Raw genomic sequence first — 144179 nt, 5'->3', positions numbered from 1 at the left:
GGCAGCATATGGTGTGCTGCCTGTGACACAAACGGTTAATTTCCACCAGCTTTTCTGTGGTTTCAGCAACTCTCTGCATTAGAAGGCACAGGTTCTTTACAATTCCTTCCAATGTCTCTTCAAGTTACTTTCAAAAGTCTCTGCTTTTGTTCTGCTGATTCTCTTTCAGTGGCTTTGTTTTGCTGGGGAGGTAAACACTTGGCTTGGGATTGAGGGGGGATTTAGCTGCTGTGGGTTCCTTGCTGTCTTTATCCAGGGTCTCTGGAACAATTTTTCAAATCTTAGGATAATCTTAAATGTTGCATACTCTGTATGTATATGCAAACAGTGCACCGTGTGTGTGTGTGCACACGCATGCACACTCACCCCCTTCCAAGTAATGTTCAGCAATGATTGTAGAACTATATTGGCCCATATGGAAAAAAGATCAGCTGGAGCAAGGACAAAATACTTGGTGATGGTGGTGGTGGTGCATGTGTGCGTGTGTGTGTGTGTGTGTGTGTGTGTGTTTGTGTATGTGAGAGAGAGAGAGAGACAGAGAGACTAATAGCTGTCATTTCTTGAGAAATGTGTACACATTGGATGCACTGCTAAGTACTTTACCTGAGTTCTTTCATTTGCTTCCAAACCTTGCTATCCTCATTTTACAGATGAGCAAATTGAGGCCTAACTTACTCTAGATGTGAACCCAGATCCAAGCCAGATTTTTCTGACACAAAAATTATGCCTGGTCATAGTGTTCTAATGCTGATCAATAGCATACACTCTCTTCTCATTTTCTCAGAATTCTGCTTTGTTAGTTTTTTTTTTTTTAGTTTTCTTAGAGAAAGAAAGGGTGCAGGTGTATGTGAGTGGGGAGGAGGTGTTGAGAGGGAGGGGCAGAGGGAGATGGAGAGAGAATTTCAAGCAGACTCCCCACTGAGCATAGAGCCCAACATGGGGCTCAATCTCATGACCCTGAGATCATCATCTGAATGAAACCAAGTATTGGATGCTCAACCAATGGAGCCACCCAAACGCCCCAGAATGCTGTTTTTTAAGAAGATAACTGTCATTGCTTTTGCATGGTAATAACTCCTGAGAACAATGGTAATGATAATAGCTATGCTGATTGGTACCTTGATGCATCAAACACAACACTTGGAGCTTTATACTCAGTATCTCACTTAATGCTCATAGAAACTTGCATGTATGTAAAAAATAATACACATTATTCCTACTTTACTGATGAATGAACAGAGGTAAGATATTATGAGTAAGGAACTTACCCTAGGTAACACAACCAGTAAGTGGCAAATTGGAATGCAAACCCAAATCAGCTGATTCTGAAGTCCTACGACTTCCCAGAGCCTGTTCCATGCTTTCTTGTTTTCTTAGGGTAAGAGACCAAGAGGAGCATAGTTGCTTGATGATTTTCCAACTTATCACTGTGCGTGCCAGTACCTCATTTCTAATATATATACAGATTCATGCATCTGACACACAGCATCAGGAAATTTGGAAAGATAAATGCTTCAGAAAATGAGAAACAAGCGTTTACTGAACTTGTGCTGTAGGCCAGGCAAAATGCTGGGTTCTAGGAATATGAACATTCAAAGGAACCCAGAGTATCATGGAGAGACTGACTCCAGGACAGACACTTCCAACAGAATTAGTAGTGAGTTTAGTGTGGGGCTACAGAGCACTTTCCCAGACACGGGGCATGTAATGCAATTGAGGATTCGGGATGCCCTGGTACCACATTCTCATTGATTTCAAATGCTCAAGTTTTGCAAAGTTAACACAATTTCAGAGGGTAACAATGTTGTTGGCACCTCATGAAACTGAGAAACAGAACAACTATAGAAATAAATGAATGAATGAGTGAATGAACTGGACCTTCCTACTCAGAAAGTTTCCCAGGCCCCTCTGTTCCTGCAGAATGGAGCTAGCTACTCAGCCAGGCCATCTGTGTCACAAGACCCCACTCTGCCGGCCCCTGGATTCCCTTTCAAGGACACCTGCACAGTTTGCTGAGTAAGGCGATAATGTTGTAATGCCTCCCTTCCAGCCCCAGGTGATTTGACTATGGTGGATAAGGAGACTAAAGACAGCCATTGAGAGCCTCTCCCTCAAGACTTCATCCTCTGAGACCCAGGGATGCGCATCTTTGCTCATCATCAGATTTGAGAGACAAGTGGCTACACTGGACTGGGCCCTGAGAACAATAAACAAATAGAGGAAACCAGTCAGGGAAAAAGAAGGTAAAGCAGACAATAGAAGTAGAGCTGGTATCTCACTGCCCCTGGAAGATGAAGTAGGAACCCCCAAAATATCCTGATTTCCTACAACAAGGTTCAGTGGGACCCAGTGACACAACAAGTTTCAGTGAGACCCAGTGAAACTTCTGGAATTCTCTGTAGTTCCCCTCTTTTAGGTTAACCAATCCTTCCATGTGTTTTAGCTGGAGTGGGTTTCCTTTTCTTCCTACCACAAAATCCTTGACAAGAATACCTTCAAGTTCCTCTTTAATTCCCTATTTTGCCTGAGAAACCAGACCCAACCAGAGTTATTCGTTACCCCCACAAACGCATTTAGCCTTTTGCTGCCTCTTCATCTTGGTTGATAGATTATCTCCACTCAGAACTCTCAACAGCTGCATGTCCAGGTGTCCACATCCCAGCCAGCTTTCAGCCCCAGCTAGAAATTTCCTCTATATGGCTCCTTAGAACCCTCCTGGCTCACAAGTGATCTCTCACTTCTTCAGTGGGCCTTGTATGCATGTTTCCTGGACCCTTCTTCAGTGGGCCTTGTATGCATGCTTTCTTCCCTGGCATAGAGGTATTAGTGAACCCAGTTTATCTTTCCTAGTAGATTGTAAGCTTCTAGGGGTGGAGACTATCATCTTAATCTTTCCCACACTTCATCAAGATTTAGCACACAGTAGATGCTCAAATGCTGGAGTGTGTTGAATAGTGAATTAGTGAATAATACAATAGAATTAGTAAATAAAGGAACAAACTCAATTTACCAGATATGAACCCAAAAGCATAGTCAACTAAAAAGTGTCAATGTTCCAATTCTGCAGGGAAAAAAAAAGACAAAGATTACATCAATCATATAATCAAAATACAGTTACAGTATGTCAGAGATCAGTACAAATTCAATCAAATCTTGAACATAATCTCTAAAGTCTCTTCCACCACCACAAAAAAAAAAAAATCTGTACCTAGATTATTTTATATTATATAACCTACAGTAGTCCACAGAAAGACCTGCGGCAAGGTATCAAGCCCTGAGATGCCATATATTTTTTTTTTTAATTTTCATTTATTTATGATAGGCACACAGTGTGAGAGAGAGAGAGGCAGAGACACAGGCAGAGGGAGAAGCAGGCTCCATGCACCGGGAGCCCGACGTGGGACTCGACCCCGGGTCTCCAGGATCGCGCCCTGGGCCAAAGGCAGGCGCCAAACCGCTGCGCCACCCAGGGATCCCGAGATGCCATATATTTTAAGTGACTAAAAGACAATCCAGTTAAGAAATACTGGAATCAAAGAATTAAATTTTGCTTGACCAAGAAAAAAAAATAAGACAATCTTCTTATCCATTCAGCAGAGTACTTATCACCAAATGACTTGGTATATCATTATTTCTTATGTCTATTTGCTTATTATCTCTCTCCCACTCAATCAGGGATCCACCAGGGAATAATCTTTCTTTCAATCACTAGTGTATCCCATGTACCTACGTTTGACATAGAGGTGACATACAATAAATAATTCTTGAATGGATGATTGAATGATGAATGAGTAAGATATATAAAAACAGAGAAGATGTAGCCTCTGCCCTCAATAAGCATCCAGCTGTCTTTGGTGCAGAAGACTCTTTCATGCCCTGCCCAGATCTCCTTTACCAATGGTACAGCTGGCAGCTGCCTTCTTCTTCTGAGAATTGCCCTTAGTGGATGGGAATACCTCTCCAGAAAGCCCTAGGAGGATGCACACTAACTCCAGAGGTGGCCTGTAGTCAATGACTGACTGATAAAGGAAACCAAAAAAAAGTATCTCCCCTTGCCTCAGCATGGGGAAAGTTCTGTGGTGTCATTTACCATCTAGACTTTCTCATGGGATCAAGTGAAAATTAGCCTTCAGCTGAATACATATCTTATCTGTTCTTCTTCATCCTGCCTCTCTTACTCACTCCTCACAGCCATTACCTGAGAGCATTCCCTCAATGAATGCCCACCACAAAAATTCCTATCTTGGGCTCTGCATCTCAAGAACTAATGCAGAGCCTGAGGTAGGGATTATCTTCTATCTACTATGTATCATGTACCGTTTTTTGAGATGTTATATCCATATTGAAATTTAAATTGATTTAATCTTACTTCACAACCAATTTTTATGACAGTTACTATCATCTGTAAATTGCTCAAGCTGATAGAGGCTAAATAATTTGCTTACATACATTCTATGTGGTTAAGGTGGATTTGAATCCTAATCTACCTAACTCCAGAATTTCTGTGCCTCATATTATACTCCATGAGTTCAGGAGTTCATTCCCATGTTTCAAAAATATTTTCAATGACAAAAAGAGAAATAAGTGAGATTTTGTGGCTGACTCTCTGTTGGCCAAGATAGGCAAATAATCACAACTGCCCAATCTTTAGAATTCAAGATAACCAGGTCATCTCTCTTTTCCCAAACTGGCTCCACCTTCACATTCTATTGAATCAGACTTAGGAGTTGACACATTAAGAAGTTCTTCAGTATTTTATTGCATCAGACTTTTAAGTAAATTCCCAACACCTTGGGAAAGCAGTTATCCGTTGATTAAGGCCACATAATACATCTTCACCAGAAGGAAGCATTTCAAATTCTTTACCTATGCCTCAGACTTTCAAACTGTTATCTTGCATGGATCCACAGCTTTTGTCCTTACTGGGAGAGATGAATCTCTGATAGAAACCTTGTTTTGACTCCTGTCTGATTCTACTGACCCAGAATGAGGCAAAAATATGTGTATGTGAAGAGTGAGCATCTTTGTTTGCAGCCTCATAGACCATGTTAAAAATGGAATTTGGAGTTGGGGTGCCTGGGTGGCTCAGTTGGTTGAATGTTAGACTCTTGGTTTGGGCTCAGGTCATGATCCCATGGGTCATGATCTCATGAGTGGTGAGATTGAGCCCTGTGTGGGGCTCCACACTCAACACAGCCTGCTCAAAGATTCTCTTTTTCTGTTCCTCCCCCCACTCATTCTTTCTCTCAAATAAGTAAATAAATCTTTTTTAAAAAATGGAATTTGGGGTAGATAATATGTAGAATTAAAATCACTAAAGTATTTAAAATTGGGAGAAGTGGGCCATTTGGACATCTATTTTCTACCTGAGATACTTGGACTGCTTTATTTATGGAGCCCATTTCTTTTGGAGGTGTACTTTATTTTTATAAAGGATATTTTGAACTTCTAAGCACTTTTAAAATTTTTTGCTAGTTAAGAAATAAGGAATAAATAGTAGGTAGATATATTACAGTCCAAATGTGGGGTAGAATGATAAAATATAAACATAATACCCATAGAATGGGAAATTATATTAATATTATGGCTCAAAGATATTTCTGATCCTTTCCATGGAAATAATAAAAAGGAATGTAAGTTCAATTATGGATTTCTGTACACTTTCTATCAGTGGTATTCTTTGTTTCTACCAAAACAATACTCTAGATTTTCAGACCCTATTGAGACTTGATTTGCACTTGGCAACAGTAGACTTCATATCAAAGAAGAGAATACAAAAAGAAGATTTCAAATATGTCTCTAGTATAAAAAAGGAAAATTGCAATGTGATCCTGGTATATAAAAAACAAAATTCGTAACTATGTCCTATTAATAGATATGGGTGTTTTTCCTTGTTTTGAACAATTCCATTCTCTAAACCTGAATCTCCCAAAACAAAGATTCTCAAGCACATATTTTTTGTTTTAATGAAGGACATTTGGCTAGTAATACCTCAAATAATGATTGTAATGTGAAACTCAAAAGACAGTGTTATAGAGTGAAGGGCTCAGTGCCCCTGACCTGGGGGATGTGGCTTCCAGCTCAAGACAAACTAATTTTGTGATACTTGGCATTTTACTTATTCTTTCTTGGTTTCAGTTTCTACAATTGCATTTTGAGAGGACTGAGCCAGACAATCCCTAGGGTCTCTTCCAACTCTATCTTTATTTGAACTCACATGTATAACATTAGTTTAAGTACATTGGAGAAACATATCATAACCTCTGTAATAATTTTTCCAAATAAAGTGGTTTGTATTTCTCAGAGCATTTCTTTTTAGGCTGTGGCAATATGATAAAGCATAACTTTTCCCCCCAGAAACATATGTCATGCTAAGGTCTGCTCATAGGAAATATATTGGTATTGTTATTGAAAGTATGTTGAGGCCAGATACGTGAACGATAAAAATATTATGGACAGAGTGAAAGGAAATTATACAAGAGCAAAGATCTGGGTAGCGACTCTGGAGAATTACTTGAGACTAAAAAGATGCACAGATGACATAAATCTGGAGAAGTCAGAAGTCAGGTCCAAACCAATCAGCCAATGCAGGAAGGGTAGATCAAGAGCTCGTGGTCAGAGTAGACAGAGTCCAGAGTCTGAGATCAGAGAATGGATATTAATAGCACTGAAAAACAGAAAACATGAAGGAGAAGTCAGATTTTAGGGCTTTTTAATTTATAGTTTATTTCCTCTCTAGGCTGTTTATATTTATAGGTAGCTATGTCCCTATGGTACTCATTGTAGTCAGAATAATGTGAAAAGTACACTGATGAAGTAAGACACTCCCTCAAGTAAAATACTGACAAAGATTTTGAAGGATTGATTTCCATCAAAGAGCATCAGAAGAGTAAGCTGATTTAGAGATACTGGAGGTAGGAGAATAGATGAGATAAGAAAGGAAAAAGCAATATGTCTTTCTTAGACACTTATTTTGTCCTAGTCCTGTATGGAAAACAAGCCACTCCCTACTTCCCTTTCACTCTCAAACAAAGTGAACCAGTTGAGCTAGCACCAGGGAACATGATCTGGGTAATGAAGGCTAGGCCACAATCCCTGTGCTTATTGAGGACTCCACAGAGTAGCTGGCACCTTCTTCACCTCTTTCACAGACCCTCTTAGACTGTCCACCAGAGTAGCATAGAAGGCCATCCAGATAAGAATTCTCTCTTACCATCTCCATCTGGCTCTGTGTGCAAATGCTCTGGCCCATCCCTAATTCAAAAAGAAAGGCTTAAGAGAATAGTTGTTATAAGAAGTACTTGGCAACATAGAAGGCACAGAGGATGCAACTGAAGTTCCTTTTTCTGAAAGAGAATTCTGCTGCATCAATTGGCTATTTGGAGAGGGATATTCTCATTTATATTTTAAATAAATCTTCTAATTGCCCTGTGGAGAGTCTACTTCAGGAGGTAAGAATGGAAGCAGAGAAACTAGTTAGGGTGCTTTTTCAGGAATTTAAGTGAGGGAAAGTAATGACTTAGAATTCTAATGTTCACCTATATCTGTTTTCCTTACCATCCACACACGAAAGAATGATACTTCCTTATCCTCTTTGCACTTGGATGGTACCACCTGACTAGTTCTGGTCAATGGATTTGTGGCAGAAATGGTGTGCATCACTTCAAGATCAGAGCAGTTGATTGCTGGGTGAGACCTTCCTGTGACTCTTATCCTCTGTAACTGTGGCATGTAACATTCTAGATTGTGCATCCTTTTCAGTGAGGAGCCTGCAGTGAGGAAGAAGCGGAGCAGATCTCTCTGCTGAAATGCAATGGACATGCACCCAAGTGAGAAGTAGACATTGGTTTTTCAAACCACGGAGATCTGGGGGTTGTCACCCCCGTAGCATAATGTAACATATCCTTATCACTACAGATACTAACAGTAGAAATCGTGGAAATGGAATCAGATTTGGGATAGCATCCAGAGGTTTGACAGATGGGACTTTCTGGCAGATTAGAGATAAGGGGCCAAAGGAAAAAAAATTAAGGATGAGCACAGCACACTCATGAGCCCATAGCTGGCATCGTGAATCAATTATAGCTCCATTCCCACTCAACTCAGCACAGTCTCACAATCCCTGTGAACATAATGCCATAGAAATGTACTAGAGTAAGAAGAGATGGATGACATAGCTTGCTATAGCTGGAATTTCATGGTCTCTTGCACCTTCTAGCTCTAACGGTTTTCTACTCTATGAGGGACTTAGAGACAGATGATTAGAAATGTTTTATCATTGGGTTGGGACAAAGCAAACACAACCAAGGTTACTTCAACCTCTCCAAAGGGTAAAACTGAGGACATTTCTATACTATCACTAAGAAAGTCAGGAAATAACCAAAGCATTAAAAGAAAACTACCTCAATAAATATTTAATGATAACCAGAAATCAGAAAGAAAGATCTAACTCTTCTTGCATAATAGCTGTTGGTAGATTTAGGTGCTCAAAATACTTTACCCCCAAACCAGTGTTTGATTGGACTAGATTTAAAAGGGAATTTCCAAAGTCCTTTGCTGAAAACTCTTGTTTTCAAACAGGACTATGGCTCTGATACAAATTGTGTGACTTTGGACAAGTCACTCTAACCTCTCTGAGTTTTAATTTAGTCATTTATAAACCGAGAGTAATACTGAGGGTTGTTTTGAGATTTAAATTAAATAATGTGTATAAAACTCTTTGGAAACTCTATATTGTGAATCTAATATGCAAAATTATTAATATTTTTAAAGAGTAGACTGCAGAGGGGTTTTCCTTCTCTTATTTCTGAGCCCTCATATAATCATGATGAAACTACAGAGGAAACACCATCAATTCTCAAATCATGACACAAAGGCATTTCCAATATATCACAAGCCCTCTGATCCCACATAGCAACTCATGTGGGAGAAATTAAATCACTATTCACTCTGCACATTATCAGAACTAACGAAATCAGTAGAGCATGCTCTCATTAATTCAAGTATTTGTTAAGCAGTTTGTAGTAATAATCACATAGACTAATCTTAGCTGCATTCACCCCACCCCCAAAAAGCCCTACTTCCAAGAGGCTGAGAGAAGAAATATATCTGAACTTGGTTCCCAAACTCACTCCAACACCAATTTCTCAATTTTCTAGATTTTAACAATGAATGACAGCTGAACACCTAAGATACAAAGGTGTTAAACGAAGAAGAGAAACTCACCATAAAGAATCTCTGAGTGACTTTTCAGATTAACCCAAGTACACAACAGCAACTGAGTCACAAAGTTATATAAGACGTGCTACAGCTCTGTCACAAGGCTGCCATGAAAAATAGTATAAACTGGTGAGGGTAACCATTTAGGAACATGTTTAAATCCAATAATGGGTGTGATACAATTTGGAAGAGTTTCTCTAATTAGGTTCTGAACAAATATGACCACATCTTGACTTCCTTCTCTTTAGGATATTCAATAACTTAGAGAAGATGTGTAATGTCTAATTATTGAAGTCATTTGTTTTAATTAACAGCTAATTGAGTCCTGTTTTTTTTTTTTTAATATCACATTTCCTCTTTACATCTATCTCCAGGTCTACACAGCATAAAGCAATTTAAAAAGCAGAACAATTATATAGCTGATATGGGAAAGTTAACAGATAGGGCACATCAAACTCAGATCTACTTCACTGAAAATTATCTGAGGGCCTGTTGTAGTACGAATTCACGTGACAGTTTCTGGTTCTCCATTATGACAATGGTTTCAAGAAATACTTATTGGGCACTTATAATGTACGAAACTCTTGTGTTAGATACTAGGAATGCAAAAATGATTTAAATTTCCCTTCTTTGGGATGCTCAGGTGGCTCAGTGGTTGAGCATCTGCCTGTGGCTCAGGGCGTGATCCTGGAGTCCTGGGATCAGGTCCCGCATTGGGCTCCCCTCAGGAGCCTGCTTCTCCCTCTGCCTGTGTCTCTGCCTCTCTCTGTGTCTCTCATGAATAAATAAATAAAATCCTTTAAAAAATAAAATAAAATAAACTTCACTGCCGTTAAAGTACTTAGAGTCTAATGAGAAAGACAGACACAAACACCATATTGACACAATGTAGCAAGTGTTTAGAGATCTACAGGTGACACACAACTTTCAACACATCTTGGCTTCCTCAAAGAGATGCCACCTGAGCTGATTTTCCAAGACATGAGAATTAGCCAGGTGAATAAAGAGGGGAAGAACATTTCAGACACGGGGAACAGCCTGATGAGAAAAGTAAGAGCCACAAACTTGAAGGCAATGAAGAGCTCAACTTTGGATGAGTTGTGGGAGAATGAAGTGAACCTAGCAGACATATTGATGTAAAAAACAAAAACAAATTTCAGGGGAGAGTTATGGGCCAGGCATATAGATTTGGGGATCATGAACTGCTGAGGAGGAAAGGAAGCCAGAAAGACACGTGAAAGGAAAAGATTAGCAACCTGAGGAATACCCAAGCTTCAGGGGCAGGAAAAGGAGGAAGAATTCTCAAATGAGCAGCAGAGAAATGATCCGAATGACAGAAGAATGGCAGGAAAGAAATCTACCCCGTTGAAAGTATCAACTAGTTTCAGCCTAAAATAATGCTCATTCTGTTAGCAATATAAAGATCATTTACAATCTCTTAGAAAGGAATTTCAGTGGTGTGGGGTTTGGAAGAAAAAGAAGAGGAGTGAATTTGGATTGTGTTTCTCAACTAAGGAGAGAAACGAGATAAAGGAACACTAGGTCAAAGCAGGATATGATTTTAGGCTGGAGAACTTAGAGGATATTACAAGATAAAGCTTAAGAATCACTAGAAAGTAAGAGGTTGAGTATGTAGAGAAGACAGCAGATGGTGGAAGGAGTGGGAACACTTCTAGAAATGTGAAAGGGTGAGAGCATGGCCTCAAATATGATGATTCTCTGAATAAGAATGATGCACTGTAAGAAATGCATCTCACCCAAGACCCAGTACACACACACAATCATAGATGTAAAAGTTTAGGAGGCAATATTTGTCCTTACTACATGCTACATACCCTGAAATTTTCTTTTCTGCTTTAGTTTACTTCATTAACAGTTGCTGGTCACAACCCACCAAGTTGAGTCATGCCCTACTAACTGATCAGGGCCTAACATTTGAAAGGACACCAGAATGAGAGAAATAGCTTTCCATCTCTAACACATCAATCTCTAAATCTCTAAATCTCTAAATCTCCCCCAAATTAGAAGAAGATAACCTTGGAAAGAAATGAGGATAAACCTATAGTCACACAGAGGTCGGTGAGGCCTTTCAGGTCTTAAGGCTTCATATTTCTTCAAGTAGGAGCTGAGGTGGTCTGTTGAAAATGGGGAGAATGAAGTCAGGGAGTGGAGGGTTATACCAGGGGTGCTAGGAGGTTTAAGGAGAAGAAAGAAGATTTAGAGAAGTCACCAAGGAGAATAAAGGGGGATGCTCTGCCAACAGAAGGGAAAGGCAGCCCAGCAGCACTGGGGGATCATTGAAGCCAGAAACCGAGCATTTTCTGCGTCAATGAGCTTTGGTGGTTCTACTGATCGGACTCTCAATTCCACCGACTTGTCTCACTTACTACTCTTTCACAAGAGAATCTAGCAAATTCTCAACAAATTGTTACTGATTGAATGTTGGCTCAAAAATACTCTATTTAGACGAGCTGGTTCACTGCCTGAGTTAAAAATGTCACATTGGCCATTTCAATTCCTGTCTCGTGTGCAGAAAAGATACAGGGCACTTTCTTCAGCTTCTCCTCCCTACCAGCACCCCCATTAAGGCTGTTCTCAGAAGCTTTTGCACTCAGAGAATTGTTCAACTGTCAAGTTGACAGCACTAAACATGGCACTTGGCACCCTGTAGGTGCAAATTGTTTATTGATTGGCATCTAGTTTGCAATATATTGTGGAAGTATGCTATATAACCAGCCTCTGTGTTTATACTGTTTGTCCAACAGAACAATACTTTGCGATGAAACTGTGACTGTTTGAAACAATCTGGCTCCATTCATTCATTCAAATATTTATTGAGCACTGACTACGTGCCAGGCACTATTCTAGGCATGGGGATGGTGTGTGGAAAAAGAACGACATGGTCCCTGCACTCAAAGAGCTAACATTTTCTTCCAGAGAGGAGAGATGTGTTCTATTTTGCTTTGCTTCGCGTTGTTTTGTTTTTTGGTGGGGTGGGGTCAGGGTGGGGTGGACAATAAAGGTACAGGAGGAGAGAACAGCCTGTGCAATCTTAAAACTGGGTACAACACGGAGCTTGGTGCTGGCATGTTCCCGGAACTGAGACAAAGCCAATGTGGCTACAGCCCAGTGACGGAGAGGACAGGCCCAGATTGCGGGCCTTATAGACACATCAAAGATATTCATCTCTCTCCTAAGAGCAAAGGGAAGCCATTTTAGACAGGAGAATGATGAACAGATTGCCATTCCTGGATGCACCTCAGAGTCTGAGTGCTTATCCAATTGTTTATCCTAGTGAGGCATCTCAGCTGGCAGATTAGTCCGAGATCTGGTTTCCGCTTTGCTTTGTTTTGCTTTTGCCCCAAATGCAAGTGTTGCTGAGCAGGGTGGCATTTTGAGCCACTTCCCTTCCACCCTCACATTTCACTTTAGCTGCCTGGGGCCCTTTCTGCTTCTACCCACTCCAACTTTCAGAGTCTCTGGGGGGGAATTTACATCACTTAGAGCCTGGAGTTTACAGAGCAGATACCACTGAGCACTCCAGAAGAGTTTTTAGAGGCCAGCTTAAATTTCAGCAGCACAACATAAAATGGTATGGATACATTTCCCTTTGTCAGAGTGGAGGGGTTTTGCCTCCACGCCACTCCACAATGCTGACTGAATTCCAGAGGCGAAATCTTGGAACTAACTGCATGTTGCCTTTTCAGTTTCCTTCTGATTTCCTGTTGCCTGGGAGCCTCAGAATCCACAGGAGGGGCTCGCTTCCCTTCCCTCAGCTCCAGAGGTGCCTGCAGCTCTAGGCTGGTATGCAGAAGGGCCCTGAGAAGCGTACTAGGCTGCGTGTGGCAAGAGAAATGCAAGCCCCTGCATCCTGCACAGGGCTTGTGTCTGGTAACTGCAAATCCCCAGGCTTAATGATTAATTAGAATGAGAACAGAGTCCTGCTCAAGGTGGTTGTCAGTATTCTAGCACTGCTTGAACTCGGGGGAGCCCACCTGCCTGTGGAGGAAGGAAGCTATTGTCACCTTAGGAGAAAAAGCAGGGCTGTTACTTTTGTAATTAACTCCACTCCACTTGCTAACTTTTCTTTTTTTTTTAAGATTTATTTATTTATTTTAGAGAAACAACAGAAGCAAAACGGGCAGAGGGAGAGGGAGAGAGAGAATCCCAAGCAGACTCCACTGAGCACAGAGCCCAGCACAGGGCTTGACTTGGGACCCGATCCCATGACCCTGAGATCATGACCTGAGCTGAAACCAAGAGCCAGACACTTAACCAACTGTGCCATGCAGGTGCCCCCGCACTTGCTAACTTTTGATCTCTGCCTCTTATACATTCTGAGACTATCACTAAATTCTAGGAAGTTTTGCATTTTCCCTCAATCCTTTGTACCTATCAAACCAAATGTTCTTTAATCTTTAAAAAAAAAAATTTCTGTGATTGTATCAAAATGCAATTAAACCTAGCAAATGGACCTGGCTCTGAGTCCAAGCTCTGTGTTTTATGGCTTTGGAAATCTAAACCTCATAGAACTTTATTTTCTCAATTGTATAATGGTGGCAATAATAGAAGTCACCTCACTGGGATGTTCTGAGGATTCAATTAAGTGAGATAATGCAGGGTGCCTGGCTGGCTTAGGCGGTAGAGCATGTGACTCTTGAGCTTTGGGTGGTAAGTTCGAGCCCCATGTCGGTTGTAGAGATTACTTAAAAAAAATAAAATCTTAACCAAAATAAAAGGAAAAATGAGATAATGCAATGTCTGGCACATCATGTGTACTCATTAAAGATTAACTGTTATTATTGCCCTCCACTAATCTATGCAGGAGGGAATTATCTGGAGGTCAATCTTCTATAGAAATCTCAGACACTTGGGGCACCTGGGTGGCTCAGTCAGTTGAGACTCTTGATTTTGTCTCAGGTCATGATCTCAGGATCCAGGAATCAAGCCCCGCATCAGTTCTGCTCTCCGCAGATCTTCTGCTGGAGGATTCTCTCTCTCTCTCTCTCTCTCTCTCTCTCTCTCCTTCTGGCCCTCCCCCTACTCGCTCTCTCACCCTCTCTCCCAAATAAATAAATACATATATTAAAAAAGGGACAAACACTTGAAAAAGATCCAAAGTTTGTACACTGCAGCTCAGTTCTGTATATTTGTTGGTAGTGCAGAACTGAGACAGGGTTTTTATCAGTTCTAAAAGGCAAAATTAGGAGGTATGGATAGGGCTGAATGCCACCTGCTAGATCCTACTCTGTGTTATGCAGATGTTTATCAGGACTGTGCACTCTTCCAAATAAATGGATTCATGTAATGGAAACACCAATATCCTTTATTTAGAGTCAAAATGCAGGGTAAGGCTAGTCACAAGCCAGTAAACCCAGGGTTCCAAATTTCTAATTTCCTAGAATCTGGTGAAATCCTCCCAGACACTGCTGGTGGGTAGGTTTGGAAACAACACTCTAATCAATCCCATGCTCCATCCTTGTCTGTAGCTAATTCCACAGCCGAGTCCTCTCCTTCCTGTGGCTAAAAATCTTCTCACTGGGCCTTCTGGATGCTCATTTCTCACCCTCCATTGCAGTGACTCACAGCTTGTTTACTGAACATTGGATGGGCTTCTGGGCTCTGTGGAAAGTGTTCCAGAAACACAATGCCTGTCCTTAAGTTCCCTTCAAATCTTTTTGTTAGTAAAATTTTACTTCCCCCTGTCCCCAAACATACCTGGTTCTTCCCTGCCTCCAGACCTTTGCTTGTGATGTTTCCCTCCCAGCTCCCAGGAATACCATTCCCATCTCCTACTCTCTCTCCCACTGCCCATTATTTCTCCTTGTCAAGATTCCCCATATGGATTTAAGCTCAATTCAAATGCCATTCCTCCTAGTAGCATTTCCCTTATCCTCCCATATCCCTCTTCCTCCTCTGAATTCTCAGCTTAGAGTCCTTACCTCCTTCAGAGAAATACTTGCAGTACCATTTTCTGTGTATACACTTCTCTGCTCTAATTCAGTACAATGCACTAGGAAGAGTATCCATCGATCCATCCTTGTGTCTCTCACAATGCCTACACAACTTAACAATAGACACTGAAGGGTGAGTGACTGAGTAAATTCATTCATTCAACAAATATTTATTCACTGCCCACTGTGGACCAGATACTGCTCTAGGTACAGGGGATATAGAGGTGATTAGACAAAGTCCTTGTCCTTGTGTTCACATTCTACATGAATGATTTCCAAAATTGTTTAAAAGGAAAGACATAGGATATATACATCTATTTTAATCTATAATAAAATAGATTAATCTATTTTAATCCATTGTTAGCACAAGACAATAAAGTATTGCACCTTTTCATTATTCCTATACCAACTTTTCCATTAACTAATACTTAGCTTAGACGACTTACCATTTACTATTTACTATTTGTTGGAAACTCTGCTAAGTGTTTAACAGAAAACATTTCAGTTTAGCCTCACAACAATGATAGGAAGTAGGAACTATCATTACATTAGAAGAAACCATGACTCACGAAGATGAAGTAACCTACATAGGCACAACAAGAGCATAAGTTACTGAGGAAGCTGTAATTTGAACTGCACTCTACCTGTCTCCAAGGTGTGCTACCTACCAACCACTGTGTTATACCACTATAAACTTTGGCACAAGAATTTCAATGCCAGCAGAGTAAACCATGTAACCCACAGTTTGCATTTGCTGGTCTTCTACCAGGTACAGGCTCCCTGAAACCAGGCTTCATTGCCAAAACTTTGCACACTTCTTTTGATATACGTTGTCAACATTTCCTCCATGAAGGTCAACAAGTTCCATTGCTACTTGAAATCATATTTAGAAAAACATGATTCCAGCAGTTCCCTTCTCCAAAGGTCATGTAATTAGGGGAGTGGCAATCGTTAACTTGGGGTTCACTATGTCACACGGAGGGACTGCTTAACCTCTTGGCGAGATTGCCACACCCCACATACCAAACAGTGCAAACTACTTAAAGTGTTTCCATTCTCCACACACTGAGTCAATGATTAACTTGTAAATTACATTCTAAAAACTCTCACTATTTCAACATAGATGTCACGACTGATTTATTCTGCATCATCCCTTTGCCAACCAGACCAGGGAGAATCAGTTGATCTTAGAGACAGATTCAAACAGTCCTTAAAACAAGGTACTGGACAGTGAACCTCCTGAGTAAAAAGACTCTTTCAAATGTGTATCTTTACTGACTACTCTATGTCTAGAACATGTCTAGAACACACTCCTTGGTCAACAAATGTCTATTAAATAAACTGGATAAATAAATTATTTACCTTTTTAAGTAGCTCTGAAAATAATTGAATATGAGATATATACAGTGTGCCCAAAAGAACATTTACCCTGCAGGTTTAAAAAAAAAAAGTTTTATTCCTTCCTACTTAAGACCTGTGTTGCATGGGGCATCTTGCCCATGAATAAACCCTTTACAGTTACTGAATAAGAGGAATGATGCTATTTGGTTTGACTCTGTGAAGAAAAAAATAGGGTAACCTGGTGGAGCACCCAACACAGTGTTGTACATAGTAGGTCCCCATTATGTTTCTTTCCTCCAAAAAGGAAAATCCACTTGTTGGGTTGCATTTTTTTTTTTTTTTATAAAACATAGATCAAAAGAGTTAGATTACATCGGAGATGCATTGTTATTATTCTTGCTTGAAAATTTTTGCCTTTTGGAGGCAAAGGGTTATCTGTAATTTTTTTAAGTCTTTGATGGACCAGTGATAAGTGCTTGCCAGGTAGTTGGCCATGGTACATTATCTAGCAGTATAGGTTCTTATGCTGCTTGAAACATCTGCAGGACTCACAGTAGGACTGGGTGTAAGTCAGTTTGGCCCTTTAGCTCTGAAAATTTCATAATGGAGGGAGTTTCAAGTAACCAGAAGTTCCAATCATCCCACAGAGGTGAGTGTTATTCTCACTTCCCATAGCTTTTCATCCAGTGATCTGATCTGTTATTTCCAGATATCTTGGGGTCTGAATAAAGGGGAATAAAGAAGCAAGATACCAAGAAAACACTCTGGAGTGCCTGAAACATAAGAATACAAAGTCAGTTCATTTGGCTTTTCCACCCATTTCCGTGGGCTTTGCCATCAAGAGTACCTTGAAAGGCTGTAGGTAAAGCTCTGGGTGGAGTTGTCCGGTACATAGCTGGCTTTCACTAAATCTTACTTCCTCTCCTCACTCTCCTCCTATAAGAGATCCTCATACACACCAACAGTATTTGGGCAAACCTAAAAGTTGATCAAAGAAAGAGAAACAAGAAAGTACAGTGCAGTGGCTTTAGCAGCTGTCAAGCTATGTGGCTTTGGATGTTTTTCACTTGAGTTATTGAGTGACAACCACTTGCAAGTTAATTATCTCTCTATATCCGTTTATCAGTTCTGTGAGATGGGGCTTGTTATCCTCACAGTTACAAATAAGGACAATGATTATCAGGAAAGTTAGAAAGTTCCCGAGATCTACAGTTTATGAGTGCAAAAGCTTGATTAAAATCCAAGGTCTCTTTAACTACAGGTTATGGTTCTTCTCTCTATACCTCCTGATCTTGGCTCTGAAAGTGACATCTTTAAGATCTTGTCCCAGCTCTAAATATCTACATGGTTTATTACTTAATTCATTTAAAAAATAGATGCTCTACTATGCCAGCTGTAGCTGAAGAATCAACATGAAATTTAAGATCTATGTTGACACATACACACACACAATAATCATAATGCAGGACGGAAGCAGGAACAGTCACTAACTTCTGTACAGAGAAATTGGTCTTGCTGAGCAGACCAAGAGAGACTTCCTGGTGGCGGAACAACAGGATCTAGACCTCAAATGTCTGCTGAGTGTTCAAAGCAAGAGATTCTTCTATTTCCCAGGGGCCGAAGCTCCCAAGCTTTTTCCATTTCTCCATTAAGGTTAAGAAAATTCCTCTGTGAATGGAGAGCTTAATATTATTTTGGACAATTCAAAGGCAAGAGAACTCCAAGTACCCATAATAAAGTGATTTCCAAGTCTTGATTTTAAAGGCCACAACATTTAAGGTTCAATTCATCTCAATTCTTTCAATTCATCATTTTTCTCATTTCTTCTATAAATTACACATACATCAATAGTCAAGTAATACTGAGCTTACTGTCAAGACGTTCCTCTCAGTTTGTGAAGAGAAGGGAGAGAGTTTAGATTTCAAACCTTTGTCAATTAACAGAACTCTGCTTGGTTAGAAAGCATACAAAATTAGCAAACAAGAGTACCACTCACCGTGTGCCGGGTGTGGTTCTAAGTGCTTTACATATATTATTCTCATTTAATACATACTATCATCCTATGAGATAGATACTATTAATATTTACATTTTACAGATGAAGAAACTGAGACTCCATGAGTTAAATAATTTACCAAAGATCACTCAGCTATCAAGTGTCAGAGCCCAGGTGTAAACTAGCAAAGGCTGGTTCTAGAGAATGTGCTCCTCACCATTATTCCACATGGTAGGCTTACCCAAATGGATTTACCTGGTTTATTGCTTTTAAGCAATAAAAGGAGAAAAATTAGCATGATTCTAAATATTTGGGGAAAACCAAAAGTGTTGTTAGTTTGCTTGTTTTACTATAAACTTTTGGCTTCCCAAATAGTCAGTTTAGTGGTCTAAATTTTGTAGGCTGACATTTGAAAATTATTGTTAAAGTATTTATATTGTTCTTTTCCTAACTGTAAATGTAAATGAAGGTCATTATAGAAAAAAAAATTTTAAATATAGACTAGATAAAGAGGGAAACAAGTCACTTATGAGATAACCATATTTACATTTTGGAGAATTTACATTCTTGTCAATTATTTTTTCCTGTGTATATCTAGGTCTTTGCCTTCTGAATACACAGATTGAAGATCATGGTATCTTCAGCTCAGCACCTCAAGTTTTGTCCATGTTGTGTTTTGTTACTAAAATTTTTTTCTAAAGACTCATCTCTTTTTCTTTTTAAGATTTTATTTGTTTATCAGAAAGAGAATGAGAAGAGAATGAGAGACCACAAGAAGGGGCGAGCTGCAGAGGCAGAGAGGAGAAGCCGACTCCCCACTGAGCAGGAAGCCATATGCAGGGCTCAATCTCATGGTCCTGGGATCATGATCTGAGATGAAGGCAGCCATTTAACTGACTGACCCTAAGGTCTCATCTTAATAGTAGAAAAAATATTCCACCAAGCGGATATTCTAATTTATTTAATCAAACTTCTGTGTTAGGCACTCAGGCTATCTCTATTTCCCTTGTTAAAATAAATGCTTCCATAAACATCTTTGTACATTTTGTTAACAGCATGACTTTTTTTAGGCTCTATTAGGATTGTATCCTATTTACCTACTTACTTAAGTAATTAATTCTGCAAATACTAAATACCCATGATAAGCCAACCTGCAGTCAAGGGGCTACTGTACTATGGTGTTACTGGCTCAAAAGAGTGGAATATGGTTACAAATCTTATACGTGTGGGCAACTGCTTCACTTGAAAATTGTTCTGGTAATTTATCCTACATAAACTGCTGGAGACTGCATTTTACTGAATCCTATATGGATTAAGGATCATATTTTCCAATTTGAAAGGTGAAAAATTATATTTCATCATCGCCTTTGTACTTTTTTATTTCTAGTAAGGTTATACCTCTTTTGTATATGTATTATTCATAGATGTTTAATTTTTAAACTCTTTTTCAGACTTGGTCTAATTGAAGAAATTTCTCATCTCATATTTCTTTATAGCTGGAGAAAATGCAAAAATACTCCCTGAAAGCCTTAATGTTGCCTTTTAGTACCCATAAAAGTCAAGGTCAGGCTTTTAATACATCTAGCTCTCAGGAGTCTGGGCTATTGGAAAACATTGAAACAGACCCACTCTAGAGTTGAGGGGCTCAGAATGACATGGACAGGGACATTAAACAAAATTGGGCCAAAGGTATAAAATCTGTTGGTCTCTGGGAAGTTAAACACATGCTGTATCAACAGTTGGAGTTCTTCTTTTTACAAAATATTTTTAAAATCCCAGGTTTGTCTCTAGGGCTAACTGCAAGTTGACATAACTTAATTAATGTAGTAATGTTACTTAAGTAATACGTGTGTCTTACTGAATCCCATATGCATAAAGTACTTCAAGGTACTTTAAAAAGCATTTTTGTAACCTATTCTCAGAAATGACATCCCTTCACCTCCACCATATTCTATTAGTTAGAAGTGAGTGGCTGGGTCCTGTGATCCCAGGAGGACATGAATGCCAGGAGGTAGAGGTCGTTAGAAACTGTCTCAAAGGCTGCAAATTACACTTTAGCCTTCATGGTCTTATAAGAAACTTTGTCTGTCTTGTTTGCGACATCACCCCTAGCACCTCAACTTGAACTGGCATACAGTAGGCATTAAATAAATATTGTTTAGCTAATTAACATATTAATCTGATAGATTACAATAGACTGGAAAAAAGCAAAGTCTGTGAAGTCAAACAGACCTGACTTAAATTCTCATTTTTGCCACTCAGTAGCCATGTAATCTGAACATATCCCCTCAATGTCCGTAACTAGAAAGTGAGGGTAATAACTCCCTTGCAGAGTCTTTTACAATTCACTTTGATCATATATACACAGAGGTATACATATCATACAGATTCACTTCATATCATCTCTATCTATCTATCTGTCTATCACCACAATTCAAAAAATAATTCTTGGGACACCTGGGTTGCTCAGTGGTTGAGCATCTGCCTTCGGTTCAGGTTGTGATCCCGGGGTCCTGGGATTGATTCCCATATCGGGCTCCCCACAGGGAGCCTGCTTCTCCCTCTGCCTGTGTCTCTGCCTCTTTCTCTCTGTGTCTCTCATGGATAAATAAAATCTTTTAAAAAATTAATAATAAAATAGGACACCTATAACAATATACTGTAATAAATGTTATGTGAATGTGCCCTCCCAAAATATCCTACCATGCTGTACTCCACCTTCTTCTTGAGATACTGTGAGATGCAAAGATGCCTGCATGAGGAGTGGAGGTGAGTGACACAGGCACTGAGGCAGAGCATTAGGCTACCATTGGCGAAAGGTCAGAAAGATCATCTGCTTCTGGGGGGCTGTGTGATCCCTGGTAACTTAAGCTGTGGGAGAAACTGCAGATAAGAGGGGACAACTATAACAAACCTGTGGCAACACAATGGGGACTCTGAGGAAGCTCCTTAATTCAGGCACTCTGCTTAGGTAAAAAACTCTTTGAAATGGGTCACAAAGAATAAAAGATTCCTTCCTATAGTTCACACTCATCAAGCTCTTACTCCATGCTAAGGAAAGTGCTAGGCAAGGGGTGGAGAAAAAAACTGAAAAGCCAGGTGGTCTCATGGGAAATAACAGGGTAGGGCGAATAGATGGGTGTGGATTTCAGAAGAGGGAAGTTCAAGGCTTGGTTAGGAGCTAGTAGCGTGGCTAGAATATATAAAGTGCAGGGATGAGGGGACATTGGCAGGGGTGAGGGGAAGTAGGCCAGAGGGAACAGGCTGGGTCCTGATGTGAAGAGCCCCACGTGCCAAGCTGAAATGTTTCCTCAGGATTCTGTGGGCAGCATCAAGCTGTCGAGGTGGTATGTAGAGGGTTGATGTTATCAGATCTGTGTCTACAAAGATCCCTCGGGCACTTGGGTTGTACATATAGGTTGAAGAAGAGCACCGTGTGGCAATTCTTTAGGCAAGAAATAACAGAGTCCTGAATCTCAAGGGCAAGAACAGTGAGAAGATGGGGCAGGATTTAAGAACTAGATGGGAGGAAGAAGCACTATAAAATAACAGGGATGCCTGCATAGTCCCAAAGCATTTGTAGACTCTTCTGAGTCACCTGCTCTACCCCTATTTCACAGGTAAGAAAACTTTCTACTAGAGAGGTCAAGTAACTAGTCCAAGATCACACAACTGCCAGCTTTACCTGCTCTGAAGTGACACCAGTAATTTGGATAATTGCCATATGGGTTAATTTCTCGGGGCCACTAAAACAAAATACCACAAATTAGGTGGCTGCTGAAAACAAGAGGCTAACGTCCAGGATCAGGGCGTCAGTAGGACCACACTTCCTCTAAAACCTCATGGGGCACCCTTCCTTGCCTCCTCCTAGTTTCTGGTGCTTTGCCGTCAATCTTTGGCATTTCTTGGCTTATGGATCCTCTTCACATTATATTCTCCCAATCTGCCTCTGTCTTTGCACTGTCCTCTTCTTATAAGGCTACCACTTCTATTTGGTGGAGGACCCACACTTTTCTGGTGGGATCTCATGTCATCTAATTACACCTACCACAAATCTGTCCTCAAAGAGGTTCACATTCGGAGAGGCTTGGGGGTCCTGGGGTACCTAGGGTTCCATTCAATCTCCCCACTCCTCCCTTAGTGGGTAGGGTGGGGAGAACACAATTCAATTCAACCTGTAACACCGTATCAGGTTGTCTGCTGCAAAAGGGCATTCTCTTAGAATAAATTGGCTCTCCTTGCCTCAATACAGGTAAAGATCTCTTAGGACCTATACACCTATACATGGAGGTCTAGTGCTTCAAAAATAGGCAGGTCTTGACTCTAGTAAAGGTAAATCCACTTGGATTCAAAGAGATTGGAATAACAGAGGAAGACTGAGGTAATCTCAGACTCTGCTTCAGGGTTTCCCCCTCAGCATTCGCACCCTGCTGTCCTAGCACCGAGGGATCTCTCACAGGTCCCCGCGCCTGGTCACAAGCTATCAGTTTATCTGTCTGTAAAGTGGGGAGAAGGTAGCTTCTCAATTCTTTCTCCATGGTGCAACAAGCCTTGGGTGAACAGAGAATCCGTGACATTTTATCTTCCATGGCAAAAGCATTTTTCAGGAGTAAGGCCCAGTGAAAAGAATCAAATCTTACCCTTCTGTAGTCTTCTTGACTGCTGACTACTGAGGAACAAGAGTCTAAAATAGCTGATTTGGCCGTGAGCAGGAAATGCACTCCCCCACTTCCTCCCGCCTCCCTCCTCCTCTGGGCACCACAGCTGCTCTGACCTCTAACCTGCCCTGGGGCTTTCACATCCCCACCCAATCCCAGCCTGCCCAGTCTGCAGAAGACCTTTCTCAACTCCTCTGGGCACCAGGAGCGTGTCCCCTTGAAGGGTGTTCAGATGCTGAAGGGGAAGAATGAAAACAGGATGAGTTCAGATACTTCTCAGTTACATCTTTCTTGTAAAGAGTGCCAGGGCATTTATAGAAGTATTTGGAGGCCCACTGTGTTCCTCTCAAGGCTCCCAGAAAAGTGGAACTTAGATCACACCAAAGCACCTTCATCTGAGCTTGGGGTCATTCAAACAGAGCCTGAACAAAATTTAATTTTGCTCTGGCGGTAAGGATTTGCGGAGCAAATTAATGCTGGAGTGTAAACAAGGCGTCTTGAGTCAGCCTAAGAGACTGTAAAGGACAACCTGCTTTCAAAGCTTGGAAGCAATCCTTTTACATGCTAATTACAAACCCTTCGGTGTTTGTGAAAGCCAGTTCCTCTGGGATTTCTATTTGCCAACAAGTTGTTTATTTCCAGTTTAAAGGAAGGGAAGGGTCTATGAATTATTGAGCAGCGACCCTGTGTTTTGCCTGTACTGGATGAGAGATTGCTTCTCTTGGTCTTAGAGGCCATCCTTGGACCTAGCATTGCCCTGGTCCGCACCTGGGGAATGGAGATGGATTTCAAACCCGGGCAAGCCTGGACGCCAGAACCTGTGGGCCCATCTCCTGCATGTTATCAACCTTCAAACATAAGTCTGCTTCTTCGGAGAAGGACAATCATCATATGGTTTCACTCATACATGGAATATAAGAAATGGTGAAAGAGATTATAGGGAAAGGAGGGGAATTGAGTGGGAAAAATTAGAGAGGGAGACAAACCATAAGAGACTCTTAACTCTGGGAAACAAACAAAGGGTTGTGGAAGGGGAGGTGGCTGGGGGGGATGTTGACTGGGTGATGGGCACTGAGGAGGACACTTGATGGGATGAGCACTGGGTGTTATACTACTATATGTTGGCAAATTGAATTTAAATTAAAAAATGCAAAAAAAAAAGTCTGCTTCTTTCTAAAGTATATTCCCAAATTCAGTGTTCTTAGTATTTCAGAATGGTCTGCCTCTAGCCCAAATTAGCTAGCTCTTGTAAACTCAGCTTTCATTTCAGTAACAAGGAGAAGGAGGCATTCAGCCAAGAAGCAAGCTGTCAGAGGAGAGGGAGATTGCAGGTCTGGGCTAACACATCCTAGCCTGTGGTGCTTCCTGAGCTCTACCAACCACTCTGCAAGAAGATGCAATGGAAAATCACTCCCTCTTTGTTATATCTTTTTTTTTCTTTGGGGAAGATGTGTTTTCAGCACTCACAGGAAAGACAGACTGCCTGTGGCTTCATGGTGCAGGCCAGGCAGGCGAGGATCCTGCCTGGGAACATAATAAAGTGCGATGCCAATGCCAATGCCAATGCCAGGTAGGGAGGTTTAACCCTTTGTGACCTTTCCAGTACTGCTGGCACTGTCTATGAGGTCAGAAAACCCGACAACAGTCAGAAGATTACAGCATGGTTTTAAAACTGCTACGGAGGTCTACCCTCCCCCACCATGAGGCAATATCTACAAGTCATATCCTTAAACTTCCCACTTAGACTTATTTTTAAACCATACACCAAACACATTTTAGTGAAATTGGAGAACTGGAGCCTTTGACCCAGAAATGAAACAGCCCTTGGCTTCCAGACTGCTCGTCATGAGACAGAAGACTTGAAACACCAGAAGCAAGTTCAAACCCTATAATGTGCAGTATCACTCTTTAGATGTGCCAGGAGCTGCCCAGCAGCACATAGTGCATGAGACAAAACAAGTTTCAAACAATTATAAGGCGCAACATATAAATCAAGCATTTAAAATATTTATTGATCCAGAAATGTTTGAGGCAAAAAAAAACAAAAACAAAAAAACTTGCATCCCTAGGGCTCTTATTAACCCCATAGGACTGTTTGGATGCAAATAATCTTAACTGCTTGCACACCCATTGGTACCCTTCACCTAAGGAGCCTTTCAGCCTCAGCTTCAAGTGCAGGGGAAGTGCAAATAGCCTCTGCACTTCAGAGTGGAGTTTGCTTTGCTAGGAAACCGTTGAGCAAAATCCCAGCACGCTCTGATTCACTCCGGCTGCTGATTGGCCGCTCTCCTGGCCGCTGACATCATCCTGTTGCTGGGTGGAAACTGCTGCACCGCCGTCCATCCTGCCTGCAGATTCTCGAGAAGGCGACCTTGTACTCAACAGCGAAATCACATTGTAGCTCAAATGGAACGCTCTCCTTCTGCGATCCTTTCCATCACCTTAGGCCTCTTAAATGAGAGCACGCCTGCAACCCCCCACCCCCACCCCATAACGGTGCAAAAGCTTTTGCATTGCACTCTCTCCTCCAAGCTACCCAACCCGACCCCCTTCTAGAATACCTTCCTTCTTTGAGGGTAGATGGTCGATGTTGTCTACATCTCCCAATGAGGCTGGCTTTCTGATCGGTGTATGTTTACTTTTATCAACAGAATTGAAGTCTGTTCTTAACTGCTACTGTGGATAGTGAGCAGTACTTCGGACTTTCTGTAATAAATGCTTCCCCAACTGTCATTCTCCTAGTGTTCTGTGAGCCATTGATAAAGGGGGAAGGGATGGCAAAGGCCAACTGGGGTATTTCCCTTTACAGTTTGCAAAGTGCTTTTTACATTCATCCTCATTTGTCCCTCACAACAATCCTATGACTAAGTATATGGCTTCCTCCCTTTTATAGATAAGGAACCAAGCCCCCCAACATTAAATTCTTTGCCAGCCACATAGTCAAAAATGACAAACCTGGGACTCTAACCCAGGCTTTCTGACTCTCATTTCTGAACTTTGTCCACTCAGACATAGCATCTTTCAGCCCAGGGAGACTTTAGTGGCTTGCAAAGGTCAGTCCAAAGTGGCTAACCCAGTGTCAGAACTGACCCAGCAAACCTCATTCTCTGCGCAAGACCCTTTCTTCTTGTGAGCTCTCAAGACACCATTATTCAGGTTTTCTTTAGGGATGCTCTTAGATACACATTTATTTTAAAAATCCCTAGGCTTTCACTTATTAAGTGAAGCTTTAAGGGGAAAAAAATAGCAGGCTAATATTTCAGATGCACATTTGCATACATTACATAAGACTTCTATAAGGGGTAAGCTTTTCTAGTTGCAAGGTTTATTTTAAGTTTTAATGGAACGATTTTGACAGAGTAGAAATAGCAGGCTTCATACCAGCTCAAGTAACTTAGGTGGCAGAGGCATTTCTGCCTTGGAAAGTGGGGCTCCTCCTCATCTCATCTCGGGAGGAAACACTGGATTTCTCTTGTTGATCTCCAGCTGGGATGATTAACCACCATTTGCCTGGCTTTCATCTTGCCTGGCCAGGGCTTTGCTTTCATCTCATTCATTGCTCCAAACCCTTGCTCTCTTCAACTTTTTTTTTTTTTTTAAGATTTTATTTATCTTTCTGAAAGAGAGAGAGTTCGAGCACAAGGCAGGGGGTGGAGGCAGACTCCCCACTGAGTGTGGATCCTGACTTGGGGCTGGATCCCAGGACCCTGAGATCATGACCTGAGCCAAATTCAGACACTTAACCCAGTTAGCCACCTGGGCGCCCCCTCTCTTCCACCTTTTATGCACATCTGAAATATTTCAGCTTCCTTAAGTTATTTTACATAGGCAGAGAAAGAAACCACCGAGTTACTCCTTGGAGCCCATCACATCTGGTTTGCTTAGGCAAAAACAATACTCCCTCAGCCATCCTGATTTTTAAGGAGACAGACTCCTTCCACAAGGACTTCAGAGACTTAAATGTTGGAGGAGGGGATGAGAAGCGAGGGTACAGATGACTCAGACCTGAAACTGTAGGCGTTTATTTTCTATCTTGATCTTTTGTGACTGAAAGCACAAAAACATAGTACTGTGACTTCTGTTCTACAATTTAGCTGATCTCCAGGTACTGTGAATGCTTCCATCTATCCTCCCAATAGTTACCTTTCCTCCCTTTGGGTACATTATGGGACTATGTGTCCCACTTAATCCTCATGTATCCTGACTCCTGTGTGCAACTTCCGTATACATGGGTCAGTCTCTGAAATTGCTTCATTTTACACTGCTCCGATGTTCAGGTTTTCACTACCTGTGGAAGTACAAACTTACTGATGCTGGTCTTTCTGTGTTATTTTAAGGTAACACAATTTTTCATATTGAACAATAAAATCTTGGTCTAATGAACTCTCTGGAGTGAACCTGGGCAGTCTCCACATCCAATGCTTCCCACTCCCTCAAGTGAATGCACCACACCTTTGCTCCTGCTGTCCCTTTGCAAGGAACGTTTGTCTTAAAAAAGGCACAGAGTTAGCACTCAGTAAATGTTGAAGAAAAAAAAATCCTATGGCCACATAGCTGGTTGGTGGTGATTAAAACTAAAATTAGATCCCAACCTCACTTAAACAAATATTTTTTTTGATAAAGAAACACATTAACGTAGGTTAAGACATTTGTACAGTATCTAGCCCATTCTAAAGCTCCAGGCCTGAAAACTCTCTCCTAGGATTCCAGGAGCTGGATCATCCCTTTCTCTTAATCCACCCAACTCCCTCTCCCTGCCTTTTGATCTCCCCTAGGAGATTCATTTTGCCTAGAAAGTGACAGATAAAATCAAGTCAACGAGCATCCATCATGTTCTGAGCTAGATGATCTCCAAAGGCACTTCCAGCATGGCCCCCTGAGTCCTTGGGCCTTGCAAAACTATACTCAGGCTCTGGAATCAGGTGTCATTCAAACCTCAGCTCTGCAATATAGGAGCATGCTGAGAAGAGGGACAGACCCCAATATAAACCTGCAGATCATTTTACCTCCCCCCATCTGTTTTATACTTTTATTTACAAATCAAGAGTAGTCACAGACGCACTTCTTATATAGATGAGGATTAAAGAGGGTGAAGTCCATATCACAGAACTGAGAAGTGGGATGTAGAAGAATCCCAATAAGTGTTACTGAGTATTTTCACCAAATGGACAAAAGCTCAGAGGCCGGAAGGGAAAAAAATCAAGGTAACGAGGAATAAAATGAAAGCAAATTTCAATAATAAGTGAGTATCTGTCATGGCTCTGTTAAAGAAAAAAAAAGTGAAATATGCTGAGATAGTATGAAAGATTAGATGATTAACATCAAAAAGAAGGATTTTTGTTGCTGTTGTTAATGAGCTTTGCCAAAAAAAACTGTGGCTTTTATTAATTTGGTAAGCCGGTTAATTAGAGTCCTTTTGGCAAAATCCAGCCCTTTTGATATACTCTAGAGATGAAATTGGGGATCAGTGATATATAGAATCTCTTTTCTCCTGACTTCACTGCATCACTTCCAGAACCTCTAGGATAAACTAGAGAGACAAAAATCTTTCACAGAATATCAGAAAATGTTTCCTTAGAGTGAAGCATGTGATACGGTGGCACTGACTCTGGGGAATGAGCAGGAGCCGGCATTACTAGCTCGGGTAGACCTGGGAAACGTCTGAAGGGCTAAACTTCATATTTCAATCCTGGAAACTTATCAAATGACCTGGCTGTCTTGGATAATTTCTGCAAGTCCATAAAAAATGATACAGGTTAAGTTCCCGAACGAACGTGTACTGAGTGAGCACCACACACAACACACTGTGCTCCATATGGGAAATCCAGTGAAGAGTAAAAGAGCTCTTTTACCTTGTTGGGTACCCGACAAGGGTAAGGCACAATGTCACAAGTACAATGTCACGAGTACTGTGATCCACAGGTGCCATGGGTTCCTAGCAGTAGTGTACTCCTCTCTGGTTACAAGCTATGGAGGTGCTTCCCAGGAAAAAATACCTCCTGGTATCAACACGCATTGATTAATCAAACAGTAATCACCTAGAAGGGAATCTCTAATACAGCCATGCCAAGGGGACTCAAAGTTCCTCAGAGACCTGTCATCCATTTTAAACGTAGAGTCTTAAATTAGCAAAGAGAAGACATGTTTATCAGATCTGCATATTGCATCAAGTTGGGAGAATGCTAGTGAACTGACGACTACAGCAAGATTCAGAAAGATCCAGCAGGCTGGGAGGATGGCCTGAAACCAATAAAAATGTAAAAATTTGTATTAAAAAACCAAATATATAAAAACAGGAGGAGAGAGAACTGACTTGGAAGCAACCTGTGTGAAAAGACATAGGGAACGATGAACTGGAAGCTCTTCCTTTGACTATAAGTTTCTTTAGCTAAACCAAATGTCATTACTCAATCGTTAAGGACAGGGATCACATCTTAAGTATTTTAATCCCTCCTTCGCCCACCATAGGGTCAAATACAGAGTACCAGCTCTATGGAACTTTCTTTAAAAAGGGTCAAAAGGGAAAAAGCCTAAAGCAATAGGGCTTCACAAAGGAGTGGGTTGTGGTTGAGGCCACCAGAAAAGGCTGTCGGCTCTCTTCTTCTGCACAACCTTCCTGATGCTGCTCTGGGCTTTCTCCTCCTGTCTCCTGAAGCTGAGAATCGAAAGCAAAATCCTCTCCATGTTGCTTTAACTTGCTCAGGGAACCATCCCCTGAACCTCAGCCCAGACCAGAGCCCTCTATCACACACTGCTGGTTCCAACCATGTGGGAACTTTCTAGCACTTACTGCAGTCAGTTAGCCCTGGCACAACTGTGTGCCATCCGCCTCCCTCGCTCCAGTGTGCTCCCTGTGAGAGCCGGGGTGTTGGCCATCCTATGTCTTCACCACTGTATCCCAAGTACCCAGACCAGTGTTTCTCAAACATCAGTGCCCAGTGCTCCTATAATAAAATGTGTAACTGCATTCAATTGTCCATTTTTTGCACGTAATTTAAGTTGGTTGACAACCATTGGTTATTAAAAACTCCTAAGCAGAGGCGCCTGGATGGCTCGGTGGTTGAGTGTCTGCCTTTGGCTCAGGGCATGATCCCAGGATCCTGGGATCGAGTCCTGCATTAGGCTCCCCACAGGGAGCCTGCTTCTCCCTCTGCCTGTGTCTCTCCTCTCTCTTTGTGTCTCTCATGAATAAATAAAATCTTAAAAAAAAAAAACACAACACCAAAGCTCCCAAGCCATTCAACCCACATTTTACTAACCTAGTAAGAATTCACTCAACCAGAGGACTTTTGTACATTGACCTTCTTTATTCGTTCTTCAAAAAAAAAATTTATTGTATTGAGGATATAACAATGAGAAAAACTGTCCTCATGAAGCTTACAATCTCATGGAGCAGGCAAATAAGTAAGAAAGCAATTGCAAAGCAGGTGACAAGCATGTGAGGAAATAACCTAACTCCATATTACCGCATCCAGATATAAAAAGATCAAGCGAAAGTTTCATCAAGCTTCTTCACAACATATCAGTTTTCTTTTTTAACTCAACCGGCTGCCTCTCTGAGTGATGATACAGAGGGGCAGAAAAACTACTTTTTGCTGAAGTAATCTCAGTGTTTCCTTGGCCCGCAGAGGAAGTGACCCTATCCACTGGCTTGGAGCCCTCAGCTGCAAACCTAGCAGATACTCATGGACGTCACATCGCGGAAACAGTGGTCACCGCCTTCAGAGCATGGAAAGCAACAGATGTTTTCAGATGAGGTGAGCAACTCCTGATAGGAGCTGGATCTATAAAGAATAAAGAAGGAGAAAGTGAGGAGAAAAGCAGTATCTCGATTCCCACACCATTTAATTCCTTATGTCACCCAGACTTCCGACGATGGTCTTGGGTTGATGTTTAGTTTCTACCGTGATCCCTCAAGGCGTACAGCCTCTCAGATGTCACCTTTGCTGTGACACATTCTTCTCCATCTGCAGTGACATGGCATACTGTCCTTCAGAATCCGCCGTAAGTGACGAGGTGTGGGTGATACTCCTCTCTCCGGCAGAGAATACCAACACTCTATCTTGCTTATCTCTCCAGCCTTGATCCTATACGTCAAGTTAGTCAGGTCCCGAATGATGCCAGTGGTAGTTGGGTTACAAAGCTTACCAGAATTCTGTTCTCTGCTTTTCACCTGATTTTTAAAATCTTTCCTGTTGCATATTGAAATCTTAGGTGCTATGAAGACACACACTGCACTTACACAGAGTCAAGGAACATCTAGGAAACTGCTCTGGATTATTTTGTTATCCCTTTTATAGGAAGCACAGATGTGCTACACTCAGGTGATCTAAGAGGTGAGTGGTTGCATTGTAATTGCCCACATTGTGGACCCGGCCGGGCTGACATTTTAATTTGTCTCTTTTGTGGCTTCCATTATCCTGGGGACCAAGGTATGAACGTGTCTGGAATCACAATTTGTGGAAAGTTAGTAAAATTCTGGAACAGTGCCAGTACCATTCAGTGCTTGGGATGGATTTCTTGGAGACTCTCCAAATGTATGGGTTGTCCATTTGTGCCATGTGGCCAGACTTGAGTCTAGAGGAGACAATTAAGATGAAATTATGTTTACTGCAGCCTAGTGGCACAATGGAAAAAAACTGAGGTGAGCGGTCTGAAGAGGGTGGCTTCTGTGTTTTAGAAGACTTTAGAATGTTCCACAGAGGAATGCTGCATGCATGGGGTGAAGCTTGCAGATGCTTAGAAAGCAGTTACTATATAAATATAAAAGATGATTTAAAGGGCAAATGATGGCTGAGGCTGGAAAGGCTCTGGGTTTTGGCAAATGTGCTGTCTACTGAAAGTGAAGGTAGATCAGTGTGATAAACAAAAGCAGGCATTCTGGTTCAGCCTGGGCTGGTAACCCAGCTTCACCACTTGTTGGCTGTAAGACTCTCAAAACGTTCACTTCTTCTCAGAAAAGCAGCAGCATCTTGAAGTTAGGGTTAAATTAGGTAATACATACAAAATGGTTAGCATAATGCCTGATGCTACAAAGTGTTCTGGGAGCCTTATAAGGAGGCAATCTAAAATGTTATCTAAATCCAGTGGCTTATAAGGCTTTTGGTGTCTCAAAGCTCCCTGGGAACCTGATGAAAACTATGGGTCCTTGTCCCTCAGGGGGAAAATGCACATTTACAAAGTTTTCATGCAGTTTTAGGGAATTCAAAGTCACAAGGCTGTACAACCATAGATTTTAGGTTAAGATCCTTTGTTCTAGGGCTAGGTCCATTCCAAAAAGAGGGAGAAATTCCTCCATTTTATTTATTTTTTATAATTTTTGATGATTTATAGTCATAGTTCCCTAACTTTTTAGATGAGGAAGGGATTTTAGCTCATCTAAGACCCCTCCCCCATTTTTTAGAACAACAGCTTTAAAATCCTAAGAAAACAGTGTTTCAGATAAACAGGGAACTCTATCAATTTCACATTTCTATAATTTAAAAAATAAGTTTTCTTTTTATCACCTTCATTTTGAGATACTCCTTAAGATGTATTGTATTTCCCTTCTGTTCCTAACCCTGTGTTCTGAGATACATTTATAGCCCTCAGAAGCTAACGTTCATTCAAAGCCCCATGATGGATGCAATGACCATTTTCTCTGGGTATTTTAATATCAAAACCTAGGCTGCTGTACCCATTTGATATTGTGCTATTTGTTGGACTATACTGCTTGAATATAATTTTATCAGGTAGGAATTTGTATTATCAGAGTTACCAAGCTCCTATGATGGAACAGGCTCTGTTCCTTCCTCCTAGGATCCGTGATTGAATAGAGGCCAGACAGAGACATGTGCCCTCATGCAGGTTCTAGTCTAATGGGCAAAATGATCTTTTCTTTTGGATGGATATGACTGGGGTTGAGATTCTATTCATGGGCAGGAACAGAGGTAACCTGCCAGTTTTTAGCCAAGTGAATGTCACCAAGGCCTCCATTACCATACCTCAAGGACACCTGCCTTCATATACTTAGACAACAGTCAGCAGTACGGGCAGCACTAAACACAGAATAGCCATGTGTGTCTGGGCAAAATCCCACCCATAACTTTGCCTGGCAAGAGCAAGAACTAGAGCAGTAAATAGGCCATATTAGGGAGGTCATCCCTTGGTTTTTCACTGCAAAATGTTTTTAAGCACTTCTATTTTGCTTCCAGGATACTTTGGGTGACTTTTGAGGAAAATGTGAACAACAGAGCAAAGATCCTCGGGTTTAGCAGTTTGCTATAGTGAGAACAGAGCAGGGGATGTGGCTGACAATATGGAGAAGAGACGGATTAATTCAAGGGATAGGAGCCTGAAAATGAAAACCTGGAAGTAGCTCAGATAAGTGACAGGGCAAATGGCAGGAGACATTAAAAGGCTTTGAAATCCTGTAATCTTGTTCAAGTTGTTTCCGGAGCCCCAGAAAGAGTGTGACACAGTCAGTGTAGCTAATGTGTCGCTGGGATCCAGGGGCTCTGGGCGATTCACCTGATGTCACTTAGAATAGGGATAGGATGATGTTGTTGCATTCCAGAAGGCAAAAGACAAAGACAACAGAGTTGAGGTGGTGCTGGCAGGTTGGGGCTAGAGCCTCCATTCACCTCAGCTTCTTGTCCTGTTTAGGGGGACAGACAACTGGTCTTCATTCTGAAGCTACTTTGGATGGCACCAGGGTGCTCCAGAAACTATGGCACCAACAAACCGACATATCTGCCTTCCCTTCTCTGCTTTTTCTACCTAGAAAAATCTTACCCATTTTTGTTAACCTCCACATCTAGAACCTTACCCTTGCCTGGCTAAGTATATTCCTTAGTTATTTGAGAAATAGGAGACAGTGCTCTTGGCATTATCAGACTTTGCTTTTTTACCTGAGATGTCACTGCACAATGGGCCAAGAATGATAGTGAGAAAGCAAAATATGTTCATGACATCTGAGGAAAGTGAAATCAACCTCAATGAGTTGCATCATTTGCTCAATCACTTACCTATGACTTGGTAATACAGTGGCCTTTCTTACATGCACCCATAATTTGCAAGCCACAGTATTTTTGGCAGATGATTTGCTTATCTCTTGTCCCAGTGAATGCTTTGATAGACAACAATATATATATCCTGTATCCCGGGTCCTTGTAAACAACCAGGAAATAAATAAGGCATTTTGCCTGGTGACCAAGGCAGATTCCCAAGTGGGCTTCTATACACAGAGGGCAATTGTAAAAGGCAAAGATGACAGAACCAATGGCTTGGTCCATGCTTTATATATCTTGCCCATTACACCACCCAGAGGACCCTCTCAGCCCAAATCTATATTTTAAAAAACCAGACCCATTAATATAGCTAGGCTCTTGCTTGAGTCATATAGAATACACCAGGCATATTATCTTTCATGATTTTGTTCACAATACAAAAGGTAGTTGCCTCCCACAGACTAAAGCTGTGTTAGTAGGCAAAACTCTTAAAATATTTTGAGGTGCTCTGAGATTTCCAGCTCTTCAATGTAAATAATATGAGCTGCCAAACTGCAATTTTTCAGTTAAAACTTTAAATAATAATGATGACTGGCTATCTCCAGCTTAGAAAAAAGAATTTATTCAGCACAAGACACATAAAGGGATATACGTATGTATGTGTGTGTGCATACACTCGCCTATATACATGTACAAGCCTACGTTCCAGAGAAGATCATCTTTCTTCACCTAGAGATTAGAATGAGGAATACATTGCTGTCATCTCATTTCTCCAAGCACTTAGCTTCTTCATTATTCGACATTATCTCTGACATGGAGTTCTCTATCTTGGAATGTGGATTGGATAGGCGAATAGAAAACAAAAACGTTCTTTGCAAACACAAGTGCAATAAAGATGCTTGATGATAAAAAAAAAAGATGCTTAATGATAAACCTTGCATGTTATCAAGTACTCGAGGCCCTTTTAAATCAAAACAAGCAGTGGTAAATGATAACAGGAAACCAGAGTATTAAAATTCAAGTAAATTTCAATGCCTCTTGGGAAGGAGTATGATTGTTGTATGGAACTTTTTAAAAATAATGATAGCTAACATTTTCTGAGTACTCATAATCGGAGGGTCATTGTTCTATGCACTTTACATATATTCTTTCACTTAATCCTCAAAATACGCTATAAAGTTAAGTACTAAAAATGAAATTTGAAGAATTTTTGAAGTGACTAGATTACACAACATTGTGATAAAAGAAAAATATTTTCAATTTCACTCTTACAGAGCTCTTAGACAATATATTCCAGGTCACAGCTAAAATTATCTTTGTATAATATGTGAATGTTTCCATGTGTTTCCATTCCTCAGCATTCTAGGTCCCAATAGACATGTGCATCTCTGGATGTTCATGCTTTCTTGGAGAAATAGAAAATGCAGAGTGACAGGTCTTGTTTATACAGAATAACAGTAGAGCTGCCTCATCTACAGCAAGTCCAACATAACCAAAGCCTTCCAATATTGCCCAGAGAGAAGCCCCATTTCCTTTGGTCCCCCATCCGCAAAGTTTCCAAAGTTGTGGCAAGGCACACCTGCAAAGATGATCCTCATTGATAAGGTGAAGTACCTCCTTCATTTTCCAAGGGCTTAACATAGCCTGAGAACTATTTACCTAGGAGATAGAGAAAGGGTCAAGGGTTGCTAAGCTGAGAATGAGCCCAATGTAAAGGAGAGAAAGAGAGAAGAGGGAGGAGAAAGGAGACAGATTAAGACTGATCTTAGGAAGGAAAAGAAGCAGGGACTCCTGCACAGACAAGGCATATGAGGCACAGGAATGAAAACCAAGAAAAGCCCAGATCTCTGAAGGCTAGGGATGGGCTCTACAGAAACAGGTCAGGCATTTAGGCACCTTCCACATCTGGCAAGTTGAAGCAAATTAAAACACTTATATGTGGGGATACCTGGGTAGCTCAGTCCCTTAAGCATCTGCCTTTGGCTCAGTTTATGATCCCGGGGTCCTGGGATTGAGCCTCATGTGAGCCCCTCCCCCGCACTCATGCTCACTCTCTCACTCCCAAATAAATAAAATTTAAAAACAATTTATATGTATTTATATTTCCAAAACAAAATGACCTTCTAGTATATGCCTGGCCTGGTCTCCTTTATGCCCCATGAAGACCACCGCAGTGACCTTTAACCTGCAAACTGACACAAAGCCACCCTCATTCACTTTATCTTTTTCTTGGCTACTTTGTCCTGGGAAACTTTTGAGGAAATTGAACTTTGACTTCTGTTTCTTTTTACTTTTTAAATAATCTTTTTGGTTCAAAAACCCTAGACTGTCATTACATGGGGCCAGCAGGCATTAAAGTCTGAATGAAGGATAAAGAATGGGAAGGGCGGAATCCCTTTTGCAAAGTTTTCTTCACACAGACACATGAGAATCACTTTGGCATTGAACGTGAAGGGGAGAAGCAGTTTGGGTAAAAGATGACTGATCTCTACTCTCCAACCAAGAGCGCAAAAAGTTTCTAAAAAGTTTGAGGTTTATGCAAAGCAGTCTTTCTGAATGAAATGCAGGCTGTAAGAATTTTTTATGTGCAAAAACTAAAATGGGGTTTTCTGGCCCAGTGAGTTCTAGTTCTTTCTTTGGGAATGTCTGACTTTCACATCCATTTACTAATGAGAACTAAAAGTAATATTTCACATTTGCATATGCTTGACATGGAAATGAAGGAAGACTGTCTCAGTGAGTCTTGTTTGGTTGAAAGAAACAGAGGTACACTCAAGTTACTTCCCAAAGTTCGCAGCTGGAAGGAGATGACACAGGGGAAGGGAATCCTTACAAGAACAGGCAGCAAGGGCTGGACCGGAAACACACCAGGACTGGAGGCATCTCTAAGTACTAGTGTTTTAGTGCCTTCATTTTCTTTCTTTCTTTGCATTACTCTGGCTCCCTCAACCTTCACTCTTTATCTGTTCTGATCCTTCAAAGTTTGAGCCTGCATATGGTTCACGGCATCCTCCCACAATCCGACTTTGCTGCCAACTGGCTGAGTGTCTTAGCTTCCCATTGCCAAATCCCCAAGAGAGGCATCTCATTGGCCCCAATTATCATTTTAAGCTAGTCACAGATGGCTGGCTGGGTTACAGAATGGCTGTCTTCAAATCAAGTGTCTACCTTTTGGTCCACTCATCGGAGAACAAGGGGCAGACATAGCATAGAGCATGACTATTTGGAAATAGGCCACAAGCAGAAAGATTTCCTTAGAGGAGGATTTGGATGGGACAGGGTGAGATGAATATCTCTAGTTTGCTGGCAGATTATGTGGAAACCAGTTTATTCATCTTCCTTCTGAAAGGAGCTAATCTCAACTAATCACAATAGACCCGGACTATTTGTGACAAGGCACCTGAGAGTGGCAGCACCGCCTTCTTTCCTCTCCTCTTTCCCTCAATTTTATCACCTTTAACGCCACTACCTACATCCAGCACTCTAACGCCACAACTGACCAAATGCCTAGGAATCTTCAGACTTATTATCAAAACATGAGGAATTTCAACTTAGGGTGCCAACAGTATTTTTCATATTCTAGAACCACTCAATTATTATATTTTAGAGTAACATGCCAGTGGGCAATAAAATATTAGAATAGGGAGGGGCACCTGGGTGGCTCAGGGGTTGAACGTCTGCCTTTGGCTCAGGTCGTGATCCCGGGGTCCTGGGATGGAGTCCCACAACGGGCTCCCTGCAGGAAGTCTGCATCTCCCTCTGCCTATGTCTCTGCCTCTCTCTCTGTCTCTCATGAATAAATAAATAAAATCTTTAAACAAATATTAGAATAGGGAAAACACATACGTCTCTGCCAGCTCCCATGGCATTTATTTTATTAGGATCCAATTAATACAGATGCCCAAACTACATTTGGTGAATGTTAGAAGATCTAACTCAGCTGACCTCACCGTTTGGTTAACCTAATATAGAGAATTAGTTCAAAGAACATTTACAATAATGACTGATTATATAATGCCAAGGCAGGGTTGCCTAAGACTATAAACCCTGGCATCAAGCAAATATGAATTCAAATCACAGCTGTCTTATAATAACTGTGTGACTTTGACAAAACTGCTAGTCCCTATTTGGATATAATAATAACCACTCCATAGGGGTTCTGTAAATATTTAGGCAAGATCATGTTTATAGTATTACTTATAATCAATAAATATTTAGATAAGATAATTTAGGCATCAGTTATTGCAAAATGACTGGCACATAGTAAGCACTCAATAAGTGGTAGTAATGGTTTCTATTACTATCACTATTTTGATTATAATATCATTACCATGGGTGTTGTGGAGATTGCAGAATATAGATAAGAGATATGAGGATTATCTTCAAAAACTAGAGTCTTAAGTGAGATGATAAAGATGTACATATTAGAAGTGGGGCATATGTAGAATTTGCACATTATACAAGTGGAAGTCAGCAGAATGGTGGACTAAGTGGGAATTGTTATGTGTGAAATAATGATGTTTAGTGATGGTCTTTAATCAGGAAAAGGAGGTTCAAATTCTGGTGAATTTTCAATAAGGATAACACCTCTTCAAAAAGAAAGGAGGGATTGCTCCAGTGTAAACGTTTATCTGTTGTAATGTAAAAAGCCAGGATGCCTAGGATTTTCATAACTGGAAGGTGAACTCTATTCAAAGCATTGAGAATTGCAAATGGAAAGGACCTACTGGATGGAACACATGGAAGTCTCTGTCAGAAACTAGGGGACAGCCCACTGCTTGAGTGTACATTTCACTTCCTTGGGGAAGCCTAAGCCAGGTTAGAGTCTCCTGCTGTATATTCTCTTCCTGTGTTTTACCTACGAAAATACTCACTACATGTGAGTATTTACATACATTACTTCTTTAAAGTCCATCTTCTGAGCTAGGCTCTAAGTTCTGTAAGACCCTGACTTACTATTCATCACTTATTTCCGCGACTAGCCAAGTTCCTGGTAGGTGGTAGGTACTTCACAAACATATGCTGAGTGAATGAATACAAGAATGGACTAAGTAATGAATGTGGAATTCAAAGGTGATTTCATCATATACTCTTCTGCACTGTTCTCTAAAATTTATAAGGGTTAGTCCTGACTTCCTGTTGACATTATAAATTGCACTGAGACACAGCAAGGATTCTGTATCATATGCCTCTACCACAAAAAACATCCAATTACAGGCATAAATCCTCAGAAGGTCTTTCTGAGCTCTTTGCTAATAATCCTTTTTACTACTCTCCGTATTCTATTTTCTATACCAATGCAGAGATGATACCTCAGTCTCACTGTTAGATTTTAAGCAGGTCTTTTGTTATTTTTATTACCAGGACTTACTACATGGTAAAGGTCCCATACATAAATAAGTGAATAAGGGAACATCTAATCACTATATATTTCAAAGCATACTATCCAAACTTGTAGCCTTCTAGAACCTCACAAATTGTTGTTGTGATTCCAAACTTGCAGTTCATGTAGAAATAGTTACCTCAAGCTAACATTTTATTGTTACCATTCACACCAATGTTGAAAGTTTCTTCTTGCTAATGAGGCAAATTTTCCCTTTGCACAGAAATATTTTTTTAAAGGTTTACTTATTTGAGAGAGAGAGAGAGAGTGTGTGTGTGTGTGTGCATACACACATGCATGCATGAGAGGAGGAAGGGGCAGAGGGAGAGAGAGAATCTCCAGCAGACTCCCTATTGAGTGTGGAGCCCAGTGTGGGGCTCAATCCCAGGACTCTGATGTCATGACCTGAGCCAAAACCAAAAGCTGGACGCTCAACTCTGAGCCACCCAGGCGCCCCTGCATAAAAGCTTTTTTACAATTTAGGATAACTTGAGAACTTTTCTTGGTAAAAATAACATGTTCTCTTGCTTTCTAGTTGTTTTCTAGACCCTAATATATCTGATCATTTCATCTAACAAGCTTTTCTGAGCACCTCTTAGTTTCTAAGTATTTGAATTACTCCAATGAATAAGATTCATCCCTGAAAATGCTCAGTCTTCATGTACCATAGTCATATTCAGAGAGTCTGAAAGTTGAATGTTGACTCCTGCAAATCCCTCACAATAAACTACAACTGCATTGAAGACTTCTGAGTCCACAAATAACTCTTCTGTACTCCCATCAATTAGATCCTACTCCCAAACTTCCTTACTGTCATGTGGATTTTTCTATTTTATTCATCCATGTTCCTTTTTAACACCTAGACAACCTATTTCACAACAATCTTTCTTGAAATGTGGAACATATTTCTCTGAGTTTCCTCATCTCTAACAGAAGGATATTGAGAATTTGGGACAATGAATTTGGCATACCAAATAGACAAATAGGCTAACAAGGAGAAATAATCCCTGAGTGAACAAAGGAAAACCCAACACAACTCTGACAATTTTGAGAAAACTACTTGTATTTTCTCCTTGCCTTCTTGAAGAAATTCTCCCACTTCTCTTATATCCTACTTGCACTAGATTCTCATGGAAGTACTAAGACAAAACAGACCCATGGAATTTTAGAGTATGGAAAAGTCTTTGCAACTCTCTACTTCAACGTGAATTAACCACAAATATAATGAAGTTTAAGCCTCAGGGTTCATTGTTAGCATTGGCCCTGGGAGAGGTCCAAGCAATGTGTTCACATGTTCATATTTGTAACTAAATATCAAAAGTAAGCTATTTTAATCATTATTGGCTCTGCAGCCCAACATACCTCCTTAAAACTCCCCCTCATGCTAAAGGAACTGGGAAAGCTGTGGGTATTTTTGTTGATCTGGCTAAGGAGTAGTTGAGATGGAGAAACCATTGGCCTGGGTTTACTGAATTATATCCACACATATGTGGATCACAGCCATTTCAGTGTGTGGTTGTTCCTTTGAGTTGTTCCAGTGTAAGGACAGATTCTAGACAGTTCCACTGCCCATTAGGCCCATTTACTGGCATCATGTCACAAAGATGTAGGACTAGAGGCTGTTTCATGATGCATATATATCTTAAGGCATTTAGCACTGGAAATGTATGGTAGGGAAAAGATAAAATTATCTTTCTATTCTCTCTAGAGAAGATAATATTGCAAAAATAATTGTCATATGAAGAGGAAGTGAGCCAAAAAATGTAGGAAAAATGCAATAAAGGGTAGTATCAGATAGTTAATTAATAAACATTTATTTGGATTTTGTGATGTTTATGATATTTTTACCCTTTTAAAATTTGTTGTGATTTTGTTACTGATTTTAAGTCAGTGTTCATTTCACAACTAATTTGCGTCTATAATTTTACATTCTTTTCTTTAAAACTCATTATATAAGCTTCAGTCTTCCTAAAACATGGATTTGGCCTTGGCCCTACTTAATCACCACTCCACATTTAACAGATGAGGCCCTACCATATCACATGGTTCACAGTAGTACTGAACTAAACTTTAGGTCTCCTGACTTTCTGTCCATTGCCATTTTAACCCACATTATCTTACTTTTGAGAAGTAACCCAACAATTAATGATCTCTACCAAAATAAATAAATAAATAAATAAATAAATAAATAAATAAATAAATCAAATTAAAAAATCCCCTGACCACAGTATATAATAATAGTAAACACATAATATAGCATTTCTTACATGTTAGGCATTGTTTGAAAGTGTCTTACATATAGCTCATTTAATCTTCAAAACAACTCTGTGACTAAGCTAATATTAGTATCCTCATTTTCAGAGCAAAAATTTATACATAGATTGGTTAAGTGAATAGAGCAAGGTCATAGTTTGCTGAAAGCATGACATCCTTCGTATTGTGGAGCTAGCAGCAAACATTTTTTATGGCCTTACAAATATTCTAGTGTGCATTATTTCACTCAATCTTTACATTCACCAGCTAAGATATGCAGCATTATTACTCCATTTTAGACACGAGAAACAGAAGTGCAGAGAAATTAAACAACTTGCCCAAGGTCATATGTGTAGTAAGGGGCAAAGTCAGTACTCAAATCCAAGCCTGACTCCAGGGCTAGGGCTCTTAGTCTGTACATGATAATGCCCATCAAAGAAGACATCCTCAATGTCCTTTTATTATTGTCACATTCCCTATAGTCCCCAAAGTTTCAATTAGAATGGGTATGTGGGCCAATTCAATTAAGAAGCGGGGTTAGCAGCATAAAGGACATTGCATCCTCTCCCCCCTTAGACAACTATCCTCAGCCTTGTGTAATCCCATTGTACACATACACATACACACAGACACATTTGGATCTTAGTGGAATATTTGTTCTTTGGAAAATGAGCTTTGGTAAGAATTTTCTTGGTGGAGATGAGGGTGTGTGTGTGTCAGGGCATGTAACTATCATGATATTCCTTGCATCTGATGCCTGTCCTCAACTTTTGCTGTCCCTTAGAGATGGCAAATTTATTTTTGATTCATATTCTGTGATAAAGAATGACAATCAGCAGCCCAATGATTTAGAAAGTTTATAGAGGTGGCAAATCCCTACAGATGGCAAGAAGAGAATGTAAAGAAAGTGGCAAAAGTAACCCCTAGGGAGTGACAGAGACCGCCGTATAGTAGAGAGTACTTGTCCAGAGCCAGGAGAGCAGGTACTGGGCTCCAGCAAAAGGTTGTCAAGAAGCAATATGAGCTCGGTGTGACAATTTTTCTGTGATATGACAATTTTTCAAGATAAACTGGAAATCTGGATTTGGGGTGTAAAATCTCCCAACTTATAAAAATTTTAAAGTAATTCAGTTTTGTTTTGTTTTTAAAGCACTGTGCTGGCTGACATTGTGTAGACCAAACAACCAACAAGAACCCCACATCTGTAGGCTTCTCCCTGCAAGTCTGTTTTATATGGGGTTAAATGCAGGGACCTCTGAAATGGGAAATTACAAGAGATAGCCGAGAGAAATTTGGATCTTGGTGGAATATTTGTTCTTTGAAAAATGAGCTTTGGTAAGAATTTTCTTGGTGGGAGTGGGTGACTCAGGGTGTGGGATGGAAATGGGCACTAAAGCAGTAGTCCTTTTGGATCAGATCCTTTTAATTTCTCCTTTGGAGTAGTATTGGTTTGGGGCCTTGAAAAAAAAATAGCAGGAATCTAATTAACAGCTCAAAGGGAGCAATCAATTTACAATTGTGTGAAGTGCAAATTCCTTTGTGCATGAAACAAATTACAGTATTCACAAATTTGTAAATAATGCAGCACTTTCTGCTATCCAAATGCTTTGGGTCCCCCCAGGGAGAAGGAGAAAGAAGTCTGAGAAGGCAAAATGTTAGAAAATGACCTATTGTCTCAAGAAATGGAGTTTAAAAAAACATCTTTAGTAACTGATTTTTTTCAACTGAGTCCTTATTTAGGAACTCTAAAGGGGCCCAGTCCTTAGGTCAGTAGGAGAATATCTAGAGAAGTAAACAATTTCACGTCCAAAAGTCACAGCAGGTTATTAACAGGGTACCTTCTTTCAAAATTACTGAACAGGAAAAGTTGCCCCCAATCCTCTCTACACCATGAGTTTGTAGCAATAGCCATAATGACCATTATGTTCAATGTCAGAGAAATAATTGGTGACAGATAAGGACAAGAATCCAGCCGATCTGCTCTGCAGCAAAGGTTTTGGGAACTGCTCAATTCATAAATATTTACTGGGGCCCTTTTATAAGATGTTATCACTGTTATTCAAGATTCAAAAGATGCCTTGGAAGAATGCATGGTGTATTTAGGAAAGTAAGAGTGAAAACTTTTTTCCCCCCCAAGATTTTTAAAGCACTTCTCTTCTGGTTCAGCTAGGAATTAAGAATCCAAAGCAAATGTAAGTTCATCACCACCCTCAAGGTGTTCACAGTCTAATGAGAAAGGAGAATTTAAGCCAATCATTTCAATACTGAGATTGATGCTAAAGAAGAGATAAGAGGGTGACACCATAGACAACTATGACAAGTGCTTGACTGCACCAGGAGATCTTTCAACAGGAGATGAAAATCACCAGGCAGAAGGGAGAGGGAAGCATTGGAGGTAGAGGTGAGTGGACTATTTATGGGCTTGATGTAGGAGAATGACAGTTCAGATTTGTGCTTTCCAAACGATTCTCTCCCCTGTGTTCTCATTCACTGTGGGATGAGTACAAATTGGTTAAGCCTTTCCACAAAATATTTTAGCAAATTGTAACAAGAGCCTTAAAACATATTCACATCCTTTCAGTTAGAAATTCCATATCTAGGAATCAGAGGTGCTGCCAGAAACTTATGTATGAGGAAGCTTATCACAGCATTATTTATAACCATGAAAAACTGGAAACAGTCTCCATGTTCAATAATGGAGTAATGGCTAAATCAGTTATGGAACATCTGAGCTATATGATTTTATGCACTATGTGGGGGGAAAAATCACATTTTAAAAGAATATTTCAAAACAAGTGAAAATTATTTAAAAAACAATGTAAAAACAGTTAATAAAGTATCATCCTAATTTTGTAATAAGTTAAAAAGTAATTCTCAATGTTGATTGTAACTTTCACCCATATCTTACTTTTCTGAAGTTCTTTCTTGTTTTATACATACTAGACAACAAAAGGGAGGGAATTTCTCCCTGTCCTGTGTGAAATCAAAAGAATGGCTTTTTGTTTTCTTCTGTCTTGAGTGTGATGCAGGATTCACAAGTCACTTACTCTCTTAGGTCACATTCTCTTTATGATATCCAGGATGAGTAGAAAAGGAAGGGAGGCCAGGTAATGAGTGGAAGAGAAAGGAAGGATCCAGAAGGTGAATGTTAGAGTACTCAGGTGAGTAGAGAACAAGGATGATAGGAGTGAAGGTTGTGAGGACCAGAAGAAAGGGTGGTGGTTGTGTACTGAAAATGAGTTATTGGCTTGAAGATTTCAGGGTTGAAAATATAGACACATATATAAGGGTTCAATATAAGAATGTCACAATGCAGTACATAGTCAAATGTCAAAAAAAATAAATGGCCCTCTGAACAAACAATAGAAGTCTGGAGGAGTCTGGTGGAGAGATCCATCCTTTGGTCACATACATGTATCTGACCATGTATCAGTGAAGCTATTCCTCTAAAATCTCCATTTAGCAATCTTTGTCAGAGGGGGTAATGGTAGAGATTACACTATCTTGGCCATCCTTTCTGGGGAATTTAGTTACTGAAGAGCTTAAAGAACTTCACTGTGAAAGGATTTTAACTACTAAGAGGAAAGGTTATATGAAGAATATGATAGAAAACAGTCTGACTCTAAAACACTATTTGAGAAAATTCAATCTCTGCACAAAAATTCACTCCATCCTTCAATATCTCCTATCCTTTAAAATGTATCCACATAAAATCTGCTTTACAAGAGAGAACCAGCCAGGAATATAGCCCAAGAAATTTACCACTAAATGGGGACACATATGTGTTTCAGTTCTTAGGAAAACTGTGCCTTGTTAACTTTCTCCCTGGATTTCTTGGTTGTCTACACTGAAGAGCAGGTGGTGATTTCTCTCCTTACCTAATTTTCTCGCTTTTTACAGTTTCTGTTAAGCACTTTCCCCACACTACTATTCTAGGCTATATATGTCTACAACAGCATCAAGTGACCTTTAGCTATCTCTGGCTAAATGGATCAACACATTTACCCAACCACATAACTCAGACCCTTCAGGGGTTTTCCAGTCAATTTTAATTTATTTAAACCTGACACTGGCAGATTTCCACTTCCTTTGTTCCTTGTGTAGACTGGGTTTATGTGTGTTGGTCTCTAAAAGGGACAGAGGAGGCAGCTGTTGAAAATGAGATTGACAGTTTTAACCACACAATTTGGTCTAATAGCTTTGATATGCTAAACTTGCTAGCTCCTCCAAGTGTACCTTCCTGATTTTGCATTACAACGCCACACTGAATCCCTAAGGAAACCGGGGAGGTTTTGTGTGTGTGTGTGTGTGTGTGTGTGTGTGTGTGTGTTTTAATTAAAAAGAAAAGAAAGAAATGCAAACCAGCGAAACCGTTCTTTTACATTCTCTCCAGATTCATTCTGCGGACTGCAGGCCTTCACAAACTCCGGTCCGCTAGAGACCTGTATGAAAGAAGAAGCTGAGAATACAGATCGTGTCCTAAAGATCGAAAACAGGTGATGTCATAAGGCACAGTCCTGTGCGGTCACCGCCAAGGCCTGTGGGGATCTGGGGCTCCCGCGAGCACGGAGCTCCGCGCCCGAGGGCCAAGCCAGTTATCTCCGCGGCCGGGAGGACACCGGGGGGACCCGGCACCAATCAGGCTCCTGCTCGGCGCCTGCCTTTGTTCTCACCGGGGAGCAGGTTTCCGTTCCGGGTGTCTCGCGTCGGGCCCCGCACTGGACCCGCACTGGACCCGCACGAGCGCTGCTGGCTTCCTCGGGAGACCTCCCCTCTCCTGCGCCCCACACTCTGCCAGCCAGAGCTTCCCCCACGTCCATGTGCCCTCTCTCCCTAGAGCGTGCACGCCAAAATCCTGACTCACCATTTTTAGCTTTGAAGGAGGCAAGTCCAGCCCCATAGTTTACAGACGAATTGTTCTCTGAACCCTCCTTCCTGAGCCAGCCTCTGAGCTATCCGTGCTTCGGATCAACTGCCTCAGAGAGGACCATGGGGTGGGAGGATCAACCTGTCTCTGTGGCCATCTCCTGCTGGACAAATAAAGGAACTTTCCTTGCTGAAAGGACTGCGAGAAGGTGCTTCAGATGGCGGAGGAAACCGCTACACTAGAGAGGTTTCGTGTCTCCCCCCCCCCACCCCAACTCGATTAATGGTGTAAATACATCTCCAACATCTACCCCTGCCTCCCGCCGGTGTCTCAGGTAACTGGTCTTTTGCAAAACGAGGCTCAAGATAAACGATGCATAAAGTTCTTTGAGATCCCTGGGTGCCAAGGGCTACGTGATTGCAGTCTTCTGTACAGCTAAGCTAAGATTCTGGCCGAGAGGAAGCTTAATCACTGCCCTGACACTGTGGACGTCCCCAACCCTTCTCAAGAAACCAGGAAATATTTAGCTCAGTTTTAGACTCTCTAGCCAGGCTCGAGCGCCCAGCTTTTTATCTCTCACTGTCCTTACCATTTTTTTGCAGGGACCTAGGGAAGGGGGCGTGGCTCGTCTCCGGGGCGGGGCGGGGCTTCCGGCGGCTATTTGCATACGACACACCCTCTCCGTCCCATTGGCGGAGCCGCTCCAACTGTAATCCCTTCCACCCCGCTACCTAACTCACCCGCCATCTCGCTCCAGTGCCGAGCCTCGGAGACAAACTTAACTTGCCCAGAGATTCAAGGCGTCCTCGGCCTCTGTGATTGGCCGGCGCCGCTCCCAGCGGGCTCTGGCTGCTCATTGGCTGCGGGCGGGCGGCGCGGGGGCGTGGCCGGGGCCGTCCGCCGGCGGGAGGGGGCGGTCCCGGAGCGTGGAGGTGGTGAAGGTGGCGGGGAGGCGGGGGCGGGGCCGCACTGAGGCGCTGCGGCGGCGGCGGAGGCGGCGGCGGCAGCGGTGGCGGCTGCTCGGCCTAGGCTGGCGGGGGCGGGGGTCTGAGGATGGGGGCGGGAGGAACAACGGGCCGGTGAGGAGCAGCCGCCGCCGCGGTGGTCGCCTGGGGCAGCGCCGCGCACGCTCCGGCCGTCGCCTCCCGCAGCCCGCCATCCCGCCCGGGGGAGGCGGAGGCTGAAGCGCGGCGGGCGGCAGGCGGCAGGGGACCGTCCGGACCCGCAGCGACGCGGGCGGCCGCAGCGAGCGCGGCCCCGGCCCCGGCCCCGCCGTCCGCCTCGGCCCTCGGCGCCCGCAGCCACCATGCACCGGGGCGGCAGCAGCCCGTCGGCCGCCGCCAACTACCTGCTCTGTACCAACTGCCGGAAAGTGCTGCGGAAGGTACGCGCTCGGCCGGGGGTGCAGCCCGGGGGGCGCTGCCGGCCGGCGGGGCTCGGGCGGCTCGGCCCCCGGGCGCGCGTGGGGCGAGGCTGGAGGGGACCCCCGGAAGGGGGGCGTGGGCGGGGGTGGAGGTGGGCACTGCTGCCTTTCTGTCTCCGCGGGGACAGATGCTGGTCCCGAGGGCTTGGGGATTTTTTTTTCCGCATTTCTTTTTTGCAGCCAGGAGTCTGTTTCTGGGCTCCCCTCCGTGCCCTGCCACCGCCGGCCTGGCCCCCGGGCGGAGGGCGGGCGGGCGGCCGGCACCGGCGCGATCCTCCTCCCGGAGCCGCGGATGGAGGTCGGTGTGCAGCCCGAACAGCCTGCTCTGCTCGGATCTGCAGGAACCTGGCTCCCTCTCGGAGGCGGCTAACTCTCGGGGGCGGGGGGGTCCTTCGGTCGCTTCTGCCTTCCCTGCGCTCGCCCTTAACGCCGTTTGCCTTCCTCTGACGGTAGTCCTGTGTCTGTAGTGCAGTCTTGGACGGAGCTGGGGAAGCAGCTTGAACTTTATGCCCGTGGGAAGTGCTGATGGACCTTACATGCTGCTGGGGCTCGGGGGACCTGGAGACTCGAGGTGGTCGAGGGTTATCACTCCTTAGTGCTCCCCCTCCCCCGCCCGTGTAGACCCGGAGAACTCAGAGGTGCAGTCAGCGTACTGCTTCCCAGACTGACTGATGGAAAGTTTACTCCAGGATTCTTCAGCTTACTTGGCTTAATCACTCCGTTAAGGGGTGGGGGAGGGGAAGGAAAAGAGGTCGCTTTAGACAGAGGGAAGCTTTTTCATCAGACTTGAACAGCCTCCGCTTGGTAATGCTATGATCAGTTTTTTTTTTCCCCCAAACTCGATTTTTACATTTCATTAAGTGGAAGCAGTCGTTGAGATGCCCCTGTTTGTCCAGTACCAATGAATTAAAATTGCTGAGCTGAGCAAATGCATCGGGACTGAAAGACTGAGATGAATACGGTACCGTTTTTAGTCAATTTCTCTAAATACAGTTCTATTGGAATTGTTCTTTATATATTAAAAGTAGAAAGAAATCATGTAAGTAAGTAAGCTCAAATATTTGCGCTCTTTGTCCAAAAACTGTTTTTCTTCCTCTGTGGGTCAGGCCAAGTGCCAATCAAAGTTGTTTTTCAAGCCTCTTTTTCCCTGCAGTAGGGCTGCTGCTTTTCCCCCCCACTATTTTATTTGAGAGCGTGAAGAAAGCAAAGGAATTGCAGATTTGAAGTTAATCGAACAGTTAAATATGCCTTAAATTGTGTTTATTGGACATGTTTCTCTTGAAACCGATTTTTATTAAATGTGCATGTTGAGTATGTGCAGTTATTTTTTTCCATAAACTCGGATCAAATTACAGTTGATACTTGCTCAGCTCATTGTAGGGCAGTTTGTGAGAAATGTAATGGATCAGAAACACAGATCTGCTTAGTTGAATGTTAACTCTTTCACTTCAGGGTCAGATGTCATCCAAACCGAGCTTTAAATATATATATATATATATACACACACACACAATAATTATTATTTCCTAACTTCAAATGTGGTAAGTTATGTCTTTAAGATGAAAAAAAGATGTTGCTTGAGACACGTTTGATTAAACTCAAGCCTGGTTAAAATAACAGCTAGGGAGGTTTTTTTTGGCGGGGGGAGGGGTTGTTTTGGTTTACTGAATAAGAAACAAAAGAACTATTGACTTTGGCTTCTTTTTTTTAAAGACTGTCAATTTGGTAAGCTAATGAAATGTTTGGAGGTGATATTAGGCTTCACAAAATCTAGTTTTTCTTTAAAGAGAATCATGGCTATGGATCCATCACATTTTGCTGGCGTTCTTTGTAGCTTTCTCTTAGCTCTTGGGAAACTATTTCTATTTACCTAGAAAGAACATCCTCACTTCTAGTCATTCTTAAAAGAAAAAGGTGTATGGGAAATGGACATTCACCATTTTCATATTTTGTGATTGCTATGTACCTTTGCCAATATACCAGTTTTTAGTAACTCCAAGATGTTTAATATTGATTCATGCAGTAGCATGAAATAACTTTAGATGGAAATGGGATTGTTTGAGCCAGTTCTGACATGACTTGGTCACATCTGTAGCTTTTAAAGGGTGCTCTTCTTAAGTTCTCTTAAAAGATATCAAGTGTTTAGCATTTTAAATTCATCATTCTAAAAATAGCATGTAAGAATTTATTTCTAATAAAGGTGGTTTATTTTTGATAGAAAGTATAGAACTTGGAAATTCATCTCCAACTCTGAAAATGTGATTCTTTGAATTTATCTTATATTTTCTTCTTAATAAAGTGTTCAGTAATAACCAAGTGAGTCATAGCATTTTGAATTTTAGTTCAATGTAGTTCATAAGGAAGAATGAAACTCATGCACACTTAGTGTGAATTACTCTCGCTGTAACAATCCTCATTAATGATGGGGGAAAGAATCACCTTTTATGGGGCAGGGAACCTTTTTCTTTAAGTAGCTTAATTTGTTGCAGTGTGTTGAATTTGGGGGGAACTTCAAAAGGAACTGGCTTCATCTCCAAATGGAATAGCTTGGTTTAGCCCAATGTCTGAAAATTGAGTTATATATTATATGAGAGACACATTTATTATTAGAAGGGCCTTTGCAACTTTGATGCAGCGTCTTCTAAAATAGAAAGATTTCCTAAAATATTGAATATCCCTAGTTTGGTATCCTAGGTTAGAAAAGGAATATTTCCCATATGGGGAAACAAATGAACAAGCAAACAAAAACTATCCTCACATATATAACTCCTGTTAGGTCTAACTTGTTCTGTTATCAATGAAGTAAGTCAATAAAGTTTTTAATAAAAGAGGAAATGTTTCCACTTACTTTGGAAAAGTGAGTGAGTTTTGAATTAAGATACATTTTACTTGAAGAAATTCCAGGGACAACTAGGTAAATTTCAAAGTGGAGTACCAAACTGCATTAAGAAAGGTAGGTAACTGTCAGTGCTCATCTCCTGATGAATAAAAGGGGGTATATTGCAATGTTCTTTGAATATGGAGAAGCCAGTGCTACTGAAGTGAATAAAACTGCACTGTAAGTTAGGACATTTAACACTTAAAAATTCTTAATGTGTTTAGGTAGTTCTAGTGATAGATCTTTGTTGGTTATTGCATCTTTCCACTTTGTTTATATAATCACTTATTTTGGCAACTTCTGATGGGTTTTTAAGTGAAAAGACTGCGAGTATAAAATGGGAAATATTAAATGAGCCTCATTTTTATAATTGAAATTGTCAGTTGCAATTTTATAAGTTTCGACCAATGGAAGGTGGTGGCTTTGACTGATATTGTAGCTATATGCTTGGTTAATCAGGTTTCTTATATATATCTTTTTGATTGTCAAAGCCAGTTTTTCACTTATTTAAGTGAACTAGGCAGAGACCAAGCAATGAATTTATGATAGCAAACCATTATGCAGAGGGAGCCCTAAAATGTTTCAGTGTTCAAAATGCAAGAGTTGGATTGTATTTTTAAGTACATTTAAAATTGTTCTTAAGTTATAACTTAAAAATACAGCTACCTAAAAATGTTTTGCCAAATTTTAACAAATTGTTTTAAAACTTATCTTTTATTATAAGATTATGAATAGCGCAGGTCTTGAATTAAAAACTTGTTCTGCTACCTTTGTATATGTATTTGAACTTTTTGATTAATATGAGAATGATAAGAGAGATAGTCATTGATTTTGATTATGAAGGCTTTGACCTTCAAAAAAAAATCCTTCCCCCACATATCTACTCAAGTTACATTTCTACTGTTATATTTTTACTTGTTGACAAGCTTATTAACAGTAATTGTTACTTTGTAGCTAAAACACATTAGAAATCATTGTTTTGTATATTTATATGTTGCATAATTTGGGTGCAATTAAAATTTCATTTGTCAAAAAGATTCTGCTGTGACTCCCACTTTCCTACCACCAAATAAGTAAACTGCTAAAACATAACTGCTAATGTAGTGATGCTGGAAGCCACCAGGTGTGCCCATGGTCTCTGATAGGTCTTTTACAGGTCTCTAGTAGGTCTTTTAATTTGGAGCAAATTAGTTACTTTCTTTGAAGCCTAGTTTTCTCTGTAAAATGTAGATAAATTCTATTTGACTTAGAGGTTGCTGCATACATCTAGAGAGGTAATGTGAGTTAAACTCCTTTGTAAACCATAAAGTATAACTACAAATGTAAAGAAAACGTAAGCCTGTTTATTTTCCCAGAATACCTTAGTTCTTTGTGAGTTGTAGCAATATATTCTTTTTTTTTTTTTAATTTTTATTTATTTATGGTAGTCACACAGAGAGAGAGAGGGAGAGAGGCAGAGACACAGGCAGAGGGAGAAGCAGGCTCCATGCACCAGGAGCCTGACGTGGGATTCGATCCCGGGTCTCCAGGATCGCGCCCTGGGCCAAAGGCAGGCGCCAAACCGCTGCGCCACCCAGGGATCCCTGTAGCAATATATTCTAATACATATTGAGTAATTTGGTTAGTCTCCTGCCCTTTTTAGTTATTGGCTGTAAATGAGAGGTAAAGATATTATGCTTTGGTTAGAATAAACATACTGATTTTTGATTTGCATATTTCTACTTATACCTATTCCTCCCCCTTACATAGTAATCTAGTACATTGTTTTCATTTTTTCCCAATAATTAAATAAAATGAAACTGTCTTATTGACACTTTAGCAGATGAAGGAAATTAGTATTTAGTTTGAAAAGACTAAGAGTCAGAATTGATTATACTTAATAGAAGTTGGGCAAAGAATTAATAATTGTAATTTAGGAGAAAAGTTTTAGGAGTAAAAGTGTCTTAATCTTTTCTCCCTATCTCTATCCCTTCTATCCTTTTTGAAAGTTTTGGGTTATGACTTAAGTTTGTCTAGACTTTTACAATTTTTAGAGTGCCTTCACATTGTCTCAGTTGATTCTTACAAACAAAATTTTAAGCGCCTTGATCTCTGTTATACAACTAGTAAAAAAGTTCATTTAATTCTTAGAATTGCCTTTATAATAAAATGATATTCTAAGGGTCCCCTGCAGTACTGAAGCTGCCAGGAAATAGCCTCACATCCAGCTTTAAATTCCCAAAACTCTCCATCTGACCATTCTTTCTCTTACTAGCAACGATAGTTGTCAGTGGTTCCTCAATTTTCAGGGTTTCTTGTCTCATTTTTTAGCAAACGTTTATCAAAATCAGACCTCAATAAAAGATCCATTGAAAGTGCATGCTAGATAATAGATTTTAATATAATAGGGTATAGAAAGTTAAGTTTCCTGATAGGGTTTCAGATTCACATTGTAACTAACCATTAGGAAGCTCTACTTGTGGACTTTTGGTGTGCTATCAAAGAATATTCACAATTGGGGATCCCTGGGTGGCGCAGCGGTTTGGCGTCTGCCTTTGGCCCAGGGCGCGATCCTGGAGACCCAGGATCGAATCCCACGTCGGGCTCCTGGTGCATGGAGCCTGCTTCTCCCTCTGCCTGTGTCTCTGCCTCTCCCTCTCTCTGACTATCATAAACAAATAAAAAAAAATTAAAAAAAAAATATTCACAATTAACTCTTTTTTTTTTTTTTTTTTTAAAGATTTTATTTATTCATGATAGAGAGAGAGAGAGAGAGAGAGGCAGAGACACAGGCAGAGGGAGAAGCAGGCTCCATGCACCGGGAGCCCGACGTGGGATTCGATCCCGGGTCCCCAGGATCGCGCCCTGGGCCAAAGGCAGGCGCCAAACCGCTGCGCCACCCAGGGATCCCCCACAATTAACTCTTTCATTTCCCAACTTCTTATGTGTATGAGGCCAGATTTTCCTTACATAATTCAGTCAAAACATCACAACAGATTGAATACAGAATCAGATATGAAATTCAGCTGTCTTCTGTTAAACAGACACTAAAGAGATTTGCAAAAACCTAAATGTCACTGCTCACTTTTTTTTTGTTTTGGAAAATAAAGTTATTTTCATAAAAATATGTGCCTTCTGTTAACATGGAATGGATTTATTATTTTAAGTAATTTAACATTTTCTCAGTTTTAATTCCTAATACAGTAAATATTGAGTTATAGCCTGTATGTAAACAAAAGGTCTTCTGGTTCCTCCATAATTTTTAATTTAAGAGCGTGAGGGAGTTCTAAGACCGTTGAAAATAGCTAAGCCAGAGTTCATGTAAATGTACGGTACATGTAAATATAATTCCCAGGAGTCCATGTGGAAAATAAAAGGCTAAATACCACTGACAGAAAATGTAGATAAGGCCAAGCCAGACAACTCTATTTTGTGTGAGGATCACACAAAAAAGTAGCCAGGTGAGCCTTTTTTCTTGAAAGCTGAGACATGTGGGAGAAGCAACAGAAGAAGAAGAGACCAGAAAGAATCAGAGAAGTGTCAATGTAGATTGCTGATAACAAGCATTGTTAGAATAAAGAAAAGCACCACTGTAGAGAGGAATTAGGACCGCTCTGAATGTGGGAGTCCCTAGATTCTGCAATCCTCAAAGACAGGGTTTTTTATATTTTATGTGGAGGGGATGTAGTTACCCTGTCCATACAAGCTATGACACACAACAACTACCTGCAGTTCCTGAAGTCATGGGGATAAGGATCTATTTATTTGATTAGATCTAGTGAGACCTATAAATGACTACCAGTTTCTAGACTGTCCCTAAGATATCACTGTGGTCAGGGCAGGGATGGGGGAGGAGGTGGGATTCACCATATAAAGGTAAATATATGGCAAAGTCAAAATGTTTAGTGATGCATCCCACACAGCCTTAAATGTGTAAGTATGTGTGGTATAAACTATTTAAAAGTATATATCCTATACCATCTAAAATTACAGTTAACATGTAGAAATCCTATTTGTCTTTCAAAAATCTTCTTCAAGATTTGTGACATCTCAAAAGCACTTCCTAATCTTTAAACTGTTGTCCTTTTTGTCTTCTCAGGACTTCTGTTCTGCCCAAAAATATACTGCAGTTTTCACACTTAGCATTTTAAATTATAATTAACAATTATTTACATCTATCTTTCCCCTACTAGGTTTTCTCTTATTTGGGATCTGGTTAATAGTTTATTTTTAGCAAAATTAGAATTCTGATTTAAAAATCTATCACTCATAGATATTGGCAATATACTTATATTGGGTAGAATGTAATCTGATATAATGAGAACTACTCTCATTTTCCAAAACATGTTTGATATTTGTCTGATATGCCTTTACGGTCATATTTTGTTCTCTAGAACAACCACTTTGAGAAGTTCAGTGGCAAAGATGATTTTTATCATCTTTGTGGCCATGGGAATGTTTCAGTGAAAAATCCTACTTTTTGGAGGAAGTTCTAGTAGGGAGGAAGAATGTCAGTTCATTAAGAGGGTCAAGACACAGGCCTTAGCTATTGGTCCTTCTCTGAAATGCAAAATGGCCACTGCTTTGCTATGGATGCATGTTGTACCTTCTGGAATGTGCTAATGTTCTGTAAGGGATGGCAGTTTGGGAGTACTAAGGACAGACCTTCAAACTTCGAAGATTCTCTGTAGGCCACCTCCTAAAGTTCTTTCACATATTATTTTGGCTAAGGCTTTCCTTCTTCTACTTCCCCCAAGTCCTTTATTTTGGAAATCTCCCAAGCCAGCTGTGATCCTGGTGGCCAGCAGGCACTCCCTTGGTAACTGAACCAGAGAATTATTCCTGGGCCTAGACTGCCCCTTAGTTAGCTTTTACTTTTTTAGATCCACCCAGAAGTGAGTCACTTAATGGTCCATGGGTTAAGATATTGATTGCCCCCCTGAGGGACACATGAGTATTATGGGATATTTAATGGTGGGTTGGAATAAGTTTGCCTTTTCTTGCTCAAAGCTTCTAATAACTAGTAACAGGCATTTTGCCTTTCATTTCGTGAAGAATGTACTGAACATAGCATATATGAGTAAGTATGACCAAGTATAAAAATGGCTGATTTAGGGCCGTATTATTTCTTGCACCAGAGATTTCTTAAAGTATATACATTGGAGTGAGACTTATTTTTTTCTATTAATTAACAACTGCTTGTAATGGAGGTACATATTCTCATTTCTAAAACATTTTATCTTTACATCTTCTATTGCAAAGATGAAACTAGTCGCTTGAAGAAATGAAATCTCTCTTACCAGTTATAGATTGAATATTGAGAAGGCTGAAATTAACCTCAAGGCTAACTAAAGCTGGATTTCATGGAAGATTATTGTAATTATCTGAGATCATAACTCTTAGTTTGGAAGTGCATTTTATAACGTCAGTAATGATACTAGTTTCTTTTGAATACCACCTATGTACCATAGACTGCTAAATATTTAAACCCTGCATATGTATCATATTTAATCATCACAGTGAACCTATAAAGGATTGTTACTCACATTTTATGGATGAAGCAATTAGAGTTCAGAGAGCTTTAGTTACTTGATTAAGGTCATAGTACCAAGAGGTGGCAGATTCAGGATTTGAAACCAGGTCTAACTCCAAAGCCTGGCTCCTTATACAGATAAAAACACTGCATTTTCTTACATTCCGTGTTTTCTATATGAGAACAACTTTTACAAAATATGAAATTAATGAAACTTAATAGGACTTGATTACTCAAGAGATTAATAAGAGATTTCAAATTCAGATATTTTCTACTACTTTATTTTTACATTAGAAATGCAAATTTCTTTAAATGATTAAATCAGTTGAGAAACAAATTGAGGTTCTCATTGACAGTTTTGACCTATCTAATTAGCTCTTTTATCTATGTCTGTTGTTAATTATACAATCATTCTTCCTAATCCCAGGATGTGTTTTTTTCCCCTATTTTTCCAGCACTTTATCCTATTTCTTTTTGCCAACCAGTCATTCATTAGTTCAGTAATGTTGATTTATTCAATACTGCCAACATATCTGACAGAAGACATTGTCTGGTAACATTTTGAATTTAAGTGTTTTGTTTCTTGAATAAGGACTTCTAAGAAATGTTCTCAGTTTTTAGTAATATTTTGCAGTAGGAAAGAGTTATTCGTGAAGATAAGAAATAACATGAATGCTCATTTCCACCATTCATTTTGGCTCTCTACAGTAAGGTGACAATGATACTAAAGGGAAGCACAAATCCCCTGGGAATGGTGTCCTGCAACTGGCCTCCCCCATCTACATTTTGTATGCTGTGTCTACAGAAGGTTTACAGAGGAGTTTCCAGTTTACAAAGGGTTTATGTTGAGGAGAGGAATTTGTGGGAAGATGTGGTTCACTAAAGGCACCTCAGCCCTAAACCCTTAATATTAAGATTCTTTTATATAAACCTTTTTGTATAATATATTAATTGAAATTGGTGACTTCCCAGGTAGGGTGCAGAATATCTGTGTTATAGTTTTATTTTTTAATGGAATATTACCTATATAGTTAATAATCTTGTAAGCTATTGTTTTATATCAGGTAGCTATTAAGATAACCACAAGGCCTAGGTTTTAATATTATTTAGGCAACACACATTGTTGAACACCTGAGATTAGCATGAATTCGTAGGTGTTCATTTATGCAAGAGACCTACTTCGTATTTAGTGCCCTTAAAAATGAGGAAAAATGGGCAACCCGGGTGGCCCAGTGGTTTAGCGCCGCCTTCAGCCCAGGGTGTGATCCTGGAGACCCGCGATCAAGTCCCACGTTGGGCTTCCTGCATGGAGCCTGCTTCTCCCTCTGCCTGTGTCTCTGCCTCTCTCTCTTTCTCTCATGAATAAATAAATAAAAATCTTTAAAAAAAATGAGGAAAAATATATGTTTAGACAAACAATGTAGAAACAATTCTCGTTTGCTAAAAATATATACGTTGCCATTTTATGCTTATTCTTTATCTCAACGTTACTACCCTTTCGTGGTCTTCATACTCTTTTTTTTTTTTTTTTTAAAGATTTTATTTATTTGACAGAGAGAGGGCACAAGCACAAGTAGGCAGAGTGACAGGCAGAGGAAGAAGCAGGCTCCCCACTGAGCAGGAAGCCTGATGTGGGGCTCTGTCCCAGGACCCTGGGATCATGACCTGAGCTGAAGGCAGACACTTACCCAACTGAGCCACCAAGTGCCCCGGCCTTCATACTCTTAAACAGACAAGAAATATAAAGGCTGTTAACATTTGTAAGCCACTCACATACCATATGAATATCTGTCATTCATTCATTTATTCATTCAGGAAACCTCAAATGCTGATCTCCTGATGTAGATGCTAGTACAAGGAATTTGGCATCAGAGGCCTAGATTAGGTGATCTTTCTGAATTGTATCTGCTCATTACTAACATAGATAGTAACAGTACCCATTAAAAAATACGTTTCTATATCATGCTAACTATACTTTCATTGGTGTACAAAATTAATCAAAAGCCGACTACTAATAATGCATTTGTAAAAACATCTAATTAGAATGACCTGTCTATTTAGTCCCTGGATAGATAACATAATTTGGATGGATCTAAAGTAAAACTTTTTAAAAACTCTGTAGATACTAAATATACTTGAAAGTGCATTAGTCAGGTCATTAAACACTTATAAACACAGAGTGCTTTTTTTTACTTCTTTTGAAGTAATACCTTGTCACACCTTGTTTGATTTTAGAAACATTATCACATAGCCTTACATTTTAATGACAATTCCATTTTGAGAATTTTGCAAAACCTAATTTATATAAATGGTTTGGATTGATACACCATAATGCAAAACTAGTTACTCAAGAGTCTGAATGTATTTTGTGTGCTGATTAGAGTCCTCATGTTAGGATTTCAGAGCTCTGTCATTCATATTATCTTTGAGGTCTTGAGTGAGGAGACTATATGATAGTTCTATAGACATTTCATTTGACTACAGATAGGCAATGCAACAAGCATAGTACTTTTTCTATAGTAAATTTTAAAGTGTTGAACTCATTGTCATATTCTATTAAAGTCCTAACTACTTTCCTTCATTTAACATTAACATAGTGACACTCAAGAACTGTGTCATATGGTAAGGAAAACAAACACATACTCCAGAGCTGACAAGGGTGGTACCCGAATGCGGAAATGTATGAACGTTGGTATGGGCAGTGTGTGTAAGGGGAGGGTAATTCAGTGGAAGCAAACTCCTCCTCTGGTGAGCGGAAGTGATGTCTGTCAATGATTTAAAAATGGAAAATCATTAATTATTCAGGATACTTTTTAAGATGATGAGATTTAAACATTTCACACCAAGTATTTAGTCAGTGAATGTAAAATAGCACCATTTACCATGTTAGCACATTTGTACAAGTATCAGTATATGATGTCCTCCATGGTTGAGATCTAATGATATCCAGAGCAATGACACAGCCCATACAAAGTGCAAGATTCAGACCCTATTCATTCAATCAGAGTTTACATTGAAGTGAAGACTGACAGCTATGCATTTTAATATCCTGTGCTTCATACTAGATCTGGTAGGGAGTTCTTTTGACCAACTCTTGTTATGATTGCATATTGTTATGATTATATATGGGGGAATTAAATGTACATAACACAAATAATGATATATATGGATGATTAGGCTTATCTTACTCTTATATTTATGAAGTAAATATAAAATCTGATGCTCTTGGTTTTGTTTTTTAAGTATAATCAACATACATTATATTAGTTTCAGGTGTACAGCATAATGATTAGACAGTTATATACATTGCAAAACAATAACCACAACAAGTCTAATAACCTGTCATACAAGGTTATGACATTTTTTTCTTGTGATGAGCACTTTTAAGATTTATTTTCTTAGCAACTTTCAATTTTGCTATATTATTCACTATAGTCACCATGCTTTATATTACATCCCCACTAGTTTATTTGAAGGCTGAAAATTTGGACCTCTTGATCCCCTTCACCAGTTTTGCCCACCCTTCCACCTTCTTCCCCTCAGTATCTTCCCTCTCCACCAATCTATTCCTGTATCTATGAGTTTGATTTTGTTTTGTGTGTTTATTTTTTTAAATTTCCAGAGGTAAGTGAAACCATCCAGTATTTGTTTTTCTCTATCTGATGTATTTCACATAGCGTAATACCCTCAAGGGCTGTCCTTGTTGCAAATGACAAGTTTTCATTCTTTTTCATGGCTGAGTGGTATCCTATTGTGTATATATACCACATCTTCTTTGTACGTTCATCCATCAATGGGCATTTAGGTTGTGCCCTTCTCTTGGCTGTTGTAAATAATGCTGCAGTGAACATAGAGGTGCATATATCTTTTTATATCAGTCTTTTTGGTCTCTGATGAGAAATACCCAGAAGTGGGATTGCTGGATCATATGGTAGTTCTACTTTTAATTTTTTGAGCAGTCTCCATACTGTCCTCCATAGTAGCTGTATCAATTTACATTCCCACCAGCATATACAAGGGTTCACTTTTCTTCATATCCTCAATGACACTTGTTATTACTTGTCCTTTTGATATAGCCATTCTGACAGGTGCAAGGTGATATCCGATTGTGGTTTTGATTTGCATTTCCCTGATGATGAGTGATGTTGAGCATCTTTTCATGTGCCATCTTTTCATGGCCATCTGGATGTCTTTGGGAAAATGTCTATTTAGATCCTCTGCTCATTCTTTTAAATTGGATTGTTTAGGGTTTTTGTTATTGTATGAGTTCTTTACATATTTCAATATTAACCCCTTCTCAGATATATGGTTTGCAAATATTTTCTACCATTCAGAAGGTTGCCTTTTTATTTTGTTGATGGTTTCCTTTGCTGGGCAGAAGCTATTTAGTTTGATTTGGTCCCACTTGTTTATTTTTGTTCTTGTTGCCTTTGCTTTTGGAGTCAGATCAAAACAAAAAACAAAACCCCACTAAGAATGATGTCAAGGAGCTTACCAACCATTGTTTTCTTCTAGGAGTTTCATGGCTTCTGGTTTTACATTCAAGTCTTTAATCCATTTTGAGTCAATTTTAGTGTATGGGTTAAGATAGTGGTCCAATCTCATCCTTTTTTATATGGCTTTCCAGTTTTCCCGGCACCGATTCATGAAGGGCTTGTTCTTCCCCATTGTATGCTCCGGCCTCCTTTGTCATAAATTAGTTGACCATATATTCTTGGGTTTATTTCTGGGCTCTCTATTCTGTTCCATTGATCTATGTATCTGTTTTTATGCCAATACTATATTATTTTGATTACTATAGCTTTGTAATATATGAAATCAGGGAGTGTGATCTTTGCTCTTTTCCTCAAGATTGCTTTGGCTGTTCAGGATTTTTTGTGGTTTCACATAAATTTTAGGGTTGATGCACTTGGTTTTAAAAAACAAATCCTATTATGTAAAAGCAGCTATTAATGGAAAATACTTTTAATTGATGGTAAGCTTTCAAAGGTAAGTACATCTATGTGTTTTTCATTTGTTTCATTTACTAATGGTCTTTATTAAGCTATTGCAGAGAACATGTTTGTCAAAATGGCAAATGGAAAGAATTGATCATTAATAAGTACCTTGATGATAACTCCATTTAACTTCAGTTATTTATAGAAACAGTGGAATTTTTAAAAAACTGAGTAAGAAACTCAGAATCCTACTGTCAATGTGCTACCAGGTGTTATGTCTTTTGTTTTAGTGTCACTAAAATTTGAACCTGTCATGACTGGGCATTTAGCAATTTAGCTTTTAATAAACCACAGTGTTACCATTTATGCAAGGTACTCCGATGTCATGAGAATGAAGTAGTTTGTCCACTGGCACTTCTAACTTGCCCATCACTTTGTCGGTGACAGGTATGCATTTCATGACCATAAAATACAGGAGCATATTGTTATTTTAAAAGGCTGTTTCCTTTTATTCTATCCTTATAGTCATTTTCATGCATTTTAGTGTTTATGGATAATTAACTATTTGACAGAGCTGTAGAGCACTTGAAAACTAAAATGCAATGTGCTGTCAGCTGTAGATCAATCAATTCAAGATAAAGGATTTCTAAAATGAAAATGTAAGTCAATGGGAAGCTAGATTGGACTCAGAAACTTGATACATACCTTTTCTGGAACACAGGTAATGCATAATTGGTTTATAGTCATTTCTAAGAAAAATTTACATTCAAATACTAAGTTCATCTGCACAAGTTTGTAGTGGATAGTTGCTCTTCAAGGCCAGTTGAATCCACAGGAGACACAGCCATTTTTTCTTGGTCATGGTTTGTTTTCCTGAGTGTCAGTGTAACCCAAACAGCTCCCTAACCACTGGATAGCAAGTTTTAGGAATTAACCTGGTTATGATAGAATCAATATCCTTTTCAAATTGCTAAGATTGACTGTCCTCCCCCAGCCCCACCCCTGAGACTGAAGCTATTGTTTTATTTAAAATGGTTCCTTTGGGAAAGATTAAAATGATATATTAAAAGAATAACAATTCTATAAGTTAATAAGTTTGTTTAATGCCTAGGGCAGTGGTTCTTGAAGTGTGATCCTGGAACCAGCAACATTAGCATCGCCTGGGAGTTTGTTAAAAATGCGCTGTTTGGGGCCCCAACCCAGCGCTGCTGAATCAGAAATTTTGGAGGTGAGGCCTGCTCATCTGTATTTTAACAACCCCTCCAGGTGATCCTGATGCACTCCTAAGGATCTAGTACCACAGGTCTACAGTTATTAACCAGATATTTCTACAAATCAAAATAATGTGTGTCCATTTTATTTCCAGTATGCATTATCAATTGTTTGAGAAATATGGTAAAAAGAGGAAATTGTTTCAAATTGAATCAATACAAAATCCCTATTTTTTATAGATAATAAAGGTAGTACCAGCTCTAGAATCAGAAATATTTCTTTGCCTGTTTAAAAAGATAGAGATTTGAGACCATCTAGTACAAGATGCTCTCACCTTAAGAAATATAATGTCTTATTTTATTGCTGCTGGATTCTGAACTTCAGCTTAAGGGGGAAAAAAAGAGTTGGGTTTTAGAAGCTATTTTATGATTGAAAATTTTCTTTTTAATTTTATTTATTTATTCATGAGAGACAGAGAGGCAGAGACATGGGCAGAGGGAGAAGCAGGCTCCATGTGGGGAGCCCTATGTGGGACTTGATCCTAGGACCCTGGGATCACGACCTGAGTCAAAAGCAGATGCTCAACTGCTGAGCCACCCAGATGCCCCCTTATGACTGAAATTAAATGAAAATATCTTTGGGAATTGCTTGTTTACATAAAAATAGTGTTTCAGCACCAACATTGATAGACTTTGGTGGGCCTCACCATCTTATATTATTTTTATTTCACAGAAGATTGATGTTTTAAGGTTTCAAGGAGAAGATTACCTTGGACATTTTTTTTTTTCTTAAACAGAAGGAGAAGTGGTAATATTTGTCCTAATTACAGGTTTAGGATTGAAAGATTGGGTGTTTTGTTTGTTTTGTTTCCAGTTTCTTAGACAAATTTAAACATGTGTGTAAATTATGGATATTCCCTTTTACCTGTAAACTAGTAGCTTATTCTTCAGGTACAAATGGGATGTCAGAAAGCCAAATCAGGAGATCTGAAAATTAACACAAAGGAAACTTAAGGGATGTCTGTGATATGTGGGCTCTTTATAAATCCAAAGGATAAAATGGTTGCTCTTTGAAAGACAAGATTGTCTCGGCTAGTGGCAGTTCTTCTAGGATAGTAAATAGAAATAATTTTATTTTCTTATTTGGTTGCATATAATTTTGAGGAAAAGGGAATTTTTCTCTTATTGTCTCTAGGTTGGTGGTAAAATCTAATCCATGTTGATCTTTCTCAGGAAAAATAACGAACTGCATTCAATTGCCCTCACTCCCAAATTCCCATTTATGTGTTTGCTGCTCTAGAAACATATGTAAATTACTTAATTCTAACCCATGGAGAGTGATGCTTTTCTATTGACCACTTTTCTATCCTTCTGTGAGGAAAGGACTAATATAGTACCTTAAATAGAACTGTCTCCATGGCAATGGGCAGTCAGCTTTTGACTTTGAGACTCATAAAAAAGGAAATTTAGAAAGGCATTTTCATGGTCTAAAATAGCAGTGCAGCAAAAGTAAGGTATGAGAATATTTCCTGTCAGTTATTGCATGTCTGATTAAGCTAGCATAACATACTTTTTTTTTTTTTTTTACATAGCACTTTTTCCGAACACTTCACAATGCTACTATACAACAGTTCTTTCCTTTAGTTAATGAGTGATAATTATCATCTTCACATTAATGGAAAACCTGAGCAGCTCAGATGTAAGTTTAGGATTGGGGCCTCTGCCTGAGGAAAAAAAAAATGGGTTGCCTGGCTCTAGTTGTAATTTTATTCTCATAAAGAATAAAAATACTAAATTATGGGTCATTCTTGATTATATTTAAATAGAATTCTCTGGGGGAACACTGGAAGCAATGACAAGATTAAAAATAAAAGCAACACTTCATGCCTATTTTTTCCCCCAACTGCTTCCTATAATTTTGAGTCTACAGATAATTTCTGTTAAAAAGACTCTACTGGCAACCTGCCTGCCTGCCTTGTTTCTCCTTGTATCCACACCCACTGAAGAGGTTCTCAGTGTTGGGCCACCAAGCTATCAGTAAAGGTCAGCGAGAGTGCTGTTGAGCCAGGGCTAAAGAACAAGACCACATTATCATTTGTAATCTTTTGTCTTTTCTATATTTATTTCCTTCTCGACTAAGCCTTATCTCAGTATAGGGTTTATTTCCAGTTGAATCATCTCTTACCTTAATGTATCATCAGCAAATGGGTAATAGTCTGAGGTTACTCTTAATGAGGGAATTGATTAAACAAGTATGTGGCATAAATGCAGTGGAATATTGGACAGCTCTTGGGATTAGATCTATGTAGTGAAGTAAACTCATGTCTATAATAGGTTATTGAGTGGAAAGCCTAGGTTTGTTTGTTTTTTTCCCCCAGAGGATATGAAGTTTTCATTTTCATTTTTAAAAAGGTAAAGAGATATAGAAGGGTGGACTTCAGGGGCACTTGGGTGGCTCAGTTGGTTGGGTGTCTGACTCTTGATTTCAATTCAGGGCATGATCTCAGGGTCCTAGGTTTGAGCCCCAGGTTGGGCTCTGAACTGAGTGGGGAGTCTTCTTCAGATTCTCTCCCTCTCTCTCTGTCCCTCTTCTCCCCCTATACCTGCATGCTCTCTCTCTCTCTCTCAAATAAATTAATTCATTAAAAAGAAGAAGAAGAAGCATGGACTCCAAAATTAGTAATATCAATTCCTGGGTGATGGGATTACTGGAAATTATTTTTATTATTTACTTTCCTTCATTGTCTGTTGTTTATTTTCACAATAAATGTGTGTTTCATAAAAATTTGAAGAGCTAGTACTGTTTTGAAATAATAAGTAGAACAAATAATTTAAGTGTAGAGAGCAAATCCAAAATGAGATGGTAAATTAAAGGCCCAATTGAGACAAAAACAAAAGGTCATAGATTTAATAGATATCCATAGTAGCTGTGGGTAAATTGCCAAGGGAATAATAATGGGTGTGTAGGTGGTTAATAAGGATTCAAATGTGTAGACATCGATGAATGCAATCTGGAAATGAATGGAGGTATTGTAGCTGTTTGGATAGCAGTTTCCTCTCTGTTATCATATCCATCATGCCAGGATTTCTCTTTAGGAACCTGATATACTTGCTAATATTTAAACAGAAAATTAGTTTTTTTCTCTTTGATTTTGAATTCAAAAGATAGCTGCCATTGTATTCTATCTTAATACCACATGGTAGATAGACTTGTATAAATTCCAAGAATTTATCAAATATTTAATTTGAACACTATATATTAATCTAGAATTGTTACTTATTAGGATCTGAAGATAGGGAAAGATGGTTATTTTATGAAATAATTTATTTTTTAAAGATTTATGTATTTATTTGAGAGAGAAAATGTGTGCATGCGTGCCAGCAGGGGCAAGGGCAGAGGGAGAGAGAGAGACTCTCAAGCACACTCCCTGCTGAGCAGGAGCCTGACTCAGGGCTCCCTCTCAGGACCATGAGATCCTGACCCGAGCTGAAGTCAAGAGCCAGACACTTAACCAACTGAGCCACTCAGGCACCTCTGAAATAATTTAATTTGCAAGTACTTAATATTTACATTCCAGCATTTTTGTAAGAATGAATACACACACACACACACACACACACACACACACATATAATACGCCCTAGGTTTTAAAGAGCTTACTGTGTGGTTGGAGAGAAATGTATTTTTAAAATAAATGTGAAAGGAGATAAAAATGAAAAACATATTATTTTGGCTTTTTATAGATACTTATCAATTGTTACTTTAACAGTTGTGAAGGCATGAATACAGTGTTGATCATCTAAATACAGTGTGTGGAAAAGACTAAGTATTAAATGGCTTTGTTATTTTCAAGGCAGAATGATGTGGTCTTGGTGACTATTTTTAATAATTTTTTCAATCTAAATTTTAATTCTTAAAAATGATCTACTCATTAAAGAGTATCTATAGCCAATTACTGTGATGATGAGTGTTTCTCAGTTAAGTGGCTATATTTTCCAATTCTGTTTTCCATTTTTAATTGTCTGGGTCATTTGTTGAGCAAGATATTTAATTAAGGGACCACTGTGAGCCAATTAGTAGCTTTGTAAATCCAGTCTACTGTATAAATCTTTCCTTTAACTTGTTAGATAACATTTAAACATTTTGACCTGTTACATTGTGATCGGTGAACTCACTATTAGCTAATTCTAATAATAGCAAATATGTAGTAGATAATATGGCACTGTTTTATGAAGTTTACAGGTATTTACTCATATAATTATTCTCACTACCTGTTTTAATAGCTTCTTATTTACCCCATGGTGAGGAAGAGATCCTCAACTCTGGGTCATGGGGATGGCCAGACACACAACACCCAGCATTGGACAGATGAGATCAGCAACTTGTTATATATACTCACAGCCCAGGGCAAGAAAACACTGCACACCACTCAGGGCCACATGGAGGTTGCATTCACGAGTGAGCAACAATGGCTGTGGGAGAGAGGCTTTGTCACATGAAGAGGTTGAGATGCCCCGGGGTGCCTGTGGGAATCTATGATTGGCTTGTTTGAATAATTCCAAGGAATCACTCAGTGAGAAACTGAAACCACCTTCTCAGGGACAAGCAGGAATGTACCTGATACATATGTTAAGGAGGGTTGTTTGGCCTGGGGACCTTATCTACATGAACAATAGGAGGATGGGAATTTGTAGTTAGGCTAATTGAAATCCTCCTTATTTTATCAAATGTCAAGGCAGCCTATAATATGGAGCCTCAGTTTTAGGCTTTGCACCTTTGATGTAGGTGTTATCCGCATTTCATGGATGAGGTTATCAGATACCCCAGGTAGCGTGCTTAAAACTGTATCAACCATACCCTCAACGATCTTCCTATATTTACTTTCCCTCATCCTAGATAGAGATTCTCGGTATTCAAAGATAACAGAAAAGCATATAGAAATGAACCAACTCAGTGTTTTTGTTACTAATTGCCAAGTTTTCATCTAAGTGCCCTGATGGCTTTGTTTCATTTCCTTTCTAAGTCTGTAAATTCCAGTGTAGTTAAATACGTTTGCATTTCTTGACTGAGGTTTGCTAGACATAGTTCCTACCAAGAAAAGCGATAGTTTTGGTTTTCCTCTTTTAAGAGTCTTTGAAACAGAATATGGATACCCTGGATTTTATTCCACCTAGCCTAGAGGGAACGGTCCACTGGTCTTCATTTCTAAAGACTAGTGTTTCTGTGAATAAGTTATATATATTTTTAAAATATTTTATTTATCCATTCACAAGAGACACAGAAAGAGAGGTAGAGACGCAGGTAGAGGGAGAAGCAGGCTCCATGCAGGGAGCCCGAAGTGGGACTTGATCCCAGGACTCCGGGATCATGCCCTGGGCTGAAGGCAGTTGTTCAACCGCTGAGCCACCCAGGCGGTCCAAGTAAGTTAATATAGGATGTCTTTTGGCTGACAGAAATTTTGCTGCTTTACTTGATTACAACTTTAGAATTTGCAGGCTTAATTTGTCACTACTGTTTCACAAACATACTTTAGAAGTATTACTCAAGAAGTTATTATTATCTGAGATACAGATCCTATGTTTTTACACTAATGATAATCAAGGTATCTCAATTTTCTTGATAAAATTATCTTTTTCTATGAATCTGGTTTACAAATAATGCAAATCTAATTACAAATTGCCTAAACTCTGTTTTTGTTCTTTTCTTTTTTAAATAGGGCCAAATCTTTGATATGAGAAGACAAGTATTTATGTATAGAGTATTATTTGTAGTAAACTATATGACATAATTAAAAGCAGATTATCCATGTTTAAATTTCTCTCCACCTTGCCTGTGAACTTTGTCAAATTAAAAGTTTTTACATAAAACAATTTAACTTGTATGGATTAAAGAATCTTGAGTCTGATATAATAGGATAATGGTAAATATTTAGTCTTACTTTCTGTCTTAATAAGAGCTGTGAAGTGATGTAGTATTAGAATGCAACATGCTGTCGGTTCTGCTATAGCACTTAGGCAAATTTGTTCCAATTGTTGTGTAAGGGAATGACTTGAGCATAATGGTGGATTTTGCATTTACTTTGTGCAATTTCATCTGAGGTAAATTCAGAAAGTGCACCTGTCTGAGCTAAGCTACCTAGGTCATGGGTATGACCTAACATACCCATGTACCTCCAACAGCTGCTGTGTACCTCAGTGTGCCAGTGTTCTAGTTCCATCTCTCCTCACTTGGTGTGAAGCTTTCCATCCAGTTTCACATCATATTTCCACTGCTTTGTAACTCAAAAAGTGGGTGTGGGGGGATATACTAACAATAAATTAATTCATTTCTTCATGAAGGTCTCAGGGAAACATAATCCAGACAGAAGGGAAATTAATAAATCTTGTCAGAATTTTTTTAAAGATTTTATTTATTTATTCATGAAGAGACACAGAGAAAGAGTCAGAGACATAGGCAGAGGGAGAAGCAGGCTCCCTCCCAGGACCCTGGGATCACAACCTGAGCCGAAGGCAGATGCTCCACCACTGAGCCACCCAGGTGTCCCCTTGTCAGAAATTCTGTCTAAAATTTGAATATAGGACTGCTTTTCATTCTGTGCCCACTATATTCCTGACCCAGTAGTAGGCTTTTTCTTTGTACCTTATCTCATTCGATTCTCCTAATAATCTTACAAAGTAGAGATACCATCTCCACTCTATGAAAGAATAAATTGAGGCTTGTAGAGATTAAATTATACCTGCTGCTTGGATGGCTACAGTATTACTGTTATAATGTATTATTTTCTTTTTCTCTGGGGAAATGTGTATTTTTGAAACACTTGTTTATCTTTTCGTAATAAGAAAAACACAATCATCTTGTTCTCTAAATTAGAAAAAACACTTTCTGAGGAAAAATTTTTGTTAGCTTTTGTGGAGAAGGATACCATAGCCTTATAACATTGTAGAATATTGCCATTCAAGGCTTACGAATCTGTATTCTGTGTTTTGCCACTATAGAAATACGCATTATTTTAGTGCTTATCAGTGAAATTAAACTATAGCCTCTGTTCCATATAGCATCCTTATTTGAAACTTTGGTTTATTTCTCTAAGAAGTCAAATAATAGCATTAAAAAATACAAAAAAAAATTATTGACGTCTGAAATGCAGAAGTCTGCTTGGTATGTTAAAAGTATTTACAAATATCTGCCAACCAAATTCTGCTGCTTAAATAATCACACATCTAGTCAAACTGATTAAAAATAATAGCTTTGTTTACATGATGGGTAAGAATGACTTAACTTTGCCAAGTTCATTTCTGCTCTTGATCATAATATAAAATCACCATTTGATTAGTCTTTAAATCCTCTAAAACCTGTGACTGGACAAGTTCTGTTGGTTTGGAAATGTGCTTTGTCTGTATGAACTTAGTCTTTAGGTGTTGGTACCACTCCTCATTGTGCCAGAAGAATGGGATTGTTCCCACTCCAATACACTCATCTTGGAGCAAAGATGGTCTGGGGTGCAACTAAGAAAACTACAAATCTTTGCTTTCAGAAGTAAAATTAGGCTTTGAAGAGCTATCAGTAAAAACTCATGGGGAGTATCTGTGGCTTCAACCTTTCCCAGTTGGTTGTGGGTTTTTTAAGAACCTGGTTGCCATAGTTGGAGGAAGCAGAAGCAGCCCATGTGGGTGAGAGGCATGGCACCCCTGCCAGTAGCCAGCGCCAACCAGCCATTTGAGTGAAGCATCCTGACCTAGTAGTCAACCCATAAACTCGGATAGTTGTACATATGTTTGGCATAGTGGTGATCTATGACTTTTCTTTTAGAAGAGAAAAATGTATTTTTTGGGAGAGCATTCTAGTGAAGAAATAGCTGTATTTGAAGACCTGTTAAGATTGTATGAACTCCCTAAAAAAATAAATTATGGAAAATGAAGTCTCACAAATATATATAGGCCTAGTAATCCTTAATGGTGAAGCTAAAACTCTACAATACTTTTCTTATAGAAATATCTGAGAACAACAAGTCCATACATCATTTTGGGAGGACTTTGAAAAATCATTTACAATAATAGATTATAAAAGTTTTTAATCTTATAAAGCGATATAGATCCTTATAAAAATTGATTTTTTAATTTAAAAAAGTTTTTAGAATATAGTATGTCTTCTCAACTGGATCATTGATACAGAATATAAAATGTAGAACATTGAAAAAGTTTTCAGATAAATTTAAGATGAATACCATTCTGTTATAAAAATATTATAAATTACATAATACATCTGTAATATGACTTATTTTCTAATGTTGTTTTCATAACATTTTTCCAAAAGTTGAAATGTAATTGTACATCTATATTTATTTACCTGATGTGTCCTTGAGGTCAGCACTTCTGCTTTGTCTTTGTACTCCCAGTATGCGGCCCAAGACCTTCCAAATAACCTTTTATTTTATTTTATTTTTGAAAGATTTTTGTTTATTTATTTGATACAGAGAGAAAAAGTGCACAAGCAGGGGGAGAGGCAGAGGGAGAGGGAGAAGCAGACTCCCCAACACAGGGCATGACTTCTGGGCCCTGGGATCATGACCTGAGCTGAAGGCAGACGCTGAACTGACTGTACCACCCAGGTGCCCCAATAACAACCTTTTAAAAAGATAATATCTCTTGAAAGAATTAATAGTTCTTTATAAAAATCAGTGTTTAATTTGAATCTTAGTAAGGTTTAAATATACATGACATGTTTTTCTTCTTTAAATTGTATTAGAAGTTATCAAAACTTTATTTTAATAATTGCCATTTACTAAATGTCTGTTACACATCAGGTGCATTGCTAGGCACCATTAAGAAAATTTTCATAAAAAATACATCAAGCTATATAACAAAAGTGGAAAAAGTAGTACACCAAATCTCTGAAAGCCATCACCAAATTCAATATTGGCAAGATTTTGCCACTTTACTTCATCAATCTGATGTTATTGTTGCTGAGGTAACTTCAGTTAAATCTCAAAGCCATTTTCTCTTACCCCTGCTACATTGGCATGCATTTCTAAAATATATGAATGCATTCTTGTAAAGCTACGATGGGACTATCACACCTAACAAAAGTGGCAATAATTGCCTGATACCACGTAACATTTCATCTTTTTAGACTTGACTATTTCTGACTTCGGTCCACTAAAGCTGTTTTGAAGTCTCTCTTCAGATTAGTCTCTCTCCTTTTGTTGTTCATGATGTTTTTTCATGCCTTAAGCCAGTTGGGTCAGTTGTCTATAGAATATTTCATCATCTGGATAGTTTTCTATGTTTTCTCATGTTGTCTTTTAATTTGTGCGTCTAACCCTCTGTTTCCTGTTAATTTGAAGTGTGGACTAAAAGCTCGATTAGATTCGGGTTCAAGTTATTTTTGACACATTGATATTTTTCTCATCCTTTTCTATGACTCGATCGATGGTTAGATTATTAGAATTGAGATTGCTGGGTCAAAGGATAAGTGCAAATGTAATTTTTCTAGACATTGTCAAATTCCTGTCCCTGAGAGTTGTTGGATTTTTGCATTCCCACAATTTTGGGAAGTGTCTGTTCCCTTATCGTCTTGTCAGTAAATAATATGTTGCCTAACTTGGCTTTTTGCCAGTCTGATATATGAAATAAAATGTTTGCTTTTCTCTTTTTATGAGTAATTTCTTCTTTTAATGCCTGTTCTTTGTCCTTTTTAAAATTCGGCTTTGTTTTTTTCCTCTTGATTTTTGGGAGCTCCTTAAACAATTAGAGAATTAACTGTTGTTGGTGTTAAATTTCAAGTATTTGTCATCTGATTTTGCTTATGTTTTTGTAACATGTAAAAGGGGTGTGTGTGTGTGTGGTTTAATTACCAGTTTTTTTTTTTTTGCTTCTGGATATTGAGTCATAATTATGAATGTCCCATTGGTTTGTGAATCTGTTCATGTGTCAACACAACTCTTACTTATAGAAATGTATTTTACTATATGGTAGGGGTAGCACCCCTCCTAAATTATGCTTCTCCTACAGGATTTTCTTGGTAATTTTTATGTACTTTATTGACTGAAGATTTATTTATTTTACAAATAAGAAAATGAACACTTCCATGAAAGTTCTGTGACCATGTAGTAATGAGAAAAACAAAACATCATAATTGTTCTTAAGAGCTTCTTAATACTTGTCTTAATATGTAGGTAAAATGTGGCAATCTTTTTGCAAATGACTGAAACCATTTATAAGGATACACAATTAAAAGAGAGACCAGAGTGTATTGGAAACATTTATGTCAATCAGTGGTTCCCACAGCGTGGTCTGTGGACCTTTAGGCCTTAGCACAAATCAGAGCAGTGGCATCACACTATAATGGTAACCACTGCTTTCCTCACCATGCTGTATTCACAGTAAAAAAGTCAGTTTCACTCAAGAATATTCTTGATGGGACAGTAGAGATTATATATTTTATTACATCTCAACCATTGAATACTTACTTATCTTTTAAGTCTCTCTTTCAAAATAGAGAATATGCACAAAGCTCTTCTGCATGTCAAGGTATATGGTGGTTATATCCAGGCAAAGCAGACACGTCACTGAGTTGTGAGCCAAACTCATCATTTTTTTGCACACATTTTTACATGAGAGAATGACTGGTGGTTATTCAGACTTGGGCATCTGGCAGACATTTTCACAGAAATTAACCAAATGAGCCTGCCACTTTAAGGAAAACAACTGACAGAACTTATTGCCAATGATAAAATTCGAGCTTTCCTGAGAAAAGAATTTTGGAAAACTGGTATCCTTTATCATGAGCTTGACCACTTCTCAGTACTTACAGATGTCTCTAATGGGATCCGTGGTGGTATTAAATTTTATTTTCAATATTATATTAAATGTGTCAGTATTTTAAAACCTTGCAAAGCTCAGGAAGCCAATACTTTCTTTTTTTTTTTTTTTTAAGATTTTATTTATTTATTCATGAGAGACACACACACACAGAGAGAGAGGCAGAGGGCGAAGCAGGCTCCATGCAGGGAGCCTGACATGGGACTCGATCCCGGGTCTCCAGGATCAGACCCCGGGCGGAAGGCAGTGCTAAACCGCTGGGCCACTGGGGCTGCCCGGAAGCCAATATTTTCTTTCTTTTCTTTTCTTTTCTTTTCTTTTCTTTTCTTTTCTTTTCTTTTCTTTTCTTTTCTTTTCTTTTCTTTTCTTTTCTTTCTTTTCTTTTCTTTCTTCTTTTCTTTTCTTTTCTTTCTTTTCTTTTCTTTTCTTTCTTTTTTCTTTTCTTTTCTCTTTCTTTCTTTCTTTCTTTCTTTCTTTCTTTTTCTTTCTTTCTTCTTTCTTTCTTTCTTAGATTTTATTTATTTATTCATGAGAGACACGCACAGAGAGAGAAAGGGGCAAAGACACAGGCAGAGGGAGAAGCAGGCCCCATGCAGTGACCCCAACATGGGACTTGATCCTGGGATTCCAGGATCATGCCCTGAGCCAAAGGCAGACACTCAACCACTGAGCCACCCAGGTGCCCCTAAGCCAGTGATTAACTTTATAAAATCATATGTGGGTAGATGATCAATTCAAAGTAAAAGCTAATCCAATGGGTTTTAATGTAGCAGAGAAAGAAGTTTATTGATAAGGTTTCAGATTCCACATTGCAACAAACTTTTAAAAGCTACCATCCACCCAGTTGTAGTACCAAAGAATGTGCAAAATTATGTGAAAAGGCTATTAAAATACACCTTCCTTTTCAATTTTTGAGGCCAGATTTTGTTCATTTGTACAATCACCACAACAGCAATAGTTTGAATGCAGAAGCAAATATAAGACTCCAGTTCCTTTTAATTAAGCCAGATATTGTACCAATGTAAAATAACGCTCCCCTTCTCAGTGATTTTTTTGCTGCTGTATATAGTCTCAAAAAATTCATTTGTGTTAACATGTAATGGGTTATTACTTCTGCTTTTACTTAAAAAAAAATACTTATTTATTAGTGAGAAAGGACAAGCATGGGAGAGAGGGAGAAGCAGGCTCCTTGCTGAGCAGGAAGCAGGACCTAGGGCTTGATCCCAGGACCCTGAAATCATGATCTGAGCTGAAGGCAGATGCTTAACCGACTGAGCCACTCAGGTGCCCCTGTTTTTACTTTTAAATGAATAATACTTCAAAATGTTCTTTGGTTTAATTTCTTAAATGATAATTATTGATATTATTTACATAAAAGCTTTTGGGGTCAATAATTTTTAATATAGAGGTCCTGATACCAAAAAGTTTGTAAACCATCCATTTAAATGAGCATAACGGGGGCACCTGGGTGGCTCAATCAGCTGAGCATCCGACTCTTGGTTTCAGCTCAGGTCCTGATCTCTCAGGGTTAGGGAGTCTGCTTGAGGTTCTCCCCTGCCTCTGCCTCCCCCTGCCACCCCGCCCAACTCGTGCATGCTCTCTCTCTTTCAAATAAATAAATCTTTAATAAAAAAAATGAACATAACAACTCATGATTTTAATTCTGATTACAATAGATTTTAAATTTACCTGTGTACATTAAAGCACAATTTGGTAGTTCTTCTTTATAGATTTAGAGGTTGACACCATCTAACTTCATAGAAATGAAGTTAATGAGAATTCATTATCATTTTATTATTCAGATCAGATTTTCTATTCCAGGCAAAAATTAAAACATACCAGTCCTTTTCAAAACTAAACAAAAACTTGTTTTTCTTTTAAATTTCATTACAACTGAAGTTAAATATAATTCAATGTAAAATCAAACACACTTTAATTTGCTCAGCTGTTGTGTTCCTGCAAGACTGTGTGAAAGGCACTTTCTCAACGTAAATTAGCATGAGTTTCTTGTTATTTTTACTACTCAGTGTGTAAAGTGGTTAAAATGCTTACATTTTGTCAATCTCCAGAAATCAATTGTATTTAATGTTTTTTTCCTGATTCCTCTAAGCTAAGCAAGTGATCTGCATTTTGTTAATCATTGTGTTTTGAAAGATCTGGAAACTGTCCTGGCAATCTGTGTTCCATTAGAGTAACCTAAAGGCCTTTTGATTTTGTTACAACCTAGGTGGTAGATGCTGAGTATAGAAATTTGAGTTAAAAGTATGTTTCCCTGGGGTGCCTAGTGGCACAGTTGGTTAAGTGTCTGGTTCTTGGTTTTTTTGCTAGAATCGTGAACTCAGGGTCTTGAGATCAAGCCTCCCAACAGGCTCAATGTACAGACTCTTTCCCTCTCCCGCTCTCAGAATTCACTCTCTCCCTCCCTCTCCCTCTTCCTCTTCCCCTTCCCCTTATACTCTTTCTCTAAAATAAGTACAGCCTTAAAAAACAAAACCGTGTTTCCCTCATATACAAGGGAACTACATTTATAGCATTTTTTTTGTTTCTCCAAAAGACTAGTAGTATCGACCATGTACTATTATGAGAATATTATGTAACTGTAATTGTCTCTAATGGAAGTCTTACTTTCTAAAACTCCCGATTTTAATTTCTTATAATCTAATTAAGACCTAACTTTAATAATAAAACTTTCAAAATCAAGGAGAGTTTTTATTATTACATAATACAAAACTTTAAACACTGTAGAGAAGTAAAGCCCTTCTTAATACTTTTTTGGGGCTTGGGGAGAGATCCTATAATTGGTGGTAGAAGTATATTGTCTATATGTTAATAGAGACGTATTGAGTTTAGGTAGTTATTATAGACTTGCATTATCTCAGATACAAAGAGTAATAGTTCTCTCCTCATCGTCTTGGGCTTGAGCCCAAAATTTTAATAGCATTTTCAGCAAGTGTATTTCTTAGTTCTGCATCTCTAAAAAAGAAGTGCTCAACACTGAAAAGCTTATATAGGAGCCTTTGTTGTTCAGGATTAGTGTCACAGCATGTAATAGCATTATTACTAATTTCTAGAAAATATTACAAATTATAGGAATTTGCAGATATTACTTGTTTTATAAATATAAGAAAATAAATAGGAAAAGGTGTCCCATAGGGAACCAGGGGGTACAAGGAAGGAATGGATTGATATCCAGCACTGTGTTTGTTAGTTTAACTTACTGTTGTTTCTCAATAAGAATACAGAGAATGGCCTCAAGTCAACAGGATGCTTTTGCCCTGTTGAAGGAAGGGAAAAAGGATAGAAGAGCCTGTACCAGACTCTTGTCTCCTTAGTTCAGTTCAACAAGTATATATGAGTACCCTATTATTTTCATGTTGCTGTGCTGTAATACTACAGATATTGTATCAGAAATTGATCCTTCTCTTTAAGGAGCTTCTTATTTGTAAGGAGTGATAAGATAATACCCTATGTTAATAGTTACAAGAAAGAGAAACACAATTGTGAACCTTAAGAACAGGTTTTGGGTTATTTTGTTTTGTTTTGTTTTTTAAAAGATTTTATTCATTTGAGATAGAGTGAGAGAAAGGATGATCAGGGAGCAGAGGGAGAGGGAAAAGCAGATTTCCCTCTGAGCAGGGAGCCTGACTTGGAGCTCAGTCCAGAACCCTGAGACCGTGACCTGAGCTGAAGGTGGATGCTTAACCGACTGAGCTACCTGGGCACCCCTAGAAGAATAGGTTTACATTCATAGCAGAACTTGGGAATTGGTAGGAGTGGAGGAAAGACCAAAGGAGATGGTATTTGAGCTGGGTCTTAGAGGAGGAATGGGTAGAATTTCAATAGACACAAAAAAGGGAAGGCAGAGAGTCAGGGAGTGCTGGTTCAAACATATCTAAATTCCACAGAATATGGAAAAGACCTGTCAAATTAGAACCACTGATTTTTAATATATAGGTGAATCTGACTTGATAGATTTATACTACTCTGTGGCATTAGGAAGAAAGTGAAAAAGAGGGTTGTGTTCTTTGCTGCTTGCCTCTGGATGGCCTTGGACATGAACAGGATTTTAGATTTATTTCCAGTTTAAAGGATTAGCTAGTAGTATGATGCTACTCATGTAGTTTAAAGACTAGCCTAGCCCCATCTTTTCATTTCATTTCATTTCATTTCATTTCATTTCATTTCATTTCATTTCATTTCATTTCATTTTGAGAGAGAGAGAGATCATGAGCAGAGAAGAGGGGCAGAGGGAAAGAGAATCCTAACCAGGCTCCATACCCAGTGTGGGGCCCAACATGGGGCTCTATCTCAGGATTCTGAGATCATGACCTGATTTGAAATCAAGAGTTGGATTCTTACTGACCAAGACATTCAGGCATTCCTCCCATATTTGTTTTTAATACTTCTACTTATATAAGTTTGTGTCACTCTGTGATTGTATAGAGTGCTAGTGGTCCTTTTGTTTTTACAAGTTTGCTATTCATGGTCAGTATGTAAATAGAAAAACTTGCCTGCATTTTGCACAGAATTCATCATGTGTTCTAGTGAATACATTTAAGAGATTTTTGTTACTAATCATGGGAAAGCTCATTTAGAAATTCAGCTATACTATGGTGCAAATTTAATTCATTAGCTACCCTTTATTATATAGATATACCTATTTAATTATTTTATTGATGGGATGAGGCTCATTCATATTCACATACTTAAGTGCATCTACTATAGCCACTATTATTACTGATATCTGCTAAATGATAGTCATATTCAGTAGGTGAGTTTGTCTGTCTTTAGGCCCACTACTGGTAAAACAAATTAACCGAACAGTTCTACCAAACAGCACACCGAGGCAAATGGCAAACCTCGGCACACTGAGGTTTTTTGTTTATTTAATGAGAGTTACTTAGTCATGATGTCTCATTTCTTGGAACTCATTTTTTGAAAAATAAACAAAAAAGATATTGTTATTCAAATGATCATTACATAAAACTTTCAGAATTGGACCAGATGTTTGCCTCACAATGTAGACTATATCAAGTTAAAATACTCAAAGGTGAACAAGGCACTATCCAGGCCTACCTGGAGCTGACAGCTTAGCAGGGGAATGAGAAGGTAAAGAAATTACTATAATACACTGGGCAGGAGGTGCCTGGGTGGCTCATGCGGTTAAGTGGCTGCCTTTGGCTCCCGTCGTGATCTCAGGGTCTTAGGATCAAGCCTGCATTGGCCTCCCCACTCAGGGGGGGAGTCTGCTTCTCCCTCTCCCTCTCCCTCTACTCCCCCCTCAAATAAAAAAAATAAAACCTTTACAAAAAATACACTGGATAAGTGCTTTGCTTTTGGTGGAAGTGTTCTGAGATTTCAAGGTAGGTAAAATTTTAGTCAATGTGTGTTGGTAACGAATCGCTGAAATTCCGTTAACAAGGTCTTTGCATTGTTCTTCTAGTGGCTCTAGCCATGGTTGGAGCTGTTGTTGCTGCAAGGATTTGATAGGCTGCATTTCACTTGGTTAGTTAAAAGGAGTCCCCTCCTGGTCTAGGGCTCTGAAAAGGATCTCTCACCTGTGAAGGGAAATTTTGAGTGCCCTGGGGAGCATCAGTGCATTTCTGCCATACCCTGCAGTGCCTGGTTGGGCTCCTGATGCTTCGTGGTTCTTTGCATACCGTAGGTCCAAGTAACAAGAGAGATTTGGGAGTGATTTGAAAGATTCTCATCCTTGGTGCGGTTACCATTCTCTGCTACCAGATCTTTTCTCATGAAATGGCCTTAGTTAGATCTCAGTTATCCTGCAAGCCAATACATACTTTACCAGTATCCTGCAAGCCAATACATACTTTAATCTAGTGTAGGAGAGGTCACAACTTTGTTAAATTATCTTTTAGGCCATTTGGGGGTGGTGGGACCATAATGTATATTCCATATCATTACAGAAACTTAAATTTGAGTTTACCATAAAATTACCAGTCTATTATAATTAATCTTAAAGCCTGTTCTTTTCTCATGGAGGTAGTGGTAGAGTTTTTATCTCTGTGTTCCTTTCCATTTGCCCTTTTTCTCTGAAATATGTCATATCACCAATTTCTCTAAACCCAGTTATTATCCCTGAAATTGTCTGTCAAGGAACAAAAAGTTGGCATCACCATTATCGCATAGCATAGAGCCACCTGTCCATCTGTGCCTTTCTGCAGTGGTTTGTGCCAAGTGTGAGACACCTGTGAAGAATAGGAGACTCAACAACTGAAATGTACTATTTGTATTGATCATTGGAGTTGGCTTCCTTATCGTCACACTTAAAAATTTTGTTTGGGGAATGTGTTTCATTATGTAAGATGTTTTGCCACTGTTGTATGTTTAATAAAAACCCATGTCAAAGATATTAAACTACCTTCTTGGATTTATTTGTTTGTTTTGTTTTAAATAGGCTCCATACCCAATATGGGGCTTGAACTCATGACCCTAAGATTAAGAGGCACATGGTCTACCACCTGAGCCAGCCAGCTGCCCCCTCAGGATATTCTAAAAAGCTAAAGGATCATTGTGCACAGTGGAGTCAAATTTCTGTTTTGCCATAATTTTTATATGTTGAAGATTTTAAAAACCTCTAAATATCTCTCTGTAAAGTTAATGGTACATATTATTTAATATTTTTCTCTCCTGAAAGAGAGAAATTCATAAGCAGTTTTTATATCTTAATAAATAGAAGGTGCATGTGTTCTGCTTTCCCATGATACTGGCGAGATAAGGAAAAATGAAATTTAATAATTTAAAAGTATTTAGGAGCAGGAAGTGCAGCACCTAATTCTCCAGGGTAGTCAGCTTTTTAGGGCCAAGTGATTTGTTGATCACCTCTAAAAACTCACAATTTTAAGAATTCCTGACTTCCAAGTATCCTTAACTTGCTAGAGATTAATTTATATAAAGTTATCTGGTAAATTGCCTAGCTGTTACATGTCAAAAGAAGCAGTTTTCTAAAGATAATTAATCTTTATCCTTTCAGTGTTTTGTTTTCTAGCAGATAATGATTTAACAGGCATAATCTCCACTGATGAATTTCAAGCATAATTTCTTTCAGCTATAATAACACATCTGAAAAAAGAAACTTTTCTCATGGTAGCATTCTTGACCTTCCAACCCTTGTAAAACAATCTTAGAACACATAACTGACAGAGTCTTAGTTCCTATTTTATAGCTAGTTTCTTTTCTTGATTGAAATTATGGAATTTTATGGAAAAAAATTCAACAAATCCTGTGACTACTGTCTAAGACATTTGAAAACAAAGCCCAATTAAATTTACTATTGTCTAAAGTTTCTTAAGATTGAGACACCCAGGTGGCTCAGTTGGTTAAGCATCTGCCTTTGGCTCAGGTCATGATCTGAGAATCCTGGGATAGAGCCCCCAAGTCACTTTGGGGCCCCTGCTCAGGAGAGTCTGATTCACCCTCTCCCTCTGCCCCTGCTTGCGTGCTCTCTCAGTCTCTCTTTCTCTCTCATGCTCTGACTTGAATAAATAAAAACTTAAAAAAAAAATCGTTTCTTAAAATTTTCTATAACCTTTTATTTTTTAACATTAAAGTCAACATTTTAGAAATTTTGTTCTATTTAGATAGTGATTTGAACATTGATATCAAATAAAGATTCCGAAGAATGGTATCTTCCAACATTATTGTCATTATAGTTAACTTGTTGGTTTTCTAGTTTTAATATGCAAATCTATTTTTATTTTATTTTTATAGGTACTTTTTTTTTTTGAAGGTTTATTTACTGATTTGAGGTGAGGGCAGAGGGAGACAGAGAGAGAATCCTCAAGCAGACTCCCCTCAGAGTATGGAGCCGGACATGGGGCTTAATTCCAGGACTCTGAGATCATGACCTGAGGCTGAAATCAAAAGTCAGCTGCTTTGACCGACTGAGCCACTGAGATGCCCTTAAAGTTACTTTAATGCGTGTTTATTATGTGCATGTTCATTTCTGAAATTTTAACCATTTTGTATTTTTGCATCATTCCAGTTGCTAAAATCAGGATTAAGTGAGGCTGTGGAACAATGCTGTACCATAGATACTTCGGTGATGACTAGAAATATCCTAGCTTTGCATTGTGCAGCATGACACTCACTAGCCACATGTGACTATTGCACTTTCAAATGTAACAAGTGCATTAGGGCACTAAATTTTTAATTTTATTTAAGGTTAGCCTAAGTTGAAATAACCATATGTGACTACTGTAATGGACAGTGCAGCTAAAAAAAACCCTCAAGGGCTAGTTTTGGGATTTTAGATTTTCTCTAATTTTTTTTTTCATTTTTTAAAGTAATCTCTATGCCCAACATGGGCCTTGAACTCACAACCCCAAGATCAAGAGTCATATGCTCCACCAACTGAGCCAGCCAGGCACCCCAGGATTTTAGATTTTCATAGAAGCAGAACAAGGCCATTGTACAAGATTCGCTAGTATGATCAAAGCCATTTGTTTCTGTAGAGTAAGTATCAGCTTTATACTTAAAAACAGGAAAATATGGCAGTATTATTCCTCAAAATTACTGTGGCTGCAGGTGACTTTCACTTCTAGAACAACCCTTGAGTTCTCTTTGTTTAGAAAATATAGCTATTCTAGTTTGGGATATTTTGTTTTGTTTTACAGTAGGGACAGTTGGCAGAAGAAAAATAAAACTAAGACCTTAGTATGTATTATGCTTTGCATTTTTTTATGTGTTATCTTCTCAAAGCCTCCCCACCCGTAGGAAAGCTAAGACGTTGAATTGACATTATTCCTAGTTAGGAGGGGAAACTATTTCTCAATTCTTATGGCTGAGGAGGGTGTGTGGAGAGGATGACTTAAAGATTTAGTTGGGAAAAGGCAGTTACAGGATTTGGCAACTGTTGAATGCAGGCTCCTAGGATGAAGAGTCCAAGATAACTTGGCGTTAGAGCCAGGGCCACTGGTGCATGCAGTGATTTTATTCAGACAGGAAAGTGAAAAGGGACAGTGGGTTTGATGTGGAAGATTTTTTTTAAAAAAGATTTTATTTATTTGAGAGAGAGGCACATAAGCAGGGGGAGGGGCAGAGGGAGAGGAAGAAGCAGGACAACCACCTCCCCATCCCTCTACCCTCCCACCCCCAACCCACTTGCTGAGCAGGGAGCCCCATGCCAGGCCCCATCCCAGGACCCTGAGATCATGACCTGAACCAAAGGCAGATGCCCCAGAACATTGGTTTTAAACGTGTTGATTTTAAGGTGTAAATATTATAAACAGATGACTTCACAGGCAGCTCAGAATGCCCCAAATCCAGACCCAAGGGCCAACAAGAGCTCCAAGCTAGATATAAGATTCAGGAGTCAGTTGCCTGCCTTGCTCATTTTCAGTTCACATGTTCTTTTTTCTCCACCCCCCCCCCCCCCCCCCCCCCCCCCAGTACAGGGACTATCACACAATTCAGCCAATTTGGTTTTGTGGAAAGAAGGTGTAATCCCTGGAAGAGAATACTCACTTGAGAGGATGAATATATTTTTTTAAGATCTTATTTATCTATTCATGAGAGACACAGAGAGAGTCAGAGATAAACAGAGGGAGAAGCCTGTTCCCCGCAAGAAGCCCCATGCGGGACTTGATCCCAGGACTCCAGGATCACACCCTGAGCCAAAGGCTGACGCTCAACCACTGAGCCACCAGGTTGCCCTTAGAATGAATATTAATGAAAGAAATGCAGGGGATGTCCAGGAAAAATGTAAAAGTGGTCAAAGACTAAGTAGGATGGGTGGTCCAATGTTATAGAAGCAACCAAGAGTGGACTTGTACAGAAGACAGATCTGCATCGTGAATCCTGCTAGGAGGCAAGAAAGCTGGTGATTACGTAAGGAGCATCTCAGCTGGGATCTGAAGTGTGCTTACATAAAAAGCACAAAGTAGTGGTTGCCAAGGGCTGGGGGTTGAGGGGAATGCAGAGTTGTTGTTCAATGGGTATAAAGTTTCAGTTATGCAAGATAAAAAAAAAATCCTAGACATCTGTTGTACAATGTACTTACAGTTAGCAATTCTGTACTGTACGCTTGATTTGTTAAGAGGGTAGATCTCATGTTATGGGTTTTTTACCATAAATTTTTCAAAGGAAAAAAAAAGTTGTTATTTTTCGGGAAACTGTTACATGAGCAGACATTGAGACAAGGATTCTTGGAACTGGCTGATTTTGTTGGTTTGTTTTTCCTGAATTGCCCTTATCCGGACTCACTCTTAATTTCGTTGAGAGCGTTTCCGCAATGACGCTAAAATGCTTGGTTATGGGATTAGTATGTGTGATCATCAAACTGATAATTCTGTGGAGAAATCATTTATCATTTCCAAAAAAACACTAAAATGCCTAAGATATGATTTTTTTTAAAAAAAATTGAAGAGTCTAGAACAGTGCCATTTGGTAGAACCTTCTGTGTTAGCACATGGGAAAGTCTACACTGTCCTTTATAGTAGCCATGGGTACATGTGACTGCTGGGCACAGGAACGGTGACTAGTGATTGAGGAACTGTACTTTTAACTTTATTCAATTTTAATTAATTTAAATGTAAGTCACATGTGATTGATAGCTACCATACAAGGCAACACAGGTCTAGAGATTCAGATTGTTAATCAAGGGTATGAATGAAGTAGGAACTCATTCCTGGACATTTTGGATTTGAAATGAAAGCTGAGGAAAGGTGTTACAGGGTATTACAGGAGAACGGAAGTTCAGCTTATGGTTTTTTTTTTTTTTAATTTTTATTTATTTATGATAGTCGCAGAGAGATAGAGAGAGAAGCAGAGACACAGGCAGAGGGAGAAGCAGTCTCCATGCACCGGGAGCCCGACGTGGGATTCGATCCCGGGTCTCCAGGATCGCGCCCTGGGCCAAAGGCAGGCGCCAAACCGCTGCGCCACCCAGGGATCCCTCAGCTTATGGTTTTAAGATGAATCTTTGGGATATGGTGCCGTCCTCTTTCTTTTGGGTTTGACCTAAACTTTCAAAACATACACCAACAACGTAGTTGGGGGAAAAAAAGAACTTAGAAAGATGAATTCATAGTAGAATTTGTGAACTGCCTTGATCACTTTTTAAATTTTATTTTTCAAATATATTTGTTTATATTCTTATAACTATATGAAGCAGCTGAGACAATAGTAGAATCCTCACCAAAAAGGTGCTCCTTTTACAGAAGCAGGAAGTAGGCTGACTATTTCAGGAGTGGCACCATTTTAAAAACCTAAGCGAAGAAGGGTACATCATGGCAAAACTTAAAAATGATGTTAGTTTTCAGGGTTGGCTCCATTGGTTAAGTGTCTGACTCTTGGTTTCAACTCAGGTCATGATCTCAGGGTCATGACATCTCCCCCTGCCCCACACACACACTTATGTGCTATCTCTGTCTCTCTCTCAAATACCTTAAAATCTTTAAAAAGCAATGCTGTTAACTTTTCCCTTCCTTTTAGTGTTTAAGCAGCTCTCTTAAGTCAGGCCACATCATCGCCCCCCCCTCCCCCCAGGCTATTGCAGTAACTCCCCACCGGAGATGTTTTTGTTGGTTGGTTGGTTTGTGTTAGTCTTCGGCCCAGGGGCTATGTCACTCCCAGAATTATATTATTTAAAAAATTGTTTTCTATAAAAAACTGTATTATTATTATTGACTATATGACACATCTCTACATAAGAAGTTTTACCTCAAATATGTATCATGAAAAGTTCCCATCACATTTTTGGATGCTTTTTTTTTTCACTTTTAAAAGTGAATGGGTTAAGTGGGCATTTTCTCAGCTGATGAAAATAAAATTGGTAAAACATTTTTGTTAGCACTTATGACCTAAAAGGATATCCACATCTAGGATTCTTCCTAAAGAATCTATCCTAAATACTGTAAAACCTGTCCTTTGTACAAAATCTCTTTGTACAAAGATACTCAGCATTATTTATAATAATAAAAACTGGACATAACTTTAATGTTCAACGAAAGAGGAATGACTAAGTGGCAATAGTTAAAATGATGTCTTCCCACATCACCTAGTGTATGTATCTGCTCTGAAGTATGTCAGAGGCCGAATGGTTGGTTGGTTGCATGCATTTCTGCCAGGCTAGTCCTTATTTGTATCCAGCATGTTGTAAATACCCCATGAATTATTGCTGACTAAATGACCAAATGAATGTCGACACAAATGAAATTGAGTTTTTGTTGCTTCTTATCAATTGGTCAAAACGAAGAGAGATATTATGTTCTTTGAAGTACAGCAGCACACAGTTCCATTTGTAATGAAGACGTATTTCAGATTTAAACATCTGTTCCAGAAAATATTTTTGTAGGTAAAATAATAATTTCAAGCATATAAAGATGTATTCAATTGATAAATGCATCAAATAGTGATTTTTATAAACAAATCATATTACTAATGCATCATTCTTTGTCTCCTCCCAAAGTCCCTTTGTACACCTTCAGTTTTTTGCTCCCTGTATTTTCTCTCCGTTTTACATATATTTTTATAAATATAAATAAAAACCTTCACTTATCTTCCTATTGGCATTTTCCTCCTCAAACCTGTGATAGGTCCTCACAGTCAGTTTCTCTTAACTACTTTATTCATTCGAAACGATTCATCATCAAGGAAATTGCTTTTCACATATGACTGTGTTAGGCTATATCATATAGAGAGTATTTAAAATTTTGTTTTCTATAACTCACAGAGGTAGCAGAGGAAGAAATCTATTATTTTCTTCTAAATTTTTTTTCTGGGTTAAACTAGATTGTGGTTGATGTAGACAGGAAATGCCGATATTAGAAATTCTAAATTACTCCTTTTTACATAGAGTCTTCTAGTATATTTGACCAGTAGGCTAAAGATGTATGTGTCATCCCTTTATAAATACAACCTAAATGCCTAGTTCTTTCTGACACTTGAGCAGGTTTAGATGATCATTATTCAATATATTTGTTCTGATAGAATTCTGAACATTGATGGAGATTATGTGCCATGGTCATGAGGGCAGGGACCCTTTCTGTTTTGCTTGCCCTGTACCCCCTGAGTCTAACAGAGGTGATCAGGTTCTTAAAAAAAAAAAAAAAAAAAAAATCATTGAGTGTGCCTTAGCTGCCTGCCTACTTTTGTCAGTTTGTTTTGTAACTGCTGCTTGTTGAAATAAGGGATTGGAATAACTGTTTTGTGTTTGGCAGGCTCTTTGATTTTAAGGAACAAAAAGGATTCTGGTTACCTTCTAGAGAGTGGAGTGAAGGATGGAAAAGAGGAAAAGACATAGGAGAGCCCATGATTAGACTTGATTTCCTCTAGGGACTCCCTAGAAACACTGGTGCTTTTGCCCTTAGAAGCAGTTATCTATTGTTGCCTTTTCTAATGCTGCTTTACTGTGTTCTCTGCCTCTGCCTTCTGAGTGCTATGTTGTTGCTCTTCTCTTTATCAGAGTGCATTGGTTTCATACACCTGTAGTAACTCTAGAATCTTTTCCTTTTTTAAAGATTTTATTTATTCACAAGAGACATAGAAAGAGAGAGAGAGAGGCAGAGAAATAAGCAGAGGGAGAAGCAGGCTCCCGCAGGGGAGCCTGACGCCGTACTCAATCCCAGGACCCTGGGATCACAACCTGAGCCAAAGGCAGACGCTCAACTACTGAGCCACCCAGATGTCCCTAACTCTAGAATCTTAAATGGTCCAGTGAATTACCCTCAGTTGTGTTTGGGCAGAACTTTTGCATCAGGGCACCCATAGGTTGCAGATAAGCTTCTGTGCTGGTCTAGTCTGCTATGGCCGGAAACAAGGTCATGTGAAGTAGATGTTGCCCATTTTGGATAAGGAACCATTTTAGAGTCACTTCCTCGCTTTAGAAGTTTCCTGAGGAGGGCTTGGTGACACCTAAAGCTTAACATACTACTTTCCCAATAGACCTCTGTTCTCATGCTCTTCAGTCTTCCAAGCATTCTTTATAATCTTTGTAAACCATGGCATAGTCTCTGTTTTGTTTTTATTGAAGTATAATTGCCATACATTATGTTAGTTTCAGGTGTACAACACAATGATTCAACATTTGTATACATTGCAGAATTATTACCATCATAAGTCTAGTTACCATCTGTCACTATGTACACTCACACATTGTTTTGGTCTTGTGATGAGAACTTTTAAGATTTACTTTCTTAGCAACTTTGAAATTTGCTATACAATATTATTGACTGTAGTCACCATGCTGTACATCATAATCCTGTGACTTATAACTGAAAGTTAGTACCTCTTTAATCCCCTTCACTAGCTTGCCCACCTCTCTACCCTTCTGCCTCTAGCAAACACCAGTCTATTTTCACTATCTAGGAGTTTGGTTTGGTTTTGTGTGTTCATTTGTTTTATCATTTGGATTCCACATGTAAGTGAAATCTACAGTGTTTATCTTTTTCTAACTTAGGTCACTTAGCATAATATCCTCAAGGTCTGTCCATGTTGTCACAAATGGAAAGATTTCTATCTTTCTTATGGCTGAGAAGTAATCCATTTTATGTATATAGTATACCATGTTTTCTTTAGCCATTCATCTATTCATGAACACTTAGAATCTATTTCCATATCTTGATTATTATAAATAATGCTGCAATAAACATAGGAGTGTATGTGTTTTTTCAAAGTAATGTTTTCCTTTTCTTCAGAAAAATACCCAGAAGTAGAATGGTTAGATCATAGAGTAATTCTAATTTTAATTTTTTGCGGACCCTCCATACCGTCTTTCACAGTGTCTACGCCAGTTTGCATCCCTCTAACAAGGCATGAGAATTCCTTTCTCTCTACATCCTTGTTAACACTTGTTTCTTGTGTTCTTGAGTTTAGCCATTCTGACAGGTGTGAGGTGTTACCTCATTGTGGTTTTGATTTGCATTTCCCTGATGATGAGGGATGTTGAGTATCTTGTCATGTGTCTCTTGGCCATCTGAACGTCTTCTCTGAAAAAAAGTCTATTCAGATCCTCTGCCCATTTTTTTAAATTGAGTTTTTTTTTTCTTTTGAGTTATATGAGTTCTTTATATATTTTGGATATTAACCCCTTATCAGGTATCTGATTTGCAAATATCTTCTCTACTGATGCGACATTATAGATATTACACTTAAATGGGGATAACCAAAATATTTTTTAATTAAAAAAATTTAACAAAAAAATTAAAAACTTCAAAAAAAAAATCTAACAAACATGCCATTAGTCATCTACCACTTAAATAGAGTAGCAAGTAGAACAATAAACATTGCTATATTCTCCATTTCTTACATTAAGTTAACCTCTATTTCTCCAGCTTATACAGTTTTCTTACTTAAAGCTTCAAAACTTTATATTAGATATGTTTATTCCTATTTTGTTCAGGAAAAAACCCCACAGGTCAAGTCATCACTTTAGGGAGTTGTGTGTAATCCTCTGAATTCAACCTTTCCTGGAGCTTTCAGATTGAGCACTGTTAGTGCACTAGTGTACTATTAGATATGATTTTATTATGGAGATCGAAAGTTTTTAGTCTTGTCAAAATGAGCTAAAAATCTCTGGTGCTGTAGAATATGACTGAGGGAAATGAAATTTGGAAGTGCATTGTGTATCCAGCACTGGAGGAGGAGGTTATTACCCCATTATCTTTTTTTTTAAAGTTTTTATTTTAATTTCAGTTAATGTGCTGATTATATAGTGTGTATACACACACACATATACACACAAGTGTTATATTAGTTTCAAGCATACAATATAGTGATTCAGCACTTCGTACGTCACATGATGTTCATCACAAGTGCACTCCTTATCCATCACCTATGCCACCCATCCCTCTGCCCACCTCCCCACTGGTAGTCATCAGTTTGTTCTCTCTAGTTAAGAGTCTGTTTCTTTATTTCTCTCTCTGTCTCTCCCATTTTTTTTTTCCTTTGCATGTTTGCTTTGTTTCTTAAATTCGACGTAGAAGTAAAATTGTAGGGTATCTGTCTTCTCTGAGTGACCTAATTTGCTTAGCATTTTACTATCTAGCTCCATCCATGTTATGGCAAATGGCAAGATTTTCATTATTTTTTTGTGGCTAATATTCCATTGTATGTACATACCACATTATCTTGATCCACTTATCAATTGATGGACACTTGGGCTGCTTCTGTATCTTGGCTATTGTGAATAATGCTGCTATAAAAATAGGAGTGTGTGTACCCCTTTGGATTAGTGTTCTTGTATTCTTTGGGTAAATACCCACTAGTGCAATTGCTGGATCATAAGATAGTTCTGTTTTTAACTTTTTGAGGAACTTGCCCCATTACCTCATTAGCCCTATGGATTTTTGTGATCTGAGAACCGTCCCTTATTTTGATTTTACATAATTCTGTTTATTCAGTTTGTCTTAGTACCTCAGCAATAAATTTGTACCAATTTAACTTTTCTTAGAAAGTCACCATTAACACAAAACCTTTCTTTTAAAAATAGGATAAAAGAATCCGAGTATCTCAACCTTTGACAAGAGGACCAAGTGCCTTTATTCCAGAGAAGGAAGTAAGTTTATCTGTGTTAAAATATATTACGTGTTTACAAAAAAGTGACTTAATTGTATCAAAGAATATCTCCATTTTTAATATGGAAGTAAACCTATGTTTTGCTCTTGTTCCTTATTTATATGTCAGAACATAGAGATATTTTCTTTTGAACTTCACTTAAAAGTTTGTGTATTTAATAATCTGCCTTCTTATTTTAGAGTTAGTTGTACTATAAGGCTAGAAAAATGTAAATTTTACCATTTTTGATTTCAAACACAACTTTTCTGAACAAAGCTGCTAATAGTAATAAAGTTCTTTTAAATAAAGTTTAATATCAACCTGAAGGTTTTAGGTTTTCAAATGGCCACTGTTTCATGGTGATTTAGTATATTAAGAAACTATATTTTGAAATGAGAAAGGGAGTTTCCCAACTAAACCTATTAAGCAAAACATGCCATGACATCGTTAGTAGTTGTTTGGTTGATTGGTTCTTAGTCTCTTGGGCAGAATGTCAATGCAATCTGTATAATCTGTACCTTTGGTGAGAGTGGGAAGTCAAAACAGTAACTGCAAGAAAGAGAGGTCATAAAATACAATGCAAAAGAAATTCTAATTAGTAGAAGAGTTGTGCCCATTTTGTGGGTGTAAATCTTTATGAAAGGTGACAGCAATGTGCGGGATTTCCTTGATTCCTCGATGCCTCTCAGGTATATGCTTAGGTTAAGAGAAGCTTAAGAACCACTAAATTGAATTTTTCTCTGCTAGGAGGAGTTATTAACTTACTGAATACAATGGTATATACTGATTTCACTATTTACTGTGAAGACATTTATCTTAAAGCACCAGCATTATTCCTGTATTGTTCTGCAAGTAGTCAATAAATGTACAGAGCACCTGCCAGGCATTGTCTTAAAAGAAGGGATGAAGAGAATTCAAAGGATACATGCCAGGTCATGGGCAGAGTCGGTAGTTCATCTTTATTTCACTTTATGAGTGACCTTACCATCTGGATGGAAAGGTGGAAGGAAGGTTAACAGTAATGTTTTGGGAACTCAGTATCTCTAGCTGATCTAGGTGGCCACCAGTCATTAGAGACATGGTTGCATTTGTGCCCATTTCTCCCTACAGTATTGGGGCCACTGTTGGCCGAGAGATTACCTCAGATACATAAAGACTTCCTAAAACACAGTCATTTTCACAGTATATATTTGAAGGTAAGCTGGTTTGCAGGAGCCACCACTGTTTTCAGGACCTCTTGCATCCGTTAACAATCTCTGGCGTCAGTTAAACAAAAGAAACTCTGCTGGGGAAAACAAAACAAAACCAACAAATATTCTACATTTAATTACATGTGGTTGATCTGTATCTTATTGTTTTTACCATCACTTGGTCCCTGTAGTTGACAAAATGGGGGGAAATGGGCAAATGAAAGTGTACTTGGCTTTATAACCAGCTGAACTGAAATTGCTTTTTGACGCCATTGTAATTAACATTTCCTCACAGTTCACACTTTCCAAACATTCTATTTCCTTTGGGATTAGATTTTCCTCAGTCAATAGTGCCTTTGTGTAATTTGTACTTATTTTTCAGAAGAGACTGTGAAGCCAGCCTTAAAGAGTAAACAGAGTTTCTAATAGCAGTATGGATCTTTGGAAAGACCATTAGTCTGGACTTTAGAAAATCTGGATTCTGGACCAGGCTCTGCCATCAACTCAGAGCATGAGCTCGAATTTAATTTTGAATCTGAAATAAGGAATGTATTCTTAAGTCCAGAATTCTAATTCTAAACTATCAATAAATAATGAACCAATCCTAGAAATATTCATCTCATGTCCATTAATTTCCACAGAGCCGGGTCCTTTTACAAGGTGCTAATAAGCTCTTAACACCTTCAGAGCCAATTCTTGGTGTGATGCCCAAGCTGTCATTGTGTATAAGGCTATATATAAGAATCTATTTTTGAGGAAGCACTTTTGATTCCCTAAGATGGAGGATGTCCATTTTAATCACTAACCTTGTTTTTAGTAATTAATACAATAGACTAAAAATAGGAATGACAATATTCTAGTGCCCTTATTAATTTTTCAATTAACATTTTCCTACATATTATCATATTTTCTTTTTTTTGTCCCTCAAAAGACTTCAGGGAGCTTTTCATTTTATGTTGAAATAAAATAAGCAAAAGATCAGGCTGAAAATATCTGTCTTAAAAGAAGGTGATTAAGTATCATCACAGGCAGTTGAGATACAATCCTAACTATAGGAATCAAATGCCACCGCTTTTGCCGCTGCACAAATTGGTATAATAATAGGCCAGGCAACTGGGCCCTGAAAATTTTGCCTTATGTGCCTGGCGCAGCAGATGGAAGCTGCTTTTCTCCAATTTCATAGTTGCATGTTTGATGATTTGACATTTGTTGTTTAATAAATTGTGGTCCCAGAGCCAAAAATGAGTGGTGCTTTCTTTTTTATTTCTGGTATGAGCAACTGCCTAATCTCAGTGTCTGTTCGTATCAAAAGAACATTCATTTGCCTCAAGAGTGGCATAATGTATGTAAACAAAAAAGCCATGACTTCTCAATGATCATTTTGTGTGTCTTCGCTTGTAAGGTTGTCCAAGCAAACACAGTGGATGAACGTACTAACTTTCTTGTGGAAGAATACTCTACATCCGGTCGGCTGGACAACATCACCCAGGTCATGAGTCTCCACACTCAGTACCTGGAGTCGTTCCTGCGGAGCCAGTTCTACATGCTGCGCATGGACGGCCCCCTTCCTCTACCACACAGGCACTACATTGCAATAATGGTGCGCCTGCTTCCCGCTTGCCCCACTTCGCCTGATGTCGCCCTTACTCCTCCTTTCTCCTACCAGTCTGTGTGTGTTGGTGTGTAGAGCGAGGTAGAATTTTCTAGAAGTAAGAACTGAGGAAGCCTGTAACCTTTTGGATATCATGGGTCTTGGATACACGTCGAATGTTCTAGGCATCTCAATGCACTGAATGTTTCCCCTTGAATTTTCAACTTACTCTCTTACGATTAATGATGTTTGTAATGTCCTAAGGAATATCCCTAGCATCCCACAAGTTTTATTTTTGCTCTTGATACTTTGTTTTGTATAGTTAACATAAAATGGTTTGGCGGTGACATCTGATTTACTCATTTTACACATGAAGAATATCACTAATCTGGCCAGATAAAAGTATCCATCAGCACCAATGGAAAAAATTTCTCCAATGAGTTCTAACCCTGCAAAGTATATAGTACTTGGTGCAAACTAGTTAACTAGTTAATGTCTTGGTGGGGGTGGGGAGAGAATTATAAATTGGGATGAGAAGGTTAGAAAGGAGCAGTTTCAGGGGTGGATCATTTCCAGAGAAAAAGAAGGATCTGGCCCAAGTGCCCTGTTGTTGGGAAAGTTTAGGAGAAAAGCTGGACTGGTAGAGCTAGCCTGCAGTTAGCAGATTAGTTTTTCCCAGGTTTAATTTGATGATCTTGTTTATACTCTTAACCAAAGTTTTAACAACAACAAGAAAAGGGCAGCACCCTATGTCCTATCAGCCGACAAACATGACCAAGAGTGTATTCCAGCTTACAATTTTGACGACAGTAAGGCCGAAGGCAGACTTGTAATGATCGCAAACTAAGAAGATAAGCAAGATACAGAAAACAGAATCAGTAGATGGTATTATTTTCCTGAGAAGCAGTGCTAGGGAAAGGAGCGGTGAAAAGCCTGCTTTGAACGGATTTCCCGAAACCATTGGTGTTAAGGCTGGTTTTGACTGCACAGGAAGAAAGGTGTCATGGAGCCTGTCCTAGTAGGGCGATGTTTCCAGTAAGACCAAAATCACTGTTATTTTAAAGGGGGTAAGAGGATCACCCAAATTAGCATGCATTATGAATCAGTAGAATATAAATTAGTGAGATTTTATTGTGTTTTAAATAGAACATAGTTTATATCATTTACCATCATGAAATGGACATGTATGTTCTTGTTCTTCACAACTAGAAAGTAGATTCTAGGTTAATCCATTCCCTCTTCTGGCTAAGGACGTAACTATCTACATGTGACAGCTGTTCGCTTAATACAACTATCAGCTACAAGTATTGATTCAAGAATCTGTGGCATAGGGACACCTGGGTGGCTCAGCAGTTGAGTGTCTGCCTTCAGCTTAGGGTGCAACCCTGGGATCTGGGATCAAGTCCTGCATTGGGTTCCCTGCATGGAGCCTGCTTCTCCCTCTGACTGGGTCTCTGCACCTCTCTCTCTGTGTCTCTCATGAATAAATAAAGTCTTAAAAAAAAAAAAAAGAATCTGTGACATATTGTGATAGAAGTTTTAGCAGGAGAAGGAATCTGTAAGAAAAGAATTATTGGTTATTAAAACTATTAAACTCCAAATGAATTCCTGTTTGTTTAGAAATAGTAGAGTAACAACCACGATTATTATTATTATTATTATTATTATTTTAACAACCACGATTATTGTATCAACTGACTCTTCTTGTGTTTTAGGCTGCGGCTAGACATCAGTGTTCCTACCTAATAAACATGCATGTGGATGAATTTTTGAAGACAGGAGGTATTGCTGAGTGGTTGAATGGTTTGGAATATGTACCGCAAAGACTGAAAAATCTTAATGAAATAAACAAGCTGCTAGCTCACCGACCCTGGCTGATCACGAAAGAGCACATTCAGGTACTGAGAGCTGTTTTAAAATAAAAAAAAAATTTATTATTGATTCTAGCTAAGAGTTCATTTTTCTTTTTCTTTTTTTTCTTTTTTTTTTTTTTGCTTAAGACTTAATTTTAAATACTTGCATGTTAGAAACAAAAAATAAGATATCAACATGTAGAAGAGAGAAATATAGAAAGTCTGTGGTTTAATCTAGGTACAAATAGAATATTCCTCTTCAGGTAATCAATAATTAACTGCTTTCATGAGAAATGTTGATTTCTGTTTTCAAGCAAGAGGTAGAACAAAGGAAAACTGGTACGATAGGCTACCTGGGTTCTCGCACTTCTGACCTTGAGTGAATTAACTTCTCCCAGCCTCGGGAGGTCCCCCCTCTATGAAATGAGGGGCCTTGATTAAATGAGTTCCAGACTCTTTTGTAGTTCTAACATTTCATAATTTTAAGATTTGGAAATTACAATTTTGCAAATAAAAAGTGACTTGCCAACTGGAGTGAACACTTAAGTGCCTCTGGAAGCTGGAGCTTAGATGAGAAACAGAGTTGCTGGTGACTAGAACACTTGCAGGTGGAAAGGAGCTTCTTTCCATTCTTTCCAAAAGAAAGAAAAATGAACTCTTCCACAGGAGAAACAGAGTTGCTAGTGACTAGAACACTTGCAGGTGGAAAGGGTGGGGCCGTTTGTAGGATATCCTTGGCATGGTGCTTGGGCTTGGTAACTACTCAATACATAACAGCTGTCACTAAATTATTATCAGAGAAGCCTGAGGTATTTAAATTCCCTGCTTCTGATGAGCAGAAATGTCATTGGTTTTGTTGATCCTCTTCTTAGGCTACATTTTTGTTCGTTATTTGCTCAATTAAACCAAACTGAGCTTTTTTAAGTCTTTGTACTCTCAGAGATTGAGTACCTGGGAATCTGTGAAACGTAATGCTGCCCTGAGGTTTACATTCTGATTTGACAGTGTGTTACTTAGATGAAGAATTAATCATTATTTTTATGTCGTATGTTAATTACTTCTGTGGTGGCTCTAAAAAGATAGACCCTGCCCTTGAACAGGCTTGGATTCTAGGGGAAGAAAGAGAGGTAATGACCAATAAGCACAGCACAATGGTTTATGGAGATATGGGTAAAAAGAATGGGATAAGGAAGTTGCATGAAAGAGGTAACATCTGAGATAGGTCTTGAAGAGTAAGTGGGAATTTTCAAGTAGAGGAGGGTATCCCAGACAAATAATAGAGTGTGAAACATTATATGTTGGAAAAGTAGCTAACAGCTTCAGGTTACAGAATGTAGGGAAGGTTATGTGAGGTGGGGGTAAGAGATAGGAAGAAGTGGGAGCATACAGAAATAATTCGATTTGGCCTTTCGGAGGTCCTTTGTAACCTTAGTGAAAGTTGCTTCAGGAGCTTGCTTTAAAAAAGAAAACAAATTACAATGAATTAAAAAAAAAAAACAGAAATGAAGGTAAGATGAGAAAATCAAGATGAGTATCGACTGTCTATTCTTTCAGGTTTAATACTCTTGGAAAGCCTGACAGAGGCATTGTAAATGCTACCAGTTGTTTTGGAAGGCTTTTTGGCAGTTTTATCAAAAGTCTTAAAGTGTAATTGCCCTAAAAATCCTATTAGGAATTATTCAAAGCTATAGCATGAAGATGCTATTCATAATAGCAAACAAAAAAAACTTTAGAGTCAATTTGAATATCTAACTGTAAAGGAAAGCTTGCAGAAGTAGTAACATCCATTGCTATGGAATATACAGTCCATGCTTAATATAAGACAGTGTAGCCTCATGAAAAATGAACATGTCAAAATGTCAGGTTTGAAAAGCAGAGAAAAAATAGATGTGTTACTCTGATGATATAATTATGCTTATAAAAATAAAATATGTATAAGTTATATGAAGGTGATAGAATATGATTAATTTTTCCTTTTCTTTTTCCTGAGCTTTTGGTGATATATTAAATTTCGTGTGTGTGTGTGTGTGTGTGTGTGATTAATGGAGAGTAAAGCATAAGAGGTTTATCATGGGGGTTTGGCTGTGAAGTGAGTCAAATTAAAGTGTCGATTTGTGAGGAGCAGCAGGATGTGCACACACGCACATGTACACCAAGCAAGATAGGACACTGATGGGAAACAATCTCTGATGGATTCGACAGATGGAATTGGCTCTTGGAGAAAGTGAGGATGCAGACATCACTGTTTTTAATGGCTTCCCTTGTGATTCCATCATTCAGCAGGAGGTTCAAGTAAAATAGCATATAAAAAAGTGCTTTGAAACTTTTGAAGTTCTTAGTATTCTACGGTTTCTATCATCAGCTACAGGCTCTTTCTCCATCAGGAAGCTGTCTAAACGTTGACTTACTGAATTGGATTTTTATGTGACTTTTAAGATAGTCTACCTAAAAACCTTAAAATGAGCAGCTTTTCTAGGTAATCTTTAAAGTCTCTTCTAGCTTCTGTGTTCTTTGATATTCTGAAATATCTTATTAAAATAACATATGTAAAAAGTGCTTTGAAAGCAGAAATTTCATTGTACATATAAGAGATTTAGAATCTACAACATAACTACGCTGTTAGGTTTGACAGTTGAATGTAATTATTGTTTGACCAAAGCCGTATCTTTGTTATACAAAGCATTTTTAAAAGGGAGTTTTAAGTTTAATTGCTATAAATGGACATAAAAAGTTGGTAGATTTTCCATGCTTTCTAAAATTGCTGTGTAGCATTCTGTGATTTTCATTCTCACTCTGATTTGCTTTCTTGTTTCAGAAACTTGTCAAAACTGGAGAAAATAATTGGTCTCTGCCCGAACTGGTACATGCTGTGGTCCTACTGGCACATTATCATGCTTTGGCAAGCTTTGTTTTTGGTAGTGGCATCAATCCAGAGAGGGATCCAGAAATCTCCAATGGATTCAGGCTAATATCAGTCAACAATTTCTGTGTTTGTGATCTCGCTAATGATAACAATATAGAGAATGCATCCCTTACAGGCAGCAACTTTGGGGTTAGTTTTCTGGACTTTGTTTTTCTTTACTATTTTGCCTTTAAACTTCCCAACATGAAAAATATCTAGAAAGAATTTGACTAAACAAGATATCATATACTTGAAATATTTCTGCACAACTTTTACTACTATAAAAATTTAACTTGTATATGAAGTTTTGAATTATCTTAAAGAGGCTTTTAAAGCAAATTGATATTATTACAAATTATAAGGCTGCCTCACTGTTTAAAATAAACTATAGGGGCAGCTCGGCTGCCTCAGCGGTTTAGTGACACCTTTGGCCCAGGGCGTGATCCTGGAGACCCAGGATCGAGTCCCACGTCAGGCCCCCTGCATGGAGCCTGCTTCTCCCTCTGCCTGTGTGTCTCTGCCTCTCTCTCTCTCTCTCTCTCTCTCTCTCTCTTTCTCAAGAGTAAATAAATAAAATCTTTAAAAAAATAAAATAAACTATAATTTAATATACACCAAATGCTAGAATTCTAGGTTAAATATATTTATAACTACAACAAAAAAACTCATACTTCTGAAAACATTTGAATATGTCATATGATTTTTTTGGAGTTCACAGAAAACCCACCTGGGAACTAAATAACTATGCCCACTGTACATAATAAGGTGGCACTGGAAAAGTAGGGACACTTAGTAGAATAATTCTTAATATAACTGACACCCAACATTATCTTACCTGGCCCTAGATTGTCGATTCTCTAAGTGAGCTAGAGGCCTTAATGGACAGAATGAAGAGGCTTCAGGGAGAGAGGGAAGATGAAGAGGCATCTCAGGAAGAAATGACCACTCGCTTTGAGAAGGAGAAGAAAGAAAGTCTTTTTGTGGTCTCTGGAGACACTTTTCATTCATTTCCTCATTCAGGTGAGCTCCCCCACTCCTCCTGCCGCCACTGTCTTTACCTTTGAGTTATTACATCCCTGATTAACCACGATCCATATTTTCCATACAGATCCATAAAAGCAAGTCTACTACCATGTTCCTCCTATTTACTCCTCCTACAGCTCCCCCTAATGCTATTGATGCATCCTTGAATACACTCCAGGTCCATTGGCGAGGGACTTCCAGCTTTGTAGTCCACCCTCATCCTGGGTAAAATGTGATTCAAAGCCAGAACAGTTGCCTACAATGTTAGATAGGGATACCTAGTTCGTTCTACTTTTGTGATGTTTTGAAATGATGAGTGAAATCCTGTTTCAATAGATAAATTAAAAAAAAAACATATCTCTGCCTTTTTTTGCATGTGGGGAGTATGTGGGAGGATTGTTCTCGCACTGCTACTTTTCCAGATTACTTCTAAAATTACATTGTACTTGCATTTGCATTTCTTTGGAGACATCTTCAGCATTTTATAAAACTGCATTATTTAGGTCATTTTCTTCTGTTGAATTTGGAGGAATTCATTCTGTATTAAAAGCTAGACATCTTTGCTCTTGTCTTAAAATGCACTTTTTCCCCCTCTAATACTCTAAGAGACTTTGAGTTAGGCAACTTTGCAGTTATGACTAAAAAAGATCTCGAACACCACAGAGTAAATTTTATTAAAATAGCATCAGAGCACCTGGGTGGCACTGTCAGTTGAACGGCTAATTCTTGGTTTCGGCTCAAGTCATGATCTCAGGGTCATGAGATCAAGCCCCTCATCGGGCTCTGCACCTAGCAGGGAGTCTGCATGAGATTCTCTCTTCCACTCCCTGTGTACCTCACTCCTCTGTCTTTCTTTCTCTCAGATAAATCTTTAAAAAAATAGCATTGACTCAATAGAAGGCTGAAACCCTCCAAAGTCATCAATCTACATAACATTTTAAAAATAGAGTTTCATTGGTTTAAAAAATGTTTAGTCTTAAGACCAGACAGTCTCATAAATTCCAAAGGTAACTGATTAGGCCATAACTTGTTTGTTAATTTTAAACATAGCATTGACCAGTAGTTCTCAGAAGTTTCACCAGGAAGAACAAAAACCCCTTTTATCATCTCCCCTGTGGTCTATTTTATGAAAGATTTTATCCACTTCATTGACTATATTAAGTTCTAGTTTCTCAGAGCTTCTAAGCAGCAGGAAATCCCAAATAAAGAAACTTGATATTTTACTTATTGGCTTAGTATCCATCCTACAAACATTTTATTGAGTACCTTCTATAGTCTCAGCACTGTACATAGCAGAGTGTGAGCAGTATATGAACCTAGAAGAGGATCCTGAATCAAGTCTGGGTAGAGGAAGAGTGTGCAGAGGAGGGACCATAGAGGAAGACTTCCTCCAGCCATTGGACTCTATGTCTTAGAGACTGGAGTGCAAGGGAGTCGGTCAGTGGCTGTGGGACAGGAGAGTCGATGGTAAACAACCAGCAGAGCCATGGCACCATGATAAGGAAACATGATGCTGGACAGAGACACAAGGGGGCATAAACCATGAGGCATGTAATGCTACCACATAAGCTGGTTAGGTAAACAGAGAGGCCTTACCGTGATAACCTTCCTAAGCTTAAGGAGCATGCATCCTGCCATATTTTGGACATTTCAAGCTAAGAGGTCTGTAAAACCTCCAGCCTGGAGATGTCTAGTACACTGCTCCTTAAACTTTCATTGCATGTCAGTCACTAGGGAATCTTATCAAAATGCAGATTCCGATTTACTCAGTCTGGTCTAGGACCTGAGAGACTACATTACTGTCATTCCCCCAAGTGATGTCAGTGCTGCCAGGATACAAACCACAGTAGCCAGGGCCCAGCAGATGATCTGAAGGGTCAGGAGAGGCTTTTAAACTCAAGAGGAAAATTTGGAAATGATTGGCATATGATTGGGAGTTAAAATCAGAAGAGATGTTTATAAAAACCATCCAGAGGGAACGCATGGGACAAAGGGAAATCATAAGCCTAAGGTGAACCTTCAAGGTAAACCAAGATTGTAAAATGTAAACATTTTTATTAAGGTTGGTAATATCTATTTGCTTTCAGACATTAATTTTTAAGAGCTTCTCTAACATCACTAGAGCTGGAAGGGTATAAATATTTTTATTTCTCTTAGTCATTTTTTAATACTTAAAAAACACTGTGCGTGTGTGTGTGTGTGTGTGTGTGTGTTTCCTTTATTAAAGCTCTTCTGAGAGCTGCTTTTGTTTTGTTTTTTTATTAAGTAGACTCCACACCCAGCATGGAGCCCAATGTGGGGCTTGAACTCACAACCTTGAGATCAAGACCTGAGCTGAGATCAAGAGTCAGACACTTAACTGACTCAACCACCCAGGTGCCCCTTAAAAATATATGTTGGACCCCAGTCTGTACTTTCTTGGGCTCTTAAGCAGGGACTCCTGCCTTCTACAGTAGTGGATTTTGACTAGCAAGTCTTAGGTCCTAGCCAAAAATTTATGTTCTAATTTTGACAGAAGAGGCTATATCATTTGTAAATCAGTCAAGGAAATAAATCATTTCATTGTTTACTCTTAACCATTCCCAGTATTTGCCAGTCCCACAAAAGTAACAGAAAAATGACTCCATACAGTAGCTAATTGGGTCCTTTTTATAACCTTACCATGTTTTGAAATGGAAATAGAAATGTATTTTTTTTCCATAATGAATTTCTTGGTTTGACCTGTGTGATAAAGCATTCCAGATTCCATGTAGAGATTCTAAAAATAGCTTTTCAAGCCTTTTGAAGAAAATAAATGTTTAAAATGTTCTACAGAGGTAGTATTCTATAGCTTGGTAACAGAGTTTACCAGGTTTTATTCTTTTTTTGTTTTTGTTTTGAAGTTAGAAAACTATTTCTTCACTGTAATAGAGGTTTTTTTTTTTTTTCTGTATTATGTTAGGGGCAGCAGAATGCAGCCAATGTGCAAAATACTATTTCCTTGTAGTCTAGACTTTGAAATACTTCTTTAGATATAATTAAAATTGGAATTTTAGATTTGTTAATCAGAGTGCTAATTTTAACTTCTTAAAATAAGTTTGAAAAAAAGTATTTGTAGGGGCACCTAGGTGGCTCAGTCGGTTGGGTGTCTGCCTTCAGCTCTGGTCACAATCCTGGTGTCCTGGGATTGAGCCCCACGTCAGGCTCGGCAGGGAGCCTGCTTCTCCTTCTCCCTCTACCCCTACCCCTGCTTGTGCTCTCTGGCCCTCTCTCTCTGTCAAATGGATAAATAAAATTTAAAAAAATATTGTACTTTGAGAGACTTTTGTACATTTTTTTAAGTGAACAAAATTGCCTAGAAGACAGGTCTTGATTGACTCCTAATTTTAAAATGAATAAATGGTTATTATTCATGGGATAAATTGTCTCATTTGGTTAGTTACTCATTATTATTTATTTTTAAATGTTTAAAAGTCATATGACAACTTGAAAATGTTTATGGACAAATCAAAAACTAACATCAAAATCAAATGAACTAGCTGGGTAATCGTCAACCCCAGAGTCTATGTTTGCCCAGTATAACCAACTGGTTGTGCAGTGTGGGCAGTGAGAACACATCAGGGGAGAAACTGTTTTGCAGACTTCAGTTATCACTCACTGTTCTTGGTTTGATTTTACTTCACAGCCCACAAAACTCCTAGTTTTCCTAGCAGTCTCAGTGAGCACTAACTACATTTTCAATTTTTTTCCTTCATTTCTGTCGATGAGTATGCGATGGATTGAATTAAGGAAAGCATAACCTCATTCATAAATGTGAAGAGACAAAGAATTGAAAATGCCATTTTCCAAGTGTTTCCATTTACTCAAAAGGACTTCTGCAGCCTGAGGAGACACGTGGTAGTTGTGGGTTAGCTAGAGATAGGCCCAAGATTTCCCTTTAGAAAACTGAGTTACTTAAAAGCTTCAGATCAAATTAAGTAGTTCAGTGTTTACATGTTTTCCACACCATCCTAAACTGATCCACATTGTATTTCTTACTGACACTCAGGACTGACAGAGTATTAGTAATTTAGTTCTTAAGAAGATATTTCTTTTTGCATTACTGAAACAAAAAATAGATATTAAGTACAAAACATAGTAACTGGTATATAGTAAGTACCCAGCAAATGTCAGTCTCTTCTCATTATGGATAGTAAAGAAGTTAGGTAAGAATTTTAATATTTCCAAAGTTTAGGTATCCTGGGTACTTGACCTTTCCTGCCATTATCAAGCACTCTATTATAGTCCATGGCAGTGACCTAAAGCAAGGCTAACCCCTTGTGAAGAGAATAATTCTTGCTAGAATTTTCATGAAATAGCAAAGATTAAGGAGAATGAAGGCAAATTAATTTACTGTGTCTTTTGGATGAATTACTATAATTGCATTGTTTTTTTAAGCCTCTCAACACTGTCCAGTTAAGAATTAGTATTTTATGCCATCAAGTTGCTTAACTGGGTCACCTGGGTGGCTCAGTGGGTTAAGCGTCTGCTTTCGGCTCAGGTCATGATCTCAGAGTCATGGGATGGAGCCCTGCTCAGAAAGCAATCTGCTTCTCTCTCTCCCTCTGCCCCACCCCCGCTCCTGCTTGCACTCTCTCTTTCAAATAAATAAAATCTTTTAAAAAATTGTTTTAGAAACTAATATTTCTTTATTAGTTATTTATTAAGTTGTATTTATTTGATATTGATTAAAATACTTAAGAAAATACTGTTCTTTGCATGGAAGGAGCTTCTTTTTATTTTGAAAACAGTATGTTCATTTTCTAGGTAGCAAGTAGTAAATAAAGGTTGTTCATTCCCTTTCAGTAGTTGAGATCAGAAAAAAGTAATTATAAAGTCAGACTATCCATAAAAAAAAAAATGAGTTCGAATAATCTTCAAACAATTTAACATACATTGGGCACTTAACATTGTTCAGTGGTAAATTTTTAATATTATCAAGTATACAGAAGTCAGCTGTCTTAAAATATTGTTGTAGTCTTCCTGTCTTCCTGAATGTCACTTTTATAATAGTCTAATCACAATCTCAACACATTGTTTACCTCATACATTGTATGCCCTTTTTATTTCCATGTCCACAGAAAAGCACACATACGTTAGGTGTAAAACTCAGTGACTTTTCTCAAACTGACCCTTTCTATTCTAGCGCCCAAGTCAACTCAGAATAATGGTGGTACCAGAAGGCCACTTTCTTCCCTGTCCCAGTTCCCTTCCCAGGCCTTCTCCCTCAATGCCTCTTCATGAGCTAAAAAATGAACTAAATTGAAAAAAAAAAAAAAAAAAAAACTAAATTGCACTTGTTTTCACCATGAACACATCCAGATGAAACACCATTGAATTTTAACAAAAATCTGTCTTAATGTTAGACTTCAGATGGTCTTTCACCTTCATCTCTTCTCTTTCCCTACAGCCCACTTCATCCCACAAGAGTTTAAAAAAAGTTTAAGCTTTATACTTATATATATACATAGAAATACATATTCAAAGCTCTGTGCTATTTTCATTTTCTAAATAAGTAAAGCTAGTGTATTGATTTTTTGCTATTACTGATTAGATATTTCAATGTAGTCATGTTTTTGCCCGGACAACTACTGGTAAATGTTACGATTGTCAGTATTTGGTAATGAAATTAAATTAGAAACTTAAGCCATGAAGTCAAAATTGTCACTTCAGAAATCCATGGAAAAGCTAAAAAGTTGAGGGCAATGGAGCAGTTTCATTGTTCTCTGCACAATTTCCTTTATTCTGGATTGTTCATTATTGTCCTTAGATTTTGAAGATGACATGATTATAACATCTGACGTCTCTCGATATATCGAAGACCCTGGTTTTGGGTATGAGGACTTTGCCAGACGAGGAGAAGAACATTTGCCAACATTCCGAGCTCAGGTATAAGATGCCTTAATTCAGAGAAATTAGAGAATAAATACTGTCATTTTAACTGTGAAATGTTGAGATGTAAGTACATTGACTTCTAAAGAAATTAATGGTCATTTTGATAGTCTGTGAATCTTTTGATGTAACCTAGTTTTTGGCCTAGTCTAATTTGATCTCCCAGGAGATGAATTTTTATTTCAATGTTTCCTCTCTAAGAAGGCAAAAGGAAATGTCTTACTCAGTTACTTGCATTATTACATGTATAAAATTGTATACCAATTTTGTATAAAATTCATACCAAAAATTTTTTTAGAGGAGCAGGGAGGAAATCAAGTGATAAAGTTACATTTATAATAAAATGGCATTTTGTAATAAAACCATAGACCAGTAGTTATGGGCTTAAGTGCTACCACACCCCCACCCCTAGAAAACAGAACGACAGTAGTGATGTGGCTCCTAAAGAAAGTAGAAGTTTGAATTAAGACAGACTCCTTTGCACTTGTTTCATATGATCTGCTGTGTCACTGAGTAGGTTTGGTCACATAAGAATATTCTCAGGTCTTCTGGGGTTCTTCCAGATAAGGGTATAGTTTGCATAGTACACGACAACAGGAGGTGGCCAGAGTTCATCACCAGCATGTCAAACCATGGACCCCACTGAGGGAACTTACATGGCATTTTGATCTATGAACTGATGTGAAGGGTTCCTAGTAAAGCTATCAGCTTAGAATTAAATATGAAATATCTTCATGTACTTGCTTCAGTAGTTACATTTACTACAAACATGGAATTTAACTGGAAAATGCCCATTTTGTAACTGGATACAATTTATTCTTTTAGGACTATACCTGGGAAAATCACGGGTTCTCCCTGGTGAACAGACTTTATTCTGACATTGGACATCTTCTTGATGAGAAGTTTCGCATGGTCTACAATCTCACCTATAACACTATGGCCGCCCATGAGGATGTTGACACAACCACGCTACGCAGAGCTTTATTTAACTATGTTCACTGTATGTTTGGAATCAGGTATGTTCATTGCTGAGACAGTTTTAAACATTTCTAAATGAAAATTCTGACATGAGTCCTATTTAGTGCTATATAGTACTAGGGAGAAAATATTACATGTGGACTTCTGATTTGGAAAAATGACTTCCATTTTATAGAAAAACCTTTTTTCTTTGTTTGACTGTTGGGAATCTTAGCAGGCACCTGGAAATACAGTACTAAGACTTTACTGAGGGAAAAAAAAATCAGTAATCATTGAGGGATAGGATAGCATCAGACTCAATTTAAGAATCCTTCCTGGAAGAATTAAGCAGCTAAAAACCTTTCATTGTGCCCCATTAGTTCCCTGTAATAAATGCTGGTTTGTTTGTTTATTTTTAAAGGAATGGTAATTAGGATATAAATGAAACTAAGTTAGATTGTGTCCTCATAAAGCTCACATAAGAATATTGAAATGAAACTCTCAGTCAATATAAATTAATGGCCTCTAAATTTAGAAAATTGGCATTGAGAGGGCAGTGAGTAAATGAGTGAATGAGATAGATTGGTCTAATCAGGAAAGCTTTTTGGGGAGAATGTGCCTTTTTGAGCTCGGTTTTGAAGGCAGTTATGGAAAAAGAATAAATTCCCAGTTAAGAATACATTCAGTTTGACTCTACTATGTTCTTTCTAATATAGTATCAGAAAGCCTTTATGGAATGGAATTAGAATTCAGTTTGTTAAGCAAAGTATTTTCTATAATTTTCATTTAAAAAAATTTTCCTGAAATATCAACTAATAGTCAACCATTCTACCTAGAAGATACTGTTATAATGGTAGTTAACTATGCTATTTGCTCACTTACCATTCCGGACAGTAAGTTAACATACAATCATCACATTTTAAAACACATTTATTATACCTACCTAATCTAGGAAGAATAAATACTAACAATATAATTCAATTGTGATAAATTATGTTCAAGACAATAAAGGACAAATGTTATGGGTGATTATATTTATCTTTTAGATGCCACCAAATAAAACTCGTATAAAATCTTTGAATACTTATTTTTAACTAAGCATATGTTTCGGTTAAAAATTAACTGAAAATACAGAAGAGAAATCCCATGAGCTCCCAGTAGTCTCTGTGCCCATTGACTCTACCCTGTCTCCTCTTTTATTACGGATAAACTCTGTAGCCCTGTGTACCTGTATACAAACTCCCATCTCCTTCCATTTAAAGATCCCTATTCTAGAATAAAGATGATGTGGTGTGTGTATATATATGTGTAGCATATTGTATATACGCATATATATATTGCGTATATGTATGTGTGTATACACATGCACACACACAATGGAATATTACTCAGCCATTAAAAAGAATGACATCTTGGCATTTGTGACAACATGGATGGACCTAGAGAGTATAATGCTAAGTGAAATAAATCAGAGAATGACAAACACCTTATAATTTCACTCATGTGGAATCTAAAACACAAAACAAAGAAACAAGCAGACTGATACAGAGAACAAACTGAGGGCTCTTGGGAGAGGGGGAGGGGAAGGGTATCAAGAGGTAGTGTTCCAGTTATAAAAGAGATAAGTCACGGTGATGTAATGTTCACCCCAGGAATCTAGTCAATAAGATTGTAATAACTTTGTATGGTGACAGATGGTAACTACATTTATGGTGAGCATTTTGTGAAGTATATTAATGTTGAATCACTGTATCATGCACCTATAACTAATATCATATTGTATGCCAACTATAATTAAAAATAAAAATTCCAGGATGCCTGGGTGGCTCAGCGGTTTAGCGCCTGCTTTTAGCCCAGGGCATGATCCTGGAGTCCTAGGATCGAGTCCCACATCAGGCTCCCTGCATGGAGCCTGCTTCTCCCTCTGCCTCTCTTTCTGTGTGTCTCTTATGAATAAATAAATAAATCTTTTAAAAAATTAATTAAATAAATAAAAATTCCTGCTTCTGGGGGTGCCTGGGCGGCTCAGTCTATTAAGCATCCAAATCTTGATCTCAACTCTAGTCTCAATCTCAGGGTTGTGAGTTCAGGCCCTTACTTAAGAAAATAAAACAATAAAACAAAATTCTTCCTTCTCCTGCAGAATCAACTTTACCTCTTTACTTTCTCATCAGTATATACACAATGCTGTGAATTCTCTCATCTTAAAAAAAAAATCCTTTCTTCATCCTTCTTTTCATTCTGGCCCTTGCCTCATCTTTCTGCTCCCATGCACAGCACATCTCTTTGAAGAAGCGTTGTATATACTTACTGTCACCATTTTATCCTCCATTTGCTCTTGAATACACTAGGGTACCATACTAACCAGACCACTCCCAGTGAGGTTGCCTTTGGCCCCTGTATGGCTGCTTCCACGGCTCAGTTCCCATCACATTTGATTGGTCAGTAGCATGGGCCACAGTCCATCACTCCCTCTGCCTCCATACACATTGAGTCCAGCCTCTGGGCTCCTGCTGGTACTTCTCCTGGCATAGACTCAAATGGCAGCCTCACCCCCCTCCCTAAAACTACAGTTCCTCTTCTCACAGCCTCATTTCCTTTTCCCTCCACAGCAGTAAACAGCCCCTGACACCTCACATGCTAGATTTTTTGTGGTTTTTTCCTTTCTTCTCCAGTAGGATAGAAATTCCATGAGACTAGGGATTTTTGTTTATTCTGTTCATCCATGTATCACCAGTGCCTAGAAAGGTACATGGAAAGTACATGGCATATGATAGGCATTCAGTAAATATTTGTTACAACATTTAGTTAATGAGTTTTTGGTATTTAATTGCTATACAATAAACATCTCTTGATATAAACTGAGAAATCAGAAATTTGGGGGGCACCTGGGTCGCTCAGTCAATTAAGCATCTGCCTTCAGCTCTGGTCATAATTCTGGGGTCCTGGGATCGAGCCCTGCGTTGGACTCCCTGCTCAGAAGGGAGTCTGCTTCTCTCTCTCTCCCTCTGCCCCTTCCCCCTCTTGTGCTCTCTCTTTCTTTCTCAAATAAGATTTAAAAAATCAGAAATTTTGACTTTGTCATTTTAAAACTGTTGTCATTTTGCTCATAGGTATGATGACTATGATTACGGAGAAGTTAATCAATTACTTGAACGAAGCCTGAAGGTTTACATTAAGACAGTGACCTGCTATCCTGAAAGAACCACCAAGCGCATGTATGATAGTTACTGGCGTCAGTTCAAGCACTCAGAAAAGGTGTGTTTCATGATGATGTTACAGACACCTTAGGTACATTCCAATGTAATTAGTAACGATCCTGCAAATTACACAGGAAATACTAATAAATGAGTGCCATTAAAGAAAAGGAAGTGGTATCATCTGGCCATCTTTTAAAAAGATGTTAAAATTCCAGTCTATTGAGTATTAACTATAAATTTTGGTTATATGTTTTGGCTAACGTGGTGTGTATAGTAAATATGTAGCGTCAGCCTTTGAAAGGCTGGATCTGGATATTGATATTTTTAAAGTACCTTTAGGAAAATGTCTAATGTTCTAATGATAATAAAAATCAAACCTACCAAGATGTATTAGGTGTGATTGTCCCAGGCCTAGAAGGTATCTCCATTTAGGGAGTAACTAGCCATTAGAGTTAACCTACTAGAACAACAGTTTCTCATTCCAATTTGGTAATTGACTATTTTGACCATACAATGCGTGATGTTTGAGCCAAGTGTGTATATACCATTATAAAAGAATATTTCTTTGGATGAAATATATAGGAATCATTTAAGACCTAATAAATGTTAAGGATCTTTACCAACATTATAATGTAAGAACTACCCATAAATCCTAGGTCTTTTTGACAAGTAAGTCCAAGAATCTTCCATTTTTTACCACTTTACAAGCTTTTGAGAGTAAAAAAATCTCTTTAGGGTCCTAATAATCACTAATTAATTCTATGACCTTGGCAGAGAATGTTATGGCCTAAACCTAACAGATTTCTTGAAGTCTTAGAGCCAGTCACACATTAGATAAATAACCCATTTTACTGCCAGCATCTCTTCTCAATGGATCTTTATGCCCTGTTTATATGTTTACATTAGATTTTCTTCCTTTAATGGGTTGTATCTAGAAATTTTCTTTACTCATCTGGGGAATATATCTAACAGTATATCTAACCTGTAGAATGTTTTCAAAATACATATAATTTCAAAATACATTTCTTTGTAGTGAATTTCAAAAATATGTAGGTATTAATTTTAACCCATCAGCTGGGGTGTATCTCCCTCAAAACTCAGAAGCTTGTTCAGTTATTTCTGAAAGATTCCAGGGAAGCTGTGCAGAAATAATAAGGACCAGACACTGATTACAGACTGCTTTCAGCTTCAGGTTTTCACCTGAGTATCTTTCAAGTCCACAGTAAGAAACGTTTTTAAAAGCTTCCCAAGAAAAAAAAAATAAATAAATAAATAAATAAATAAAAAAATAAAAGCTTCCCAAGGAATGAACATAGACACTAAGAAATGTCGAGCTGATTTTTAGCCATGTAAGATTTTACAACTGGAAGCAAGTATAACTTGCAGGCAAGTTGTCATTTATAAAAATATTTTAAAACAGTTATATCATAATCCAGAAGCTTGATTACATAATGTACATCTTGACATAATGGTTGGTATCTCACAAGGCTTTTGGAGGTCATTTTTCCTGCTCATGAGAGACATTTCTTGTTTACAAACAGTTTTGCAAATGAGCCCTTACATCATTTACCTGCATCCATATGCCTAGGCATGTCTGCGCAGACATGTCCATGTCTGTACTTGTGTCTGTATAAACCTGATGAACCTGTGTGAGTGTCCCATATGTAAAAAAAAAAAAAAAAAAAAAAGTTTTGGCAGCTGTTTACAGTGGTCACTAAGGAGATGAACATTTTTATTTCTAGGTTCATGTAAATCTACTTTTAATGGAAGCACGGATGCAAGCTGAACTCCTTTATGCCCTTCGTGCCATAACTCGGCATTTGACCTGAAGCATCGTCAGCCAGCGAAAATGTCATATGTGTGTAAAGCCTTTTTTCACACAAGATATACATCAGAAGCTGTTTGTGATGTAGCATCAAACATTATTCAATTCTCTAATGTCAAAGTTTAGCCGTTCTTTTCGGCGGCTGTCATGTGCAATGATGTGTTTTCTTTTTCTTGATGCTTAACATTACTAACAATAGCAAAAATAATACTGAGGAGCACTACTTTGCATTGTTTTATAGTTGGATTTTGGGATACTGATCATAAATCATGAACCTGGTTTATTAATGCTTAACTTCAGCGCTTTTGGGTTTGTATGTATGTTGTATTCTTTCATTTTTTTTTTTTTTTTTTTTTTAAATAAGGAAAAGCGCTTACAATCTGCTCAAGCAATTGTTTTTCAGATATTGGAATTCAGCACAGAATGGCCTCCTCTGGCCATTCTAAACTTTTAATGTTGTGTCCTAAATCTGGTGGAGGAAAAGCATGCGCTTTTGAACTAAGCTGCTCACAGGACACATTATCTGTGTCCCCAGGAGATAATTTGTCAGGCACTGTTTGTGGTTTTTCTTGTTTGTTTGTTTTTGTTTTTGTTTTTAACTGCTATTGGCGATAACGTGAAATGTGATACAGCCATTGTCCATAATTTAATGTGAAATTAATCATGATGAATTCTATAGCATGCTACTGAAATGCCAAATTCAGCTGTTTTCTTTCTCTTCTGAAAAAGGAAGTTTCCGTTTTCCATATCAGATGTATATATGAAAAGTGGAATTATGCACAATCCTTTCTATCACCGACAGCCATCCTCAGTCACCGAAATAATCAGTGCTCACAGAGCTGCTCACAATTCATTCAGTTGGCACATACAAACTTGTCCCCACACAAGATTGACCAAAAAGTTTCTTTGCACATTTTTCTTTTCTCATAGTGTTTTCTATATTGCAGTAAGCAGAGGAAGGTTAATAGACTTGTATTTTTTCCTGATAGGCTTTTAGAACTCCTTTCCTGTGGTTTTTCTTAAAATAGGTTGAACAGTTGAATACTCAAAGGTAAAAAATTGTGTTTCTATGCATTAATGTGATCGAATAGCAACAACAACAAAAAAAGTGCAATATGTTGGGAAAAAATACTCTGCTGAACATTCCCCCCATTATGTCATTGCAGAAGTGTCCTTTTGAACAGAGCCATAAAGAAATTTGGTTCCAATTTCTTTATCGCACTCAAGGCTTTTGCCTTACTGGGGTTGAACAATATTATTTTCCTAATGCCAAAGCACCCCCTTCCCCAGGAAAAAAAAAAATCTCTTTGGACAACTGGTTTAAAAAGATATCAAGTCTTAGGGGAGGAATAAGCATCCAAAAAGTCACATTTTCGCATTGGTTTATGTTGCTTGATTAGACTATCTTCACAGAGCACAACATTATGTGTTTATAGCTTTAATTTGTATTGTGTTAATGAACCAGTGAAGTGCCTAAGAGATGCTTACAGCTATCCAGTAGGACACGACTGCACTGCTTAAACACTTTTTTGGTTAATTAAGGGTGACTTGTACACAAACATGCTAATTTTTTAAAAACCGCTCCATTTTTTTCATAGTAAATAATATCATCAAAATTCTCCATTAGAGTTCCCACAAAGATTTCATCTTAGACTTACTTCCTTACTTGTTATATAGGAATTTTCTCCCATGAAAGAATCGTGGATGAGTGTTTTGTTAGATCATTTTGCCCTTGCATTCATCATTCTTTTCTGGTACAACATGTTAGGTTGCTTTCTTTTAGATTTGATTTCAGATAAGAAAACAGAAAGATGACTGTAAACCTACTAACATGAGGTGGTTCTGCATTTTTAGAGACCAGAATCTTGTTTGAAATCTTCCATGCGAGGAAAAAATTACTAATATTTTTTAAGACAGGGTGGTTTATTTAAAGATACTATTCAGAGAATTCTTGCCAGATCTCTTCTGTTTAATTGCATATACCATATGTTGATTTTATTTGGCATCCCATTATATGGATGGTATTAACTGCAAGGAAAGTAGGAAAATGACAAAACATGGATGATAGCCTAAATGTTAATTTGACTTCCCTAACCTTAGAACTTTCAAGTTGAGGTTATCTTTTATTCTTGATATTGGGGGGGGGGGGGCATGTTATTTCCTACAACCCTTTCAGTTACTAGCCCTATATTGTTGTGCAGGTGACCTGTATTACAAGATTAAAAATGAATGGAATCTTTATAAATGGAAAAGGAGGAGAAATTCTCATAGAACACCATATGAGCTTTAGACCAAAAGGGGAAATAAGGTGTAAGTAACTAAAATGGCCACTTAGTTTTTGTCTTTTATTTTTTTTTTTTACCCCAGAAATGTAAGTAGTTTGAGTTTGGGTTTTGGAAATGATTAGTGCCTTTCCTAGATCTCTTTTCTATCAAAGTTTCTTTTTAGCTCAGCATTGATCTGTCTCATCAGTAATCAGGAACATAAGTCGACTTGGAACTTTAAACAAAGACAAAACAATATATATTTATGAACCTCAGTGAACCAGCTAAGAAAAATTGACTTGCGGAGGTGCTAGAGCACCTGAGCTACAGCATGCACAGCATTCCAGGGTGTGAATATCATTTTGCAGCAAGTTTGCTGGGAACGTTCTCTAATGCAAACTTGAAATTCTGATGTGGTTTTCCAGGGTGGTATTTTTTCAGAGTATTGAATTTACTATGTAGTAATTTATAGTATAGCTTTTTATATTAAAATGTGATATTTTTAAAAGAGATATCTGGTTCAATTGGTGTAACGACATGATTATACAATATGCTGATCTACACCTTGGAGCTCACATTGTGCCAAACTTTAAATGTGCAAGTGTACTTGGGAAAAAAAGCACATGTGAATGTGAATTCTCTAACTTCATTGCTTATCATGTTAAAATTAATCTAATAACCCACTGATGTATATGCTTGATTGATATCTGTTTACTTACCAGCTTTGGTTGTAATTCATAATTTCCCAGATCACCTTAGGAAATACCTGAATACTCTCCTATCAGAAAGTGAATCTGTTCTGTAAGCTGATCGCTTGACTGTGGGAGTGGCCCAGCAGCTGCCCCATTCAGCCCTTCAAATTAGACCTCCTCAGATGGGCTTGTGATAGTTAGCAGAAAAGAGGCTTTCTGAGATGAGACCACTCATTACCTTCTTTACTTTTTTGAACCAAGCATGTTGTCTCAGTCTCAGGAAGAATCTTATCCCATCTGGGGTACTTTTACAATAAAAGATGGCTAATGTGGAATCTGGGCCACGGCCTTGGCCTTTAATTATGGCAGAGCAACACAGGGCTGTTTTAGAACAGAAAACTCAGTGGAAGCTTTATATTGAAACCATGTTTGAACCAGAGCCCCTATTTTAATTGTGTTATAAAGTCTCCTAAAGTTCTTAAATTCTTCTGAAGATTAAATAACATTATTCCAGAGCAGCTTTTTTCCTTTTTCCACCTTATAGAGTTTTTTAATCCAAAATACAAGATTTTTATGCCCACGCAAAATAAAATGATCAGCAAACAATTACAGATCTATACTTAAAAATAGCTCACCACTTTAGTGCAGAGTGCATACATAGATAACAGTAAGATTCTTTTAAACTCTTAAAGACAGTTCATCAGGGGGAAAAAATAAATTTCAGTGCATGTTCTAAAAATGATTTGTACTGTGACAGTAAAATGAGGTTTTTGTTTTGTGTTGTGTTTTGAAGACAATTCAAAACCATTCCTCTGGAAAGCAAGACCTTAAACTCTTCTCTTTATCTAACAGACTTTTTCTTCTTTTATGCAAATAGGTGGTCTTGCATGGAGTAAAAAGTATGCAACAGTAACGTTATATGAACAGTATCTGAAATTTTCTGGGTAGTATAATTCCACAGCACCCTGAAAGACAGGTGGCCCCTCAGTTCAGATCAAGTGCAAAGTTACTTAATTTGTCCTCACCAGAATCTATTCTTGGTGGCCATCATCTTCATCTGTGTTTCCCTACTGTATCCCTCTGGAGACTGAGAATTAAATTACGGAGTCTTTCCTCAGAACAGTACTGTAACATGAATGTATTCTTCTCAGTCAACAGAACTTAAATGCCCCCATGTGTGGAGCTTCTTTCCATGCTAATTGGGCCCAGTTAGCAGTGTCCGCTCAGGTGAGACCTAGAACAAAAACAGCTGGGGTTAAATGGATCCTAGAGGCAGAGGCAGAGCCCTGTGAAAGGAAAAGTTTTTCAAAGAACACGTGGAACATCACACTGAGTGTGGCAGTCCTCAGCATCGTACACCTGTTGTAAAGGAACATTCCCCTCTGGGAGTTCCTACCTGCATTCAATCCACCCTCTCCTGCCTGCTTTCTTTCCCCCAAGTGCCTCAACCTTCTACATGCTCACTGTCCCCAACTTCCCTCAGCCTGTCTTGGTCTGCAGGCCTTTTCACAATCCAAACCAAACATCACCAGCCACCTGCTGAGTGTCACCAGCATTCTCTTTTCTGAGTTACTTTTCCTCCACTCATTAAGAATATGACTTCATCCCAGCCCCGCCTAAGTCCTTCAACCATCCAGCTACATTTTGGCTAAGCTTTGCCCTGGACACCCTACCAGATACTATGCGGCACTGAGCATAAGCCTGTCCATCCCATACCGTTCTAACTCTTTCCTGGCTGCCAAAATATCATGCTGTCCTCTACCTCATCCCCAAAGAGCCTATAAATTCAGAGTATCCAACCTTTTCATGGATTTACTCTCTGTTGTCCAATAATGCTACTTCCATATTTTAATAAATTGTAGGAGATTTTTGCCTTCTATCAGAGTAGAAGTCTTTATATTTATACATGATACAGAAATGGAACTATTTCTACCATGCAGAACTTAGCATTTAGTGGGACTTTAACATGATTGAGTTTACCATCCTAACCTGGATCTATATTAGGAAATAAATACTGGTGTTAGTCCAAGTTATCTGAATGTAAATTTAAGATTCTCTAGCAATCCAGAGTGATCTGTAACCCTTCAGTGGATCAGGACATTTCTGGCGTGTAAATGGGTGGTGTTTCATTGTTTGTTATTGCTTGGGCCTTGAAACACATTTCTAATATAAGGACATAGTATAAAGGATGTTGCTGTGGTCCCATCAGATCACACGAGCCCACTCGATACAGAACATAGATAAAGTACCACACAATTGGGCGCATGAGAGTTTGGACAAGTTTTCCTGGGTCAGATTAAGCTTCTACCCCCCATTCCTACTGTGTTCTCAGGCGGGGAGAAAAGTATTTATGGGATGGAAAGGGAATGCATTGACTTTGTAGTCTTGTCTTCCCCTGGCTGCATTCCAGGCATATCCAGACTGCGTCATTAAGGAACACGTGCCTAAAGGAGGAAACCACTGTAGTCCCTCCACTCTGGCCAATGTGCACTCTCTGTGGTTCAGGGATGACAGCCCTAGTCAGATTTCTAACATGGGGCATGTTGCTCTACCGATGGCTGTCCCACCTGATGATGAACCACTCTGTGTGGAAGTACAGATTATGACAACCTGTGATGGTATCTGAACGCTTCACGTTCTGTTCATGAACAACCCAACCTGACAGCAGAGTCTAGTCAAATGGCTTCAGGGGCCCAGGAATGGATCGATGTCTCACTTAAGAAATGAGACTTCATAAAAGATGTTGAAGGGATGGTTTTTATTAAATCGTATGTCCCAAAGTGTTCGTTCTAGCTTTAAATTCATTCTGATTTCTCACTATGAAGCAGAGAATTGAAAAAGGAAAAATAAGGGGGTGGGGTGGGGAGAAGGAATATCTGATTTTTTTCCAATGCTTGTGGAAATCTTTGAGATAATGAAAGGCATACTATAAAATAGCCTTTAGAACAAATACCCCGTTTGACTTATAGCTGATAGGACCACATCAAACATTAGTAAGTATAATAAATATAATTTTTGGTATATGAATTTTGCTAAAACAGTCTATTTTTCTTGTACCTCTCAGTTGAACCTCTTAAAAATGAATGTATCATTTCCACAGAAAGATTATCAAAGGGAGAGAGAAACTCTGGTCTTTAATGCTAAAGTGTTGTTCATGAATTCTGATTAGCTGAGTGTGTGCATTATGACACTTAGCAAATGAAAGTGGCTATCCATCTCTTTCTTAAATTAATCCATCTTTACAGATTTTCCACGGACTTCCAAATCTCATAAGTAAGGTTCAAAAGGAGGGATAAAGGAAACCTATTGGTTGGATAGGAAGATGTTTCCTTTGTCATGTTGAGAGACTGTTTTCTCCTTTCTGAATTTCACTAGTTCTCTAAAATAAAAAGCAGGAGTTCAGTGGTACCCTTGCTCATCACGGAAAGTGATCCAAACTCTCTATCTAGTATGCATTGTCTTTGCATCCACAGATCTTCTCTGAAAGAAAATACGATTTTTCCCTTCCTCTTTCTCTTCATATCTACTCTTTTCAACTCAAGGTAGACACAGGAAGCAAACCAAGCCCATCTGGCATCTTCTCCATGCTAATAGAATAGTCACATCCACATGCACAATCTGAGTGAGGTAAAAAAGAACCCCATCAGGTCAACTCGGAACATGGCCTTGCTCCTTGGATTAGCTCCTTCAAACCTGAAAACTTTCCTGGTCATGGAAGAACTGGATGTATCCTTTAGCTTATGAAATAGGATTTGAACTTGAAATCTCTTTTTAAAAAAAAAAAATCCTGATTTTTGCAGGGCAGCTACATAATGAATGTATATATTAAGACTGTAGCTGAATTGCACATGAAATCAGATTGCCAACTTGTTACTTTCAATTTTAGACATCATTTTATCCTTCAGTTGTGAGCGATATATGTAGCATGCTGTGAAATGTCTATTATAGTTCTTTAATTCATCAGTATTAATACAGATTTATCTTTTGCGTTCCTTGGTACTTTTTATTCAATGTAATCAGAAGCTGTGATGTTTTGCCTTTGTAGTCCTGTGTTTTGTTACTGTAATTTTTTTTTACGAAGCACGTGACTTTGGACTAATGTGAGGCAGATGACATGATCTTTAAGACTGCTATATATATCAGTCTCTTACTATATAAGGTTTTCAATTAGAATAAGCTTTTATCAAATAGATCATTGATGCAATTTAGGATTCACACAGTTTTGGGCGTCAAATGGCAGTCCTATATTTATAGTTTCAATTCTGAAAATAGCAGACTTGATAAACAGCCACTTTAAACTTGTGCTGGCAAACCGGACCCTGCTCTAGATGTAGTAGTCTAAGGTAGTTAACCATATAAGCCTTTTCAACTATTATGCCCTCCACGGGAGTCAGCAGTTAAGGAGATTATAGAACCCATGAAAGCTTTTTTGTATGTATAAGTAGGTTTTATTTTTTTCTTATGTTGCCGATTTTACAATTCTGACTAAAGCTGACCTGAATGGATCAGTTTATGTGTAATATTCTAGTGCTTTAATGGCTTTTTTTTTTTTTTTTTGAGGGATGGGTAATATTATTTGAAGAGATGCAGAAGGAACTGTTAGTGGGTCAAGACAAACACATTTGAAATAAAGGAACTGTGTATTAAACATGTTAACAATTCATAACTGCACTTTTTATGACATTTTGAAAATCTATTTATAGGTACAGAACAATGGGTTTTGTTAAACTGTATCACATTTATACTTGCAGAAATTTATTTCGTTGTTATTAGTAGGAATTTTATTGGTTCAATAAAATTGGCAAAACTGAACCCCGATTATTTGCTTTTATATGTGTGTATATTTACGTTGGAGTAGCATTCTTGCCTAAGTTTGTTTCTGCACCATGATTGAGATGTGCTTTTGGAAAGACATCAGAATTGTAAGTCTTTTTTTTTCCCCCTTTATTCCCGACCCACGGTTTTTTGGTGACATTTCTCACAATCACTTGATAACCGCATTAGTGGAATATTGCAATAATGTAAGTGGTGCCAAATATATAATTATTGTTGCCTTTTTAAATGGCCATCGTGATTGCCGCAAGAGGCATGTGCCTTTCACGATTGTCTCTTGTTAGCCAAGGCAGGGAACGGGAAAGGGGCATTGACCCTGGGGTCGGAGCCCAGCTTCAAAAACTTGGAAGTAACTTCATCTCTGTGAACCTTGGTTTCCGCCCCACAATTGGAGGAGCAGAATACCTTCTTGACATGTCTGTTTGAGAATGAGGTGAAATGTCATCATGTTACATTTGAAATATACAGAAAAGTGGCGGATTCGAATGGCTGAATGAGAAAGCCCAACAACAGCATTGTTGCTAATTGAAATAAAGAGGTGGGAAGGAGAACAGATGGGGAAGGGCAGGATACACACCTGGAATGGGCAGTGATAGTAAGGTGCGAGTAGATACATCAGAGCAGCTTCTGGAAAGCTGCAGAGGATGTGTAAAGCCTCTCATGCAAGGTTTTCCAAGGGAAGTCCTCATTTCGGTTCATGCTGGTGACCTGAAAATGCATATCAAAGGCAAGAGCCTGGGGAATCCCTGGGTGGCTCAGCGGTTTAGCACCTGCCTTTGGCCCAGGGCATGATCCTGGAGTCCCAGGATCAAGTCCCACATCAGGCTCCCTGCATGGAGCCTGCTTCTCCCTTTGCCTGTGTCTCTGCCTCTCCCTCTCTTTCTCTGTCTCTCATGAACAAATAAATTTTAAAAATCTTAAAAAAAAAAAAAAAAGGCAAGAGCCTCTCCCTTCATGCTGCATGTCCAGCTGTCCCACAGGGTGGGCAGAAACCAGCTCCTTCCTGATTAGAGTCTGACTCGATAATGTGCAATGTCTGGGGGAGAAAAAGGAGACACATCCTGCCAACTCAGCAGCCTGGCCCTTCCTCAAGACGTTCCCCAATTCAGAATCCTCCTTTTTGATGCTGGTTCCTTGGGAATTCATTAACGATGTTGAACCATTTTTAAAAGGGAAATAAAAGGCCATGTTTATGTGTCTGCTTGGTCCTTCCACATGCATGATCTCATGTACTCCTCAGGATAACTTTGTAAAGAATCGTTGCCCCATTTTACAGATGAGTAAGTTGAGTCTCAAGAGAGCTTTTCTTGCCCAAGTGTTGGCACCTGGAATTGGCACAGTGAGGGTTTGAACTCCAGTCTGTCTAATACCACTTCCTCTACTGAACTTCCCTACCTTTATTCAGCCTGTCTCTTGAGTGATGATGTAAATGCTATCAACATGACATTTTACTTAAAGTGAAAGGACAGTCCCTGCTCCAAACAGGAGGTTAGATAACCTTCCTCTCTGGCTAACTTGCAACTTTTTTAATTTTAAAAAATCGAGTTGTTTTTTTTTTTTCCCTCCAGTCAGGAAGAGGTGCTTTGATTTAAAAGATGGTCCTGGAGGGGAAGGTTCCCAGACAATTATATCCAACCAGTACCTGTAAATGTAAAGGCTAAGAATTTCTCTCAAGAGAACAAACATGATTATAAAGACGACTCCGGAAAGCTTAAAACTGTATTGCATTTCTGTTTTTAGTACCATTCTATTCTATGGTGGTAGTTACCAATTCAAAGCCATAGTTCCTTTCTTTTTGCTTTTGTTTGTTTGTTCAAAGTCATAGTTTCTAATGCACATAAATAACTCTCTCACTCTGGGTTGAGTACAGCTAGTGCCAAAGAATGTCTCCTCTCCCCAATCTCACATCCTTAACATGTTTCAAAGCACAAGTGAGCCAAACTTTTCCATAGAACTCTTTGAAAGACAGCTGAGAGAAGACTTCATATCCCCTCTTGCACCAGCCTGCTCCTCAAATGAATGTTAACACATGCTTCGTCTTCATATCAAGGTGAAATTTAGGAAGAGGAGCCTGGTCACAGAACTTTCCACCACCCACTGACTCGCTTGTTTGCTTGCTCAGAGACAGTAGTGAACCCCTCTTCTACACCACTGCACAATCACGGTAGCCCCCTGCTGACTCCCTCCTGCCCTGCTGCTGCAGCCAGTTTCATGCTGGCACTGGCCAGGTTCCCTGGGGAAGCACATCTGGTGGCCCTAGACAGCTGACATCTGGCCTCCAGCCCCGGGGCTGCCCCGAGTGCTTGTAGTAAGGATGCCAGAGGGACTTGCCCTGCCCTTGCACTGGGCATGTGCAGTGCTGCAAGTTGCCAGCCAACCCATGGCCAGTGACTAACGACAGGATGGATGCTTCCTTCTTTCAGTCTGCCAGGCCATGGCCTGGAGACTCAGAGACCCCAGAATCAAGTACTAGTCCAACTCTATCACCTTTCCCTCTTTTCCTTCTCCCTCCCCGTCCTCCACTTTCTCCAGATCTCCTAAACCAGGGTCTCTGGCTCTGCTTCCAGGATACCCCAGGCCAAGATAAGACAGTATAAGATAGGAATTTCGAAAACCCATCCTGGAATAAATTCAAATCTCAACGCCAGCATTGCCAGCCATCTGTCCTTGAACAAGTTACCTAATCCTGTGGTTTCTCTGATTCCTCATCTGGAAAATGCAGATAACAGGATGAAGGCGGACAGAGCCCCCTGTCCTTAAGAAAGGGGAAGTATGGGTGGAAGAGGGTAGCAGTGGCACATCAGGCAACAGAGACAAAAATAAGGGGATGGTTTGATAGTTTTATGGAGTCATAAAACTAGCCATTATTTATCAAGAATCTTCTAAATGTTGGGAACTTTGAAAACATCATTTTATTATAGTCACCCTACAAATGGGAATGGCCCTCTGTTTAAAGAGTTAAAAAAAAAAAAAAAAAGTAGGTGGAACAAAATTAAGTAACTTGTCTAAGGCCAAACAAGTGGCTGGTAGATCGGTTCTCAGGCCAGTCTAACTTTAGTTGCTATTCTGTTTCTTCTATGCCAAGTAAAGCGGTATTTCATTGTGTTTGGTGTTCTCGGTGAAGGTTTGGCACTCCTGGAGTTGCTAAGATTTGGATTTGCAGAGGTTGAAGAACAACACATTCAGGCAGAGAGGACAGAGGAAGCAAAAATGCAGCGTGAAATCTCCAGGCCATGAGCGGAGGGCTGTGTGTTAGAAGATGAATTTGGAAAGGGTCATTTGCTCAGACCACGCAGGGTCGTCGAGGTTAGACTAAAATACTTGCATTTATTTATTTGGAAAGGGAGCTGAAAGCCATTTTCAATAGGTCTTGAGCACAGGCGTGGATGTGCCCCACTTTGAAACCACGGCATCTCCTTGACAACCAGAACCTGATTAGAATTTCAGGACCTCGTGGAAACAGGATGTGCAAAGTAAGGGGAATGCCATCTTTGGGGGGTTCTCTGCCTATCTGGAATAATCTCCAGAGTATTTTGGCACATCCCCACTGGGGGTGTACACCAGGCTTTTGTGGGTAAAGTATAAGATCCTGGGAGTGCACCGTGGCCATGCGAGGCCTTCCCTTCCCATGCAAGGCTCTCCTGATACCCAGGCCCAATCTGACAGCTGTTAGAACTTTATGCCTTCTAGCTAGGCAGTCTAGACTTGTTTGCAGAGTCTATTTCTCTTGAATCTGGGTTCATCTGGTGGCTTTACTTAGCCAATTGTGGCAGAAGTGACATGGTACAAACTGCAGACCTGGGTTCTAAGAGATCTTGCTTGCCTCTGCTCTGTCTCAGGGTCCTGCCATGTCTGGGCCCAGCCTGGCAGAGGATGAGAGGCCTGCAGCAAGCTGAGTTGTTTCAATCGCTCTGGCCAAGGCCCTGGGTGGAGAGACCCACCCAAGATCAGTAAGTCATTAGCTTACCTACAGCTGACTGTTGACTCACTGAGCCCAGTTTAGATCAGCAGACTCTCCCAGACAACCCAGATGCACGAGCAAAACTCATTCATTCCTTTTAAGATTAAATATATATATATATATATTGGGGGGGGGTGTGCATGAGCAGGGGAAGGGGAAGAGGGAGAGGGAGAAGCAGACTCCTCGCTGAGTATGAAGTCCCACACAGGGCTTGATCCCAGGACCCCAAGATCATGATCCAAGCCGAAGTCAGATGTTTGACCAACCAAGCCACCTGGGTGCTCCAAAACTCATGATCTCTTATTGAGCACTATAGAGGTTCTGTGGCTGTGTGTTATACAGCATGATTGTGGCAATAGGTAACTGATAAGATGTAAATGCTGGGGGTGGTCAATACTACATCCCAGAAAGAACTTGGGTTGGGAATTTCTTTCTCCTGTCTCTGTTTATTAAGTATGGCCTCAGGAATACAAGGATTTTCATTTACATCTTTAGAGTGAATATAGTTAGCTACTTAATAATCAGCCCTCTGTTCATCCCTGTCCTCAGAATGTCCATCTTTCTGGGGTTAAAATATATCACATTCCTATTAATCTTTCTTAGGTCTTCATCCTCAATATCTGGGACCTTAAACATGACTGTACCCATAATTAGACTGGTGAGTTCGGGGCAGAAATATCCAAACTTCAGAGCATAAGAATCCCTGAGGAACCTGTTAAAGATCTAGATTCATAGAATCACCCCCCAACAGTTCTGATTTAGTGCGTATGGGCCAGAGGCCAGGGACCTCCATTTTTAAAAAGCTCCCAGGTAACTGGTGGCCACTGGTCAGACCTTGAAGGAGAATGGCTGGGGCATAAGAACTTTCCAGTTCTGAATGCATTAAAAACACAAGTGCATGCCACAGGGTAATATTTGAAGTCTGTGAAAAGAAAAAGAAAAAAAGCAAAGTAAACTGCAGAAAGACAAGTGGATACAGAAAGTAATCATAAAATCACTAATGGGGGCAGGATACAAGGAAAAGGAGTATTTTCTGCTGGCTTGTCAGTGAAGGTTTCTGCTATGCTTTACTCCCCCGGGTGGAGTAAATTGATAGTTCTCCACCACGACGCACCCAGAATCACCTGGAGACTTTAAAAACACCGATGTCTGAGAACCAATCGCCCACCCTGAGATTCTGATGGAATTAGTACGAGTTGCACCCAGGACATTTGATCTTGAAACCTCTCCTGGGGATTCCAACATCCAGCGCACTTTGAGAACCAGTAGGCAAGAATTCGAAACACGTCCCACTGAGCGGATACCTTGCTAACCGTGGAGACAGTGGCAGCCCGGATTGACCGCACTGACCTGCAGACAGACTGGGGAGAAGACAGATGCGGCAGAGATGCAAAGGAAGCCCAGCTGCTCCTTGCAGTGGGATCTCAGAAGTGCTGGGAAGGTGAATGCAGAAACACACCCGTTTCTCGGGACCCGGAGGAACAGGAGGCAAGTGTCCATTCTTGCCTGTGAACGGAACACTGGCAGATTGAAGTTATTGTCGATTTCTCTACGCTTTTATATCTGTATTTCTATGCACCTAAATGTCTGTATGTGCACTTACAAGTACGGTCCACGAGCTACTTGTGCCTTTGTCATTGTTCTTCTCCTTATAACTCTGTGGTAAGCATGAAATATGTCCATGAAGATAAGACATGGGGGAATCTTTAAAAATTAAATGGACCATGCTAGATTTCAGTCTAAACTGAGGTTCTCAGACCCTCTTTCTGAGCATCAGAATCTATAGGGAATTGTCTTCATTTTTTTTTAAAGATTTAATTTATTTATTCATGAGAGACACAGAGAGAGAGGCAAAGACACAGGCAGAGGGAGAAGCAGGCTCCCTGTGGGGAGCCTGATGCAGGACTCTATCCCAAGACCCGGGGTCACGACCTGAGCCAAAGGGAGATGCTCAACCACTGGGTCACCTGCGTGCCTCAAGGAAATGCCTTTAAAATAAGTATTCCCAGAAATACCCAGACTTACTGGATTAGATTGAAAGGTAAGGGCTCATATGGTTTCCCTGTTGATAAGCTCCACACATACACTTTTTTAAATGTACTCGGCATCATACTTCAAAAGTCTCCTTTTTGAGAACCAGGTATGTTTTGGGAGCATGGGAGCGTGGTATGTTTGGGGATGCCCTTGGAAAACATTATCCACAGTTACATGGCCTCAAATCCACTCAAATGGTTACGTGGCCTCAAGTCCAAATTGACTACCTACACCCTCTCTGTGTTCAGTATATGACTTGGACACCAGATGGCGTCCAAGGGCTTACTGAGACACCGGGAGGTGAGCAGGGGAGGGGATGGTTGAGGGTTTCAAAGACCCTGCACCATGACTCCAGGCACCAGGGGTGGTGGTGATGGAGGCAAGTTAGCTCCTACAGCCCTCTCTGCTTCCTGTACTCTGATGGGGCCTCTGGCTACTCAGGGCTGTATCCACCTGACTTTTCCAAAAGCAACAAGTCCCTTCTCAACCCATGACAGTAGATTCTAACCAACTCTTTCCACTGAGCACTTTTTATTAACAGGATTCTGTAACTAGAACTCTTTCTACTCAATTCCACCTGTGGACCCCAAAGGGATTCAGGAGAAGGTAAAGTGCCCCCATATTCCAAAATGAAAGGACTGGCCACAGAGCTGACCCCAATCCTCTTTGTGAGCCTTCCTCCAGCCCCACTCTTGGCTACAGAAGAGCCCAGAGAGGGGAGGCAGGAAGAGAAGATTTCTTTAGAAAGAACCAGGCTTGAGTCCAGCTCCCTTTGCAGAGACCACTCTGAGGAATTTATACATAGCTTGTAGAGTTTAGGGAAGCTTGCAGACTGCTATGCAGCTCCAATCTAAAAGAAAGCCCACAGCTAAACGGCGGCCCGAGCTTCCCTTGGGCAAGCACAACTGCCCCTCCAGCATCTGGCATGGCAAGCAGGTCTGATCTCCTTGCAGGCCCAGAGAAGACTTTGATGGGTAACCAGGCCGAAGCATCTGGAAGGCACACTAAGAGGGGGACTTGCCAGAGCGAGGCGTCCCATCCCGCCAGCACAAAGGCCAGACTGGGGTGCCCGCAAGAGACCACTCACAGAATATATCTTCTGAGTCCACCTGCTGTGGTCCGGGCTGTTGGCTTTTATTGTAAGAGCAACAAAAGTGACAGCAGAATTTTAAATTGTGTATATGGAGGAAGGAGGAATGATAGTAACCTGATCAGATCTCCATCTCAAGAACATTCTGAAGGGAGCATGGAGAATGGAGGGGTCCAGAATAGAAGTGTGAAGACTGGCTCAGAAGGCGGTCAGAGGAGTAAGAGGAGCAGGGAGCACAGACTTGGGAGTGGGGGTAAACAAGTGGCAATAGAGGTGGTAAGAAGGAGATGGATTCGGGGACATGCGAGAAGCAGCAGTGATCAGACAAGGTTGGGGCAGACAAGGAGGAGTCAGGATGACCCCCAGCTCCCCACCTGCCCCAGGTTGCTGCCTGCTGGAGCCCCTTACTCGAAGAACACTGGGAAGGGGCCAGGTCATAGGGAAGAGGTCATGTGTCTGTGCCTTGGTCACTGGGAATTTGGGGTGCCTTTAAGACATACAAAGATGTCATGTGGGTGACCGGAAGCTTTGGACACAGGTGCAATGGCTTAGGAATAAGAGTGAGGGATGAAGATGACCGAGCCAGCCTCGAAGGACCCAACATGAAGGCCAGGGCAGGAGAAGGCACTTGGCCAGGGAAGGAGCTAGCAAAGGAACGCCCAGAGATGCAGGCAGAGAGGCCATGTGCCCCTTAAGTCCTCAGGGCTGGCTACCCAATAGGAATAAAGAGACATGTGCCTGGCCCACATGGAGTTTTCAGTCCACAAAATGACTGAACCACAAATTGGAGGAAGTGTTATAAAGGGAAAGGCAGGGAATAAGGGCGATGGGAAGGTAGTCAGGGAAGGGTTGTCAGAGGAGGCAACACTTCTGCAGATTGGCAACTGCACTGGGATGCTAATGAGAGGCAGCTGTTCCAAGGCCACAGGGTCCAAAACAATCTCTTAACTCCTGGATCAAAGATGCCAGTGCAGGGTGAACAGAGAAGTGCTCGGAGAGCCATGCTCCCTGGTGCCCACTGTCTGCTTCCCCACCGGAGCCGATCTTCCCTCCCCAGCCACTTACCTGGAGGAGCTGAGGACCCCTGGGGCCGCACTGACTAAGTGTCTTCGGCCAGTGAATGTCTCCCACAAGAAAGGGAGAGGACTGGGACCCAAATCCCTGGCTGGCAGCGAATGGGCGGAGGAGAAGGTACCACAGGCCCTGGTCTGATCAGGTGTCAGGGCTCTGGGCCACAGCCTGAGGACAGGTCCAGCCCACCTGCACTCACTCACCCCCAAGGGTGTCAAGCCCTTGTTCAAAGTGAAGGGGCCCAGAAGGTGTCAGGTACCACTCAACGCTGCCAGCTGCCAAACTGTCTGCGGAGAAATGCTAACTGGGATTGTCATGGTGATTCCTGTGGTCAGGGCACCAGGGAGTCAGGTGGTCCTGGGGGTACAGCCCAAGAGCTACCCCGTCCAGGCTGCCTGAAATACACCCCGGACTAAAAGTAAACTTTTCCACCCCAGGTCCCCATCAGACAGCTTTACTGGATGCCTTTAATTTCATCCTTCTCAGCGTCAACAGCATGGTTATGATTCATGTGTAACCCCATTTAACAAGGCAAATGGGAAGCACTGTGTGAAGGCAGCAGCCTCAAACACTGGGAGAAAGCACCAAGTCACGGCCAGGAAAGCACTTAGGCTCTGGACTCAGATCCAGATTCAAAGTCCAGCTGTGCCATCTCTGGGGGCCACCCCTACTGATCCAGTGCCCTCGGGCAAATCACACAAGGTCCACCTTCCTTCTTGTCTTCCAGAACGGCATACTAGAACTTACTGGCCGGGGATGCTCTGAGAATTCAGTGACATCGTGCCTGCAAAGCACTCGAAGTTAATAGTCACAATCATGACACTAGAACTGACTGATCATTTCCAGTACCCCACGCACAAAGTGGCTGACACAACAAATGAATGAATGACCTAGGATGCAGAACTCAAGGCCTTTCCGGCCCCACCTCTCCACACCCCTCCCTACGCCCTCACTACCTCCCCAGGCCAGACTTGAGTCCTTGACTCCAGCCACACTGGCCTCTGCTCCTTCTTCGCAGACCCTGCCTTCTCTCCTGCCTCCCACCCACTCGCTCCAACTGGGTCGGTTCCCTCCCATCACCTCTGTCTACCCAACCCCACTCACCTCTCAGGTGCAAATCAAATATCCCGGGCTCTTTGAAGCTCCCCGACTGCCCGCAGGCCCTCAGCTGCGCACTCCTCTGCCCTCTCGTGCGCTTCCTCCGTGCCTGGATGAGAGCAGTAAGCACAAGTGCCAAGCACTGTGCTGAAGTACCTTCACTTTTTAAACTCATCAAATCACCACAGGAACCCCATAAGGCAGGTTTTGTATTTAACTCTGCTGATACACAATGTGAGGCACAGAGAAGACAAGTAGCTTGCCCGATGCCACAGAGCCCACAAGCAGCAGAGCCAGAGCACAAAAACCCTGGCCTTCTGACTGCAGAGCTGGTGCCATAGACACCACACTGCACCCCTTCTCCCAGATGCAGGGTGTCCAAGCCCAGTTCCTCCGTGTCAGGTGGGGAGAGCCAGGGGGACTGTGTTTCATTCACTTTTGTGTCCACCTGGCCCCCGCGCTGTACCTGGCATACAGCACATGCAACCTCCTTCCCCCAAGACACTAAATAGATTATTAAAGGAAAACCACTAATCCAGGAAAATTCACCCATGGGTCCTGGTCTCCTTTTTCTGCCCCTGATTTCTGATTGGGAAATTCTGCTCTGAGTCCTGTCCAAGGGGCCAAGTACAGTCTCTTTGAAGTTGATGTATAATAAAGAACTTCTAGTTCATCCAGTTGTTTTTTTTTAAAGCCAGTTTTCTCCACCCCCCCCCCCCCCCCGCCCTTGGAGAAGTCTGGAGCCTAATTCTAAACAGAGACATAGCATTTGTTGTGACACCTTTTCCTGCTGAGAGGAAGGGGTCCTGTTTTTGAAGAAAAGAGTAACAGCAGAATTCAAAAGGCAATAGGGTTTCCAGAAGGGTCCCTCCTTGGCCAGGCAGCTCCAGGAGGCAACTGTGGAAGGAGAGGAAGTCAGCCAGAGGGAGCTGTGTGAGGGCAAGCTGGCTGCAGAGCAGCCCTGGCGAGGAGCAGAGCCCCTGGCTCATACCTCTCAGCCTGAAAGGAGCTGGGGATCCAAGCAATCCCGAGCCACGGACGGTACTGGAAAAGCCTTTGGAGTTAGCAGGACAGAAATGTTGCCTGGCTGGCGCTTGCCACTTCCTTTGCCCCCATGTTTAGCACCTAATTCAGTCATTTCCGGGATTCTTTCCTTTCCTATCAGACGTGGATCAGGTCTGGGGCCAACTGGTCCTTGACCCAAGTCCTCCCTGTTCCTCACCACCCCCTGCTCCCCGCCCCCCAACACACACACTTAGAAACAAAAGGTATGGCTTTGCCAAGATTCGATGGCATTCCTTTCAAAACCCCAAATCTGGTTCAGCTCAACATGCGTAAGAGGAGGCCTTTGAAGGTGCTATGGCTAATTTTCTAATAAAGCAGAACTATCCGGCAGATCGGAAGCCAAAAAAAGAACAGACATCTTTCAAATTCAGGTCCTAAATCAGCTCTGCTGAAAGTGGATTTTTGAGCCCAAGGCTCAAACTCACGCGGAAGCCTCAGATTTGAAAAATGTTTGCAGCGAGAATGGGGAGGGGACCTGGGAGGTGGTAAGGAAATGTCGGGCAGGGGGGACCCTGGGGGAGGCTGGGGCTCCCAGTCTGCAGTGACCCTTGGCCCTGTTGGGAAGTGGATACTGAGCACATCTTCACACTAAAACTCAGGCTGGAATTTGAGGGTGTCCAGCATCAGGTGCCACCCTTTGAGTGGTTCATCACCTCACCGAAGAGGGGGAGCCAAAAATAAGCAAATGTCTATAGACAAAGGACTTGGCACATGGTAGGGCCCTCTCAGAGTCACTGCCTGTCTTCTCTTCGGGCTGTTGGAGAGGAAGCGATGTGACCACTCTCAGTGTCCGTGGGCAGAGGAGTGCCCAGACCCCGGAGTGCGAAGAATCACTGGGAGCCTGAGTGGCCAGCAGGTGCAAGACGGCCAGGGGTGTGGTGGCCATGGTGAGCGGGCACTGGCTGGTGGACGAGGGGGCCAGGGGGAGGAGGGCCGCATGCTCACTCAGCGGCGCCCAACGCCAGGCCAGGGGGTCCAGCTTCACCCAGGTTCCAGGTGTGGATGCATGTATTTGTTTGCTTTATGCTTCAATGGGGATGTAGGACATATTTTCAACATCTGAATTTGAATGTCTGGGCTGGCAGTCACTCTTCATTTTGCATTCAGCTCCAGGCCCAATTTCTCCTGTTGATCACCTCATTCATACATTGATGTTAGCTGCCCAGGGCCCCGTCAGGAATTAAGTTGGTGGTTATGGGTAGGTCACAGGAAAACCGAACACTGTCAGAATGATGGAGATGCCATGCCAGAACTCACACTTACAGGTATGCTTGGCATATCAAATCCAGATGCCTGATGAGGTTGGACTTTCAGGTAAAAAACAAATACATACATACATATATATATATTTAAGATTTATGTATTTATTCATGAGAGACACACAGAAAGAGGCAGAGACACAGGCAGAGGGAGAAGCAGCTCCCTGCCGGGAGCCTGACGGGGGACTCGATCCCGGGACCCCAGGATCATGCCCTGAGCTGAAGGCAGACCCTCAACCACTGAGCCACCCAGGGACGCCCCTCTGCCCTTTTCTACTCCTGTGACTTGGGACAGACCATGTGGCTTTTCCATCCAGAGGTAAAGTTTAGTTTTGCCTTTTGATGTCCTTTTTATTTTAATTGTTTTTTTCTTTCTTCATGTCAATTTTAGGATTCAAAATAATTTCTTTCTGAGTTACAAATGATGGAGGATGGAAGCGAAAGATGCTCTCCCTTGCTTGGATTTCTTCAAATCACCTTGCTTTGCTTTGGGGCAGGGAGGGGGCTCAGCCTTCCTCACACACCCTGAGATCCGGGCTCCCTCCAGGATGAGGCATGTTTCCTGGGCCTCTGTTGCCATCTGCAGGATCATTTGGGGGTGAGTTCAGTGACCCTGCGTGGGCCCTGGAAAAAGAAGGTAGCAGCGGTATGAGGTCCTTGGGCTTCCCCAGCTGTCAGAGACCTCATGGGGCACAACCTAACCTCATCATCTCTCTGGAGCTCAGTCTCTAGGATTTAATGAGCTGGATGACTCTGGGCAAGTCACTTTTTTCAGCCTATTTCCTCATCTCTAAAACAGTATTTGACACCTATAAAATTGCTTTGATAGTGATTACTGATGGGCCATTCATCCATTTATCTAGCCATGAAGCAAAGAACATGGAGTAAAAAAAAAAAGAAAAAAAAAAGCTTTCCCAGAGGAAATCTTCATCATATAGTGGCATCAATCAAACCCACAGGAAACTGTCCATTTACTGTGACACTTACAACAACAGAGGCATGAACAAAGTGTCATGTCAATTAGGGAGCAACTAACTCTGTTTGGTGGGAACAGGAAAGGCCCACAGTGGAAGGGACATAGGAGTTGGGTTTGGAAAAACACATAGGAATCTACCAGAATTTGGAAGAACATATAGGAGTTGTTCACAATATAGAGAACAAGAGAAAGGCCATTCCATAGAGAGGAAGTAAGGAACCAAACTACTTTGACCTCACTTGTTCTAGGAAGTTCCCAGGGAGTGACTGAACTTTCAGACCCTGCAGCCAACTTAGTAGGAGAGAAGTGAAAGGAGGGAGACTTTTGCTACCTTCAAAGAAAGGAGGTAGCTGCTCACTTTGCCTATGGTTAGGCCCAGCCCTGGGGGGAGCCTAGCATGTGGAGGAGGAAGAGGAGTCGCAAGGTTGGGAACAGAACATTCAGGGCAGGATCAGGAGGTGGTCTGATCCACAGAGTGTGCCCGTGGCTAAGTTAACCTTCCTTTCTGTGCTCAGAGTGTTGTTGCAAGATAGAAGCAAAAGTGTTAACACGGTGCCCGACACAGATGTGCTCCAATATCTTAGCGGCTGGTATTACTATGAGATGTTGGCCTCAGGAAGTTCTTTTACCTCACCCAGTGTACTTAACTCATGTAGGTGAGAATAACAGTGTTTGCTCTCATGCATCTGGAATTAGTTGTGAGAGTACCACAAAGTCATACAGGCAAAAAAAAAGAAAAAAGCCTCATGCCGCCTCTCTGTATCCTGACAGCTCCACATTTCTTTTTTTTAAGATTTTATTTATTTATTCATGAGAGACACACACAGAGAGAGGCAGAGACACAGGCAGAGGGAGAAGCAGGGAGCCCGAGGTGGGACTTGATCCCGGGTCTCCAGGACCACGCCCTGGGCCTAAGGCAGCGCTAAACCTCTGAGCCACTGCAGCCCCGCATTTCTATCTCCATCCCAGCCCTCCCTAGACAACCTCACCAGGTCTTGTGTGAGACACCTCAGACTTAGTACATCCCAACTCAGCTTTTCTGTGCCTTTGCCACAGTCTTCCGGTCTCGGCCAACGGCAGCTCTGTCCTTCCAGCTGCTTGGAGCCACCATCCATCTGTATCTATAACACCCCACAAGCAGACAGGAACCTTTTTTTGTTCTAGTTTGAAATGCATACCCGCCGGGTGACCACTCCTGTCCACCTCCAGCCCTCTCCACTGGCCTGAAGCGACACCCTTCTCATCGAAATCACTACTGTGGCCCCCATTTGGCCCAGTGACCTCCTGTCTGTTCTCACCACAGCAACCCATGTGATCCTTGTGAAAAGCTAATGTCCATCCCTGCTTCAAACCCACGAATGGCTCCCGATTCCTTCCACATGAGAGCCAAAGTCCATTAAAATGGCTGCTAAGGGGCACTGGGTGGCTCACTGGTTGAGTGTCTGCCTTTGTGATCCCGGATCGAGTCCCACGTCGGGCTCCCCGCAGGAAGCCTGCTTCTCCCTCTGCCTGTGTCTCTGCCTCTCTCATGAATAAAGAAACAAAATCTTTTTAAAGAATGGCTGCCAAGCCCTGTATAATTGGCCCCTTCTAGCAGGTGGGATTTCATCTTCATACGTATTACCTGTTGTCTGACTACACACTCAGCAAGTGATCATTTACTGGCACGCGGCGAGCGCTCTATAAATATGTGGTGAATGGATGAGATGACCACGCAAGTGCTGAATCGCAGAGTGCTAAGTGCTAGAAAGAAGATGCGCTATGATCCGAGGAATTCATGGGGAGAGAGCCAGAGTCCCCGCTGGATTTTATAGCTCCAGACCCACAGCCTCCCGGGCCAGGGCAGTGCGCAGGGGCGTGCATGGCACGGAGCGGGCGCTTTCAAAGGCTTCCCGAATTGGCATCGGGTGATTCCTGGAAACAGGGAGGTCTTCCCCCAGCCCGTCCCAGGTGGGCAGCTGGGGACACCCCGGCCGTCCCTGGCCGACTTCCTTGCTGTGTGGAGACTTTGTGGCTCCTTGAGATGTAAACAGCTCTCAAGGGGAGGAGTGACAGGGCAGCTCCGCTGCAGGCCGGAGGCGCTCGGCCCCTCCCCAGCTCCCCAGCTCCCCAGCTCCCCAGCTCCCCAGCTTCGGGCCGGTGAGGGCCTCCGGGAGCGGAGCCCAGGCGGGAGAGAACTTGGAACAAGGTTGCCCTCTGCCGGCGGGCCTGCGAAACGGGCGCTCGCGGGGGAGGGCGGGGACCCGCGCCACAGCAGCAGCGCCCCGCCAGCAGCAGCGCCCCCGCAACAGCAGCGCCCCCCCGCAGCAGCGCCCCCCAGCAGTGCACCCCCCGCAGCAGCGCACCCCCCGCAGCAGCGCACCCCCCGCAACAGCAGCGCACCCCCGCAGCAGCGCACCCCCCGCAACAGCAGCGCCCCCCCGCAGCAGCGCCCCCCAGCAGTGCACCCCCCCCAGCAGCGCACCCCCCAGCAGTGCACCCCCCGCAGCAGCGCACCCCCGCAGCAGCGCACCCCCCGCAACAGCGGCGCACCCCCGCAGCAGCGCACCCCCCGCAACAGCAGCGCCCCCCCGCAGCAGCGCCCCCCAGCAGTGCACTCCCCCCAGCAGCGCACCCCCCCCAGCAGCGCACCCCCCGCAACAGCAGCGCACCCCCCGCAGCAGCGCCCCCCAGCAGTGCACCCCCCCCAGCAGCGCACCCCCCAGCAGCGCACCCCCCGCAGCAGCGCACCCCCCAGCAGCGCACCCCCCGCAGCAGCGCACCCCCCGCAACAGCAGCGCACCCCCGCAGCAGCGCACCCCCCGCAACAGCAGCGCACCCCCCGCAGCAGCGCCCCCCAGCAGTGCACCCCCCGCAGCAGCGCACCCCCCAGCAGCGCACCCCCCCAGCAGCGCACCCCCCCAGCAGCGCACCCCCCAGCAGCGCACCCCCCCAGCAGCGCCCCCCCCGCTCGCCCTAACTTCTCCGACTGCGGCGCAGCCCAAGTACCGGGTCAGAGGTGTCGGGAGGGGGGCCCCGCGGGTCCCGAGTCGGGCCGGTGCGACTGTGCCTTGAGGCACCGAACTCCCCGCTCAGAGTTCGCCGACTTCCAGCGACGCGGCCGCTCGGGGCTCGCCTGGGGCCGGGCTCCGGGGGGCGGACGCCGGCCGCGGCGGATCCCAGGTGGGGCCTGGGCAGCCTTTCTCGGCCCCCGTCGCCGCCGCCCGACCCGTACCGTCGGGTCACCCGGCCAGGGGGAGGCCGCGTCGGAGCGGCGGGGAGGCGGAGGGGCGAGCCGGGGTCCCCGCGCTGCTGCGGGACCCGCCCCCTCGGGTCTGGGGCGAGCACAGGGAGGCGCGGGGGACAAGGCGGAGGGGCGGTGAGACGGCGGGTGCCGGGGCCAAGGCCTCTGGGACGCCCCCGCAGGCCGAGGCCGGGAGGACCCGCGTGCGGAGGGGACGGAGGCCCCGCCCGCCGGGGCCCAGGCCGTGGGGCCGTCGCAGGCCGTGGGCTCGGCTCAGCCTCCCGCGGCGGCGAGGGGAGCCGGCGGGGGCGGGGGCGGGGGCGGGGGCCCGGACGCTGGCGGGTGGCGGAGGGACCCCCGGGCGGCCGAGGCCCGAGGCCCCGCCCCCTCTCGGCCGAGCGGGCCCCTCCCGGGCCTCGTGGGACCCGGGGCGGCCGGGGGACCCCTTGCGGCCGCCGGGCTGCCCGCCGTGGGCCGCTGGGGCTGCGGTGCGGGCGCGGGGAAGGCCTCGGGCCCGGGTGGGCCGCGAGACACGGGCTGGGCCGCCCGGGAGGACCCGCCGGCGCCCCGCGGACCGACACGCCGCTCGCCGGCCGCCCCCGGGCTTCGCACCTGCGGGGCCGCCGCTCGCGGTGGCGGGTCGGGCGGGAGGGGCAGACCCGGGGCAGCCCAGGACGCGGACCCCGCCCGTCGGGAAAATAAGCGGCCTCGGGCTTTGTCCGGCGCTCCCGGTTCTGCTCGAGCCGTTGTTGGGGACGCCGCGGGCCGGGAGGGAGGACCCGCGCCCCCGCGCCCCCCGCCCCCGCGCCCCCGCGGCCCCCGCCCCGCGCCCCCCGCCCCCGCGGCCCCGCCCCCGCGGCCCCGCGCCCCCGCGGCCCCGCCCCCCGCCCCCGCGCCCCCCGCCCCCGCGGCCCCGCGGCCCCGCCCCCGCGCCCCCCGCCCCCGCGGCCCCGCGCCCCCGCCCCCCCCGCCCCCCCCGCCCCCGCGCCCCGCGCCCCGCGGCCCCACCCCCGCGCCCCGGGCCCGGCCCCTCCGTCCTAACCGGCCCCGCCTGGGAGGAGCACCCGCGACCCTGCGGACGGGCCCTACTGCGAGGACCGGAACGTTTCCTGCGCCCAGTGTGGCCCGCAGCGGCCCCTCCCGCCCCCGCGGCCGCCGGGGGTTCCTCCTCAGGGTCCCGCCCCGGCACTGGGTTGGAGAAATGGCACATGGTGCGCACGTGCCCATCGTGAACCCCCTCACACCTAAGTTCGTACATCTGTGAACTCATCCTCGCACGTTGTGTCCGCTCCACCACCCGCGGCCGAGAGCTGCTGCCTCCTCCCCGCCCGGAGCCTCCAGGACTGCGGCTGGCATTCGCTCCCCACCATCTCTTCCACATGCCCCCATCAATACACCCTCCCACTCCCTCCTTCCACCAAGTCCCTCTTTTATCTGCCCCATCTCCTTGGCTGCTTAGTAGCACTTAGGGTCGCAGTGTCGCTGTTTTGGGGGTCCCGTCTCAGGGGCCCCCTGCCTCCTCATTTAGATCTGAGAGGCAGGCCGGCCACTTGGGTGTGCCTCCAGAATGGTCCCCTCCCTTCAGGCTCCCGTTGGCCAGCCACCCCTCAGGACTCCTGCCAGGGGCTCACTACACTGCCGAGACCCGGAGGACCTGGTCCCTCCCATCCGCTCTGCTAAAGGGCAGAGCCTCAGGGGTGCTGTGAATAATGGTGACCCCCTCCACCTTGGGGAACTGTTGGCAGCATCCACAGGCACTCATGTAAGCTAGAGCCAGTCCCAGACCAAGGATGAGTGCCAAAGCACAGGACAGTGGATGCTGGCTGTGGGGCCGCTAAGGAACCACAGACCAGAAGTATAGACTGGGTGACTCCTTGGAAGAATATTCACAGAGGGGAGTTATTTTGCGGGAGGCAAGAATGAGGTGCTTGAACTCACAGCTCCATATGTTACCAAAGTCTCTTCCTACCCCTCCCTTTCTCCACCTGCACTCCTCTGCTTGCATTGGCTCTGGATCACTTCTTCTTGCCAAATGACTCAGTATAGTGGGAAGTTTCGCTTACTTGAGAGAGGCCTGTATCTGTATACGCTACAGGTACCAAGAGCCACAAAAAAATAAATAAATAAAAAACCTCCAAAGACTGAATTAAATAAATAAAATGCTCAGTACTTGGGAATTTGTCCCTCTGAGATTTGCAATCCTTGATGGATGCTGAATATTTGCATCACCCAAAAGCAAGACCAGCATAATCCATGTGGAGCTCATGGACCTCAGTAATTTTGAGACAGGAAAATTAAGGGAGAAGTGTGCAGGCCCCAACCTGGCTTAGAATCCTGGTTCTGACACTCGCTGTGTAATCTTGGGCCAGTTATTCAACCTCTCTGAGCTTCAAATTCCTCAACCTCAAAAAGACAATGAATATCTCAGCAGGATTGTTGTGAAGAGTTAATGAAATAACATATTTGAAAGTTTTAATGTACAGTAAGCACTCAGTGTTCATTACATTGTTGGAAGGGTAGCTCTGGGAAATGTGCAGTTCATTTATATCATTCCACCCTGTTTGAATGATGACTGTCATAGTGATTGGCTGTTAATACCTTATCACCTAACAAGCGCCTACCACCAGCATCTGGGAGTAAACAGCTCCTGAATTACTTATTTATAGGAACTTTTCATTGGGTGTGTGGTCACAGCGTGGAATCCTAGGGTAAGTAAATGCTGTACTGTTAGTTGATTCAATCTGGGGCCGTGCCTAAACTCAACAGCATTAAAAATGTACCTGCCTGTGCTGAGGACTTCTGGGCAAGTTAGATAAAGGGACTTGCAGTGTTCGTTTTAGTGCTTTGTTTGGGCTTAGAGCACTGGCTTCTCCTTTTGAAGAAGTTAGGGCCTGAAGTTAGGGCCTGAATGTTGTAGTGTCCTAACAGCAAAGACTGTCCTGGTCTAGGGCTAGGGTTTGGCTCTCCTGACACATCGGCAGTCCCTCTGCTCCGTGGTGCTGTTTCCCATTAGAGTTCAACCTGGATCGATTGCTTGATGCATTAGTTTATTCAGCAACCATCTATTTACTGGGATGCCAGGACAGGAGGTGGTAAGGATGGGGTGGTAATAAAGCCCAGGTGCCTTGCTCAGGACAACCCCAAAGGACTATCCTGGCTTCAGAGCATCCCAAGGGCCTGTTGAGTCCTTTGCTGTGTCTGCAACAGCCCACCTTTTCCTTTGCTTGACCCTGTGTCCTTACAGCCTCTTTCAGGTGATGTCGCTGAGCTCACAGAGTGACCTTCCTTTCTGCCGATCTTATCTCAGAGTCTGATTCCTGGGAGCCCAACCTGCAATGTGGAGCTGCCTGGAAGGTGAACTGGGACAGACCTGGGTTTAAATCCTGGCTCTCTCACTTAAAGTGGCTACGTGACTTTGGGCAAGTTATTTAACCTCTAAAAATGTCATTCTTCATCTGCGGATAAAAGATTATAGTAAAGATTAAATGAGTTCATACAGAGCATGAAGTATCTGGATCACTGAAGCAGCTCAATTAAAGAAAGCAGTTCTTTCTTTAATACTATTTCTCATACAGGACATGCCAAATCCTACTAGAACTTACATTCCAAGTTTATACCTTTTTTCAGAACTTAGTTTTTATGTTCTTGAAAATAAAACTGCATCTTTGAAAGGGGTGACTCTGTCACTATCAACGTTTTAGAATACTGTCTTAAGTGAAGCACAGCTGTTAAGAAATCAGAGGGAGTGCGCATTTGATTGCCATTATATGAGCAAGATAACTGTATGATCTAGCGAATCACTGCAAAATGCCCTCCCCCGGAGAATGGGATATTAACAGTATATACTTAGGGCAGATGGTATTTTCCTTGAATGCATATAATAATATCTCTCATCCCAGCTGCTCTTCTAATATGACCTTGCCATTCCTCCATCAACAGATGACCTCCAGTGATTCTTGTGATTGTTGAATGTTGCAGAAACAATGTTCTGGACCTCCGAGGCTAAATTACATGAGGCCAGGTCATTTTCTCTGGATTTCTTGTACATCCTTGCTGGACCCCAGCCACCATGCTGTGAGAAGCCCAAGCACCTGAAGAAGTTGTGGTGTAGGTTTCTGCTTAACAGTCGCAGCTGAGAGCCAGCATCAACTGCCAGCCAAGATAGTAAGCCTTCCTGAATGTCCCAGTCCACTGGGCCTTCAGATGCCCACAAGCCCCAGCTAACAGCTGACTGTCACCTCATCAGGCCCCAAAAGAGATGGCCTCATGAGCCCAATCAAACAGCAAACCATGATAGGTAATTATAAAGTATTGTTTTAAATCATTAAGTTACAGGCTGGTTTGCTCTACAGCAGTAGAAACCCAAACTCTACCCTCCTAGGGCTCTTGGAGAAGAGACAATTGAGACATGCATGAGACAACGCAGAAAAATTGATGCTCGTTGTGCTTGGTCAATGATTAATACACTTGGGGGGAAAGGTAAGCTGATTTATATGGAGAGATAGAAGATGGAGGACACATAAGCTCAATACTAAGCAGGCATCAGGGCACTGGGTAGCTCAGTGGTTGAGCGTCTGTCTTCGACTCAGGTCTTGATTCCAGGGTCCTGGGATGGAGTCTTGCATTGACTCCCTACGGGGAGCCTGCTTCTCTCTCTGCCTATATCTCTGCCCCCCCCTCTCTCTGTCTCTTATAAATAAATAAAACCTCAAAAAAAAAAATACTAAGCAGACATCGTCTGATTCAAGATTTAGTGAGCACCTGTCACATGCCAGCCTCTGTATAATCATAAAACCTCTGAGTAGAAAGGAATCTCAGAACTCTTCTGGGGAGCCTCCCCAGGGAGGATGCTTCTTCATGTTTGCTTTAATCCAACAGTTACTTATTAACCCCTCCTCTGTGCAATGGTGGTGATGCGAAGCAGAACTATGAAGATGACTAAGACCAAGGCCAGAGCCAAGGGCAAGCATGGGGGCAATGGTGGCCCAGTATCATATCCGTACTTCCCCAGCATGGAATGTGTGAGCCGTCTCATTGTCGTGCAGCTCTGGTTGCACACCTTCCCTGCGCTCTGGCTCCTGCTGCTATATTTTTCTGTGTACCAATTGTATTTTGAGTGGCAGTTCCCGGGCTCTTTGTCTTCTTGCTCCATATCCTGAAGTCGACTGTTTACACATCCACTTACCCCTCTCAGCCCATTATCACCCTTATCAAGGAAGGTAGCTGGCCTAGCACTTGAAAGCAGATTCTTTGAAGCCAGACCTGGGTCTGTTCACCACTGGGGCTCCAACTCCTAGACCAAACAAAACCCCAAATGAACAAAAACGAAACAAGAAAAATGAAAAGAAGAGAAAAAAGAAAAGGGAAGAATTAAATGTGTCCCATTATGTTTGGGTCCAGAAAAGCACGAGATTTCCTTCATTCACATTCATTTCAGTTATATGTGCTACCAAAGGGAGCGCCATCCATGTTCATTTCAAACGACGAGTGTGAGCTGCTTTCTCAAGCTTCAAAGTTTTCAATAGGCTGGCTTTTTAAGAGACAGGTGAAACCAGTTTTGTTTTGTTTTTTTAAATCCTGGAAGGGTTCACTTTGCATTCATTACAGCCAAGTAGTTAAAAGTTGCTACGATTTATGAGTCCTCACTGTTTCCCACACACAGCCGTTTTATGGCTTCTTAAAATCATCTATAAAAATGTTTCACACACCATGAGCTTCACACAAATATTAGAATTTTTAAAATTTTTTAAAAGGTTTTATGTATTTATTTGAGAGAGAGCAAGAGAGCACGAGCAAGGGAAGGGACAGAGGGAGAATCAGACCCCCAAACCCCAGCTAAGCAGGGAGCCCGATGTGGGACTCGATTCCAGGACCCTGGGATCGTGACCTGAGCTGAAGGCAGATGCTTGACCGACTGACCCACCCAGGCGCCCAGAATTTTTATTTTGAATGATAACCATAAGTTCTGTGTCACAGCTAGGAAAGCCCTTGTCTTCTCTTGAGAAACAGAGAGACAAGAGAATCCACCAGAGCAGAGCTCACAGCCCTCGGAAGCCTACCTTCCTCCTCACTTGACTCACCTGCTGAGAGCACTGCCCCCACCTCACAGGTATTGGGACAGAGCAATTTCACCCCCTTCATCATCAATCAGATCCCTTCTCATCATCATCCTCTTCCTCCTCCTTTGAAAATACTACCGCTTGTTAGTGCTAATGTTTCTCTGCACATCTGTAAAGGTAGTTTATATACAACACAACATAGGGATCCCTTGTTTAGCGATTTACTCTATTTTTTGTTGCAACAATGTATTCACACCCTGGTGGTGAATTTCTGGTGCCAGGATTGGACCTGGAGAGCTGCAGAAGGGACAGAGGTGGCTCTGAGGGGGTGGGACCACCTGTGAGCGTGGGGGGAAAATATAGGGCAGTGACGGCCAAGGGGGGAGTTATTTATCAGTAGGAGTGGAGCCCTCACTCCTGGAGAGCCTCCCGGTGGTGGCTTCTCCCTCTTAAAACAGAAATGGGGGGAAAACGGCTCCAGCGTGTCCAATACTTGCCTGGTCAACCTCTCTGCTTGATACCTGATGGTCTTGGGGAACTCGGTGGCTGTCAGTTGGGACTTTGAGCACCTGTCTAGGAGTTCAATCCTCTGTTCCTATGCAGAAATGAGCCAATGGCAGGGCCTGGTGCTCTTGGCAATCTCTAGATAATCTATTTTTTAAGGTTTTTTTTTATTTATTCATGAGAGACACACACAGAGAGGCAGAGACATAGGCAGAGGGAGAAGCAGGCTCCCTGTGGGGAGCCCAATATGGGACTCCATCCTGGGACTCCGGGATCACACCCTGGGCAGAAGGCAGATGCTCAACCGCTGAGCCACCTAGGGGCCCCTAGATAATTGATCTAGAAGAGAAGGCAGTTTTGCAGCCCACTGCTTAATTCTCTGCTTGATATATTACAGCCCAAAGTGCTGGCTCTCATCAACGTCTTCATCTCCACCTTGACCCTCTTCATCCCTGGCTGGCCTACAGACTGGGAAAAGAGGTTTTTAAGTCATGCTACTTCTTATTTCCAGAATAGAATTTTTGCTTGCTTCCCCACCTCCCCTCATGTATTTATATTTGATCTCCTTTGGGAATAACTGATATGGGGTCCTTAACCCTTCCAATGTGGAGAAGACTTGCTAGAGGACTTTTAAGGCATCTTATGGCTTTGGGCTCTGGACAGGAAGTGATGGGACCTTAAAAGCCAATACTAGGGCATCATGATAGGCCCACCTGGATTGTAAGGAAGTGTCTAGGGAGTCAAGAGCCTCCTGGATTGAGATTTGTCTTCACAGTTATTGTAGGTCCTCCTGAGTAGGAGACAGATCTGGGAAGCCGTGATTAGCGCTCCTGGGAAGAGGTGCTCCTGGAAAATGCTGGTAAGTTCTCCTAGTTTGCGTGGTGTTTGAGCAGTCAAGAACTGTCCTGGATTGAGATGTGTCTAGAAGTCATGTTGGACCCTCCTCTGGGGTGATGGTTCTGAGGTGTTCTGCTGAGCTGTGTCCTAGAATGAGAAGGAAATAATGACATCTCTCCTAGAGAGAGATGATTCTGTGGAGTCATAGTGAGAATGCCTTTGGAAAGACAAACCTTTATTCTTGCTTCCATTCAGCAATGGTCCCAAAGGCCTGCATCTGCTTTCCCATCTGTGCCACACCCCACAAGCAAATCTCCAGCATCTTCCACTTCCTCTTTTCCTGCTCAGGGGTGAAGATAGCTCACATTCTGGTCCACAGCCTCCATCTTCCTGAAACTGGCCCTGGCAGACTACAGCTGCTTTTTGCAACACTTGCTACTGAGTCTAAAGCTCACAAGGTCACCAGTGGCAAGTGACACATCACACACATGACCACTGAGAGAGGTAGGGCCACTTCCAGGGGAGCAGCAGCATGCCAGGCTTCTGCACTTTAAAGGGCAGGGAGAAGAAACCACAGCAGAGGGTGCCACCCAGGTTCTCAGGTCCCAGGGCCAGATGGTGCCATTAGAGAGTCTGAGGGGAATGCAGCCCCCAGTGGGGGCTTCATGGCTTCAGGAAATTCCTCATTCAGTCCATTGGTTTAAGCAATGCAGTAACAGGATGTTTACCTGCAGCCCGCTAAGCCTGCCTAGATATTAGGACCTCCTCCAAGGGATTGATTAGGATATTCATTCAAAGGAAAGAATATTTGTGTGCTGAACCTTGGGAACAAAATACTTCTCAGCAATACGATCTGCTTACATTTTTCAGTAATTAAAAAAAGAAAACTAAATAGATCTCCAGTTTCTTTTCTGATCAGTTGCATTTTCATTCTATTCAAAACACGATCTCCCTCAGTGGGAACAGACTCTGTTTCTCATTAGTGAACAGTTCATTTCTTCTTTGCTCTTTTTCACCGACTCCGTCTCAGCCAACCCACTAAAATTGTCTTCGCTTTGCCTTGTGAAGAAAGAAACGTCATGTCCCTGTGCAATGTTAACATTTGGAGAAATGCCTACACAGTCTCTAATTCCCCAAAATGAGCAACTCTAAGCCTCAATCCCCATATAAGCACACTGAAGAGAGAAGTGAGTTCATGATCCGATCGCCGATCGCTGTCCTTATTTTCTTTCTCCCACCCGGCAGCTTGGAGCCGGAGACCTGCTGGCGCAGCGTGAAATGCTTCTCCAGGGAAGAGCGCGGCTCCGAGGACAAGTCGCCCGTGGGCACTGGTGACCGAGGCAGAAATCTGTCCCTGGACTTCACGCCATTTAAAATTGTTTTGACAGTAAACATAAAATGTCATGTGGGAAAGATTGCATTCATGATCCTTTCAAAAAGATAAACTCTGACTTGATATGACAACAACAACAATTGTTGAGAATGTCCTTCTTAGGCACTTTCGTGAGACCTGTACATATTCAGGATGTGTGCTGTCCATCGGCGTTTCTCCCCCTCTCTCCAGCCATAGTCTGTAAGGTGTACAGTACAAGCACACAACTGTATTTTTGGTCTACTCTTTGTGCGTAGTGGACATGAAACGTCCAACAAATGAATAAAAAGTAGAAACTCTAAGGGCAGATCATCTCACATTCTGCAGCCTAATAACTCTAATCTTATCTCAATAGGTTTATTTTCAGAAGCTAAGGAAAAATATTTGGGTTGGAAGCCCAATCATAAACATCCACCCTCATTTTCAGGTGACACAAAAAATTCTAGAACAAAGATTCACGTTCCCTGATTCTTAACAAAGCACTACCTGCTTTGGGATTGACAGGGAATGTTTCTCTACAAAGAGCACTTATTTATTTATTAAAGTCATTTATTAAGATTTTGAGCTGAGATAGACCTGTGTAGGAGAAAGCTCAGCTGGTTATAACTATGTTCTTGGGAGCTGGACCGTGCATATCAAGACCCAAGTCCACTTGCTGACTGTGTGATCTTGGACAAGTTGTTAGCCTCCCTAACTAAGCCGTTAAGGTTATGGCTTTTTACAGCATCAACTGTAAACTGGAATTTTACAGTTCCTTTGCCTTCCTTTGTAAAATTCCTTTGTAAAATATAGATGCACTTTAGTAGAGTGTTGAGAATGTAAGTGCTCAATAAAATCTAGCTGTTATTATTATCATGATGATTATGACACCCCCCAAGTTGTGTAAATGGCAAGTTGAGTTTCAGAGGCTGTGTGATGATGTTATTCCTCAGGCTCATCCAGTTTCCTACCAATTAAGTCTACTCTTTTGCTTCTCCTTTCTATAAAACACTGGGATAATCATGGTAAATAAAATGCCCTTGTGTTTCTTTTTTTTTTTTTTTTTTTTTTTTTTGCCCTTGTGTTTCTAAAGCCTAATCATGCTCATTTTCTCATTTGATCTTCAAAATTACTCTGTCAAAGCAATTGAGAAAGACCTCATTATCTCCATTTTATAGGTTAGGGACTGAAGGCAAAGAGAGGTCAGGTGCCTTGCCCAAACTGATAAAAAGTAGAACAGGACTCAAAGCAATATATTTCTCACTGTTTGGGATGAGTAGAAGGGGTCTTGGCATGAAGGGTCATCCCCCTAGTTCTAGTTCCTGGTCACCATGTTCCCTGGTCTAGGTCAGTGGCCAAGTTATGCTGCCATCACTGGGAGTATTGGGATAGGGAGTATCTCTCCTCCACTGGATTCCCAGTCTACTGCCTTAGCTCTGACACTTGAGCATCTGGT

At 40.9% G+C, this 144179-nt stretch overlaps 1 protein-coding gene across 3 annotated transcripts; it reads left to right on the top strand.

Annotated features, from left to right (window-relative positions):
• Nucleotides 1-47647: 47647 nt before the first annotated feature.
• SESN3 (sestrin 3) lies at nt 47648-118180 on the top strand. Of its 3 annotated transcripts, none has more exons than XM_041730039.1 (10): nt 47648-48042; nt 89891-89956; nt 92548-92745; nt 94452-94634; nt 97405-97641; nt 98337-98511; nt 104303-104421; nt 105250-105440; nt 108495-108639; nt 110324-118180. In XM_041730039.1, the coding sequence occupies exons 1-10, from the start codon at nt 47965-47967 to the stop codon at nt 110408-110410; spliced, it is 1479 nt and encodes a 492-aa protein (XP_041585973.1). In that variant the 5' UTR covers nt 47648-47964; the 3' UTR covers nt 110411-118180. The 3 variants fall into 3 exon arrangements, with proteins under 3 accessions (XP_041585973.1, XP_041585975.1, XP_041585974.1); XM_041730041.1 differs by lacking the exon at nt 47648-48042 and adding an exon at nt 48230-49042; XM_041730040.1 differs by lacking the exon at nt 47648-48042 and adding an exon at nt 62007-62636.
• Nucleotides 118181-144179: the final 25999 nt, after the last annotated feature.

The sequence above is a fragment of the Vulpes lagopus genome, chromosome 15 (assembly GCF_018345385.1).
Source record: "Vulpes lagopus strain Blue_001 chromosome 15, ASM1834538v1, whole genome shotgun sequence".
In the NCBI taxonomy this organism is placed as follows: domain Eukaryota; kingdom Metazoa; phylum Chordata; class Mammalia; order Carnivora; family Canidae; genus Vulpes; species Vulpes lagopus.
Note: the sequence above shows the minus strand (reverse complement) of the source record. Positions and strands in the feature narration are given on the sequence as shown.

Coding starts and splice junctions, on each gene's coding strand:
- SESN3 (XM_041730039.1), top strand. CDS start 47,965: ATGCACCGGGGCGGCAGCAGCCCGTCGGCCGCCGCCAACTACCTGCTC. Junction 98,512..104,302: donor TCATTCATTTCCTCATTCAG/GTGAGCTCCCCC, acceptor TATTGTCCTTAG/ATTTTGAAGATGACATGATT. Junction 108,640..110,323: donor AGTTCAAGCACTCAGAAAAG/GTGTGTTTCATG, acceptor TTTTATTTCTAG/GTTCATGTAAATCTACTTTT.